Genomic DNA, 144,179 nt, shown 5'->3' on the forward strand with positions numbered 1-144,179 from the left:
CTGATTTTGTCCAAGTGCCCTCAGAGAATCTCTTGAGAGCGTAATCTTTTCCACTATGTTGTCTGAGGGTAGAAATGGGGAGAGTAGGGGGTGGCTGGAAAATAATCGTGGGAAGAACCTGTGATAGGACTGTGGTAGGAGAAATGTGTCTCAGGAAGTGTGAGAAGGTTATTCATTATTCTCACTTCCTCTCATCCTCCCCTCCACCAATCTCTCCCCAGATGGCATGAGCAAGGGCACTGGATATCCTTCAAACTTGACCAGAAATATCCCTCCAGTATAACATAATGAACTTGTATAATTTTATTATTACTTACTTTCAGTAGCTGGTAACAGAATTCATCTTGCACAAGATGCATCTTTGTTGGGAAAAGGCCCGGGTCAGTCCACTTGGGGAAGTGAACTACCTGTAGGGTCATGAATGTTGGCTGGCACCATGGCTTCTGTAAAATAAAATCACCCTGTGTGGGGCGAGATGCCTGTGACACTCCTGAGTGGAAAAGGAAGAACAGTCAGGAGGGAGGAGATAGTTGGGAGAGAGAGAAGAAGAGTCAGCAAAATGATGGAAGGCTGTGAAGTGATGGAAGGGACAACTCCTCAGTCTCACCAAAACCACTAACCCCACGAAGTCTTAGGAAGGGGTTATGAGTACGTGCAGGCCTTGTGTCTGAGTTGATAGGTTACAAAACAGAGAACATACACGTAGAAGTAGGAGCTAGAGGGACGCTGCGATTAAACACACGTACATCTGCTAAAGGCTCAAACGTCATAAGCAGACATGGAGAGGTGAAAAAAGACCTAGAGAAGATGAGGTCCGAGAGTGGCCTGCCAATCGGAGGGAGCTGCCTGTGTCATGCACGCAACCCTGCACACCATCACTCATCTATCAGTATTGGCTGGACTCTTACCACGTACCAGACACTGCGCTGGGCTGTGGAACACCACTGTGAGCAAAGCCAGAGTTCTTGCTCTCCTGTGTTTGCACACTAGTAGGAGAGACAGGCATTGATCAAATAATTGCACAAGCGTGTAACACTGCAATTGTCAGGAGTGCCATGAAGAAGGGGTACTTGGTACTGTGAGAGAACCTAACAGAGAGGCACAGGCAGGAGATCAGAGAAGTGTCCCCAAATAAGCGATGTTTGATCTGAGCACTGACTATGAGAAGATGTTAACTGGGTGAAGAAAGGAGAGAAAAGCAGCCGGGAAGAAGAGTATGTGTGAAGGCCCTGGGGTGGCATGTTTGAGGACTGAAAGAAGGTAACGTGTGGCTAGGACAAAGAGAGCCCGGGGAGAATGGGCAGCATGACGTGAGAAGAGGGCAGAGGACCAGGCTGCTCGGGGACTGCAGACCCTGTGATGGAGTCAGTCTTTATCTCAAGAAAGTAGGAAGCCATTGGAGGGAAATTGACAGGAACCCCCAAGAAACTCTAAAAATGGCAAATGAGACCCCTATTTACACTTTATTCCCACTTTCCTCAGCATCTCCATTGACTATCAATCTGGCTTAGCCTCAGTAATTGAGCAGGCCCAAAATCATAATAGAAAACATTTAATTAACCTTGTTAACTTAATCATTTCATTTAAATAATTGGTATTTTTAAAATGAATTTTCCATCAACATACAAGAAAAACTCCCAATTCTGAACCACCATTGAAACACAAATGCCCAGTGTGTAAATTCATAATTCAGTATTTAATCTTTAGTTACTTAAAAAATACTGGATTAGGAGTCTAACAGCCTGACCTCTAATTCTGACTTGGCCACTTATTAGTCACATGGCCTTGGGGAAGTCTCCAAACCTCTCTCAGTCTCAGCTTCCTCATCTATAAAATGGAGTAATAACCTTTGCCAAACGCACCCACAGGATTAAAGTGAGAGCCTTTTGCAATAGAGCAGCACACCAAGTAAAGAGATCATGATTAACTTTTCTCCAAAATACACAGGAAAATAGGCAACTTATTCCATTCAGATAATGGGTTTTTTTAACCACATACCAAACAGTTTTGCAATATTGTTATAAAATATTGCTTTGTCTTGAAAGTCATTGCCCTCTAATACATTATAAAACAACTTGTGTACATAAAACCACCACGAGGGAGATTCTTCAAGAAGAAAAAGTTTTGTTTCATTTTATTGTAGTACAGATGAAAGATTCAGCCTAAGTATTATCACCAAAATTTTACATCTACTTTTAAAAGGAAAAGGATAAATGAAAAGATGCTCAACTCATAAAAAGAAGTGCATGTGAAAACTATATGAGATGCTATTTCTCACCCATCAGATTGGCAAAAATGTAAGCTCTTGACAAAACAGTCTGCTGGACAGATTGTGGGAAAATAGGCACTCTCATTTGCTACTGTCGGGTACAAAATGTACAATTCCTACAGAGGGGAATTGAGCAATACTTAGCAAAACTACATATGCATTTACCCTTTGGGCCAGAAATCACACTTCTAGGAATTTATCCTGAAAATATGCTTCCAACAACACAAGAAAACACATGCACAGGGTTATTCATTGAAGCATTATTTGTAATTGCAAAATACTGGCAACACCCAGAGGCCCACACATAGGAGTTTGATTGAATAAACCATGGTGTATCTACTCAATGGAGTACTATATAGCTGGAAAATTAAAAAACAAAAAAGATTTCTATGGGGGCCGGCCCCGTGGCGTAGCGGTTAATTGCGCGTGCTCCGCTGCTGGCGGCCCGGGTTTGGATCCCAGGTGCGCACAGACACACCACTTGTCAGGCCATGCTGTGGCGGCATCCCACATAAAGTGGATGGAGATCAGCATGGATGTTAGCTCAAGGCCAGTCTTCCTCAGCCAAAAGAGGAGGATTGGCATGGATGTTAGCTCAGGGCTGATCTTCCTCACACACATACACAAAAAAACATTTCTATGAAATGACACAAACTGATTTCCAGAATAGATTATTAAGTGAAAAAAAACCAAGGTGCTAAATATATGTAGTATGCTACATTTTGTATGATAAAGGTAAAATATATATTTATTCATTTATTTTTACAAAAAAGAAACACAAAAAAGATAAACAAGAAGCAAATGAATTTGGTTACCTATGGGGGTTGGGAAAATGGAATGGAAGAGAGTGAAAGCAGACAGGACTTATGTGAATAAAACCTTTTAGTTTTGGGTTTTGAACCATGTTAGCATTTTACACATTCAAAAAATAAAATTAAATCAACAAGAATGAGGAGGATAGGAATACCTGAAAATGAAAGAAATAAACTTGATAATAACCAAGTTGATAACACAATTACAAAGAAAAAAGAATTAATCCAAAAAACTTTTGAACATAACAGAGCATTCTAACCGTACACTTTCAGTGAGATATATTCTAAGGACACAAAGTCTTGAACTTTACTTGGTAGGCGTGTTTGGGGTAGTGATGTTAGTGAGGCAATTCTGAAACTGTTTTGTGTATACTGTGGGATTGAACAAATGAATAAATATATTGATTTTTTGAAGAAGCACAGAGTTCGCTATGGGAGAACAAAGATATAAATACGGAATGGAGGAAGGAGAGGAAGAATCCCATACTATCGGACTGGGTATCAATCAGAGGTACCATTATGAACTCAGGATTTTTAAGAAGTGTTTCCTAGTTCAGTCCATTGGGAAGACCCAAAAGCAATTTCAACCTACAGCAACGAGCACACAAGGCACCCAAGTCTTGCTTTCTAAACACCACTCCCCAAACCCTTTGGGAAAATGCCTGATTTTAAGGTAAGCCTGGAACACCTTGTGCCAGAAATTAAAGTGTTCAAAACTGAGGAAGATATGTCAAAGAGATATAAGAACCACTTTAAGGGGCTGCTATTTTCCAAATTTAGGACAACTTGAGCATCAAAATGGACAATGACAGAAATGTATTATAACACACTGAATAAAATAGAGTCCATGAGTCCACACTGATATTAAAAAAAATTTAAGGGATTAGGAGGAGAAGGGAAAGCCCTCCTTTATAGAAGAATGCCAGCTAATAAACATAGAAAAAATGATATAAATAGAAAATCTCTATTTAACAACTACCATAGCGATATTTTATTTCAGGAGAGAATCATCAATGGATACTAAAACCCTTGGGAGAAAGATGGGAAAACAAGATATTCACATCACAAAGTATGTGATCAAAGTATCACATCACAAGTTACTTATTAATTACAAAGGAGAAAAAGGGATCTTTCAAATGGAGAAATATGGTAGATAACACCTTAACCAAATGATCAAACTTAACATCTTCATTAAAATGACATATTCACATCATATATCCTCTGTTGTGATACAGTGAGATATGTAATACAACATCACCTACGCAGTATTTCTGCCAAAAATTGTTTAACTCAAGTCTGACCATGGGGAAATAATCAGACATCTACCAAAGAATGGGCCTGGACTCTTCAAAAATATCAATATCACCAATGAAAAACCAAAAAAAAAAAAAAGATTGGCAACCTGTGCTACCTTGCAGAACACTAAAGAGACATGAAAATACGTGCAATGTATGATCCTTGCTCACATATTGAATAAAAAAATAAAATAGTTAAAAAGTTAAAAGTGTCCCATTATTGGGACAATTGCAGAAATTTAAATATGGACTGCACATTAGAAAATAGTATTGTGTCAATATTAAATGTTCTGAGCATGATAATTGCATTGTGGTTATATAGGAAAATATCCTCATATTTGACAGATACATGCTGAGGGTTTGGGGGCTTAGATGACTAGATGTCTGCAACTAACTCTCAAATGGTTCAGCTAAAGAATACACAGATGGGGCCGGCCCGGTGGCTTGGCGGTTGGGTGCGCATGCTCAGCTGCTGGCGGCCCGGGTTCGGATCCCGGGCGCGAACCGGGGTGCCGCTTCTCCGGCCGTGCTGGGGCCGCATCCCACATACAGCGGCTAGAAGGATGTGCAACTACGACATACAACTATCTACTGGGGCTTTGGGGGACAAAAAAAAAGAATACACAGACGCACAAAGGGAGGAAAAGAGGGAGAAAGGAAGAAAACATGACAAAATGCTAAAATTGGTGAATTATATAAATAGTATATGGACATTCATGGTACATTTCTTGCAAATGTTCTGTGGGTTTGACATTTTTCAAAATACAATAAGGGTGAGGGGAGGAGAAAAGAGCTTTTTATATGGTCACTGCAAGAAGACAGCGTAGTTACACAATCTGAGAACCAGTCGATATTCTTCAGCTGGGTGGATCCTTACCAAGAGTGCAAGCTCTAGCAGAAAGCCTCCGGGAGACACTAGAGACAACCAAATTTAGCAACAACAAAATTAATTAATTACTTAAATACAGGACATCCAGGTAAATTTTTTGTTTGTTTTGTTCTTTTTTTTTTTATTGTGAAATTTTTGTTGTACATTATTGTTTATCAGTCACCGTATAAGTGCATCCCTCCACCTCTTGTGCCCACCCCCACCCCGTAGCCCCTGGTAACCACCAAACAGTTCTATCTGTCTGTGTGTTGGTTCATCTTCCACATATAAGTGAAATCATGCACTGTTTGTCTTTCTCTTTCTGACTTATTTCACTTAACATAATACCCTCCAGGTCCATCCATGTTGCTGCAAATAGGACGATTTTGTCTTTTTTTATGGCTGATTAGTATTCCATGGTATATATATATACCACATCTTCTTTATCCAATCATCAGTCGAGGGACACTTGGCTTTCTTCCACGTCTTGGCTATAGTGAATAATGCTGTGTTGAACACAGGGGTGCATAAGCCTCTTTGGATTGTTGATTTCAGGTTCGTTGGGTAGATACCCAGTAGTGGGATAGCTGGATCATAAGGTATTTCTATTTTTAATTTTTTGAGGAATCTCCATACTGTTTTCCATAGAGGTTGCACCAGTTTGCATTCCCACCAGCAGTGGATTAGGGTTCCCATTTCTCCACAGCCTCTCCAGCATTTGCTGCTTTTTGTCTTGGTGATTACAGCCATTAAATTTTAACTTCAGATAAACAACAAACAATTGTTTAGTATACGTATGTCCCAAATACTGCCTAGGACACACAGGATTTTGTCTGGCAGCCCCACCCTGAAAGGCACTTTGACCTGTTCCATGCCCAGGGGATAAAGCACACCAGTACAACAACAAGACCGTTCAAGGTTAGGGCTGTCTATTTTTTTTACTATTTTTATTTAATCAAACTCTTCTCCACTTTCTTTAATGAAGACTACTCTTTAAGCTATATTTTCTCTCTACATATTGTTGGTACAACTCTAATTTATGCTCAGTATTCTCTCACTAAATTTCAAAGCTTTCCGCAGTCCCATGTTTGTCTTCTAAATACTTCACTTTTCCCATCCCCTTCACCACCTTTTTCCCTTCTCAACTTCCACCTCTTTGGCCCAGGAGAGAATAGTTCCAAAACAACAGATGATAGCAAGGATTGCCTCTGGAAATTTGAGTCACTGTGTTAACCCCCCACCGATGTCATTAGTTAAATGCCTTGACCTGAGCTGGTTGGGGACTCTCCTCTCCCAGGGGACCCCCTGGATGTCTTGACATAGCATTTTTGGTACGTTTGGCATTGGAGAGGCCAGACCTTCCCAAAGTTCAATCACACATACATTATCTTCATGATTTTTTTTTCTTTTTGGTGAGGAGATCAGCCCTGTGCTAACATCTGCCAATCTTCCTCTTTTTTTGTCGAGGAAGACTGGCCCTGGGCTAACATCTGTGCCCATCTTCCTCCACTTTATATGGGACGCCGCCACAGCATGGCTTGACAAGCGGTGCGTCGGTGCACGCCCAGGATCCGAACCGGCGAACCCCGGGCCGCCGCAGCGGAGTGCGCGCACTTAACCACTTGCGCCACGGGGCCAGCCCCATCTTCATGGTTTTTGACATCTCTTGATATTCATTAATAATTTTCTTTAAATAGATTTGATTTTTTAATTTATATATCTTAAAAGAAAATGTTATATCACAACTATAAATGGAAATTTAGTATCACGAATAGAAATCTAAAAATAAAAAACCCAAAATATATAAAATTTAATTTTTAACTTAAATTTAAAATAATCAATAAAAACAAATCATTATATAAACTTTAAAAACTTATAAAAATATGCACTTGAAAATAAGTTGCTCAATGAGAAGAACTGAACCGTTCACGATCAGTCAAGAATAGTGGATGTTTGGCTTCATGTTCCTTGTCTCTTCCATAAGGAAGAGTTAGGGAAACTGAGGCTCCTGAGGGAAGAGAACTTGCGCGAGAAGAAAGCAAAGTAGAGGCCGAGCTGGAACTGGAACCGAATGCGGTGGCTTCACCCCTTGGTGAGCGCGGAGCCCAAAAGCACAGCAGGGAAATGCAAGAGCGAAACAAGGTTTGTTACTTGCAGGAAGTATGGAGAACACCAAGAATGATCCCCAAAGCCGTGTCTCCCTGAACAAGGGTTTGAGGGGTCCTTTTATTGTTAAATCAAGGTACAATTCATGAGTATTTAGTTAAAGAAAATGCAGGAAATTGGGGTTTATTGTTTACCAGCCATGGTCCTTTGAGGCACATGCGTAGCATGTATACATGCTATTACATACATCACATGTTCATAGGAAGGGAGGATGGGAATGCCTCTGGGTGGAGATTTTAGCATTATAATGAGTGGGGTTCACACTCCGTCACCCAGAAAGGGAGTTGGCAGCTCAGGTTGGTTTAAACTAGTTCCTCAACAGTGATCTCATCTAAAAAACAACTGAAAGTTGTGTTAGCAGTTGTGACAGGAAGCAGCAGCTTCCCTCTGCAGGCACCCAAGCTCAGCACAGCATAAGTCTCAGCCCAACTACTAACAGAACTACAGTTGGAGGCCACTGAGTCCCAGTTTCAGAGAGTGGTCTGGGAAAGGGCGAATTCGGAGAGGAACAGTGGCTCTTCCAGGTGTGAGGCTCAGTCAGCGGACAGGAGCTTGGGGCATGGTTCAGTAAAAAGAATATAAACTTGGAAGTCAGAAAGACCTTGGTCAAGTCTCGAATAGGCCAGTAAAGCTGTGTGGCTATATGTCCATAATTTTACCTCTCTGAGCCTCTGTTTTCTAACATAACTCACAAACTGTAGAATTGGCAGAGGACAATCAGACACAAGTACTGAGTGCTCAGCCCAGCAGTTACTCAATCAGTAGAAGTTTCCTTCCTTCCTCTCTCGTTTGAATCACCAACATTGCCGCAGACCCATGTAGGACAAGGTATATCTCCTTTTGAAGAAGATACAGATTTTTTTTTTCTGAATAATCCAGCCCTGTTTTCTCTCCATCACTGACCTGTGCCCAGTGCTGGGAGAAGGGACTCCATCTGTGCAGGGCTGATTGGCCAGGAGAGAGGCGGAAGCTTCCTGGCGTCTTCTAGGGGTTGGGTCTGTAAAGATGAAGGTGGCCTAGAGATGTATTCTGAAAGCCTCACATAATCCCAGCTTTGGGTAGCAATGGAAGGGCTGCAGGCTCTAGGGGTAGCCCATGAGCCCAGGGATAGTCTTAGGTTCCTGATCCACTGAACGCTCAGAGGTGTCTTGGTAAGTTTGACTCCAGGAAAACCCTGGGGGGTGGGGCTTGGGGGCGGGCAGGGCTGTGGGTAGCCATAGAGAAGTCTAGAGTGCAACATTTGATAAGTGTGGAAGTGAGAGGACCATTCTCCATGATGACAGTTTGAGAGGCATGCAGTGGCATCTAAGAAACAGCTGGGGCTTGGGTATTCAGTTTCCACAGGAAAGGCGATAGCTGAGACTTGGAAGTAGGGAAAGGAAAGTACGACAGGGTGGCTGTTCTCCATAGCAACAGGAAGGGAAGCAGAACTTTCCATTACTCTGAGGGTGAGATTAGTTGAGGAGAAAGTTTAAAGTATGTGACCCACCCCTAACTTGGAACTAGGGGGAAGTAGACCACCCAAGAGAAACCTAGGATGGTTTCAGGAGTGTAAAAATAACAGGACGGCATGGTCAAGCAGAAGAGAGCCAAAACTGGCACTTTCAGGCATACTTGAGATTTCATGTGTCCTTAAAAGGATTCCAAGTGTTTCTGGATTCTTCTTGGTGCCAAGGAGGATGGATGGCAAAGTAGCCAGGAGATTGCCAGAACCAGGGGGAAGTGGTGGACCACCCATGCTGAAAACCACCCGGGAGTTTCAGCTAGATCTCAAGAGGGATGCACAATGCCGTCAAGTGCAGGGCAGGTCCAAGTCAACAACAGTGAATCACTGGAGATGAACTAAGCCAAGAGAACTAACCATGAGTCTATGAGTCTCAGATCTCAGCATTAGATATCCAACAAGGCAAAGAAGAGAGACTGGAAAGACCAGAGAAGCAAGAGGATCATTGGACGAGCCTGTGGATGTGTATCCAGGGATGCTTCTTTCCAGTCACGTGACTCCAGGTCATCATATCCCCAGACAGCATCTGAGGGAAGTGGAGAAGGAAATCTGAACGATGGGGCTTACATCCAAAGAGACTAAACCATCAAAGAGACGATTTAATTTAGAAGAGACTGAGACACATTAACTAGCAAGTTAAAAATTTTTTCCATAGTGTCTAGACTGTGTAGGGCCCCAGAGCTAGATTAGATCAATTTTAGAGGAAAAAAAGTATATTCATCTAAGCCAAGTCTTAAATTTTCAATTTCAGGACATTTGTTGCCTTTACCTCATTTTTCAACACCGGGAGAGTTGGGACTGTGTCTGTTTTCCTCACATATCAGGCACAGAGGCACTCAATATTTGTTGAATAGATTGAATGACCGTAAATAAATGGCTAATTCTAGAACAGTAAAGTCTAGGTTTTAATTATTAGAGTACACCAGCTCACTGATTTTCCTAAGATTTGAAAACATGCACTGGAAATAAAATTGTTTTGCTTCACACAACGTACCTTAGGTTGTAAATATAAGGTCCTGGAGTAATTTAAACTAAGAGACTCAGAGGCAGGCAGAGGCAGGAGATTCTGTTAGACCTTTGCTATTCCTCAAGCCACAGGAGTCAGAAAAGTCCAGTCTAATCCTCACTCGGAGGAAGGTCTTTGAAAAGACTTTCTATGGAGAGCTCCTCAAAGGCCCGCAGAATGCTGTCTGCCCCCAGTACGACACCATAGCTCTTCTCCCTTTGTCCTCTGCCTTCCATGGAGCAGAGGGAGCATCTGTCTCCTGTGATATTCTAAAAACGCTGATATCCAACTGGAGGGTCTTCTCTGACCAAATATCAAATTCTAAACACATATTTTTCAGTTTTCCCACTCATATCCTAATTTACAGAAAAGCCAAAATTTGTTCCAGAGTTTGGAGACGAATTTGTTTAGTACAGGTGGAAGGAATATTGTTGGCTGCCATCCACTCTCACCTTTCTCCTTCCTAATGGGACCCAGATTTTATTCAGTATCCCATCCCCCCTCTGGCAACTCATGTGCCCCAAAGCAAACTGACCCCAACCCCTAGCTCCAAGGGTGGGCCTGATGGTCTAAGGCCATCGTTCTCAACTGTTGGTAACTCTGCCCCCCAGGGACATTTGGGAATGTTTGGGGATATTTTTGATTGTCACAACTAGGGGCAAGGCATCTACTAGGCCAGGGACACCGCTAAACCTCCTGCCAGGCACAGGACAACCCCCACAACAAAGAATTACCCAACCCCAAATGCCAATAGTCCCGAGGTAGAAAAACCCTGGTCTAAGGGTGATGGCATCTCCCTCACCAGGGACTGATTTAAGAAGAAACCTTTGACCCAATGAAGGATACTAAGATGTAAAATGAAGTTTGCAAGAGTGTCTTGGAAAGTTTGTCCTGGCTTCTGGAGGCTGCCTTCTCTTCTGGTGGACAGATATGTGACCAGGAACTGCCAGTGCGCCACTCTGGGACAACAGCCTGAAGATGAAACCCACACACCCAGGAGGGCATAACCACTGGGTGAAGCTGGCATTATAGCCTGCACCACCCCTCTGAACTCTCAGTCTTGTGAGCCAATAAATCTCCTCATTATGTAAGCCAGTTTAAATCAGGTTTTACATCAAACTCAAAGCTGTATGCATCCTAACTGACTTGAGAAGTATTCTGACTCAATTATCTAGGCAATCTGGGGGGAAAGGAATAGCAGCAATGTAGTGATGTAGCAAAGCAACGTTGGTGACTGACCTCAGGCTGGACGCAGTGGAAGTGGTGAGAAGCCATTGGACTCTGGACATATTTGAAGGAAGAATCAACACAATTCGCTAACGACACAGATAGAAAGCGCTAGTGTCACCGAACCAGGCTCATTTTAGCCACCACACAGTTTACCAATCACCAGCAACAAGTGTGCAGCAGAGAAAAGGTTTATTCACAAGGCAGCCAAGTGAAGAGATTGGAGAACAAGTCTCAAATCCGCCTCCCCGAAAATGGGGATTAGGGATATGTATGGGATAGAGGGGCGGGGTGGTCTGAAGCATGGGAATAGATGATTGGAGGTGAGAAGTGAGGTAACTGATGCTCTGGGCAAGGATAGTCAAGCTTCATGGCTCTTCCTAGGACACATGTTCACAAAATGGGATGTTAGCATGACCTCAGGGGGGAGTTTTCAGCCCCCGATGTCAAAGGGTCACCTACTATGCATTAATACAGGCCCAGTTGATGAGTCAGCGGTCTTAACCAACCTTAACTGGACAGAGGGCCAACTAAAAGTAACTTAAGCACCCATTACCTTAGTGACCCAGGTGTCAGAGATGTTATCTATAGGGTGGGCTTTAGTAATGCATTATCTAACTACTTTTGCAAACAGACAACCGAGTATAGTTAAAGCAAGTTGGCTCCCAGGGGCCGGCCCCGTGGCTCAGCAGTTAAGTGCGCGCACTCTGCTACTGGCGGCCTGGGTTCAGATCCGACGCACCGCTCGTCCAGCCATGCTGAGGCCGCGTCCCACATACGGCAACTAGAAGGATGTGCAACTATGATATACAACTATCTACTGGGGCTTTGGGGAGAAAAAGGAGGAGGATTGGCAATAGATGTTAGCTCAGGGCCGGTCTTCCTCAGCAAAAAGAGGAGGATTGGCATGGATGTTAGCTCAGGACTGATCTTCCTCACCAAAAAAAAAAAAAAAAGTTGGCTCCCAGTTTCACTAGGGAAAAAAATTGGCTGACAAAGCCATGAATAAAACTCCTGCACTTCTGATTCCACGGCCCTACAGGAAAGAGAGCACTGTGTTTGTTAAAGGTTGACTTGTCAAGATGTACCACCAATGCCAGCCCGGCGGCATAGTGGTTAAGTGCTCCCGCTCTGCTATGGTGGCCCGGGGTTCGGATCCTGGGCACGCACCGATGCACCGCTTGTCAGGCCATGCTGTGGTGGTGTCCCATATAAAGTAGAGGAAAATGGGCATGGATGTTAGCCCAGGGCCAGTCTTCCTCAGCAAAAAGAGGAGGATTGGCAACTGATGTTAGCTCAGGGCTGATCTTCCTCACACACACACACAAAAATGTACCACAACATTAAGCTTCTGGTTCAAGAGAGAAGACTCACTGTACCACGTGGAGCAGTGTTAATGTCCTCTGAACCAGATAGCCCCCCAATTTCTGCTCCAAGTTGTTGGAAATATGTCTAGACCGTGAAGCAATCACCACAAAGATTCTGAGAAGCTCAACATGCCCTCTGGTGACATCCAAAGAATAATCAAACCAAACTTTTCACCTGGATTTTATGGATCCCCGTGACCAATTTGAATTCCCATTACAGTATAACATGGACAGAAAGAGGTACACTATCCGTCACTATCTTTTTATTAGTATTGCATCTTGTTTTAGAGAGCTTCATTTATCCTCAAGATGAACCTAAAAGCACATTTAGAATTGCAGTTAAGCTTTGGGAAACACACTGAAGAACATGCAAATAAAAAACTATTTTAAACCCGTAAAAAGATGTCTCCTCTACTGCTCCTCTAGAACTCTACACAACCGAAGCACACGAAACCAGTTCTTCTGTTCAGAATTACTCAACTGGGTGTGGGACGCTACTGTCCCATAATAAAGCTAAGCTAATCATGTATCACCACACTCCCTTTGGACTCTTTTTTAAAGGCCATTGTCTGCCTGTCAAACAGAATATTGGCTTGATTCTCATGTATTTTCAAAACCAAAGCATCTAGATAGGGCATTACACAAAAGCTGTAGAAAGTGTTTTATCTTTAGTATAGACAGCGCTTAAAAACAGACTCTGCTCTTAGAGTTGGGATTCCACCGGTGCCATATACTTCACCATAAATGCTATTTCCCCATCTTTAAAATAGGGATAATGATATTTTCCTAGTGGAGTTGTCGTGAGGATTAAACGAGTACTTATTTGTAACACTTAGAACAGTGCCTGGCAACAGCCAGTACTTACGTGTTCATTATTATTTTAAGACCAATGCCCCACAGAATCTCATGGATTTAAACTGAAATGCTCTTATAAAGCAGAGACATCAAAACTGTCACATTTTGTCAACATTCCCTAATTTTCCAGTTGCTCGAAGCTTTCAAAGCATTTAAAACTCCGCAGACAGCAAGGAAGGTAACAGTCAAAAGAAAAAAAAAAGGAACCCCGGGTTGTTTGCTACTTCCAGGTGTGCATTTTTCGTTCAAAAATTCGAGTATGACCCTCCCTGATCATCCTTTGCAACTACATACATTCTTCAAAACACACTTTTTTCTTTTTAAGTAAAATTAATCCGTACACAATCTAAGAAAAAAAGCAGTGCATTTCCCGTGACCACACTGAGAACTGGGTGAAGAGCGATGCTTAACCGCGGCATCTCTAGAAGGTCGGTAATTATGACCTCACTGAGACGTTAAAACACTCGGAATTATCAGAAAAACTAGCGAGCGCGCCACGAGGCCTCAGCCCAGGCGGACCCTGCCCGGCAGACCCAGGGCATCAGGGGCCAAGCCGCGCCTCTCGGAGAACAAGCGCTCCCCCCCCACGCCCCCACGGCGCTCCCCAGGCGGCGGCGAGGCCAGCCCGACCCGGGAGGTAGGGGACCCCACGCCCGGGCCCGGGACCCGCGAGCGGCGGCGGCGGAAGTAGGCGGCGCGGGGCGGGGCGCGGCGCGCGTTTCCGGCGTGCGCGGCGGAGCGCTCGGGCGGGGGACACCGCCGGCCCGGATCGCGCACAATGAGACAGCGCTGAGCGCCGGAAGTGGGGCCGAAGGAAAACACGGAGAGGGAGCCCGGCCGGGACAGGAAGAGGCGGGGGCCGCGGCGGAGGTGGTGAGTGCTTCGGCGCCCGTCTCCCCGCGTCCCTCCCAGGCTCGCCTCGGGGATGGGTCTCCGGTGGGTTCCCCGGTGTGCAGAGTGGGGGCGGGCGCGGCCCGGGGGATACGTTGGCCCCGTCCCCCACCGGCCTGCCCGCCCCGGTCGCAAGGACCGGGGAGCCCCAGGCCGGCGAGGACCGAGCTCTCGGGTTCGAGTCCGCGCCTTCACTTTGTGTCATGACCTGCGGGGGCAGGAAGAGAAGGGACTTGGGGCTAGGCACTCCGGCCCCTGCCCCTTGGGCGGCCGGGGGACCCCGGAACCCCGTCGGGGGGCAGGTCACTTCCTGCTTCCCGGTCCCCGCCGTGGCTTCGTGGCCAGGAGTGCGGAGACGCCTCCTCTTTCTCCGCCGCCGGCCCTGAAGGGGGAAACTGAGGCAGATCGGGGGTGGGCAGTCAGATGGGGGTCGAAGAGGGAATTGCTGTTGGTGTCAGGGCCGAACTTGTCTGGGGTTGGAGCATGAGGACTGGGGGATTAGCTAGAGTTGTCCTTTGGTCGAAAAGCCAGCCCCTTGGATGGAGAGGAGCTTCGATCGTCCGTAGCCGGGCGATCGAAGCCTGTCGTTCCGAAGGTCTGAGGAGGGGTGGGGAGAGGAGCCGGGCCCCGGGTGCGGAGGCGGCACGGGAGGGTGAAGTTGGAAGGAGATGTACCACGATCACAGAGAGTTTCGGTTACTTTGTATAACACTTAAAAGTAATCGCCAACTTTTTCTTTGAAAGACTGTAACAGTATAGGCTTGGGATGAGGGGTTTTTTTTTTCTTTTCTTTTTTTTTTTTTAAGAGCTGCGTTTTTGTTATGTAGGTAAAAGTCATCCTACTTGGTATGAGTAACGTTTTTTTATACTACAGTTCTCGAGACTGTAGGGAGCTTCCCGTATTCATAGATTTTAATCTTCACAATAAATAGTAAGTACTAATTTTCATGAAGAATATTATAGGACTAAACCTCCTAACTTCTGTTATAATACGCTGATTATTGGGATGTGATGGAAATTAGGAAAAGAAGAGTTTCATATAGGCTTCTGAGCATCTGTGCAATAAATGGGTGGTATGTTGTATACTTGGTATGTTGTCTTATTATAGTTTGACTTTTCCCCAAAATGCCTTCTTTCAGGTGCAAAGTAAGAAAATTGAAGTCAAAGACCATGGGAGATGCAGCAAAACCTTACTTTGTGAGGCGTGCTAAAGATCGAGGGAATATAGATGATGAGGATTTCAGAAGGGGTCACCCCCAACAAGATTATTTAACAATGGATGATTATGCTAAAGGTCATAGCAGTAAAATGGAAAAAGGCCTTCCAAAAAAAAAAATAACACCAGGGAACTATGGGAATACCCCCAGAAAAGGACCATATGCTGTTTCCAGCAATCCATATGCATTTAAAAACCCAATTTATAGTCAGCCTGCTTGGATAAATGACAACCACAAAGATCAAAGTAAGAGATGGCTATCCGATGAACTTGCTGGTAATTCAGACAGTTGGAGAGAATTCAAACCTGGACCTAGAATTCCTGTTATAAACCGACCAAGAAAAGACTCCTTTCCAGAAAATGAAGATGGATATAGGTGGCAAGATGGAAGAGGCTGCAGAACTGTAAGACGATTATTTCATAAAGACCTGACAAGCCTAGAAACCATGTCAGAAACGGAAACAGGAAGCCCTGGTAATGTGTTCCAACTTATCAAGTTACAAGCCCGAAGTCAGCACTGTCTTTTCTTTTTCATCCGAATTTTATTATTTTTAAGCAGTGCAGTTCCAATTTTTCATAGTTTCTGCTTATTTACTGTGATTGTTTTAAGGAGTGTAATCGTGATATTTGGGCAACTTGAACACGTTGCGTATATTGGTCCCTTGAAAAGTGTACTTTGCCACGAGGCTCATTTTGCTTTAGTAAACATATTTCCTTTTGCTGGTTTTTACAGAAGAGAGTGGTCATAATCCCCCTGGGGACTATATTATAATTTCTGAGTGGCGTGTATGTATTTTCTAAATTATGTATTATAATTTTGTATTCAAATAATGAATGTGTCCATAATATAAGTGACAGAATATAAAGATAAAACAAAATCTTTACTCGATGTAAAAATACACTATAGACTGCATGTATCGCCTGCCACAGAGGGATGTATGTCTTTGGGGTGGAGCATCAATCTCCAGAGGAAGGTAGTCCAAGATTTTTTTTCTCAAAAGCAAGCATGGCAAACAGGTTGAGAAACATTAAATTTAGAAAATTAGAAATACAGATAAAAGCTTTGCTTTTTAGTTCTAGCAAAATGAAAACCCATTTCTAAGTGCCCTACCTGCTTGGTAATAATTGCCCCAAAGTGATTATTTATACGTTTTTCTAAAAGGTGAATAATAGATTTTGTCCATGTAACAATGATTTTTATAAACAGAAAATTTTTTTTTATCTGATGGACAATAATTAAATGAAATAAATAAATGAAATGACTTAAATGAAATAAAATAATAATTTTGAAGGAAAAGATAAAACAGTAATATTTAGTCTGAAAATGCAAATTATGCTTGGGAAATTATACTTGGAACAATGGGCTTTTAAGTTTATTGGCTGTAAGCCTTTTTTAGTGGCCATACAGGATGGGTTGCAAGCTAGCCAGCACTTTTAAAGTTTTTTTAATTTAAATGCATTTAGGCATGTTGGCACTTTCTAGGTCTCCAGAGGCCTCTTTCCTTCATGTTATCTCACAGAGGCCAGTTTATATAGTATATGTATTACCTGTAAGGCATTTGAATTTGTGACCTGGACATTTAGAATACCTAATAGAGAAAAAGTCATTTGATCCTTAGAGGGTCTTATGAGAATGTTAAATGGAAGAAAAGGTGCTGTTTTACGTTTTCTAAGATAGGAAAAGCAAGAGAATGCTCTGTGTCAAGTAGCTGAAACAGAATGAGGTGTTATAAAGGAATCAAATAGGGAGAGATAAAACCTTAGCCTTATAAATCTTTAAGCTAGAAAGAACTTGAAGGAATTGTCTGATGCATTGCTCTGTCCTGATGTATCAAAAGTAGAATACAGTTTTACAAAGCAGGCAGCTGTGGCTCAGCGGTTAAATTTACCCAGGCTTGTTTATGCAGAGTGGTAGATGAGGAAGTAGAACTGAAATCCTGTGCTGTGCTGCTCTGGCCATTAATTCAGCCTTGCTGGACCTAGAATCTGACACCGGGGAAACTGAACACATATTGATAATTTCTGGGCTTTCGATTTGTGTTTTTCTTTTAAAAGTTTGTGTATATTTAAGAATTTTTATATTAATGTGTCCAGGTGGGACATGGACATTTTAATTTAGTTACCAACAGTTGGTCTTGAAGAAAAGAAAAAGATCTTGAGCAACATTGTAAAAAGAAAGATTTACAGATCAAAAGTTTGCAACCAGACAGATATTTAAAGGAACTGTTTCTAGAGGCCGGCCTGGTGGTATAGTGGTTAAGTTTGAGCACTCCCGTGTTGGCGGCCCAGGGTTCACAGGTTCAGATCCCGGGCCCGGACCTATGCTCCGCTTATCAGGCCATGCTGTGGCAGGTGTCCCACATATAAAGTAGAGGAAGATGGGCACAGAGGTTAGCCCAGGGCCAATCTTCCTCAGCAAAAAGAGGAGGATCGGCAGTAGAAGTTAGCTCAGGGCTAATCTTCCTCACCAAAAAAAGGGAACTGTTTACAGACGAAAACCTCTTATGTATATTCTTGTTTCATCTTAAAAGCAACTAAGGAATTGCTTTTAGTGATTTTGAACAGGAAATACATTTTTACTATCTTTTAATTGAAGGCAATCCCAAAGCTCCTGTGTTTTCTCTACATGAAATACTAGTGTGTCCTTTCACTTTCACTGAATGAAGGCTTGTTCAGCTCTCTCTTGAAAATCTTCGTAAAGGAAATATTAAGCTTTGGTATTTGATATAGTAAACATTGCTTACTATAGAGAGAAAGTGAGTTTAAAGTATAAACTTTGCACTACACTCAGAGCATCCTAAAAAGGATCTCATTAAAGGGACCAAAATTTTCCTTAAATCAAAATTTTGTCTTAATAAGGAAGGGTCTTATTAAATGATGTGAGAAGATGTAATGAAAAATATCTTAGAGTTATCTTAGAGTTGTTTTTTAATACTAACTTTCTATTTTTTAGTTCTGCATTACCACCCCTACTTCATCCCTGAAATATCCTAGGTTGCCAATTTAATGTATTTGGGACAATGCCATTAATGATCTTAGCTGGAAAACAGCTACTCAAATGCACATGTCCTTTGTGAATGGAATAATGGACCATATGCAAATAAAATATGAGAAACTTGGAAGACTATATATAGAGAATTCATATTGCAAAAAACCTGGGATGAGCGAAGTAGTCTTCCTCTAAGTAGTTATGGGTATTTTTTAGCAATACCCAGCTTTGCCTTCAAGATTCCCTCCAATGAGACTTTATTTGACTGTTTTTACCATGCAGGCTTATGAGACTCAGTTCAGAAGGTTATAGTACCTTGTCAGTTCTAGTCTATTCTAGATATGAATGGGTATGCTACAAGAAAGTTCTAGTCTATTTTAGATGTGAATGGGTATGCTACAAGAAGGGATTTTACTAAGTTCTTTTCAGTTCTTATGTTGTTAGATAGAATGCTGAATTTCAGAATTTCATCCGTGCTTTAATCTCTATTTCAGATCCCTTTACTTTGACTTAGTCATGTGTCCCTGAACAAATTACTTACTTTCTTGGACCAGCATTTTCCCCATCTGTACAATGGGGATAATATTAGTGTCCATGACTGGGCCACTATAGGGATTACATGGAGCAGTACACATAAAGTGTTTGCATTGCACCTGTCTCATAATAGTATACTCAGTAACGGTGGCTGCCGTTATCATCATCATCAGACAAAATTTCTGCAGCCATCCACTTCTCTGTGTAGAAACAATAAGGCAGGGGCTGGCCCTGTGGCCTAGTGGTTAAGTTCGGCACTCTCTGCTTTGGCAGCCCAGGTTCGGTTCCTGGGCATGGACCTTACACCACTCATCAGCGGCCATGCTGTGGTGGTGACCCACATACAAAATAGAGGAAGACTGTCACAGATGTTAGCTCAAGGTGACTCATCCTCAGCAAAAAAATGAAAGAAAAAAACAACAACAAGGAGTTAATTGTGCTCTTTGGAGGGAAATTTACGTCACCCTTTCTAGAAAATGACAACAAATATAGTTATATTGAGAAGCCTTTGTGATCAAGAGAGAGGAGAGGTTAAAAAAGGAATTTTGTTCTGTTTTGTGATTTTTTTACTGTTTTATGAGCTAATACGGACTTTTCTAATGGCTTTTGCACGTGTTATGTAAATCTCTAATGAGCATTTGACTAAGTAAGAAACTTCTGTTATGAACACTGAAGTCATGCAGTTATTTAGAGTATGTAATGAGAAGCAAATTAGAGAATAGACACACCTCTATGTTAAAAGAAGTTATTATCTCAAAAGTTTGTGCAAACCAAAAGTATTGTCCTTAAAAGACTGATAATTTAATTGGGAGTAAGGAGAGTGTTAAAAAGCAAATATTAAGGTAGCCTAATTTTCCTGTCAAATGACTACTTACCTTTTAGTATTTTATTTGTTTGGTCTATTCTAATTGCTTTTTTTTAAAAAAAAAAATATTCATTCTAATAGTTATTTAATATTCCTAATTGCCACTCTTGTGTAGAAGCTGTTTGTAGATTTTCATTATATATTCTTTATATATTCTTTTTATGGTAGTTTGAGCACAGTGCTTGCTGCTTTTCCTTTAGAGCTGTTGGCAATAGCTTTTTTAAAATTAGGTGTTCCCTACCTCCCTTTTCTGCCACAGAATTTTGTTTCAGTCAACTGATTCATTGTAACTACTGGACAAGTAATGAGGAACGCTGAAAACTTGACATAGGAATTGCCTCAGGCAGGGCATTTCAGTCGGTTTATATTTTCAAAGATTAATTTTTGGTAAGCCATTTAAAACTATTCAGTCCAGGCCGGCCCTGTGGCTTGGTGGTTAAGTGTGCGAGCTGCGATGCTGGCGGCCCGGGTTCGGATCCCGGGTGCGCATCGAGGCACCACTTCTCCATCCATCCTGAGGCCGAGTCCCACATACAGCAACTAGAAGGGTGTGCAGCTATGACATACAACTATCTACTGGGGCTTTGGGGGGAAAAAATAAAATAAATAAAATTTAAAAAAAAAAAAAAAAAATGGAAAATAGCTGTCTTCAGTAAATAAAATTTTGGCTTGGACTTCTTTTTTTGTTGTTTTCTTTTGTGAGGAAGATCAGCCCTGTGCTAACATCTGCCAATACGCCTCTTTTTTTTTTTTTTTCCTTCGGCTGAGGAAGACTGGCACTGGGCTAACATCCGTGCCCATCTTCCTCCACTTTATATGGGATGTCGTCACAGCATGGCTTTCCAAGTGGTCCATCGGTGCATGCCTGGGATCCGAACCGGCGAACCCCGGGCTGCTGCAGCAGAGCACGCACACTGAACCGCTTGCGCCACCAGGCCGGCCCAGGCTTGGACTTGTTGATATTAATGTGGAGGGAGGGCCCAATTATGTGAAGGCTAAATTTACAACTAAATGGTGGATTTTTCCCTCCATATGAGAATGTAGTTGATTTCTGAGTTCTCTGGAAGTAGGTTGTCAGTCTTTGCCCTATTGAGATTGTTCACTTCTAAAAAATGAAAGCAAATGTAGACAGTTTTCATTAGAATAACGAGTTTACTAGAATATATTAGATTGATGTACATTGTATATTATGGTATATTTAGGTGTATCAGAATTACACAGAGGGTAATTTTTATTGTTGCTTGAGTATGCTCAGCAGGATACCAGGAAGAGATGATAAAATCATACCATATGATGGAAGTAGAATTCTTTTTAAGTTTTCCAAAAAGATGATTTCTGTGGATTGATGTATCCAGATGAGATGCTTTGTGAGCATTCAAGCATTTGATCCATGGAAGAACTGTACCTTTCCTTCTGTTCCATGTTCACATGTCATTCAGATGCCACATGATTTCATTAAGAAATATGTAAGTTCTGCTTTTTACTCAGGAGTGGCATTATTCAATGTCGTCAATAATATTTTCCCCCAACTTAAGAAAACAAGAAGCAGAGGTCCAGACCTAGGAAGCCACGGAGGACTAGAAATGAGGAAGATGAACAGGACGGAGACCTGGAAGGCCCTGTGATCGATGAGTCTGTGCTGTCAACCAAGGAGCTCCTGGGCTTACAGCAGGCTGAGGAGCGGCTGAAGAGAGACTGCATCGACAGGCTGAAAAGGGTAACATCTTCCTACCTGTGTACTTGTCAGTGAAAGTCCTTGTTTTGGTTTAAACTTTGGTAGTAATTGGGAATATGTTCTTTGATAAATTAGGTATCCTACTTTGGTTATTAGTATTTAAGCACTACGTGTTAAAAGTGATAGTTTGATTTAATAGAATTACTTAAATAAAAATGACTATTAGGATAGTGATAAAGAGTGACAATAATATATTAACAATTTTAAAAGTGAAGGAGAAATCATCCTCTGGTTAATTTTTGTTTGCCTGTATTTTTGAAGATACATCTGTATGTCTCTTAAATCTCCTCAAATTATAGCGGCCGAGAAACTACCCTACAGCAAAGTACACCTGCAAACTCTGTGATGTTTTAATTGAATCCATTGCATTTGCCCATAAGCATATCAAAGAGAAGAGGCATAAGAAAAATATTAAGGTAAGTTTAATGTAATCCAAACAAGTATGTTTGTCAGCTGTTATTACTTGTCATTTTTGTGACTTTCATCTCCTTAAGGCTATAATATTAAGAACTTTACTACTTATATTATTGAATTTATTTTAGCCAAAATACTGTATCCTGGTCAGATATGTTTTGCTGGTCAGTCTTGTGGATTTCCTTAAGGATAGTATCAGGAGGAATGAAGTCGTTGATAGGACCTAGATATATGTCCTCATGCCAGTAATAATAAAGCAAATAATTTGTCATTGCTGTTTTTAATGCTCTTTCCTTGCACTTTCTCCTTATTTTTGCCTTCCCTCTGTTATCACTTTATGTGCATAAAGAAGTGTGAGTATGTTTGATAAGATGAAGACTAACACAGCTAAGGCAAGAGGGAGGGCTAAGAAAAATATTCCAGAATATTCTACAGGGTGTTGTCTCAGTGACTGGCAGAAGGTAAAAACTGTGTGAGTCATTTTTAATCTCAATATTGATCTTAAAAGGAGAAGCAGGAGGAAGAGTTGCTCACCACGTTACCCCCGCCTACACCCTCCCAGATAAATGCAATTGGTATTGCCATTGACAAAGTGGTACAGGAGTTTGGCTTACACAATGAGAACTTGGAACAGAGACTAGAAATTAAACGTATCATGGAAAATGTGTTCCAACACAAGTTACCAGGTATTTTCTAGATTTGTTTTTCTATTTAGCTACCTAAAAGTGCCTCATCCATTTTTCCTACCAGTAAGAATTTTCACCTAATAAAAATTGATTTGCTACGTCCTGAAGCTCTTAATTTTTTGTCTGTTTTTGTCTTTCCTGGCTTCCCCCAAGGTAACAAAAGACTTTTACGTGCATTGTCATTAAACCTGTCTTCCTTGTGAATTTCATTGTATGCATGTACGTTAAGTTAAATGCCCTATATTATTGGGGCACTATGGGACTCTTGTGTATATATTCATTTACCTTTGTACCTATTTAAATTGACACAGTATTTTGAGTTAAAAAAAAGAGAAGTATCCTGGAGTCATTTTCAGGTTATCTGTGTCCAAAAAAGCTTATTTAACCACACTTAAAGGAGTTGCAACATCTCAAATGAGTTTTGAAAACAAATTTGTGATAGATTTTATGTGCTGTTGAATTGATTTCCAAGTTATATCTGTGGAGCCATGGAAAACTATTTTTAGAAAGCTCCACAAGTGATTCTGATCCACAGCTAGAGTTGGAATCACTATTTAAATTTATCACTGCATCACCCATAGAGCCATTTGTACTGAAAGATCATTCATATAGGATATCCTTCATATTCATACATACTTTCATAAAAATAAAGGGTAAGAATCTGTTCATTTCATTACATAGCTATCTCATTCTTTATGTTGTAGACAAGTTCCTAAAAAGTCATTTGTAATTTCAGTGATTTTTGCTATAGATATCCATTGTAAAATTGAATGTACTTTGTCATGGAAGACTCTTAAAACCCAAAGAAATCACTTGACTTAACAAACCTGAAACAAAACACAAAGGCCCCTGATGAGAAGGGGTAATTTTTTGGTACAATAGTAGCAAAACATTGGGGGAAAATGCCGTTAATAAATATAGGTGGTACACATACACACATCTTCCTCTGAAGAGTGAATCATGTGCTGCCTAGCATTCTAAATTATATCAATGATATAATTATTTTTCAGAAGTTTTCCTAAAGGTATTATATTATGTTAAATGCTTTTTGTTCATAATGTAATGAGTATTCATATTGAAAAGTAACTTTACGCTGAAGATCATTTTTATGATTATTATTTTACTGAAACATAATCTTTATAGTAAATTACACCTTCTAAAAGGTGAAATGTTTGCGTTAACTCTTTAGTATACTATCAAGTTTATAAATGTAAAACGAATTAGGCATCACTTTTCAACTTTCACGTTTTAAAAATCACTGCAAATGGTATTTCCTACATAAAATGTGAAATTATCATGTAGGAATCTTTTTAACGTGTTTTACAACTGACGTGAAAAGAGCGGCTCTTAAGCTAAACCACGGTGAGTGCAGCCATCCCTGTTAAATAAAATGAAGTGAATGCAAGAGCAGAGTCACCCATTCCTGTCCTTCATTTATGCCAGACTTGAATACTGTTTTGCGTTTGTGTGTAGTTGGTTTTTTTTTAGGAAGAGGGGCCCTGTGCTAACATCTGTTGCCAATCTTCCTCTTTTTTTTTTTCTTTTCTTTTTTTCTTCCCAAAGCCCCAGTAGATAGTTGTATGTCATAGTTGTACATCCTTCTTGTTGCTCTGTGTGGGATGCCGCCTCAGCATGGCTTGATGAGCGGTGAGTAGGTCCATGCCCAGGATCCAAACTGGAGAACCCCAGGCCACGGAAGCAGAGTACGCGAACTTAACCACTATGCCACTGGGCCGGCCCTGTGTGTAGTTTTAATTGATGGTTCCATTTCTGAAATAGCAGTGTTTTGTTATAACTTCGAGAAATTTTACTTTATTTATGACTTTTATTTAATTTTTTTTTTAGATTGTTCTCTGAGGTTATATGGGTCATCCTGTAGCAGATTGGGTTTTAAAAATTCGGATATAAACATTGACATTCAATTTCCAGCCATTGTAAGTATAAAATGAAATGTTGGAATTTTCAAAGTGGTATGGAAATTCTTTTTTTCAAATGTGAGCTACATATGAATATATTTTAGATATTTGAAGACAGTTTAAGTGTAATAGTGGCAGCTTTTTTTCCCCCTAAAATTTCTATTTTTATGTTTTTCTGCCTATCTTCAATTTTAGAGCATTTCTTTTAGTACTCTACAAATTGTCATACTTATTTCACTCTACAGATCTTTCATACTTCGAACACTGGTTTTCTAACCATGTGAGTCTACTGGGGCTACTTAGGTTCTGTTAACTTGAAAAGATTAAATTATCTTGGTAAAGTCAACTTTTTAATGGCAGGAAAGGATTTCAGATTTTAAATAGTGTAGACATGTAAACATTTATGACCTGAAAACTTAGTTCACTCCTCAGTTTCCTCTTTTATTCACCTACTTTGTTAAAATAATTATACTTTTAAAGAACCACACCTAGCCTAGATTTCTGGTTTAAACATGATTCAGAAGCATGTTGATGAGTCAGAATTTTAGAACTGGAAGGCACTTTAGTAGATTATCCATTTGTCCACTGGTGGTTCCCACAGGCCAGGTTGCAGGTGGTCTGTGCCCATTTACCTGGATTGCTAATTGAAAATACAGAATCCTGGGCCCAAACCCCAGATGTTCTTTTTCACAACCTCTCTTTCCTTGCCATCCCTGACTGCTATAGCTACATGATCAGCTGACCAATAGATTTTACTATTCTTTTAACCTTAAGTTCTGATTAGTAATTTACTAGCATAGCAGTTATTTTGATTGCATGTCATTCATTCATTTAGCAAATATTCTCTGAGTCCCTGTTGTATGCGAGGCACTACACTAGATTCTAGAGGACAAAAAAGGAACTCATATTAGTCAAGGAGATAAGTGAGTACATGTATACGATTAATTATAACGAGAGCTATGCAGGGAAACAGAGTTCTGTGGCAGAAAACAGCAAGAGATGTACACATACAGGAGTCATGAAGGCCCTTTTGAAGAGATAGCATTTAAGCTGAGCTCTAAAAGATGAAAGGGGGCAAAGTAAAAGGTGTTAAAAGAGTGTTTCAGTCAAAGGGAACAGCATTTGCAAGCACCCTAAATCAATAAGGAACTTGACTTATTCGAGGAGCTAAAAGAAGGAGTGTGTGGCTCTGGTGAAGGGACCAAGAGAAAGAAGAGCATAAGATCGGGATGGAGGGCCCAATAAGGGAGGCTGGGCCCAATAAGCTGGATCTCGTGTGTTAGTAGTAAAGAATTTCACTTTGACCTAAGGGCAGTAAGAAGCCATTGAGAGTTTTAAGGAGGGGCATGACTAGATCTAATTCATGATATTAAATTTTTAGTTCCTCTGTGGAACAAGGATTGGAGAAAGGCAAGACTAAAGCCCCAGACCAGTAAGCCATCTGTTAAGTAGTCTTAGAGATTGAGAGGTAACATTGTCAACAGTTTGACAACTTCTAGCCACAACTTTGAGATTTGCGGAGAGGCTAATTTCCTCAGGAATTAGTTAATTAGGAGTTAGCTGTGTGGTAGCTCTCTTTTGCCCACACTTATTCGTATTTGGTGCTTGTCTCCTCTCTGTCTCTCTCTCTGTCTCTCTGTCTCTCTGTCTCTCTCCCTCTCTCTCTCTCTCTCTCCCCCCCTCTGGTAGCAATGTGCTTTTTAATTTGGAAATGAATTTAGGTAAATTCAAATGACTGTGTATTATCTCAGTGAAGCAAAAGTACTTACAGATTATTTGATGTATTCATTGATTTATTTCCTAGATGTCTCAGCCAGACGTTCTCTTACTTGTTCAAGAATGTTTAAAGAACAGTGGTAAGGCCAAATTCTATTCCACATTTTGCTCTTAAATTTTTCTCTTGTCTATAATTTGAATATATCTTATTCCTCAAACTTTGAAAACAGGAAGTCATGTTTTTTAAATTGTTTATATGGATAATGTCCAAACAAAAAAACAAAAGCAAATGCCCATGAATTATTAGCAAGTCAGAGTTCTGTTAGTTCTTCTGCTATGCAGAATAACTATTCTACAAGTAAAGCTTTTAGCTTGATGATAATGGCACAATTTGTAAATATTAAATGAGTCCTAGACTAAAAAGATGCAAAATATGTAAAATTTACTCTTGAGGGTAAAGCTAAAGGATAATCTACTTTATTCAATGGTTTAAATAATTCTTTACAAGTGGTAAACAGGTATGACCCAACCCTGATTAATGAATGAACCAGTAGTAGTTCTCGATTAGGTTTATCAGTTGTCCTTAGTAATATCCAGCTTAAGGCTTTATGACTTTCTGTGCTTTCCTAAGGCCTCATCAAAATGACTCATCGCTTGAATTAGTTTTTCCCATGCTTCTTGTTTTGGTTGAGTAAAACATTTAGACATATCTTCTTACTTCAATCAGTATGTATTTTGACTCTGAACATTTCAGTAGTTTTTGCAGCAGTTTTGTTTTTGAAGTCCTATCTGTATTTCTAATTATGTTACCCACATAACATTTAAATATTCTGGTTTAATAGTGTAGTCATTTTTAATTAAACATTAATTTTGCAAAACAAGTGTTTAAATTAATGTGATTACTTGATGCCTGAATATAATAGTGTTATCCTTTTCAAGTCATCTTAGAGCTTTATTTAGTAACGGTCTTTCCACAGGCCAGACAGATAAATCACAACTAGTACTTGTACTTGATCTAGTTCTCTTTTAAACAGAGGTTTAGTTAACGTACTTAATGTTATTTTCTTCTTTCCTCAGACTCTTTTATTGATGTTGATGCAGATTTCCATGCTAGGGTGCCGGTGGTGGTGTGCAGAGAAAAGAAAAGGTCTCAATTTCTTTAAGCTGTTTATATATTAAACATCAACTTGCTGAAAGCACAAGTTACTTTCCTGAATCTTAATGTCTGGTTTCTAGAATGATAAGCTCTTCATGTGGTTAATTTCACAGGCTTACTACTAGCGTTATCCCTATACTTTTGGCATTTGATGCAAGAGGAAAAAGTGTTTTATTTTAAAAAATAAAATTACTGAAAAGGAAAAAATATAGGAAGGAAGCATTTTGACCCATTTCAACTCGGTAAAAAACAACTTTATCAAATGATTACTTGCTCTAATCACCTTTATTTGCCATCATTTTTAGCAGCATTTCTAGCAGTGCTGAATAACAATTAGTGTGACTTCACTCGTGTATATCTTCCTCCATCTGGAAGCATTACCATCACCACAGTAAATGGGTGGTTTGTAGGCTGTAATGATTCTTCATTAAGCAGATTCCTCTGACTCATGGGAAAACACTCTTTTAGTCTTACAAAGATGAATTTATGCTCCCATTTGAAACATTTTATGGTATTTTCTTTATTTGCATTTCCCCTCAAAAATAGCCTTAATATATGAAAATATAAAGTTTCAGTTCTGAAAAATAAAGTTTACTCAGAAAATAGCTGCGATATCTTTTTTTTAATCCAATTTCTTTAATGACCTGTAAAGATTTAGTGAGTTTTTTACTTTATTTTCGTTTTTTAAATATTTATTATCAGTGTAAATTAGTTGTTGGTGTAAAAGATACCTAATTCCTGTATAACACTTTTTATTTTCCTCTTTTTCCTTCCCATCCTCACCCCCTACCCCCACCAGTGGTCTTCTTTGTAAAGTGAGTGCAGGAAATGAAAATGCTTGTCTCACAACAAATCATTTAACTGCCCTTGGAAAACTAGAATCAAGGCTGTTTCCTTTGGTGATTGCATTTAGGTACTGGGCCAAGGTAGGTTTGAGTTCTTTAAATGCATGAATACATTCTGTGTATGTATAAGCAGTAGGCTTTGATTTTTACATGGTTAATTTAATCTTAAACATTAGGATACATATTTATAGTCATCAAGAGAGTAGGCATCTGAGTATTGGAACAGAAATTTTAATGTGTACAGAAAGGAAAATTCATTGTTTCTATTTCACTATAATAGTATTGCTCAAAAGATCAAAATGATTTATAGTGCTTATTAAAAATCAGATTTGTGGTCAAATCCCAGAGGATATGGCCCAAGAATTTACATTTTAACTAGTTTCCTGAGGTGATTCGTAGGCACAGGAAAGTTTGAGATAAAGCTTCTCATACCTTTTCCAATAATATACCCAGAGACTCAAAAAAAATGAAAACCACTATCTTATCTTACTTACATTTCCATAATGTTTTAAATGTAATATCCCATTGCCCTAAAATGTAGGGTCCCAACATGATTATAAAATTGAGATTCTATGTAGGTGCTTTATAGCGAAAAGCCAAAACTTTACTGATTAAAATATGATAATAACAATACATAGTTCCTTTTGCTTGGGTCCAGGATGAACAGAGAGGATGCCCCACTCTTAACTTGGTGGATAGATAATTAAAATATGCCATCCTTTGAAAGCTGCCTCCTGCTTCATCACTAAATAGGCCATATTTTTTAAGTTACTTCTCTTGTTGCTAATGAATTTGCCCTGATCACCTTTGTGTTCAAAGCCTGCATTTTCAAGGCAGTAGGTTGGGATGAGGGGACTATTAAACTGAGCAAAGCCAGTTGGCTTGCACTTGGGGTCGAATCATCATTTTGACTTCTTTAACAAGTGTTGTAACCACGGAAATGGATTTACCATGGACGTCAAAAAATGAAATAGCAAATATTATTTTAGGGCCCTCCATGAGTAAGTTTAGTTAATAAGATTAAAAGTGTGAAATTGAAGCTGTTACTCAAAACCGCAATATGTGGTTGCTCCAAAAGTATATTTGTCCTGTGGTGTTTTATCCTGAGGAGGAAATCATGTAAGAACATGGAAATGAAGTTACAGGTTTCAGACCAAATTGTGTAGATGATGAGTTGGTACAAAAGAAGGCTTATCTGCTTTTCTCTCATTTGTAGCTTTGCAGTATAGATCGCCCTGAAGAAGGAGGTTTGCCACCTTATGTGTTTGCTCTGATGGCTGTCTTCTTTCTTCAACAGAGGAAAGAACCCCTTCTGCCTGTTTATCTAGGATCATGGGTATAAAACTTTTTTTGCTTATATATCAGATATTGGTTTTATTTCAGGGCCATAATCCTTTATGCATAATTTCAAAATCTAAAATCCTAACCAGAACTGACATGCATTTATTTCTGCTGCCAGTATGAATATTCATACCTTTCACTGCCAAAATGGTAGTGTATTTGATTACAAGATGCTGCCTTGTACTCTGCTAGGAATATTATTACTTTTCTAAACTGAAAAAACTCTTAATTTGTGAAACACATAGGATCCTGAGGGTTTCAAACAAGAGAATGTGAACCTGTATCAAATTTATTATTTGGTACATACTTCTTTGGGTACAGTTTTATAACTTGATATTTGAATTTACGTATCACCTCCAGACAGACTGTAGGAGACATCTGGTTCACTGTAACTTATTTTCTGTTGCTTGTCTTCAGTTCTCTTTATTCCCCATTTCCTATGAAACAAAAGAAAATATAAGTGCTGAAATTGCTACCTATACCACAAGATGCAGAACTTACTAGTCACCTCTTGAGTAATATTTTGGTATTATCTTTAAGATGAATTAGACTTCGGTAATGTGACCACTTGTTCTTTCTGGATAAATTAGAGTTGATTTATTCAAGTAATAAGATTTAATAAGAAGCCATCTCAAAGTCAAAATGATATTATTCTCATCCTCTTGGAAACCTCACTTTTAATTCCTAGGTGTTTATCTTGGTAAAATCTTTTGTGTAGACTTAGTTTGTAGAAAGACTCACTTGGTGAAAAGCTTACTGTGGCACATTTGATATTTTATCTGCCTTTCTTCTTATTGTACACAGGATTCTCATCATTTAAGAGGGTATGTTCTAGAGTAGTCATTCTTAAGTATGGGTACATATCAAAAAAATATGATTATAGGGGATTTTTTCTTTATACTTAATAGGTTGAGAGTTAAGCAGAGACCTTTATCTGCCAGGCCCGAGGAATAAAGACTAGAGCAGAATAAACCCCTTATAAACTCTGTCCTGGTGTAAGGGGTTGCAGTCTGCTGTGTGTGTCCCAGTTGCCTAAAGGGAGCTCTCTTTGTGCTTGTGGCACTGAAATGAAAGAATTCAGGCCCTGAGAAGGTAACTGCTAGTCTCCTCTCCTGGTGGAAGAAAGAGTGAGAGAACAGAGTCAGCCCTGGGTTGATAAGTACCCTTCCTGTTGGACCCCCCCATAGGCATCCGTGAGAGTCTTTGAAGTTTGCCTTTCACTGTGATCCAAGAGAGACAGGACTTTAGGGTGGAACCATACCAGTTGGACTCCTGTGCCCAGAAGGGCCTCAGAACTGGTAGAATGTGTTGTCTTGCTCACCACTGTCTTAGTGAGATCTGCCTTTTTTTCTGTCCTGATTGCCTCTAAGTAGTCATCTGTCACTGACATGAGGTTGCAGGAAAAAAGGTGTTTCTATTCTGCTGATGAGATTCTCCTCAGGATTTGCTTGAGAGTAGTATGAATACCCTTTTCTATGGCCCGTGTATTATTTTCTTGGCAGTGATACTGGAAATTCTCTAAAGTGGCACTGAATTTGATTTTGATTATACCATTTGTTTATTTAAGATTTAGTGACAAAAAGAGGTGACCAAACACTGGATTCAGTTCTATGAATCAAATAAGGGAAACTCTACTGCCTGAACCAAAATGATCTACAGTTTTCAGCGTTTTAAACGAATCAGGCATCGATGTGCTGGCTTCTGCCAGAGTCTTAGTCAAAAATATAAAGCAAGTGAGGGGGAAGGAATTAATATTTATTCAGTACCTTATTCATGCCAGGTGTTTTATATACATTATTTCTGCAGAAAACCCATTAAAGACTTTAAAATTATGTGTATGAAAGTATTTAAACTGTTAATTCTTTCAAAATCTTAAAGCACTGTGTATGTTAGTCATTGTACTAGGCCCTGAAAGGAATACACAGATGAACAAGGCTCAGTTCTCTGTCAGGAGGTTTAGAGTATCATGCCTCTGTGCTCTGATCTGTCTTTTCAAGAATCTTTTAGCCATTGTCTTCCAGCCTGCTGAGATCTCTTCCATGTTGGAGACTATCCTCTCTGACCTTTTACTCCCAATTAAAATTGCCATTTTATTGTCATTAGATCATGATAGCATTAAAGTTAATCATAGTGAGTTGTGAATGATGAAGAGGTTTAACCCTGATTTCTTAGCATCTTTTATCCGGTACAAGAATATTTTACTAGTCTCCTAGTAGATGTTATTTGGAATCTACCTTATTTTGGATTATATAAACTTACCCTTTAGCAAACAGTTATTTACACTTTAAGGATGCCAGATATAATAGTAGAAAGAGGAGTAGTTTTAAAGTTTGGCTGCCCCACGAGTCATCCAGGTTTTGCCATTTATATCCGTATGACCTAGAGCGAGTTATTTAATCTCTGAGCCTTTGTATCCTCTTTGAAAAATTCTGAAATGAGGTCATGAATGTAAAGCTCCTGGAACAAGGTCAGAGAACAAATGTAGTCCTTTTCCCCTTCAATAAAAAGTCAAGTTCCACTTATGGTATGGAGCTTTGAACTCCTAACCAAGTGATCCTTCTGGAAATAACAGCTATAAATTCTCAGCAAAATACAAACAACAAATGTGAAGGTTCTGGAGACTGAACAAATGCAAACAGACTTTGGAGAGAAGTCAAAACTTGGAGCAAGTGGCCAAGACAGAGTGAGTTTCTGTTTTTCTGTGGCTTTACCCCTAAAAGCAGCTCTGATAGCAGCTGGTTCTCTTTCTGGCCAGAGGAACAAGGGCCACCAGATAATAAGGGGGAAAAAACCAGAAATGAAAAATACAAAGAAGTGGAACCCTTAACTCTGTATAAAGTCAGCACATCTCTGACTAACTCCTGAACCAGTCTGATTCATCATATAAGAAGCTTGGAAGTTATCATTCCATCCTCACAAAAAGAAAAAAGCTGAACAAATTGAAATCAGCAACCCTTCTTAGCTATATGAGAGAATTGAGGTCATGGGGAAAACTCCTGCCCCCACAATTGGAGAGACAGGTGAAGACAGCAAGTTATAACTTGTCAAAGCAGGAGCCCAGGAGCAGAGTCCTGCCACTGGAGCCAGTATCAGGGTAGGAAGACTCACACTGTGGTTCTGGATGCTCAGTTTGGAGGAGCTTGAGAGTGAAAAACAACAAGGGGGCCCAGTCTTAGGGGACCCTGAATGGTTACATGAGTTTTACCTCCAGGAGCCCCCACCAGGTTCTCAGGGCGAAGATCCAAGAAAAATCCCCTCATGCTTTTGGCAGGGTGAGGGGAAAAGTAGCCATTTTGAAATATGCCCAGAGCATTCTGTCCCCCTAAACAAAAGCCTGTCCTCTAGGAAAACTGTTTTACTTGGGCCTTACCAACCTGAGGAGAGTGAAAATACCCAACTCCGGCCCACCCTCTAGCCTTCCTGTCTCACCTCAGATGGGGAGAACTGAGAAGCAGTTTCAGTCACAGCCCAAGACCACAGACTTACCGGAAGACTGAGACCTGATCATAGGACTATAGAATGACTTCTCCTCCCCGACACCTCACCACCACATCATTAGGGCTCCTGTATAACAGTGGTACAACGAAAAGACCTCAATTTCAGGAAGAAACCTCTTGGGAAACCCAAAGACAACAAGGGAGACAAAAACAAGACACTAGAGGAAGTTTTAGCCTCTTGACATGTACATCTATAGCACACAGTAGACATAGCCTAACTCCTAGCCAGATAAATAAAACCTCACACTAAAGGCCTATCTACCTCAGTTCCTTTTACCCAGAACATCATATCCAGCTTTCACCAAAAAAATTACAAGGCATACTAAAAGGCAAAAAAACATAGTTTTGAAGAGACAGAGCAAGCATTAGAATTATCAGACCAGGAATTTAAAACAACTAAGATTAATATGCTAAGGGCATAATGGAAAAAATGGACAGCATGCAAGGACAGATGGGTAATGTGAGCTGAGAGATGGAAGCTCTAAGAAAGGGAATACTAGAAATAAAAACAGAAATGAAGAACGCCTTTGATGGATTCATCGGTAGACTGGACACACCTGGGGAAAGAATTAGTGAGCTTTGTTCAGTAGAAACTTCCCAAACTGAGAAAGCAAAAAGGAAAAAAAAGAATGGAAAAGAAATGGAACAGAATATCTAAGAACTGCAGGACAGTTACTAAGGGTTATAATATATGTATAATGGGAATACTAGAAGGAGAAGAAAGAGAAAGGAACAAAAGAAATATTTGAAGTAATAATAACTGAGAATTTTCCAAAATTAATGATAGACTTCTAAACCACACATGTGAAACAGTCTAGAAACAGTTAAGAGCTAAGGCTTAAAAAACTGAACTGAGATTAGAGCCACTGTCCACTTGAGATGTGACAATCTGCAGTTTGTCTAATCAAGTTAATTACCTGTAAAATAAAAGTATCCACATTTTGGAGTAACAATCCAGAATTTTCACAATACAGTATAGTGTCACAATATCCGTAATGCAATCCAAAATTACTCAACATGCAAAGAGCCAGGAAGATGCGACCCATGCTCAAGGGAAAAGAAATCTACAGATGCCGAACCCAAGATGACCCAGATGCAGGGACTCTCAAAGATGTTAAAGCAGTTATTGTAACTATGCTCCGTGAGGTAAAGGAAATGCACTACGGTAGATAAGGAGAAGGAAAATATCAGCCAGAAAAATAAAAAATGTGAAAAACCAAGTGGAAATTTTAGAAGTGAAAAATGCATTATTTTAAATAAAAAATTTACTGGATGGGCCTCATAGCAGAATGGAGATGACATAGGAAAGAGTCAGTGAATGTGAAAATCGTTGAATAGAAACTAATCTGAAGAAGAGAAAGGAAAAAGTTCGAAAAAAAATAACTGAGCCTCAGGGACTTGTGGGACAATTTTCAAAAAACTAACATGAGTAATTTGAGTCCCAGAAGGAAAGGAACAAAAGAATGGGGCAGGGAAAAAAACAGCCAGAAACTTCCCAAATTTAATAATAAAAGACATAAATTTACAAACCCAATAAGCTGCGCAAACCTCAAGCAAGATCAGTTCAAAGAGAAGCATGCCTAGCACATCATAGTCAGACTGCTGAAGACCAAAATAAAAAGCAAAACTGAAAAGCAGCCAGAGAATCACCTTACATAAAAGTGATTTGAGTGATGGCCAACTACTGATCAGAAACCACTGAAGAATCCTTTCACAGTGTGTATATATGTCAAATCACATTGTACACCTTAAACATATGCAATATACAAGTTTTTGTCAGTTATACCCAATAAAGCTGGGGAAAAAAGAATCAAGTCAAACTAAGGCTCTACTAACATCAGATGAGATAGATTTCAAAAGAAAAAATATTACCAAAGACAAAAAGGGACATTTCATTATGATAGGGTCAACTCATCAGCAAGACAAAAAACAATCATAAACGTTTGCATCTATTAAGAGAGCACCAGAATACATGAAGTAAAAATTGATGGGATCCATTTCACCATCAGAGTAAGAGATTTTCACACATCCTCGGTAATTGACTCCTGTTAGCTAAACAGAAAATGAGTGAGGACATAGGGGATTCGATAGACAATATTAATCACCTGGATCTGATTAACATTTATGGAACACTTCACCCAACAACTGCAGAATACGCATTGTTTTTCAAGTGCATCTTGTACGTTCACCAAGATAGACCATATGCTCGTTTATAAAAGAAGTTTCAATACATTTAAAAGGATTGAAATCATATAGAGTGTATTCTTTGACCACAAAATGAAATTAAGTTAGAAATCAATAACAGTAAGATAATTAGGAAAATCAAATATATTTGGAAATTAAACAGCAGACTTCTAAGTAATCCAGGGTTAAAGAAGAAATTACATGGGAAATTAGAAAATATTTTGAACTAAATGATAATAAAAATACAACACATCAAAATTTTTGAGATGCAACTAAAATAGTGTTTGCTTGGAAATTTCTAGGTTTGAATGCTCAAATTTAAAAAGAATAAAGGTCTAAAATCAGTGACCTAAATTTTCACCACAAGAAGCTGGAAATCAAAGGGCAACATAAACTCAAAATAAGTTGAAGAAAGGAAATAACAGAGATAAGAGCAAAATCAATAAATAGAAAATAGACAAACAATAGAGAAAATTAAGAAAACAAAACTGTTTCTTTGATCAACAGTATTGATAAGCCCCTGATTAAGAAGAGAGAACACAAATTGATATCAGAAATGAAGAGGGATTATCTTTCCAGATCTTATAGATATAAATGGATAAAAAGAGAATATTTAAACAACTTTATACCAATAAAGTGGAAAACTTAGATAAAATGGGCAGATCCTTATAAGACTAAATTCAAAAAGAGCATTCAAGAAAAAAATACCTGAATAGCCCTTTATCCACTAAAGAAATTTAGTTTGTAATTAAAAACCTTCCTGGGCCCAGCCCTGTGGCTGAGTAAAGTTCCGCACACTCCGCTTCGGCAGCCCGGGTTCACAGGTTCGAATCCCAGGCACAGACCAACTCCCCTTACCAGCCATGCTGTGGCAGTGTTACACATATAAAGTAGAGAAAGATTGGCACAGGTATTAGCTCAGGGCTAATCTTCTTCGAGCGAAAGAGGAGGATTGGCAACACATGTTAGCTACTCTAGACCCAAGTGGCTCTACTGGTGAATTCTGTCAAACTTGTAAGGAAGAGATAATGCCAACTACACAAACTCATTCAGAAAATAAAAGAGGAGAAATAAGAAGCCAGCATTACCCTGATACCAAAATCAGACAAAGAAAAGAAAGCTATATGCCAGTATCCCTCATGAGCATGGACACTGAAACACTTAGCAAAATATTAGGAAATCAACTCAGAAATATACAAAAAGGATATATCACAACCAAGCAGGGCTTCTGCCAGGAATACAAGGTTGATTTAGCTTTTGAAAATCAATATAATTCACCATTTTAATAGAATAAAGGAGAAAAGCCATATGATCCTCAGTAGATGCAGGGGGAAAAAAAAAACATGACAAGGTACAACACTCATTTATGATTAAAAAAACAAAAAGAAAACCTCTCTGCAAACTAGGAACAGAAGGGAACTTCCTCAGCCTCAAAATGGGCATCTGAAAAACATCTGCAGTTTACAGGATACTTAATGTTGGCATCCTGGACATTTTCCCTGTGCCACTGGGGACAAAAAAGGGTAGCCCCCTCACTGTTGTTTTTCAACGTTTACAGGAAGTCCTGGCCATTACAACAAGGAAGGAAAAGAAAAAAGGCATAAAAATCTAAAGGAAGAAGTAAAAGTTTCTCTATTTGCAGGTGACATGATTGTTTACATAGAAAATCCTCAGAAAACTACAAAACTAAACTAACAAGCAAATTGAGTAAGGACATAGAATACAAAGTTAATATACAAAAATCAATTATACTTTTATATATTAGCAGCAAACAATTGAAAAATTGTTTTAAAAAATTCCATTAACAGTAGAACTTGACAACATACAATATTTAAGAATAAATTTAACAAAAGACATGCAAGACTTCTAAACTGAAAACTGGAACATTACTGAGAAAAATTAAATAAGAATGTAAATAAATGTAGAGACACACCAAGTCCATGGATTGGAAGCATCGATATTGTTGTCATATGTGGTGGTCCTTTGGTTTGCAACAAAGGTGCTTTTTCAACAGTTCATGCTGGAAAGACTAGATATCCGTAAGGAAAAAAATGGACATCAAATCTTTACCTCACAGCATACCCCAAAATTAACTCAAAGTAGATCAAAGATTTAAATGTAAAAGTTTAATTTATCAATATTCTTTTCTATTGATATAGTTTATGCTTTTAGTGTTCTACCTAAGAAATCCTTGCCTACCCCTAGGCTGCAAAGATTTTCTCCTTGGTTTTTTTCTGGGAATTTTATAAATTTAACTTTGTCAAACTTTGGAACTTCTACTCCTCAAAAACCATTATTAAGAAAACAAAAACAACTGAAGAAAATACTGAATACTTACATCTAACAGTCACCACACCTGGTGTTTTCCAAAGTGTTTTCTGTAGGAGAGTGGTTTAGGCAGTCAATCAGCAAATCCGTCCTGAGCAGTTACCTTGTGCCAGGTTGCTGGAGCGAGAGCAGTGAGCCAAACAGAAGCCTTACCTCGAGTTCATGGATCCAGTGGGGTGAAGCAGATTAATAAGTACCATCAAGTGGCGGTAATTTCTTGGAGGAAAGTTAAACCAGGGTAAGAAGGACAGAGAGTGAAAGAGGAGGAGCTATTTAGAGAAAAAGATATTTGAGCAGAGCCTGACGGCAATGAGGGAGAGTAGGGTAGCTGATGGTTAGAGGGAAGAGCCTTCCAAGCCGAAGGAGTAGCCAACGTCAGCTCCGAGCTGGGAGAATATATCGAGAAGGTGGATCGAGGAACAGCAAAGGGCCAGATTACCTAGGCCCTGGAAACGACTGAATTTCATCCTGAATAAGAAGGAAACCGTTAAGAGCAGGGGAGCGACATGATGTCTTATATTTTAGAAGGATTACTGGGCTAAACCAAAGAAGTGGAAGTACATTTGGGAAACTGGATACCACATCCACATCGCACCCCACAACTCATTATGTACATTAAGCTGCTTAAAAGCTGTGATAAAGCCAATTGTACGATAAAGAAACCTGTTCAAGTTTGTTGCACATTTCTTAGACCTTCTGAGCCCAGACTCTTTTCTTTAGCACTTTGCATCTCAATTATATCAATAGAAACCCTTTCTTACATTTACTGAGCATTTTCTACGTGTCCTCCCTTGTGTCTGAATGCGTTATGTCCATTATTTCATATCACAACCATCCCATGAAGGAGGTTCTAGTGTGGCCCTTCTCCCAGGAACCCTAGGCCTGGAGAGAGGGAATGCCTTACTTCACGTCTCCCGGCTGGTGCACAGGGGAGCTGAGATTTGGGCCCCGGCAGTTTTCCTCCAGCCATGGCCTTAGGCCTAGGCCGTGTTGCCTTCTCTTAGACTATTTACTAAAGAATTATTTCACAAAGTCACCATTTCTTTTGCAAATCAAAACCTTATTTTTTACTTTAGAAAATATTTTTAAATTTACAGATGTCTCAGAGATGGTCCATAACTGATACCTTTTATATTTTCAATGAACTATGTTATCTTGTCATTTCTTCCAGGATTAATTTACTCTGATTGATATAAAATTGTTTCTACCTTATAATAGTATGTGTCTAATTTTTCCTAGATTGAAGGATTCTCGTTAAACAAACTAGGGAACTTCAACCTTAAAAACATTCAGAAAGATGTTGTGCTCTGGGAATACACTGATAATGCCACAGGGGACGCAGACACAGCAAAGGAAGAGGCACCAAAAGAAATGCCCATTAAAAGGGGACAGGTCTGTTCTCTTTAATTTCTCATTTTACCATCTATTTTGAATTCATGTTGATTGTTAATTGTGGAGTTTATGAGTTAGTTCTCTCTTTTTTTCTCAACTCCATTAACTATTTAATGGTTGTTTCATTTCCTAGTCTCTTCAGTCCTTTGAATAGACAAGTAATGAGAAAAGGTAAAATGCAGATCATTAAATTCAGTTATTTATGTAGTTTCTTCTGTATGCAAGGTCCTGTGAAAGATACTGAGAATTCAAAGATAAATCCCTATCTATCCTCAAAGAGCTTAGGTCTTAGACGGTGTTATGAGGTTTAATTATATGAAAAATTATCTAACCTGAAATTACTAAAATAACAGTGAATAAGTATATGGTTTACTGTACTTGTCCTCATCCATACCATTAGGGGTCGGCAGGGGAATTTATGCACAAGGAAAGAATTACCATTTGCATTTCAAACAAAAATCTGAGCATTGTAATTATACTAGTAGTAAAAATAGGATTCTGCCTCAAATTGGCAAATGGTCCCTGACCCCACAACCTTCCACATAACCCTGGGGTGAAATGACAATCATATCCACAACATGCTCCTGAGACCAGGATTCTAACCCTAGCTCTACACAGACAAGTTGTGTCACTCTTCTTGGCCGTGCCTAAGTTGAGGAGATAGTGGTGATTCATAGATTTTGCAGTTGTGTTTTCCAGAATCCTTGAGCACTGGGGGGAGAGGGAGGCAGTGCCACTCTACCCTTGCTGCCACCAGAACCACATCACTTTTATCTGTGTTATGTTTGGGGTTCCAGTAGTGGATAAGAGCACAGGCTGTGGAGCCAGAAGATGTGAATTTGTATCCCAGCTCTCCCACTTCCTAGCTGTGTGTCCTTGGGCAAGTGACTTAATCTTTCTGTGTCCCAGTTTCCTCACCTATAAATGGGAATGATAATGGTACCTCTCATAGGGTCGCTGATTTATAGAATGCTTAACTCAGTGCCGAGCATGTGGTAAGCACTCAGTAAATATCAGCTGCTATTCTTATTTTCTTTGAAAAAGAAAGTGTTCTCTACATTAAAAAAATAAAAACAATCACAAAAAAACAGCTTAAGTACCGTTAGTCTAGACATGTTGAAGATCTCTTAAGTTCCATGTTAGGGTATTATCAAGTCATTTCAGTGAGATGCTTAAAAATCCTTGGTAATGCTGAGTAGGGCTTATGGATAAAGTCGTGAAGTTTAAGAGGCTTTCAATTTCTGGAGGTTTTCTTTGTGTCCATAACTACACTGTTTGGGACCTAGACAACTTCCATTTTCAATCAGTTCTGCTGTGTAAATCCACTGAATGACTTTATGTTATTTGACAGAACCTTTGTGGTTGAGATTTAATGGTTAATTAAATACCATACCACTTGTTTTGAAGCTTGATACAATAAAGTGCATTTGGAAACAAATTTGCACACCTTAGAAGGAAAAGCTGTTGCTGTAAGTGCAGTTAAATACTTTATCTCTACATTTTCATGCTATGTGGAGAGATTAATCATGCTGCTGCTTCTTGAATGTAGTGAGAGCTAGACAGTGTGGAAATTGCATGGTGTGGTGAGAGAGCACTGTACTGGGATCAGGAGACATTGTTCTCATTCTGCCACTGACAAGTGGTGGGACCTATGACAAGGCACGTCAACCCTTTGGGCTTCAGATCCTTCTCTTGTAACATTCAGGAGTTGAACTAGATTACCTCTTAAGAGCATCTTACTGTTGTGACATTATGTTTCAATGATAAATGGATTTCTTGTTCTTAAAAGACTATACCTAAGTGAAAAAATACAGAACGCAACCAAGTCTGCCAGATGCTTTCCCTTGTTTCTGATTTAATGCTCATAACTATCCTGTGTTATAGGTGGTATCATCCCTACTCTGCAGATAATGATAGCGACCATTTTTTGAACATGTGTGCCAGGCACTGTGCTAAGCACTTTACAGACACTCTCTCACTCAGTCCTCCCAACAACCCTATGAGGTGGGTACTATGATCCCCATTGTTCAGATGAGGAAACTGAGGCTTAGACAGCTTCTATACCTTAACCAGATCATACACAGCTAGGACATGGCAGAATTGGATTTCGTACTTAAAGTGTCCTCTTCCAGAGCCAGTTCTCTTAGCCCCTGTGCTGTCCTGCCAATCTGAGAGTGAAGAAGCTAAGTCACAGAGCAATTAAGAGCTATGAAGTGGCAGAATCAGTATTTGGACCAATTTTTTTTTTCTATTCTAAATTCTATGCACTTTCCAATGTGTTACATCATAGTATGTTCCAATTTGTCAAGAGTCTGTGAATGTAAAACTAGTATCAATTTCTGATGTCAAGAGTTATTTGACTTTAAAATCAGTTGCCAGGGACAGATGCAGTGAACTTATTAGCTTCTCAGAGCAAACGAGAGGAGTGTTTTCCTCTTGCTCTGCCCCTTTAGCTACTGCTGCCCATTGCCGCGTGCGTAACTGAAGGCACTCTCCCACAGCAGTAACAGGGAGAGCTCGGTGCTGAGGAGTAGCAATCCACGCACAGCTCTCCACCTGTCGTTAAGACTTCAGAACAAGGAGTGTTCTGTCTGCCTGTCTGTTCGTGTGATGATGATTAGATTTTAACATGACTAATCCCAGGAGTGCAGAGAAGCAAAGCTATTTTCCCACAAGCAAAATAGAATCTAGAATGTGATTTATCTAGAGGGATTGTCAGGTTCCTATCTTTGCTAAGGTTTTTCAGATTTTTTTAATTTGATGCTTGAATGATTTCGAGTTTTTCAGATTTTGCTGACATCTGAAATAACCTGTATATTTTCTCTTTGCTATTAATAGGTATCATTAATATTTGATTTAAAACACCAGCCTTCAGTACCAGTTGGGCAGCTCTGGGTGGAATTGCTACGATTCTATGCCTTAGAATTTAATTTGGCTGATTTAGTGATTAGTATCCGTGTCAAAGAGTCAATATCTCGTGAATCAAAGGATTGGCCCAAAAAGCGCATTGCCATTGAAGGTATCTAAAAATGTTTAATTCCTTTTTTTCTTTTTTAAGTACCAGTCTAACAGCATGCTTTTTATTTCAGTCTCTTTTCAGCTCCTACATGTAAGGTAGGCCTGACCCCAAAAGTAAAATAAATAGTTAGACTCTTGCATGTGTTACAGTGGGTCATTCTGAGGGACAAAACTGTTCATCCCGGATTTTTTAAGTGCTGCAGTAAAACATCTTAATTACTTAACTAAAATAATGGTTGACTGAGTCCTTGCTTTCTTTGTAAATTGCTTAATAACTTAAATGCTTAAAAAGTTTTTTCCCAGTGATGTGTGAATCCCATATCTTCTTTACTGTTCTTATTTCTGGATTTTTAGATTCAGTTCTTTTATGGATTATTGTTGATGCTGTTTAGTTTTACAAAGGTGAGAAAATACTTTTTCTCATGAAAAGTAGCATTCTTTGTTGGATTCCTCTCCATAGAGAGAAGGGTAGTTATTTTTGGAATATCTGCAGTAACATTTAGAACTATTCATAAAAAACACTTCTTCTGGTGAAGGCTCATTGAACTGACTGTTGTATAAAAGACACACTGATGTGCCCTGTAGACTTCATTAAATGAACTAGCTCTTCTCAGCTTTGCGAAGTCAGGAGGTTGAAACCCCTCTAGAAATCTTAATTCTCCTCCTTCAAATAATTTAAAGAACCTCCTAAAAGGAATTCTCTTATTTTTGCTTGATTTTTTTTCAAGCTTTATATTGCATAAGAGAGTTTTTTGCATTTTGCATAAATTCTGTGTGCAGTCATGGGGATCTCACATTTTTAAACCCTCCCCTGCAGTTTCTCTGGCTCAGCTCTTCTGGCCAATTGCCTAACCTGCTGGAGTTCTAGGGGAGGAGAAAAGATTGAGAGAAGTGGTGTCTCCTCCTGGTGTCTCCCTCTCGCCCCTGAATTCAGTCCAGCCAGTTCAGTGATGGGGCTTCCCAGGGCAGAAGAGTGGAGGTAAGCTCTACAAACCACAGGGCCTGGCTGAGTGGGGAGGCAGAGCACTCAGCAGAGCCTGGAGGGAAGACCTCCCTTCCCGAGGGCACAAGAGCCACACTGATGACATCTTTTTTACCTCCACAGTCATAGAACAAAATAGAGAAGGGGTACTGGTTCTGAACAGAATGGGTTCTCTTCATAGAGCAGATGTTTCTAAGGAAACATTTCTTTTTGTTCTTAAACTGTATCTTTTTATTCCCCATCCCAGTTTTTTAAAAACCATGTAAAATACATGCTAAATTTTACTGTTGTTTGTTAGTTGCCTATTTTTATTTATAGCAGGCTAATATTTAAAACATGAAATAGAAATGTATGAAATGGTGGATTTTTTTTCGTTACAGATCCCTACTCTGTTAAAAGAAATGTGGCAAGGACCCTAAATAATCAGCCCGTATTTGAATATATACTTCATTGTTTAAGGACAACATATAAATATTTTGCTCTTCCACACAAAATTACAAAATCCAGCCTTCCAAAGCCTCTGAGTACTGTTCTGTGTATTTCCAAACATTCTAAAGAAGCAGCAAAGCATGATTCAGATGTACAAGCAAAAGATGAGAAACTCAAAAACGCAGTTTTGGCTCAAGGTTCTGGTGCTGCCGGTTCAACTGCAAGCGCCTGCAAGGTACAGCCACTTACTCTCGAAGAGACTGCTGCGAGCTTTGAAAGCCCACCAGCGGAGGAAACAGAAAACGCACACGGCAGTGTCCACCTGGAAAACTCAGACTGCATCAAGGCAGAGATCAGCTGTGATGATTATGAGGATGTTAAAGTACACCATCAAGAAACAGGAAGTAAAACTGGGAAAGAAAAAATTAAAAGGGAGAGCAAGCATCTTTTGACTGCCAACGATCAAGGTTTGAGCAGTAGCAAACGTGAAGAGCTTGTCATGTGTGGCAGCACACAAAATAGTGACACGGACAGCACTTTGGATTTAGAAGGCTTCCAAAATCCTACAGCTAAAGAGTGCGATGGATATGCTACTTTAGATGACAAGGCTGATGTTGATGAAGAAAGCCTGGAAGGTACTGATGAACTTGAAGATGCTCTAAGCCACTTTGCCCCTTCAAGACAGGGCCAGACATCAGGAATCATTCACTCCGATGAAGAGGAGGAGGAGGAAGAGGAGGAGGAGGATGAAGAACCCAGGCTCTCTGTTACCCGAAGGGAAGATGAGGATGACGTTGCTAATGAAGATGAGTTAGACAACATCTACACAGGATCAGGGGATGAGGATGCCTTGTCTGAAGAGGATGAGGAATTAGGCAGGTCTGCTAAGTATGAAGACTTGGAAGAATGTGGAAAACATGTGGATGGAGCTCTACTGATGGAACTTAATAAAATCAGTCTTAAAGAAGAAAATGTATGTGAGGAAAATTCAACAGTGGATCAGTCTGATTTCTTCTATGAATTTAGTAAACTCACCTTCACCAAAGGCAAGGTAATCAATGCCACTCCTAGACATAGAACTAAGAGATTTGAAACAGTTTTAGTGCATGTGATTTCAATTTTGTCTACTAGAACGGGGCTCTCCCCTGTTTTGGTAGTGGTTAACGAGTTGGTCTTTAACTCCGGTACAACCACTTGGTCCACTTCTCTCCTTAGGCTCCTGGGGATTTGCATAGGAGAAAGGCAATGCTGTCGATAGTGAAAATAACTGCCTTTTTCTCCTGAATGTCCCATAAGGTGTCCCGTCAGGTAGTTCGGAGTGGCTGCACATTATATTTTCATTCCTTTGGGAAGTGAAGAGTAGGCTGTGTACTTTTTAAAAATTATTTTATTGAGGACATATTGGCCAATGACATATAATATATACATTATTATATATCAGTTTCTGTATAGACCACATCGTGTTCACCACCAATAGTCTAGATTTTATCCATCACCATATACATGTGTATGTGTACCCCTTTTGCCCTCCCCCACCTCTTTCTCTGTTAACCACTCATCTGCTCTCCTTATCCATGTGTTTGTTTATCTTCCACATATGAATGAAATCATATGGTGTTTGTCTTTCTCCATCTGACTTATTTCACTCAGCATAATACCCTCAAGGTCCATCCATGTTGTTGCAAATGGCACAATTTTGTCTTTCTGTATGGCTGAGTAATATTCTATTGTATATATACCACATCTTCTTTATCCATTCATCCATTGATGGGCATTTGGGTTACTTCCACATCTTGGCTATTGTGAATAATGCTGCGATGAACAGAGGGGTGCATATATCTTTTTGAATTGTTGATTTCATGTTCTTTGGGTAAATACCCTGTAGTGTTATAGCTGGATCATATGGTATTTCTGTTTTTAGTTTTTTGAGAAATCTCCATACTTCGACTGTGCACTTTTAAAAAAAGATTCAAGACCCCTTTACTTGGTAAATAAAGTTTTATCTTAAGTCTTGTCTTGCTTTGCCGTCTTCCTGCAGTCTCCTACAGTAGTATGCAGTTTATGCAAACGAGAGGGTCATCTAAAGAAGGACTGTCCCGAAGACTTCAAAAGAATCCAGCTGGAACCTTTGCCACCATTAACACCCAAATTTTCAAATATCTTAGATCAAGTTTGCATGCAGTGTTACAGTAAGTTATTAACATTTCTTTTGATTTGTCAAAGTATTAAATTGATGTTTTCTCAAGAGTCATCTGAATCACTAACCTCCGTTATAGGGACTAAATCTGTTCCATTCTCCATTGTATCCACAGTGCCCTATGCATCCTGTTCCTTTTGGGACACACAATAAATAATTGTTAAAGACAAGGAGGGAGGATCTTTTAAGTCTTAAGATTAGAATACTAGCATTTTCTAACTGGTATTCCTTGAAATGTTTTTCTAGGTGTGATCAATAGTATTTCATCACAGGAAGTTTTCCATAGGTCAAGTAGGGAATAACTACATACTTCCCCTCCCTTAGAGAGTCACAAGGCACATTAACATACTAAAGGCTTCTGAGAAATATTATGGTAGAAAACCTATTGAACTCTTAAATCCAACATTTCCAAAATTTGAGCATAGAATACTTTTTAAATAACTCTAATTAATAACCTACATGACAGCCCTTTAAGGAACACCAGTTTGGGGAAGCATTGGTATACAGAGGTTTAAAGTTCTACGAAGAAAAACATTAAAGGAGAGGCATGCAACAGTGGAAGAACTTGATGTATCACATTGCTACATCTTGAGTTGTCTGTGGTAGAAGACACTTGTTCTTTTTTTTTTTTGATTTGTGAGGAAGGTCAGCCCTGAGCTAACATCCGATGCCAATCCTCCTCTTTTTTTGCTGTGGAAGGTTGGCCGTGGGACGGTACCGCAGCATGGCTTGACAAGTGGTACGGCAGTACGCGCCCGGGATCCGAACCTGCGAACCCCGGGCCACCAAAGCGAAGTGCAAGCACTTAACAGCTTGTGCCACCAGGCCGGCCCCAAAGACTCTTGTTCTTAACCAGTGATTTTTTTTTTTTAAACCTTTTTGGAGGTTATAGCTATGAAAGGAAACTATAGGTTCTCTTTAGAAAAATATGTACATGCACATGCACGGACTTTTGTGTTCACACCCGAGGGGAGTTCCCTGAGGCCGCCATCTAGAGCCTTGGGTCTCTGTGGAACCCAGCTGCAGAACGCCCACTCAGAGTCATTTCCATTTTAGAAGCAGTTCTTGGTGATAGACTCTTGTTTAGAAAGGCATTCTCTTTGTTTTACATTAGTAATTGTCTACTGAGAAGACACACAACGTTTAGGGTTTGTTTTTTTTTAAGCTTCTTAGGTTTTATTTTATTAAAAATACAGTTTTTTTAGACAATGTGACCAATCTTTGTTTCTGAATGTGTCTATTTATTTTAACAGAGGATTTTTCTCCAACTATTTTGGAAGATCAGGCTCGTGAACATATTCGGCAAAACCTAGAAAGTTTCATAAGACAGGAGTTTCCAGGTAAACCATTTTTCACTTTTAAGAAAAGAAAGGCAGTGTGACCTTCCTTCAGAATGAGTCCCTGTGTTCCAAGCACACTAATTTTGAGAATAAAGTATTCTTGCAGTGATGGTGGGAACAGGGCTTAGCTGTTCTGTGATGTACCTGGGATGGTCTTTGGTGTGCCCAGTCCTAGTTTGCCAACAGAAGACAGTTGCAGTGTAGGATTTCTCTCAGCAGACGCCACAAGTGAATTTCATTTAGTATTATGTTTAGAGTCAAAGTTCACACCTCTAAAAAGTGAATTCATATAGAAAGTAGCAAGTTTACATTATTAAATATGTTGAGGAGATCCACGTTTTCCTTGAAATGTCCTTACATTTAAGAATAAAGTGGCACTTGGTAATCTTTCATGCCATATACAGCTTGTATTTAAAGTAAATCTTGAGAGAAAATAATTTATGATTAATGACTAGGTAATAAGAGAACATAATTATAATAAGAGTAATATGTAGGATAGTTAACAACTGGGTATTTTTGATTCATGAGAGGGCCTTTTTGATCAGAAAATTAAATGTACTCAGGTAATTAGTTATTACTTTTCATATATCCCTAACAGGAACTAAATTGAGCTTGTTTGGCTCCTCCAAAAATGGATTTGGGTTCAAACAGAGTGACCTTGACGTCTGTATGACAATTAATGGACTTGAAACTGCTGAGGTACAGTGACCACATAAAACTTGCATTTGCTGTGGCAGTGTGATTTGACAATCTTGACTGACAGTACAGCTTGGTATTTTTCCAAATTTATCAGGGCATATCATATGGAGTATGCCATTTGGCACAATCTATCTGGCCAAATACATTACAAAGTTGAGCGGTGAATATGAGGAGTTAGAAAGGCTTGTACTTTCAACCTGTAGTACAAAGTGGATTGGAAATTGACATCTGGGAATTCTAGAAACCAAACCAGCCACTCCAGTGTCTTATTGGCATGGCCACAAGGCTGACTTAGATGCATACACCCACGTAAGATCTTTGAAAAGGTTTTTAGCAGGCAGGCAGTGTGGTACAATGATAAGAGTGCTAAACTTACAGTCCAGAGACTAGGATTTGAGACAAACTTGGTCTTCTTCAGTCCCTAGACATGTGGTCTTTGGTTGATAATTTATAAAATGGACATGATCATTTCTGGTCCTCTTGCCTCAGGAGATTGTTATGCACATCAGCTTGGATCATGCATATGGGGAGTCAGCTACGGCCCACGGGCTAAATTCAGCCCACTGCCTGTTATGTAAATAGTTTGAATGGAACACAGCCACACCCCTTCATTTATGTATTGTCTATAGCTGCTGTCATGCTGTAACTGCAGAGTTGAGTATTTGCAGAGGTGTTATGGCCCACAGAGGAGAAAATGTTTGCCAGCCCTAATGGATATGAAGGCATTTATGAAATATAAAATACTGTGAAAAGGTATAAAGTCTGAGAAGTACTGAATCCCTCCTCCTTTTCTTGTTTTTAACAAGGCTCCAAATGCTGTATATCCAAATGAGTGAGTCTACTGTTGCTCAGGATCTTCTCATACCTTTTCTTAGTTTCAAGTCTTTGTCTTTTGAGGATGTATCTGAGGTGGATAAGCAAGATTGTGTCTGATGTGTGGAATGACCTTATTGTATGTACATCAAGAAAATTGAGTTTTTACATGATTTATGAACTAGTATTGAGGGCATTTCTGAAATAAAATTTCAGATATATTCTGAGATGTATATAACCATCAGAAAGGCTTATGTTGAAAAGGGTCAGCCCAGATGTTTTTAGTATGATCTATTTGAAATATTGTTCGTATTTGCTGTCTGACTTTCATTTTGTGCTTTGTATTTTTGGCTAGTTCTATGGAGAAATAATCTGGGCTTCACAGCAGTTCATCAGCTCTTAAACTAGAGTGAAAGTCTACCCAGAATGAAGAAGACAGGGCACAGAAACTCCCTCTTACTTATTCTGGCACATAGGGTACTTCTGAGTGACAGAATTACGTAGAGGAGGAAAAACAGAGGTTCTCAATGGTTCAGAGACTTTTCTGGGGGCTCTGATTTCAGCCTTTGTTGCACCACCAAAAGCAATTAGTAAGTAGGGTGTATGGGGGTTTTTGTGTCCTTAGGATATTAACTATGAATACTGATTAATGCTCACCTAAAAGGGAAAAATGTATATAGAACGAGTTGAAATTAATTTCATTTTTTCTGAAGGTAATGGAAACTGTTTATAACCAGATTAGGAACCTGTCTTCCTTTGATTCAATAGTTTGTGCCATTTTTGTTGCAGGGGTTGGACTGTGTACGAACTATTGAAGAATTGGCAAGAGTCCTCAAAAAACATTCAGGTACCTCTATAAACTTTTTCTAAAAACATTTTTGTCTTTTTTATTAGTGTTTTACATACTTAGGATTTACTAATGCCAATGAAACAGTATAATGGCTCGTTTATAGCATACCTATGGTATTGGTGTCTTTAAAAAAATCTTGTGTGATTAAGTGTGACAGACTGAGAAATTGGTTATAATTTGTGAGCCTATTGTTGCCTATCTCAGTTTTATTTCAAGACAAAGCATATACCAAACAGGCAAGACATTTTGGAAATCATTTTGCCTTATTGACATTGTATAAATCACAGTGTAGGGGTTGCTAACAGTGGTGTGAAGTACAATGGAGGCACTGGACTGGGGTTGTGGATTGTATTTGCAGGTGTGCTGCTCAGCAACAGTGTGTGACCCTGAACAAGTCATTTAACCTCACTTGATCTCTCTTCTCTCATCAGTAAATTGAGGAAACTGAACTGGGTAATTTCTAAATTTACAGCTGTAAAATATATGGATTCTGTAAATTGTGCACAGAGCTGAAATGCCATTAACAAATTCTTTGCTGTCAGGGACAGCTATGGATGCTCTTAACAGTGAGAATCTTTTAAAAAGTGGTTCATCAAATTTCTGTGCTAAGAGCTGGGAATGAAGGTGAACAAGATACAGTCCATGTCCTCGTGGAACTTAAAATTCGTGGTCTATCCATGAAAAACTTTCTTATGTCTCAGTCATGAGTAGACTAAAATTCACAGCATGGGCATACACACACATAGACACACACAAATATACACCTTGAGTGCCCCCATTTTTTGTATTTTTTATTTCCAAGTGTTTGAGTAAAGAGGATACCATGTTATTTAAAAAACAAGGAAAAAAACTTAATTGGGGTTTATTCCCACTGAAACTTACCTAGAGCATCAGTTTTTTTGTTGTTTTTAATATACATTGATATAATTATTTTTGGTCATGGAATAGGCATTCCCCTCACTTGGGAATTTTACCTCTAAAGATCATGTGCTTTTTAATTTTTTGTTGAAGATTGTGCAAAGAGACTAAATTGCTAAGTTCCCACAACTATTAATTATTTAGTACTGAGTTAGATTTTGACTTTTTATTTTGAAATAATTTCAAATTTAAAGGAAAGCAACAAAAATTGTATAAAGATCTCTGTATATATCCTTCATTCAGATCCACTAGTTGTTAACATTTTACCACATTTGATTTATCATTCTCTTGCTTGCTCACAATTTTTTTCTGTGCCATTAAACTGCAGACATCATGTCCCTTTCCCTGAAATACTGCAGTGTATATTTCCTAAGAATGAGCCATGTTAAAATAGGTCATTTTTAGACTAGATATGACGTATACACGCAGATAATAACAATAGAATGCAGATTACATGGAACAAGAATTTGATAATAGCAAGAGGGCTATAATTAAAACTTAACATCTTTAAAAGCAGTCTTCCGGGGGCCGGCCCCGTAGCGTAGCAGTTAAGTGCGCCCGCTCCGCTGCTGGCAGCCTGGGTTCGGATCCCGGGCGCGCACCAATGCACCGCTTGTCAGGCCATGCTGTGGCAGTGTCCCACATAAAGCAGAGGAAGTTGAGCACAGATGTTAGCTCAGGACCAGTCTTCCTCAGCAAAAAGAGGAGGATTGGCATGGATGTTAGCTCAGGGCTGATCTTCCTCACAAAAAATAAATAAATAAAAGCAGTCTTCCCCAGGCATTTAATTGGGTGCCTCCTCTGTGCTCAGCACGGTATTAGGCACTTGGGGATGGTGGGAAAATAAGCAGGTCTCTGCGAGTCTTTCCTTGGACAGCTTTCAGATCTTGAAAAAGGTAAGATAGTCCCAGACTGCACTGTAAGGTAGTATTCATTTATCAAAACAAGTCTGAGACTCTAATAAGTATTCAGTAACTTCTGAGGAGAGAGAGATTCTGGGAAAGAGTTGGATAGAGGAGGTTGATGGAAGAGATGGGCTTGTCTAATCTCAGGTGATGATAAATACGATTTGAAAAGAATAGGAAGAGGGCCGGCCCCGTGGCTTAGTGGTTAAGTGCGTGCGCTCCGCTGCTGGCGGCCCGGGTTCGGATCCCGGGCACGCACGACGCACCGCTTCCCCGGCCATGCTGAGGCCGCGTCCCACATACAGCAACTAGAAGGCTGTGCAACTATGACCTACAACTATCTACTGGGGCTTTGGGGGGGAAAAAAAAAAAAAGAATAGGAAGAGAAGTCATTCCTAAGAGTGCATGGACGTGAACGTGAGAATTACTGTAGTATATTTTGGAGGATAGTGAGAAGATTGGTACATTTAGAGAGGAGTTTCAAGTGGAAACTATTAGGAGATAAGGTGAAGTCTAGATGTTCAAAGCCACTGAAGTTTCTTCAGGAGAGGAGGAACTCAATAAAAGCAAAACTTAAGCTTTTTGGGTGGCTAGTATAGTCTCTTAGGGACGGTATAATCTAAATGCCAGGGTAGAAGGACCTTAACCAGGTGCCAGTGGTCCTAAAAGGAAGAGGGAAATTTCCTAGATTTGGTACCTATAAGTAGGAAATAAGGGTTCAGGCTGATGGCTGGGTACTTGAGAAATGGGGATGTTTGCAGAGAACACCAGTGTGGGGGTGTTTAGTTTGCTAGGAAGGTGTAATCTCCAACAGTTAATAGTCCAGCAAGCAATTAGAAATATGGAGTTGTCTGTCAGGATTGAATAACAAGATAAAACAGTTTTGCCTTGAAAGCCTTGAAGAGAGGGAGAGAGACGCCAAGAATAAAACAGAATTCTAAGGGATCATTTGAGAGAAGTTGAGGACTAAGCCTTAATTTCTGTGGGTAGAAATTAAGAAAGGACACTGAAAAAGGAGCCATTGGAATGATAAAACAAGAACCAGGATGATGTGCTGTTAATAAATCCTAGAGGACAGACTTATAAATGTCAAAATGGTTAACAGTGTCAAATTCCAGAATGGGAAGGAGATGGAGAAAAAAGCTATCTAATTTAGAGGCAATATAGCAAAGTAGTCAATAGGGGTTCTGGAATCAGACTCTGGTTTTAAATCTTGGCTCCCTGCTTGTTGGCTGTGTGATCCCACTAAGTCACTCAACCTCATTATAAGCACTCAGTTCTTCATCTATAAAGTGGGAATAACAATAATAGCACTTAAGATTGAGAAAGGTAATACATTAAAGTACAGGGTGTAGCAAATGCTAAGTATTCAGTAAAAATGAGCTTCTTTGCCCCTCCTCCCCAGAAGTGTAAGTTAGACTTTCTCTCTCCCACACAGACGTTTTCTGCTGAAATTTCTACTATCATCTACATACTTTTTTCATGAGTTCTGGATCACTATGTATCTTACCTCTAGATATCACCACTTAACTCTCAGAAGAACTTATCTTTCTCTTTACTGCCTCCCTTCTGCTACAACCACCACTACCTACTCTTCCTCTGAATCCTCTTTCTTGGTTGTTGACATTGCCATCCTTGGAATCACCAAAATGGAAGAAGTGATAATTAGCCTGTCCTAGACCAGCTTCAGTAGAAGTTTAGAGCCAGTCATACCTAGATTGGAATCACAGCTCCACGATTTACCAGCTGCATATTCCAAAGCAAATTCATTTCTCTGGGTTTCTGTTTCCTCATCTGTTAGGTGAGGGTGACTAGTCTTAGGAGGTAATGTTTGTAAAGGATTCTAGGTACTCGGGGAACAGTAGCTCTTACTGTTAGAGCACTCCTTCTCCCTTATCACCCCTGCCTCTACTTCCCCAACCCATCCAGTTACAGATGCTCTCAAACATGTCTTGTTGCTTCTCTGCATCCCCATGCCACCATGAGAGTTCAGGCCCAGATTGTTTTTCATAGTGGTCACCCTGCCTCTATTCCAGGTACCTCAGTCTATCCATTTTCAGGGGCATTGTCTAAATGGAAGTGGTGAGTGATTCCTCCCGACTTATACCAGTCCTCTGGCTTCTCTTTGCCTCTAAGGATAATTCTTAGCAGGATATATATGTTCTGTAATTGGGCTCTTCCCAGTTTCTACCCCATCTTCTATTTCTCGTTATTCCTTTCCCTCAAGTCCACTCTGCAGCCTGCACAATTTCATGGAAGTTCTTTGAACATGCCATTCTGTTTCAGGCATCTACCCTTTCCATGTGCATTTTTCCTTGCCTGGTAAATCCCCTCAGCCTCCTCTCTTTTTGCCTGTTCTTTTTCAAAGCCCAGCTCAGGCAATTTTCTCCTCTCATACTGAAGCTGATCTCTTTTTTTTTTTTACTGTCATAACTTCTAGCTCCATGATGAGTAACTTTTGCCATGAGGATTCAGATGATTGCACCATAGGCTTTGCTCCATATTAGATACAATCATATGGAGAGAATAGGTAGGGCCTACGTAGTCCAGACTCTGTAGTAGTTTCCTTTGTTTTGCTGTTTATCAAACCCTAACAGCCCTGCACACATGCCCATGATCCAGTGAGTTCGTGGAGGACAGTGGCTGGCTTGTTGATTCTTGTACTTCAGATATCAGTGTGTTTAACAAACGTAAACTTTGCCACAAGAGTCTTGCCAGATATTTGTTAATTAACAGAGAATCTTTGACTAGTCCTAGTGACTACAGTGAAACAAGCCAAAGTTAGGTTTACATCATTTTATATTGGAATGTTAATGTAAGAGCAATTTATAGCCCCAACTGCTGTATTTAATGATACTATATTACTTCCCAACCTAGGTCTGAGAAACATCTTGCCGATTACAACAGCAAAGGTGCCAATTGTAAAGTTCTTCCATTTGAGAAGTGGTCTGGAAGTGGATATCAGTTTGTATAACACATTGGTAAGATTTTCTCTAGGCTTTTTCTTTAGGGAGATTAAGGGGAATGAATGTCTCTTAATTTACAAAATCTCAAGTAAAATTAAGCCATTCATTTCATCTTATTCATTCTTTCAATTGTCATTTATGAGTGTTTGCTACATGCCAGGCAGTGTTCTGAGGCTGGGGGTGTAACAGAGAACTAAGTTAATATTAGTATTCGTTTAACATGAGTTCAGAGTGACAGGTGCTTTTTGTTTGGAGGGAACTTTGTTTTAATTTTGGAGTGACTCACTCTTGGTTTGCCTCAGGGCTTTATGGGACTTCTCTGGCCCCTAAGGGCATTTAATTTAAATAATGTCAGGGCAGGGTGGTGGAATCTTGCAGCTGCTTAAAGGGAACTGATTATTTTAATAGCTCTTATTTTCTAGGAATGTTCAGACCAAGGACATATTAACATAATGGAAGTCATGAGATCAGTCACTTATAATTCTTTATTATCTAGTAAGTTAATGAAGCTTGACTTGGGGAAGGAACTATTAGTTTCAGTTTAGATGTCTTCATCCTAAAATGAATTACAGTGTAAACCTTTTCAGAACATTCCAGCTTAAAACTTTTCTTCTGATAGCCTTATAGCTTAATTTTCCTTTTAACAGGCCCTTCATAACACAAGGCTCTTATCTGCTTATTCAGCCATTGATCCCAGAGTGAAATATTTGTGCTATACCATGAAAGTTTTTACAAAGGTGAGTACAAAGCTTCCTGTTGTGATTTATCAGGAAATTTCATTGCATCTTCAAACTTTGTTGAGAACATTACTCTGTATTCTTTAAAGAACCACAGCCATGTCAAATGCTTTCTTTAACTGTTTGGGAAGCCCTACTCAGCAAGCTGAAATTTTGTGGTCTTAAAATTTACATGATAATCTGATTTTGCTTGTGGCTAATAGTTCCCCTGCTTTGTTGGGGTGTTTTGTTTTGTTTTGTTTTTGATGTTCTTTTGGTTCGTTTTGTTGGTATATTTCAGCATTTGAAAATGTAATTTTTATATTGGGGCCCAAAGAAGCACCTTACTTTTAGTGATAATAGAATAGCTGCAAACTTAGCAGAAAATGTTGTTGATCTTTCCCTTGTTCTTCGTTCCCTCTCTCCAGATGTGCGATATTGGTGATGCATCGAGAGGCAGCTTATCGTCCTATGCATACACGCTTATGGTGCTATATTTTCTCCAGCAGAGGAATCCGCCAGTCATTCCTGTTCTTCAAGAGGTATTAGTAAAAGAAATTGTATTTCTCATCTGTATAGCTAGGTGATCTTTGAGCCCTCTTCCTTCTCTAAAATTCTGTGATTCTGTAGTTAAAGTTTTAACTATTTTCCTATAAGTTTTTGTATCAATGCATTAAGTTGTAATCCATACTAATAGTTTAAAAATTAATTTCAGATATACAAAGGTGAAAAGAAACCTGAAATATTTGTTGATGGCTGGAATATTTATTTTTTTGATCAAATAGATGAACTGGTACGTATTTTAAGAATAAAAATTATTTTACATCCTTGACTAAAAGTTAGCTATACTGTGCTGTAGTGCAGATGGTCAACGACTGTGTTATCACTTATTATATTTATTTATATTATGATAGTAAAAAACTAGCATATACAGATTTTTTTTGAAGTTGAAAACATTTTTATTAAGCCAGGTGAGTTTCTAGGGACTATGTCCAAAATTTCTTTAATGCCTAAAATTCCAAATGGTTAGGTAACTTTATTCCAAATGAACAAATATTTGCTCTGTGGTTTTCTACAGAGAGTTTGGAAAGACTTTAAGTTACAGAGACCTAATAACCCAGTTGTCACCAAGGCTCTTAAAATTTATTTCCAGATTCTTCCACAAACATGCATTCTGAAGTTTGACAGTTAAAACCCTCAGCTCTCTCTATCTGTAGGTCATAAAGTAGAGATTAATAAACTCATGTAAATGATATTTTAAAATGTGAAAGAAAAGTTATATAATTATATTTTTATGTATTTAAACTCTGGTTAATTAAAATTAAGTCCAAATTTACTCCCTAAGATACAAATGACTGTTGATATTAACACTTTAATAGATAGCATGATATCACTTGTTCCCTTCTATTTCTAGCCCACCTATTGGCCAGACTATGGAAAAAATACAGAATCTGTTGGGCAGCTATGGTTGGGACTTCTTCGTTTCTACACAGAGGAATTTGATTTTAAAGAACATGTTATTAGCATCAGGAGAAAAAGTCTGCTTACAACTTTTAAGAAACAGTGGACTTCAAAATACATTGTTATTGAAGGTACAAATAAAAGTCAATCTTAAAATTGAATAGATCGTAGAGTTTGAACTATGAGGGCATTCTTCTTCATCCTGACAGAGCGCTCTTCCAGAGCAGCCATGAACCACCGATTGGGATGTGCGAGCGCAGCCATCCCATTACTGTTCACAGCAGGCAGACTTGTCTGTTTCCAGCCTGAAGATTTATTCTTTTTTTTTTTTTTTTATAATTTTATTTATTTTTCCCCCAAAGCCCCAGTAGATAGTTGTATGTCATAGTTGCACATCCTTCTAGTTGCTGTATGTGGGACGCGGCCCCAGCATGGCCGGAGAAGCGGTACGTCAGTGCGCGCCCGAGATCCAAACCCGGGCCACCAGCAGCGGAGCGCGCGCACTTAACCGCTAAGCCACGGGGCTGGCCCTGAAGATTTATTCTTAAATGACCCATGCCCTCCTGTGGGGCTTCTCACAAATCCACAAGTCTTTGTGCACCACGACAGATCTTTACCTTTGTTGAACATGCACTGGAGGGTAAGGTTGCAATAGAGATATGCCAGCTTCAAAATAGTGGGACTTTTACAAACTTCCTAATGCAGGGTTTGAAGAGTGCCACTAAGAGTGAATTTTCAAGATCCTTGTTTGCTTTTTATTGGTGGAGGAGTTTACCTATAAGTAATTATATATAAATTTTGACGTTTATTTTGCTCATGCTGAAGCCTTTTTTTCCATTGAATGCAAGGATCCACGGGCCATTTATGTTTGTAGTTGATTGTTTATTTCCAGTTTGTGAGATTTTACTTTTAAAGACAAAACGGAGTTTAAATGCTTAAAAATGCACTGAGAAATGGCTTAAGAAATATTTTGTTGATTCTAATGTGTGTTTTTTTGTGACAAAGATTAGCGCTGAGCTAACATCTGTTGCCAGTCATCTTTTTGCTGAATAAGACTGGCCCTGGGCTAACATCCGTGCCCATCTTCCTGTACTTTATATAGGATGCCGCCACAGCATGGCTTGTCAAACGGTGCGTCGGTGCGCGCCCGGGATCTGAACCTGCAAACCCTCGGGCCGTCAAAGCAGAGAATGCGCACTTAACCGCTGCGCCACTGGGCCGGCCCCATCTAATCTTTTTTTTATTGTTTTACTTTTTTAATATACTCATATCACCTTAACGTGTGTTACTTTAGGTTATACTTTCATCATTACTTCTGCCTATTGGCAGTATTAAAATACTGTGAACATGTGTAAAATTAAATTCAGATCACAATGGGTTATAGAAAGGCTTCTAACTTTTTAGGATCTCATATGTCAAAAACAGAACTTTGTCTTAAACCTTTCCATTGTGACAGTAGGTTCTTATGATCTGCCAGTTACTAATATTTTGTTTTTGATTTTTGAAGCCTCATTGTCTTTTGCTTTTAATTTTTACATTACTTTCAGATGAGCCATTAGTAATAGGCTAAATCAGAAAGAAGACTTCTAAGCAGCTATTCTAGAATTGAGAAATTGCAGTGATGGTTGTAGTAGTAGTGTTTGTAACTGTACAGTAGCTAACATTGTAGTATCTCTGCTATACCCAGCAAACAACCAAAAATACTTCCAAACACACACACATAAAGATCACCAGGAGAAAACATGACCAGTCTTACTAGGAAGGTAACCTTCGAAGTCATAGCAGTTCTTAGTGTAAGGTTAAACTGAGTGAAGGGTCCTACACTCCAGTAAACTGTTAGTGAGTCTGTCTCCCAAATGGTGTACCTCAGTTATTGTACGTTAGAAGCTTAACAGACAACAGGAAGTTCTTTACTCCTTTTGTATATACTGTATACATATGAGCCTCCATTTTCTTAATGAGATACTCCCCAAAAAAGGTTTTGGGGTTTTTTTGCCTTTGCTTTCTTGAATATGTTTTTAGGCATTTATCAGAAATAATTAAATGTCTACACATAATGTTTAAATTATGTGTGCATATTTAAGTAATGTATGTAAAATAGTATTTGTGTTTTGATTTAGAAATAGTACTTTACTTCCATTTATTTCATGAACCAATTTATTCAGATATCACATACATCTTTGGCATCAGCACTTTTTTCATCATTCCTACCACTTTCTGGGTCATCTAACAAATAATATCCCAGAACACCTACCTCAGATGTTTGAGTTGCAGCCATTTAAGATCATCATATGGGAGTCCTTTATATGAAACTTTTATTGGAAATTAAGATCCAAGTAGCTATTGGCATGCCACTGGGACAGGTGTGTGTGTCTGTGTGTGTTTTAATTTATCTTATAAGTGTGTTTTATGATCTCCATGATGAATTATTTTCTAAAGTGATCTTTAAAAGATTGTTAGTTAGCTGGAACTTTTAGTGCTGAAACGTTTTAAATATATTTGTGACCTCTATGTGCCTCCAAAACTAGCATCATTAGGTAATATCAGACCAATAAGTCTTCTCCAAACAGTATTTTATTGTTCACAATGGAGCAACTCCTCATAATATGAAGGACTCTATATGGATTCAAATGTAAGGCAACACCCTCTTTTCTGATGGTCACTTTTGGGAAAAAACTTGCCTTATGTTTAGGAATGTATACTACTTAGCTGTATTACAGAGTTGAAACTTGTAGTCTTTTAATACTTTTTGATGAAGTATGTAACACTTGCTTCTCATTGTATAGACCTCACTTAATGTATGCATAGTGGCATTTCCTATTTGATTATCTTTTTTGTTCTCATTAATTTTCTTTACTTAGATCCCTTTGATTTGAATCATAATCTTGGAGCTGGATTATCAAGGAAAAGTAAGTTACTTTGTTTGTAAATATTAATGCAATCTCTTCCTTTTAATCCATCTAATTGAGCACTTACTCTTTTCTTCTTAGTGACAAATTTTATAATGAAAGCATTTATTAATGGTAGAAGAGTATTTGGTATTCCAGTCAAAGGATTTCCGAAGGATTACCCCTCAAAAATGGTAAGTGTCGGGCCAGCCCAGTGGTGTAGTGGTTAAGTTTGCACACTCCACTTCAGCAGCCCAGGGTTCGCAGGTTCAGATCCCAGGTGCGGACCTACGCACCGCTTATCAAGCCATGCCTTGGCGGTGTCCCACATACAAAGTAGAGGAAGATGGGCACGGATATTAGTCCAGGGCCAGTCTTCCTCAGCAAAAAGAGGAGGATTGGCAACAGATGTTAGCTCAGGGCTAATCTTCCTCACCAAAAATAAAGGTAAGTGTCTGTTGGAAATACCAAAAAACCAATTCTAAAAGCCTTTATTAAGCGCCTAATTTGTACACATTACTTCAGTAATAACTTAAATACTCTGAAAGTCTGGAGAGGCTAGCCAAGATAAATGATTGCAATACAAAGTAATTCCTAAAAACCTTTTTTGAAACATCCCTGTTTTGAGGCCACTTATCAGGAGAACAGGGAGAAATAGCCAGAAATGGAGTTTGGATGGGAAAATTAATAATTTTGTTGTTGCTTTTCCTTGGTAACACCATAGGTGGCATTGCTGTTCTGCCAGCATCAGCTCCATGCCAGCCTCTGCCAAGCTCAATTTGCACACATCTAAGGACATCCTCCAAGCTCCTCATGTGAAGTCTAGATTTTTAAGTCTGCTTGCAAAGAGTAATAAATCCCTTAATGCGACTGGGAGAGACACAGTACTGCCTGTGATAGAGAACTGCCTGTTCTCATATAACCCCATACTCAGGTTTTATGGAACAACACTCTTTAAAAACAAAACAAAATTGCGTTATAAAATTTCATTTCAGTGAGAGAAAAGGGGCTTAGGAACTAGAGGGTATTATGTTAAGAATAAAGTTATTTTTTCTTGCGTTAGTTTTCTTAGTAAAGAGTTTTTAAATGAACCTCACGTGTGTGGGTGTAAAGGCACAGTCAGCATTTGACTATCTCTGTACTTCTAGTTTTTGCCAGATATTGCTGTGGCCGTCTTCTGCACTAATGCTTCTGAAGCTTGTTCAAACAGATCACCTGGGGTCTTATTAACATGCAGATTCTGATTCAGGAGGTCTGGGGTGGGGCCCAAGACTCTACATTTCCCATAAGCTCCCAGGTGATGCCAGTGTTGCTGCTCCCCACCTTAATTTCAGTAGCAAAGAAGCTCGAGTCCAGACCATTGTCTTTCTTTCTTTTGATATTTTTCACTCAGAAACTGCAACAAAACAAAGCAACAACACATAGCTTCTTTCTCTTTCTTTATAATCTGTGTAATGCAAATCATGTTCGTCAACTCATTGGGTTTTAGCCTTTTCGTTTTATGAGAAAACAAAGTCTTCGTACCTGGCCTCAGCTCCCCTCAAGTCCTGGGGAAGCTGACTCACAGGGATGTGTGGTGCTCTTATTTAGAAGTCTGCTTTAAGAAAAAGCTACCTTTATGGTTAGGGTTAAACAGTGTTCTGTATGATGAAAAGAAATAAAAAACAAATTTAGGTAAAACTATCCTCAATTAGACTTCTTAATGGTTTTAGATTTTGGAATTAAACAGTATAAATAATAATTATTAAAATAATGAAATGCCAGTGTTGACATGTAAGATCCCTGATTGATAGCTGGTTAGCTTTTGTGTTTCGCTCTCCTGTTAATAGTTCAGATTTGTATATATTTATGTTCTGCTAGGAGTACTTTTTTGATCCAGATGTGCTAACTGAAGGAGAGCTGGCCCCAAATGACAGATGTTGCCGAATTTGTGGGAAAATTGGACACTTCATGAAGGACTGTCCTATGAGGAGAAAGTAAGTAAATGTTCGAAAGGGATGGTTTTGTTTTTATTTTCTTATTGTAACCAGTTTTTAAATGAGGTTCTATTGTAACAGAAAATAAACTTGTATGAAATCCAGCAGTTAGATAAATTTAAGATTTTTTACAATGAGAATGAAGTTATTTAAAATGTGGCTTTAAGTGCAGGTGACTAGGATTGACATAGGTGACAGTATTCTGGGCCTGGCCCCCTTTCCTGATTTTGGTCATGGCCCTAATCATTACTCAATCACTTGGTCATCAACCTCTCCAACCAGGATGGAGGAAGAAAAGAGGCAACTAAAATTCTCCCCTTTTACAGCAGTGAGAAGTTGAAAGTCATTTCAGTTAATGACAAGTACAATGGGTTCCTTCAGGATCTCAGTTACACTTCTAGTGTACAATAACTGGGGTCTGCCATGTCGGGATTTAGACTCACCGACCATGTACTGGACTACAGAACCCTTCACTTGGTTGCAGTTTAACCCTTAATAATTGCTGTGGTGACCCACTCGGCTTCGTCACCATGCTTTCTTCTGGTGATGATTGCGGGTGGGGCGGGGGGTGTTTTTGGTTGCTTGCTTGGGACATATTGTTGTTTTGGGTAGTATTGGTGTTTTTAACTGGACAATAATATTCTCATTTAAAAACACGCTACTTAAAATAAGTCACCATCTGGAATTTCAGGCGCTTAGTAGTTTTTTTGTTTTTTATTCAAATAATAGTCACTGATCATGTTGGGCAAGGAAGAAGTGATTTTAACATTTTAAGAACATAAATCTCCTTATAACCATTATTCACTTGTAAACTTAAAGTTTCACATCTCGAATTTGCAGTGCCTAGTAAAGAAGGCTAATGGGCCAGAAAGGTTCAAGAAATCCCCCCAAGGAAATTTGAGTTTCATTGCCTCAGTATCAAAGTAGCTATTGAACTAAGCAGTTCCACTAATTCCTAAAACTGGTTTTACAGCACCGGAGTAATTTTGAAAATAGAAAAGAAAAACTACACCCTTAAGCCCTGAGGTTGCCTCTTAATAGAGAAGATGGATTTAAATTTGTGAAATGTTTGTTTCCCTGTGATACCTTATATTTCTAGTTATCCTAAACTTGGAGTGGTCTTCATACTTTGTTAGGTTTCTGTTTAGGTTTTTCCTACTAGTATATCTTCTTCTACAGAGTGAGGCGACGGCGAGATCAAGATGATACCCTGAACCAAAGATACCCTGAGAACAAAGAGAAAAGAAGCAAAGAGGACAAAGAAATTCAAAACAAGTACACAGAGAGGGAGGTATCAACAAAAGAAGATAAGCCCGTGCCATGCACACCTCAGAAAGCCAAGCCAGTGAGGGTAGCCGTCGACCTGGGGAGAGAGAAAATTCTCAGGCCACCAGTGGAAAAATGGAAGAGACAAGATGACAAAGAGTTAAGAGAAAAACGATGTTTTATTTGTGGAAGAGAAGGGCACATTAAAAAGGAATGCCCACAGTTTAAAGGCTCTCCAGGTATGTTCACCAGTCACACCTTGATGTCTACACTCACATCTCAAGGGAAATCTCTCTTTTAGAGTTCTTCACTATTTTAGTTATATTTATTTCTTTAATGAATCTATTTATTCAAAAAGATTTTGTTTTTAAAAAAGTGAAGTCTCCCTTCCCCCCATCTTTAATTCTGATCCTCTATATGTCTTAAACACTTATTCCTGGTTTTATGTAGAGGCTTATGGAAGTCATTTGGTTGACTTTTCTCCTAAGATTATCAAGGAGATGAAAACCTGGTCATCCCCAGTACCTAAAATGTGTAGCCTCGGCGACCAGAAAACAAGCTACACCTTGAGCTTCGCTGCTCAGCATGTGCGCTTCTGAATAGAAGCACTGCCCGCCGGGGTGCGTAGCTCACGGCATCTCAGGACACCACACTGTGTGTGCAGTGAGCCACGTATATGTTTGTTTAAACACATATACATGCACATGCCTGAAAAGGATGAGAAGGAAATGTGTTAGTTGATGGTGGTTCTAACTGCAGAGGAGTGTTATGATGGATTTAGCTTTAGCTTTGGATTTTATCATTTAAATACTTTTCTGCAGTGAGCGTGATTATTCTTATGATGAGGAAAAATATATTATCAGTCTTTAGTTGAAAATCATCCATAAATCCTGCCCCTTTGAGTTGTTGGATCTAAATTGGCCCTTTTTATGAAATGGGTGAAGGGTCCTTTGTGGGCACCTTTTCAACTGACTGTTAAGAGGAAGGGTACCTTGTGCGTGTATAGTAGGATAAGATTTACAAATCTGTTTATACGCTCTCACTTTGTTTCTCAGAACAAACCTGTGAAAGTGGGTGAAATCTGATTAGCATAGAAAAGAGACCCTGAGAAGTCATTTTTTTTAATTAAAGTAGTAACTCTATTCCTATCCTCAATTGTATATGTTTGTGGACAGCATAAAAAAAGTGAGCCCTGCTGACAGTTTCCTTAAAATGCTCACTCTGTGTTTATTGTTCCTGGAACACTGATACCTCTCTTCCATTTTATTATATCAGCAAAATAGTGTCTCTTTTTTTAAGACAGAAAATTTATAGATCACCTATCCTTTTTTTTTTTTAAAGGCGCTTTTTATGGAAAGAAGTATATTTTTAAATTATTTATTTATTTTAAAGTAGGACTTAAATGTTTGTGGAAGATATAGCTTGCTCTACTCCTAAGGAACTCATACAAATTCACATTCAAACTTTCTTGTCCTGGCATGGGACATATACCAGAATAAAATGATTTTCCTTTATGGTTATAAGAGATAAACATATTTAAAAGAAAATAATAGCAATAGCTTCCATTCATTAAGCACTTATTATGGATCAGGCACTAGTTCAAGTACTTTACATGGGTAATCTCATCTAATTTTCACCACAGCCCCAATTATGTGGTATTATTGATGTCCCCAGTTTACAGATGAGGAAACTGAACATATAGATAAGATGTAATCAAGCTTTACAAAAACTATTTTTGTAGGCTACCCTTCAGAAGAACTCAAGGTCCGTGTTTACTTAGCATGAAGCACATGATCATTGTCTTCCTCTCTGGTACAGCCAAGTGGTGAAGGAATGCCCTTGCCTTTGCCTAGCTTTCATGGATTTCTTCCTTCTAGCTAGTAGTTAATTTGCCTGCTAGTGATGCTCCAAATAGAGCAGTGATTCTGGCAGGCTGGGGGGGCAGCAAATCAGAGAGAGAGGGGTTACCCTGGGGCGGGTCTGGAGTATTATCACACCTAAGGGAAAGCCCTAGAGTCTTGGTTTCTTCAGAATGCAATAGTTACACATTAAATCAAGTAGTCATCGTATTATGGAAGTAAAATAAGAAGGGAGGAGTGGGGCTAGAGTAGGTGAATTTCCTCCAGTAGCAATTCAAAGTAATCAGCTGCTTCTTCCTGTCTAAAAATTATGCTGCTCCCTCTCCTTTCTTCAAATATGTTATTATTTTGTCACACAATATACTGAGTGGAGCTTCTGTTATATCAACAGAAAATCTTTCTGTGAAAGTTTGAAAACAGGGCCACTGCTTTCAGTTTCAAGTAGGAAGAAAAAATGCTAATTTCTTTCTCAGGTGTGTCTAAATCAGACTGTGTGTTTGGATCCCCTTCTTCACCTAGTCCTTTGAGACCAGCTGGCACATTTGTGCAGGTAAACCTAGCTCAGACCTGAGCAGGAAGTGCTGCCTCACCTGTCTCTTCAGCAAACACTTACTGAGTGCTAGCAGCTCTGTGCCGGGCCCCTGGCCCTGCCCTCCTTCCTGCTGGCTCCCCCTCCTGGCTCCCTCGCTCCGCCCAGTGCTGTGTGCGCGTGACGCTGGCTCTCCGTGGATGGCAGGGCCTGCTCTAAGGATTCCTGCCTATGTGTCTTGCTTTTCAGTTAACTTGCTGAGTTCTGCCACCACATGCCTAATTTCAGCTCTCCTTGGATATGGTTGCAGTTTTAAGGCTGTTTTGATGCTCTTCCTTTCGATTTTGTAAATCAGTCTATTTCATTTTTTAGGCAGTGCTTTTACATGAAGACAAAAAGAAACAAAAAACAACTGTATTTTTGAGTCCCCAGTCAGGTATGTGGGTTTAAAAAAAAACAAATGTGTGTTGTTTTATTTACTGCATAGTTTGTTTACCACATGCCCTTTGAGATGCTTCCTTTGAATATGTAATTTTAACAGGGATTGGACATCAGAATCACTTGGGGAACCCTTGAAAATACAGTTGCCCTGCCCCCACCTTCCTTTCCTAAATCAGATTCTTCAGTGGTTAGCCTTGGGCCTGTGTGTTTTTTAAGTGTTCTAGGTGATTCTTATACCATCCCTAGGAACCATAGTCTTTAATTATTTGTTCCTCTTCCCTGCTTTTTGTTTCTGATTTGAAATTGCCACCATCTTGTCAGCAATGTACTCTCCTCAGGGAGATTATTTGCTGTGCTCCAAAGTAAGAAAGTACTGTTGGCCTGAACTCCACTGTCTCTCTCAGCTATGTCATTTATTCATTCCTTCAACAAATGCTTATTAAAACCTCCCCCTCGCTAAGTGCAGGCTGTGGGCCTAAACACTAAAGATACAGCAGTGAACCAGCAAAGCTCCTTCTCTCATTTACTCTCTATTTTTGTCAGAAGAGATATCTAAATATGTCATGTGGCAGCAGGTGCTGAGAAATGCAAAAGCAGGAAAAGGGAAAGAGAATGTTGGATAGAGAGGCAGCCTCTGATAAAGTAACATTTAAGCAAAGAATCAAATGAAAGGAAGGGACAAGTCAGGGGGCAATTGGAGTTAGACTGACTGTTAGTGCAGAACTAAAAACAGATGCTGTCCTCCGGCGCCCCTGCTTGGTGGAGTGAACAGGGGGAGCGTGGTAGGAGGTGAGTCAGGGTAGATGGGGCTGGATCACGTAGCACCTTTAGCGATGGTAGAGAGGGATTTTTTTCTCTGAGATGAGCAGCTATTAGAGGGTTTTGAGCAAAGCAGTGGTATTATCTGAATGATGGCTGCTGTGAGGAGGTGAGAGTGGAAACTCAAACCAACGAGCAGGCTCTGAGTGGTTCAGGGGTTCGGCGTAGACATGGGTGCAAGCGGTGGGGGCAGGGAGGCCTGGTCATGCTCTGGATATTTTGAAGGCAGTGCCAACATGACTCGTTGATGGATCGGATGATAAAGTCTGACGGAAAATGAATCAGAGATGACACTACGATTTTTGGCCTGGGCAACTAGAAGAATGGAGGTTGAATTTCCTGTGCTGGGGAAGACTCAGGAAGAGCAGACTGCAGGGAGAAAGAGTTGAGTTTTAGACATGTGAGTTTAAGAGACCTGCTAGATACCCAGGTAGAGATGCCAAGTAGCCAAATGGATATACCAGCCTGGCCTTGAGAGCAGAGGTGCAGGCTAGAGAAAAATTTGAGTATTATCAGTGTATAGATAGTATGCAAAGGCCTGGTCTGAGTGAGATCGCCTAGGAAGTAAATGCAGCTAGAAAAGGGAAAAGCATTTAGAGACTCAGGGAAAATAAACAAAGGAGACTGAGGAAAAAATGATCAGTGAGGGAGCAGAAGCAGCAAGAGAGCTGGGTCCTAGAATCCAAATAGAGAACGTGCCTCAAAGAGAAGATTGACCATTTATCAGTTGCTGCTCATAGGTCTGTTGTGGTCCTAGACTGAGAATTAAGCATTGCATTTAGCAACGCAGAAGTCACTGGTGACTTTGCAAAGAGCCATTTCTTTGGAGTGGAGAGGAGGAAAACCTGTGTTCTGATGAGAAATGCTGGAAGAGGAATTGTAGGCAACCTAGCTTCAGGTGTGGGTACAACGTGCCAGGGCCCCCATTCCTACCAGTTCCCCAGGCCTACAGACAGATGCTAAAAGGAAAGGAAAACCGGGAGGCTCTGAAGGCCTTTTTCTGGTATTTCAAGAGTGCTTTTGAGTCCTAAAAGGAAAGGGAGAAAATTGAGGGGGAAAAGAAAAAACAAAGTAATTTCAACATACTGAGTAACTTTTTCAGCTTTTTTTTACTCTCCCTCTCCCCGCTTCCCCCTACCCTTTCCCCTCCCTCCTCTCTCTCCTGTATTTCTTTCTCATCTTCTTCAGTAGCAAGGTTAAGGGAGAGGAGGGCAAATAGAGCGTGTGTAGTCTTTTAATGTATACTTTATGGGAAAAGTTAAATTTTTTAAATTTTAAAACGTCATTGATGTAACCTAACATTTTTGTATATAATGTAAAACAATCCACAGTTTTATGCTCAGCTTTTATGTATTGTATCTTATTGCTAATGCAAACACTGTTTGCTTTTAGACTGGAGAGATCCCTGTGTTAGTTACAGAGTGTGACTGGTCTAGGCTGTCTCTACCATCAGGTGTCAGTTATTGAGGAATAGCGCTCCCAGATCTTTGCTGCCTCCTAACCCCACACTAGAGAGTTCTTCCCTGCTTTCACCAGCCCAGTCTAGAATAAGCCAGGGCACAGAGATCTCACCCTGGGAGAGCTAAGAAGGCTCCAGGCAAGGACTGTTTGGTTGTCTCTACTTTGAATGTTGTTAACAAGAGAAAAATAAATGGAATTATTAAGTTACCTAAGTACTTCCATTTCTATCCATACCAAGATGAATTATCTCAAGTATATAAAATAATCTAAATAGAAATAGGCATTGATTTTTTTGATACGTGAATTTTATAGTTGGTTTTTTTTTTTATAATGATTGGGGAAAACATTTGAAGTGACATCAAATCTCTTTACAATTAAAATTTAAAAGGCATGGGGGTTGAGGTTGGTCAGCAGAATGAGGTTGGATGATTCAAAGAGAAACAGCGATCTTCACAGAATTGCCACCTTACCCAAAAGGGGAATGGTGTCCATGAGAGGTAAAGACGCAGGAGGCTCAATCACTGAGAAAATGCAAGAGCAGCTGTGTCCTGGGACGGCTTTGTAATTGCTCTCAGCAGAAGGCATGGACTTAAAAATAAGGAAAGTTCTACTGGGAAAACCCCCCAAATCAAATAGAAGCAAAATGAGAATGGAGCCTATTGTGAGATGATTTGATTGACAGTGAGGGCAACCATTGAAGATGAATGAGGAGATTGACAGGCTGCCTCTGGAAGCATCTTCAGCAGATGAAAGTGTTTGGGAAGCAGACTCCGTTGCAGTTTATGGGATAGTTTCCCATAGATCCTCTGAGAGTTCGAGGGTCACATAGGTACCATATGTAAACAAGCCAAGAGTGTTGTTTTTACAAGCTTCAGCCTTGAACAGATATTTCCAGAACATTTTACATAGGAAAGATACTGATCCTTGTTTAGTTAAGATGTTCATTTTGCCAAGGGTAAGGTGTTTAAGAACATCGGCTCTGCAGTCAGATCGCATGGCATAATTTCTAGCTTTGTGATCTTGAAAAAGCTACTTAGCCTCCGCTTGCCTCAAGTTTCCTCATCTGTTACAAGGGGATAGTAATCATCATCATCATCCTTGACTTGTAGGGGTGTTGAGAAATCCGTGTAAAAGCACTGAGAACAGCACCGGCCTATAGTGAGAGCAGAGCAGAGATTTTAGGGGTTGGGACTGTGTTGATATTCCTGGAGGGCATCCATCAGTATTGCACCTGCTGAAAGGTTTACACATCTTGAAAGTAGAATTTTATTATAATTTCATACTTTTTTGTTTTTTGTGAGGAAGATCAGCCCTGAGCTAATATCCATGCCAATCCTCCTCTTTTTGCTGAGGAATACTGGCCCTGGGCTAACATCTGTGCCTATCTTTCTCCACTTTATATGGGACACCGCCACAGCATGGCCTGACAGGGGGTGCATTGGTGCATGCCTGGGATCCGAACCCGGGCCGCCAGCAGCGGAGCGCACGCACTTAACCGCTAGGCCACGGGGCAGGTCCCCATACTTTTTTTTAAGTGGGAGAGAAATACAGATGCTAGACATATACCTAGAAATGGCATTACCAATTGATAGTAAGTTAGGATTTCTGTAATTATCTTCTGAGTAAAAGACTTACATATTTTTAAATCTTTTGAGCAACTGTAAAACTTAAAAAGTTTACTACAGAAAAAAATTATTACAATAAATATGTCTACTTTATATCAGAAAAAAAGGCAATATGTATAGGTGGTTAATAGCTAGCCTTTCTAATAAATTCTTCAAGTAAGTATATGACAGCGGTTAAGGCTGTCAAATTTCTCCATGATAAATTTATCCAAATTATCTATGTTGTTATAAATGTGAAATATGTCTCAACTGTACATATTGTTAAGTTTCCCCAGAGGTCTTCCTTTCCATAGTGACGCACAAATCATTTCACAAGTAGTTTCCTAGCAAGAGCCTGTTGTTATGGACAGCCCCTGCTCTCGCACATCGGCTCTATTGAACTTAGGCAAGAGGTTAGCTTCTCTGAGCTCCAGATGTCTCATCTGTAAAATTGGTGACAGCACCATGTCTCCCACGGTCTGTGAAGATTAAAGCACCTAGTCTGTAGTAAGCACTCAGCCAAGTTCTCTTTCCTCTCCTAATTCCTGCCTCCATTCCTTTCCACTAGGCTGCAAATAGTTCTTAACTCCCAAACGAGTTAGTAGTAGATAGAAAATTCCATGAATTTCCTTGTTCTTCATTGTTACCTCTCTCCCCCGTATACGCACAGCTAACGCAATGCCTTAGATATTCAATAACTTTTATTGATTAGAGGTGTACTCATTTTGAAGGAATACAGAAGACTTAGTGGGAGAATGGTCAAGAACATGAGCTTTAAAGTCAGACATACTTGAGTTTGAAAACCAGCCCAAGCATTTACTAACTGTGTCACCCCTGTCAAATTATCGAACCTCTCTGTGCCTGTTTCCCTATCGATATTGGGGCTGACACCTCACAGAGCAATTGTAAGAATTAACTTCATATATGTAAAGCCCTTAACACAGCATCTGGCACATATCACTCAATACATTGTCGCCACCTTTGTTACTGTAATTAGCAGGAAGTCTCCAACCTTGCTGTGATTTCTCTCTTCTAACTTATAAGACAAATATGTAATGGAAATTTTTAACAAAACAAGAGTATGTGGAGATTGCAGAACCATCATAAACAGATTTTTATGTGTAAGTTAATTACTCTCATTTACATATAACACTTTATTCAGTATGAGAATCTCAAGAAGCTAACATTTTTCTATTCCTTAATCTTCCCCTTTTTTTGCAAAGAAAATGAACTTTTTAGAAGAAACAACCTCTCTCTCTTCATTTATTCTATTTCTCTTCATTTATTTATTTATTCTCTTCATTTATTATTATTTGAAATCTTAAAAATTGGAGATGCTGTAAGAGATAGGTGGATATCTTTTCTCCCTCATGATGCTCCCTCATGATACTTACACCACTTTTTTCCTTGACCAGAATTTTAAGGCCTACTTATTATAAAAAACAAAGCCAAAACCAAATCTGTAGTCTTTATGATAGTAAATTTAAAATAATTAAAATAATATTAGTATTTTTTTAAACAGTATAGGAGGATCTTATCATCAGTGAATATAGATCATTCTTTTGGATAACCTTCTTGATATTTCAGTATACGAATATACCATTACTTAATCATTCCTTATTAATGGACAAGCTGTTTTCAAATATTTGGTATAGCACTGTCTTTCAAACTTTTTTGCTTGCATACTCTCCCCCAAAGTGTTGAAAGCCCATATAGCTCCTTGTATATTTTTAAGTTGACATCTAAATTTTTCATTATAGCTGCAAAGCATGTAATTTCTGGGGTTTTTGTTGTAAATATTGCATTTTAAAATAAAACTTTTAAATCAGCTTTAAATGTATCAAATGAAACGTAAATATCATTGCAGAAATTTTATATTATTTCCTTTTTTCTTTGAATTCCTTTGTTTCACTTCCACAGAATTTTATCTGAAGATGATATATTTTTATCATATATATTTCAAGCATTTTATTGATCAGCCTATCATACTTATCTGCAGCAAAAATATTTACATAAATTGGATTTTTACACTTTTTATTAAATCTTAAAGTGTAAAAATTTCTTGTAAATGGTTTTTAGAATTATTAGTATAATGGATCAAAATAAATGTCACAAATTTTGATTAAAAATTACTTTCTATGTTTGCTTACTGACAACGACTGTCATTTAATGAGGTTGATGGGATTGTTCCTCATGCATTTGTGTATCTTTGGGTCAGTACTACTTATTGCAGGAATGAAACAGTGTTCTTTATCATTTCTATTCCTTATCCTTTTGTTTTTATAGTTGGTAAACATTGAGAAACCTCAGTAGTCTATGACAGCAAATTAAAAATAATAGAAATACTTTTTAAGATTTTGGGAATGGAAGACATATGACAACAATGCCACTCAGTTATTTTCATTCTTTTTTAATTGAATGACCAAAATCACAAAGTAATGTATCATCAGAAATTATTTGTGATAATCATCAGCTATCAGTGTAATTTTATGAAAGCTAAAAATTTGGATTTTGATTGGAGGCATTCACGTTTATCACAGATAGCAGCGTTTTGTTTGCCTCTCTGCCTCCCCAGCCTGTTTCACTCCAGATTTGGATGGTTAGGAGATATGCTTCTCTTTTATAAAGTGGGAGGAAAAAATTATGTAAGGGAAGTTGGGAGGAAAACTGGTGTGATTCCTGAGAACCAGCCCAAAGCCTTGGCCACAAAGGCGTTCTCAGAAGGAATTCAGATAGAAATTGAGGTGCTGCAGTGGACTATCTTAAAACTCCTTGCCCACTTGTCCTGTTAAATTGGCTCAGGAGTACATGTACCCAGGTTTGAAAACCAACTATTTGTGTAAAACACTATATGAATATTTACATATCTGCCTAGTTATTTCCTTAGGATAAATTCCCAGTTATGAGACTGATAGGTTAAAAAATGTGCACATTTCGACAATGATACCAATAATGCCAACTTGTGATTGTTGACAATCCCAGAGAGTCATTCACAGCCTGTTTCCCGTACCCTCACTTCACTGGGGTAATCTTTTTTGTCCATCTGCTGGAATTTCTATTATTACCATTGAACTCTAATAACATTTTTCACGTTGTCATTTGTATATCTTCATGTTAAATTTTTGTATTTTTTAATGAGTGCTTTTCTTTTTGTTTTATTATTCTTTCAGCCTCATTTATGATTTGTTTTGCCTTACAGACGTTTGTTCATTTGTTTTAGTTGTTTGATCTGCTTCTGGGTAGTTTAGTAGTTTGATCAGCCAACTTCTGCGTAGTTTCAAGTCATGCTTACACAATTTTATGAATTTCATGTTCTTCCCCCAGATTACATAAAAGTTCATTCGTATTTTATTTCTAGTAGTTTTTTTACAAGCAAATTTTTTTTTTTTTCTGGTGAGGAAGATTGGCCCTGAGCTAACATCCGTTGCCAATCCTCCTCTTTTTGCTCGGGGAAAATTGTCGCTGAGCTAACATCTGTGCCAGTCTTCCTCTATTTTGTATGTGGGACGCCACCACAGCTTGGCTTGATGAGCAGTGCGTAGGTCTGCGCCCAGGATCCGAACCTGCACCACTAAAGCAGAGCACGCGAACTTAACCACTATGCCACTGGGCCTGCCCCTACTTGCGAATTTTTATATGAAGTTTCTTTAAGTATGATGAGATTTATTTTTATATATAACAGATAAGATGTTTAAGTGATGCAGTAATAAGACTATTAGTACTATACTGTTCCTAGAGAAGAATGATTTTTTAACATTTGCAGAAAAATATCAAAAGATACAAATAATATAACAACTACCCATCTGCTAGAGAATTGGCATTATTTGTTTCACATTTTCTTTTCAACTTATATTTAATAAAAGATTAAGATAATGGAAGTCGCCTTTGACTGCCATCCCCAGGCTCATTCTGTCTGTCCTGTACTCCTCCATCCCAGAGGCGTCTGTTATTATGAGTGCAGGTACCCTTCCAGTTCTTTTTTTAAGCTCTTACATATGTATCATCTAACATATGTATCCTTGGTGGATTTTTAAATTTAAATACCATATCATAATGTATAATAGGAATGTTCTACAACCTGCTTTTTCATATCTATTTAATGAAATTATTTTGAAATTTATATATGTTGCTGTATATAGATTTAGTTTTTTTCTTTATAGTATTCCATCATGTGAATACACAATATTTTATGAATCCGTTACCTAGTACATGAGCGCTTAGATTGGGTCTGATTCTTTGCTGTTATAAACAGTGTTGTAGTTAACATTCTCGTGCGAGTCTCGTAGAGCATGTATGAGAGAGTCTATGGGGTTTGTGTACCTAGAAGTCAAATTGTTAGGTCATAGCATATGTGCATTTTCAGTTTAGTTAAATATTGTCAAATTATCCTCCTATTGGTTGAAACAATTGCCACTTCCATCAGCAGTGTTTATTTTTGCAAATCTGATAAGTGAAAAATACTTTAATGGTATTCAAATGTATATTTTCTTGATTCTGGTGATGCTAAGCACCTTTTTATGTTGACTGGCCAGTTAGAGTTCCTCTTCTGTGAATAGCCTGTTCAGATCATTTGCCCATTTTCCTGTTGCATTATCATTTCCTTGTTAATTTGTGAGGGTTCTGCATTTGTTCCAAATACTGCTCCTTTATTATTATATACATTCTAAATATCTTCCTCCAGTATATCTTGTCTTTGTTTGTTTTGTTTGTTTGTTTGTTTGCTGAGGAAGATTCACCCTGAGCTAACATCCATGCCAATCATCCTGGCATAGCATGGCTGATGAGTGGTGTAGTTCTGAACCTGGACCACCGAAGCAGAGCGCTCCAAACTCAACCACTAGGCCACGGGGCCAGCCCCCTATCTTGTCTTTCTTTGTCATTGACTTTTGCCAGTTTTACTATTGTATGCATGGAGGACAGTCTTTTTTTGCATTGATGTAATTAAGAGTTCTATTGGCTTCATATACATGTATGTCCAGTTCCTTCCCCAGGTTTGGGAAGTTCTCAGCTATCATTTCTTTGAACAAGCTCTCTGTTCCTTTCTCCCTCTCTTCTCCCTCTGAAATACCTATAATCCTTATGTTGCATTTCCTAATTGAGTCGGATATTTGTCAAAGAACTTCTTCATTTTTTAAAGTCAGTTCTCTCTCCTCCTCCACCTGAAGCATTTCTGTATTTCTGTCCTCTAAATTACTAATTCTGTCATCCATAACATCAGCTCTGTTTTTTAAGGTTTCTAGATTGTTTTTTATCTCATTCATTGTGTTCTTCATCTCCAGAATTTGTTTGGTTTTTTTTTTTAAGAGTTTCAATCTTTTTGGTGAAGAATTCCTTCTGCTCATTAACTTTATTCCTGAGTTCATTGAACTGTCTGAGTTTTCTTGTAACTCACTGAGTTTCTTTATGACAACTATTTTGAGTTCTCTGTCATTTAGATTGTAAATTTCTGTGACTTCAGGATTGATTTCTGGAGACTTGTCATTTTCCCTCTGCTCTGAAGTGTTACTGTAGTTCTTCATGATGTTTGATGAAGTGATTCTTTGCCGGCACATAGTGGTAGTATCAGGTCACAGATTCCACCTGCCACTACTGGGGGAACAGGTGCTGTGTTTTCTGAACCCCCCACGTCTGCTGAAAGTTGTGCCCGATAGGGCTCATCTGTATTTGTCCACTGACCACAGCTGCTTGGCAGGCCATATATGCACGCACAAGCACTCTGGTCTGGGTCCACTGCCTTGGCTGGGGACCAGCTGAGCTGTTGTGCTAGGTGGGGAGGGGGTGGTTTTGCCTGGGCTGCTGTGCTTGGTTGGGGCACCCACACAGTGGCTGAGCCACACCACTTGATGTGGAGCGTTCCTGCAGGCCAGGCTGCAACTCCGAAAGCAAAAGCGTTCGTGCAGTGGGCTGTGGCCTGCCTGCTCCCCTGTCTCCTCTTACAGTCATGTGCCGGCTGCTGTGTAAGGACCCATGACCTAGATCACTGCCACTGGGGTTGGGGAGGGCATCCCTCACCACTTTCCACTGCTTCCCAGGGATCCAGTATCCCACCTTCAGATATATGGCTCTGTGGATCTCTCAGACTTCCTATTGTGCTTCGTAGGGAATCCTCTATTGGTTAATGAGTGTCCATTTGGGTGTATCTTCGTGGGGAGACACTAAGGGAACAGCTCATTCCACCATGATGCTGATGTCACTCCATCTTGTCTTTCATCTTGTGTCTATTGCCACTCCAGAGTTTATAATTTTGAGATAATCAAATGATTGGTTTTCCATGATTAGTTTTCATGGTCATGTGGTTCATGATTTTAGGGTCATCTTTAAGAAATTCTTCCCTAACCTGAGGTCATGAAGATATCCGTCTATATTTTCTTCTAATAATCCTCAACACTTTGCACAGTTCAGAATATTGAAGATGTATGCCTGTAGACCAGTAGATGTTCTGTGGTGTAAATACTCCAGCACTACCGTGCTTTCTCTCTTCCTGGCTGGTATCACTCATTTTTCACTGTGTGTTGACTATCTAGATGCCCTGCTTTGAAAAGTTTGCTTTGGGGGCATAAGTTTTTATTTGCATACTTAATACGTTTGCTTTAGGAAATTTGGAAAGTATAGTTAAGCAAAATGAAAATAAAAGCCATTTATACTTGCTCCATTCTCGAACATTAACTACTATTTAGGTTTTGGAGTTAAAGTCTTCCCATCTTTTTACATCAATGTAATAATAATAGTTAACATTTATTGAATACTTTCTGTGTGCCAGATACTGTTCCAGTTGCTTTACATGCATTAATTGATTTAATCTTCACAATTACTCCAAAGGGGTAGATATTATTGCCTTCATTTTACAGATAAGGAAAATGAGGCACCAAATATATGATTGGTGGGGTTTTTCATGTGTGTGTTTATTTTTGTTAGTTTTTATGAAAATACTATTCATGTGGTTTTATAATCTGCTTTTTTCATGTTATTAATTATCCTTCTTTGCATACCTAGTATTCTATTGTGTTTATAATATACTTAGTCATATCACAAGTTTTGGACATTTAAGTTGTTTGCATACTTAAGTTATTATAAGCTTTCTATGAATATTCATTTAGCAAAATTTATACCCACCTTCCTGTCCTGCTCTTGTTTCAAACAATTTGGTGATCAAAAATTGGTATCTTGTTTTAATTTACATTTCTTTGATTACCGATACTGATATTTTTTCATATACTCATATGCTTTTTTTTTTTTATTTTTTTGGTGAGGAAGATTCTGCCTGAGCTAACATCTGTTGCCAGTCTTCCTCTTTTTTTGCTTGAGGAGGATTAGCCCTGAGCTAACATCTGTGCCACTCTTCCTGTATTTTGTACGTGGGTTGCCGTCACAGCGTAGCTGATGAGTAGTGTAGGGCCGCACCTGGGATCCAGACCCGTGAACCCCGGGCCGCCGAAGTGGAGCGCGCTGAACTTAACCACTGCACCACGGGGCCAGCCCCATATGCTGTTTTTTCCTCTTTCGTATATTGCGTTTTCTTTCCCCAACCATCTGTTGGTGTTCATCTTGTCTCTATTGATCTTAAAGTTCTTTGGTACTAAGCATAGCAAGCCTTTTTCATAAGTAAAGCGTATGGTGGTATGCTTAGGAAACTTTTCGCTACCCCAAGATTATATCAGTATTCACTACTTCTTGTACTTTGACTCTCTTATGTTTAATTCTGTAATTCATTTGGAATTGGGTGGGGAGGAAGGGGATGATGTAAGGAAGGAAACCAACTCCCCCTACCCTCCCCAAAATTAATTTATTTGACACAATACCAGTTAATGAACAATTCATACTTTCCCCATTGGTTTGAAATGCAACTTTCATTATATACTACTTTCTTATACATAGTAACTTAAGAATTTCTCAATTTTCTTGTTTCATTGATCTATTTATTTAGACTCCAGAATAAAATTTAACTGTTCTGTGATATGGTGTTAATTAGTAATCCTCATTTCTATCCTTCACCTATAAATATAATAAATTTCCTTTTATATCAGTTATTGCTAGAATGTCACCATTCATGGCTTCATGTCTGCAGAGTAATGATGCAAGATATTTATTTCTGACCAAAGAATTCTTTGCAATCTGTTCTGTGTGCTTGCAAATGAAGACACTGATTTATGCAAAGCAGAGCCTTTGAAAACTTCACCTGATCCTCTGCACCAACTTGGAGATAGTGAACATGCAACTGTATTAAAATGATGTCAGTCTAGCGACTGTCTGCATTAGGAAGAATTTTGACTAGGCTTATGTTTAATATAGAACTTTTTTATATTTAGCCTAATTAACTGATTCAAAACAAATGGCTAAACGGGCCGGCCCCATGGCTTAGCGGTTAAGTGCACGCGCTCCGCTGCTGGCGGCCCGGGTTCAGATCCTGGGCCCGGGTTCAGATCCTGGGCGTGCACCGACGCACCACTTCTCCAGCCATGCTGAGGCCGCGTCCCACATACAGCAACTAGAAGGCTGTGCAACTACGACATACAACTATCTACTGGTGCTTTGGGGGAAAATAAATAAATAAAAATTTATAAATAAAAAAAAAAACAAATGGCTAATGCCAGTGTGAAAGTTTCTGTAAATAGTTAACAATAAGAAGTAATTTTATGGCTTTTGTGGTAAAGTGAGGCTTGTTTTATTTATGTTGGGTTTTGTTTTTTCCCCTCCTCTAGGTAGCCTTTCCAGTAAATATATGACTCAGGGAAAAGCCTCAGCGAAGAGGACCCAGCAGGAATCATGAGGGAAGGAAATGCAGCACTCTCAATGGCCACTCAGGCGTGCCTATTCGCTTTGAAAATTAGGTTCATTTCATAGGACACAGCAGCATAGATCAGGCTTCAACTTAACATTTAAGGGAAATGTCAGATTTTTTTTAACTTAATGAAATTGTTAATGAGGAAAAAAAATTTTAATATAGTCTTACCTGCCACAAATCCCCACAGATTTAAGGATTTTAATAGAAAGCCATGATGTATGTATTTAAGCCAGGTTAAAAAATATAAGTAACTGTGAGCCAGTATTTACTGAATACAATTTCATGGTTTTTAATTCTTTCAAAGCACACTAAAAGTGGTGTGCTGATAAACCCCAAGTAAATTAACCTTTTTTTCCCTATAAATCCCTTTTTTGTTTTGACGAGGGGAAATTATATTTATTGTTGTTTACTGAATCCTTGTGTGAAAGAGTATCAAATATATGTGAACTGCTACTACTGTATTTACGGATTTACAAACTTTATTTTATTGATATTTGTAGAAGAGATAACATGAACATGAGTACCTATTTATGTGAGCCTTCCATGGATGAGCAGTGCCACTGAGGGGCTTCTGTTTTTTTCCCTCTCTAATTTTAAGTAAGTTGACATGTAACTACTATGCTCATAAAAATGAAGTAAGGAAAACAAGTAGTCCTGTTTGCTGCTAAAAAAATTTTCCAAGGAAAAATGACAAAATAAAAGTGCTTTTTACTTTTTATGATATTCAGAAATTAGGGTGGAGAACTTTTAAACATCCTTGAAGATTAAAGAGGCTAACTCTGCCAATCGAAGTTTGCTTGGCATCATTTTGAGTCTGACTGGAGCCCTCATGGAACTGTTTCTCTAACATCACAAGCCCTTCAGAAGTAGTACGTGGTCAGAACTACGCCTCGGTTTATTTATCATTTTGAAATAAAATCAAAATTTCAACCTGTAATTTTATCCACATTCCTTCCAGTGAGGATCTAGATTTCCTGAGGAAATTAGACTGAGGAGTAAGGGCAGCACAGACCTGTCCCTCTTTATCTCACGCTCCCTTTGCTTGTGCTCATGCGCCAACTGGGGGGGCACTGACACCAGCTGACACAGGCACTGGGAACGTGCAGGTAGTGGGGGATGACTGCCTAGAGAAGGATGCAGAGAGAGCTTGTGGGGCAAGCATTTTCACACAGGAGCGGGATCAGAAAATACACACCTGTGTGCCCTTCTTTTAAACAAATTACTTGACATATTCCAGCCAAAGAAGAATCATATCAAAATTAACTTCAGAATTGGGAAGCTGTAGTAGAAGGAATTAGTCATCATTCCCTACTCAGTTTGAATGAACACAAACTCATGAATTAACAGGTGAATTATGTAACCTTGGCTGAAACCACTGTACATGACTTTCCTCAGCTGCTCCTCTTCTGATTTCTTCTCTTGCCCTCGTGCATGAAAGTCAGCTTGACTGGGCTTACAATTCTTGTCACACTTTCTTTGGAGAGCCTATTGATGCAGGATAGCAGAAGTCTGAGGCCAGCCTAATTTTTGTTCCCTTGTAGGTTTTATTTTTCTGCTTGGATGCTACTGTGTTTATTTATCCCTGTAATTTTTGTGTCAGTGACTTTTGTCAATACATTTCCCTACCCAATTTTTTTTTCAATTTGAGAAAGTATCTCTGTTGTTAATTTTTTTTTCAAAAACATATTCGTCTCTTCTCAATATTCCTCCCTCTATCATCTCTCTCCTTCTTGGAAAACTCAGGTTTAATCTCCACACACACATCACTGGCTTGATTTTTAGTGTCATTCTGCTGTTTGCTGTTTGTAACATGAATTTTGTCATTTCACTTCTAATTTTCTTAAATTTACTCACTGTCCTTTCCTCTCATTTCTTTTAGTTTATTCTTATTATCTTCCTTTTCATAGAAACCATGTTTTCTTATATCTTTTTAAGTACGTTAAAGTTTCCTACATTTTATTCTGATTCCTATAGTAGATTCTGCCAGTGTATTGGGCTTTTTGTTTGATTTTTGACCCCTCACACTGGATCAGTGGGACAATGACCAGTATTTACCAGCAGACCTGGAGAACGGCCTGCCCTTGCTTCTTTGCTTCCTGTACTCGGATGCTGGTCGCAGCCCCTTCTCAGTGCCCCAGCAAGGGGGCAGGTGCATCTGCTTGCTCCATGCTGAGTCCAGTTCCCAGGGCGGAGTTATCTTTCAAATACAGCTGGCCTATCTCTCTTCACAAGCTCCACAGATGCCCCACTACCAGGGTTCTCATTTCTTCTTTCAGGAACAAACAAAACTATGAAATCCATTTTTTATAGCCCCAGTCTACACTTTTTAATGTCTTGCTCAGCGTGTACAGTATCAGCAGCGTGCACGTTAGAGATCTTACCAAAATGGTCTGAGATAACTTCAGTTTATTTTTCATCTTGAAGTGTGTTTCACAAATGGTTCTGTTAAAAAAAATCTTTACCTAGAGGAAAAACTCCTGAGTAGATAGATTAGTAGGGTTCATAGTGTTACAGGCAAAAAATTGATGACAAGAAAACACAGAATTTAACAAACCCCCATGAAAGTAAAGATGTGCTCGGTACTTTTTTCTTTGAAAGCAGGCTTGTTTGGACAGCAGCAGTCAAGAATTTAGCACACTTTTCACTAAGTGAAATTCTAGACTTAATTAGGGTCCGGCTCTGCCAGTTTTCCAGCTGAGAGTGTGGGCAGTCCCCCTAACCTCTTGGCAGTTCAGTTTCCTTGCCTATAAAATGGAAATCATACCTGCCCTTCCACAGAATAGCGAGGATCAAGTGAGGTCTTACTAGGAAAACACTTTTTTAAATGTGTAAAACCCTGAAGCTAAATCCTGAAATGCAGTGTTGAACATTTCCCTATAGTAAGTTTTTAACCTATTAGTGGAAATCTAAAAATGGTTATAGCTTGTAATCTCCTTCAACAGTTTCCACACCCACCTCATTTAGACACCACAGGACAGCTGCTTGTCTGAGATAGTCAGGAAAACTCTTTCTTCTAACACACCAATTTATTTCAGGGACCTGTGCCAGTTTCAAATAACATTATGTATGCCTGATCCACTGACAAGTGGATTATGTGATTTAGCACTTACATGCAAAACAGCTCACCAGGTTAAAAACTGTAGTGTCTATTAAATACAGGAAAGAAGGCTGGTAAATATATACCAGATCCTGAATCAGAAAATTTAGGACTAGATTTTAAAAATAGTATCTAATGCACTATATTAAAAGGCTTGAATTTAAGGATCATTTGTAAAATAGCCGTGCCAGTGCTCCTGCCCTACACAGCTCAAAGTTGTGAGGCTACTATGAGATGATGTGCTCGAGGGTTCCTCTGAAACCTGTCAAGTGCTACACAACTGTATAACATTATTTCCATAATGGATAAAAATGATGCCTGGCATCTTTTTTTAGATTTGTATTAATGAACTTTATCTTTTAGAGCAGTTTTAGGTTCACAGCAAAATTAAGTATAATGTAGAGGGTTCCTATAGGCCCACTTGTCCCCACACGCGCCAACCTCTCCCACTATCCACATCCAGCACCAGAGTGGTACATTTGTTACAACTGATGAACCTACAGGGACACGTCATTATCACCCAAAGGCCATTGTTTACATTAGGATTCATTCTTGGAGTGGTACATTCAGTGGGTTTGGACAATGTAGAATGACAGGTATCCACCACTGTACAGCATCCTACAGAAAGAACAGTTTCACAATGTATGGTATCTTTAAATATCTTCTGACAATTAGCAGCATTTATTGAGTGCTGCCAGGTACCATGTAGTCTTCTGGGGGCTTTTCATTTAATCTTCACAGTATCTGTAGGAGAAAGGCATGAGAAGTAAAATGCCTTATCCCAAATCACCCAGCTAGTCAGATGAAGCCAAGAGAAACCCTCCACTCTTATCATCTCCTAATCCCACAGTTTCTTGTGTGCAGTGGGGCTTAAGGAAAAAACCATTCTCTTATTTTCAATGTGATTGCATTAACTACTTAACGGAATTTTGAACTATCCAACCCTGTTGGCTCTAGGGGATGAAAGATAAACCGGGCTGTAAAACACACTGCACTGATTAGTTCTTTCTGCACCAAAACACAGCGAGAATCTGTCCTCCCAGCACCACTCCACAAAACCAACCCCTCTTTCCTTTTTCTCTTCACCTCTAGCACTTCTTGAGAAACGCAGCCTATCCTGCTCTCCTCCCATCTGCTAACCCTGCTGCACTTCTGTCCTGCCAGCATCTCTCGTTCTTTCTTGGACCTCCATTTACCAGGCTTCCTGTATATGCCCGGCGACAGGGCCTGGTGCTCAGGAATATTTGCTGAATAGGCAGAATTAAAAGGCAGAAGCCCCTGAGCAGCCACCACAGAGTCTGACAAACGACAGGTGTTCAATCAAGCGTATTGACTGGTACTAGTTGTAAGTGTGAGTATTCACGGAGCTGCCCAGTCACATCCTAGGGTAGGGTTACAAAGTGAGCATCTAAAGAGAAAATTGCATTAGCACCATCCTTCAACGTCTCAACTAGTACAGCACGCGGGGCGGGGGAAGGGGGTTCTTTATTTATTATACAATTCTCTGCGGTAGTTCTACGCTCTTGAGAACGATCTAGCTAGACCAAAACGGAAGGCTGAAACGTCTGTAGCTGTCTGGGCGTGGAACCGTGCTGCTTTGAGAGCACCAGCACCCGCCCTGGCTGCACTCCTCACGTTCTTAAGCCGCAGCGCCGCACCTTGCCCAGGGGGCAGTCGCGGAGCGACGCGCCTCTGGCGTCCCCAGGCCGGCGGTCACTCCGCGTGTTGCAGCCCCCTCCTGACGCCACGCTGCGACTGTCCTCGCCTGGACGACCTTCCTCCTGGCCGCGGCGCCGCGAGTCACGTGCCCACGGCCGGAGCCCCGGCCCCGCCCCCCGCCCGTCACTCACGCGGCCCGCCCAATGGCGGCGCGGGGGCCGCGCGGGGCGGGGCCTGGGGCCGTGCGCCGCAGCTTGTGGCGTCAATGCGCCCGCCGTGTCCATGGAGAGAGGCTGAGGTGGCCGAGCTTTGGCCCGAGGCACGGGGGCGCCGGGACGGCCAGGATGTCGGCTTCGTTAGTCCGAGCCACCGTCCGGGCCGTGAGCAAGAGGAAGCTGCAGCCCACCCGGGCCGCCCTCACCTTGGTGAGTGGCCGGGCGCGCGGCCGCGTCCGTGACATTGGTTCACCTCCGCCCCGCGCGAGGAGGTCGCGGCGGCGCGTCCGCGGGGACCCGGGCCCGCCCCGCAGCGTCGCCGCGCTCCCCGCTCGGCCCCCGCCAGAGATAAACAAGTGCGGGCGGGGCTGCCCCGCGGCCGGCGCCCTGGGACTACGTTTCCCAGCAGGCCGCGCGCCACCGCGCGGGGGAGGGGGATGAACAGGGAGGGGAGGGGGCGGTGTGCGTGCGCGACCCCCGGCCCACCCGTCCCGCTCAGAGCGCGGGACCCGCGCTAGGGTCATGCCCGGCTGCGGAGCTGCAGGGCGCGGGTTGTTAGAGGTTGGGTGTGCGGGGAGCCGGCGTAGCTGGACGAGTCAACCAGAACCCCCGCCGGAGGTGCCTGTGGGGCTGGAGCCCGCGGAGGACCCCCGTGCGGTGCGGGGAGCGGCGGGGATCGCGGCTGCTGCGCGCGGCGGGGGCCGGGGCGTCTAGAGCACCCTCCGTGCCTCGGGCCATCCCAGGCTGAGGGCGGCTCTGACAAAGGACAAAGCGGGGTGAGGGTTTCTGCCCTGCGTGGGTTTACGGCGTGTTCCGGGTCAAAGGTCAGACGCTCGAAGGGCACCAGAACATGCAGCGAGAATTCACCGTGCATGCTGCGTCCCCGGCGTCCTGTGCGGTGTTTTTTTAACTGAGGAAAAATTCATGTGTAAAATTGACCATTCCAGAGTGTTCGGTTCAGTGGCATTTAGTACGTTCACAATGTTGTGCAGCCATCACCTCTGTGTAGTTCCAAAAGAAAATCTCCTATCCATTGAGCAGTCCCCTGTATTTGCAGTTTAGAAAGAGGTTAATTTCATAGGAAAGCTTATGATTACTCAGCATTCTTCTCACACCCCATTCTTGGTCAGGATGCCTTTGTGTAAGCTTTCCCACCTAGAGACTGGGAAAATAGGTTATTTTCATTGAATAATGGATTCCATTCAATCTAATGCCATAAGAAGGCCTGTTGCCAGAAAATCAGTTGTAGCAAAATAGAAGAAAGTCGAGATAAGGTGGGAGAAGTCATTTTATAATGGATCAATGTTTTATGCCCATAAGGAAGTTATCCTGATTATATGTGGTATGTATTCTATATTCCTTTTTTCTGTACCACCAAGCCCATTTTCTGAAAGATACGCCGTTGAGTCTTAGAATTCTCCAAGGTCTTGAAACCACAAGAACTGGAGAGCACAACTCATGCTTTGTGTCTCCTTTAAATCTCAGTAAAAGTTATTTGGAATTCGAAAGAATTCTACCACTGGTAATGGTAGAGCCAGGAGGAGTCAGAAAGAGCCGAGACACTTTTTGGCCTTTTCTTTCGCCACCATTTGGCATGTTACCTGTTTCTTCTAAATTTCTGAGTCCTCCCCTTCCTCTCCGTTGGTTCTGCTTCAGCACACATTTAAGACCTGCTGTGTTTCAAGACACAAAGTAAATGTTATATAGTTCCCACTCTCTAGGGATAGTCGTAGGTCTGGCCTTTGCCGCCTCTAGGAATTACTAGGAATAATAACACAGTCCAGAGTCTGAGACCTGGGCTCTCTCCACACTTGCTCTTTCTGCTGCATCATATGTTACCTCTTAGCAGGCTAATTCTGCTACCAGCACTGCTTTATTATATCAGTTCTCAGTTCACAAGGGCTCCCTGTTGCCTTTGATCAGCTGTTGTGATAAACTTGTAGGAGTCCATTGTCTGCACTCATCCTACTTACCTGGTGACTAGGTGTTCCTTTCCCTGTGATCTTAGAAGCCGGTACAGAGAAAAAGCGCGTTAGTTCTGCTTTCCACCACGGGCATATGTTAGCAGGCTTGCAGTCATTTTAATCCTAGCATATGTTCCCTGGTCTTAAGACACTGTGGCATGCACATATTGCTGTTTGTGCTCAGTTTTCAAGTGCTTTTGCAACATTTGTAATCCCAAGATGTGTTCAGTGCAAAAGCAGTGAGGTCATCAAAGGGCAAATGAGTGGAGACAGATGAGAACAAATGAAACTAGAGACGACTCAATAAAACGGATAAGAAGAGGTAAATGTGACCTAGATAATAAATTTTGACATCAAGAATTTGACATGTTGCAACCTTTGAAAAGGGCTGTACCTGTGCAGTCTACCAGAGGTCAGCGAGAGGCTAGGAAAAGGAATTGATAAAATGAAAACATGGTTCCATGTTGAAAAGGAATTGATAAAATGAAAACATGGTTCCATGTTGTCAGCACCAAATTCGCTGCATTAGCTGATGTTAATCCAGGCGAGGACTGATGGTTTGCTGGAGAGACTGGTGACAGGCTGCCCATCACACTTTTATGCAAACCAGAGATGGTTCCTTGATTGAATGTTTTAAGACTCCAACCCACCACATCAAAGTGAGTACCCTTGGACACCTGCAGAGAACATCCAAAGAAGATGATGTCACCCCTCCCCTCCCCGTACTTCCCTGCATACCTGGGAATTGACAAATGGAGTTGAATTTGTAGGAGCCAGAGTAAAATACAGTTGAAGAACCCCATGATTTAACATTACCCTGCCGGCAGAGGCCTTTATTTCCATCATTGTACAAATCAAAATCACTGCAACCCTAATTTAGGATTAGGGATGTGCCCACAGCTGTGCGTAAAGCTCACCCGAAACTGTGAGAACGTGGTAGTACATAGCCAGCGTCATTCTTGATGCACAGGAGAGAAGTTAATTCATTATGTACAGTGGGTGCCTTAGGGCTTAACTTTCTAGTTAAGTTGGTTGAGAACAGCTGGGAAACAATATGATGATAAATACATTGGGGCTCAATAAGGAGCTGTTAATTCATTGGAGGACTAGCACCACAAGGCCTTTGGAACAGTGACCAAGCAATAAGATTGCTATATGTAGGCAATTTAAGGAGTATTGCACAGGAAACGACTGTAAGTAGCCTGAATGTCTACAATGAGCGATTGGTTAAGTAAAATCTGTTGGTGAAATACTATGTGGTCATTGTAAATAATGATTTTTTTTTTTAAGTTTGTGAGTCACAACTCTTCATTCTTTGACTTACTAGCCCTGAGCAAATTATTTTGATCTTTAATACCCGAATCACAGAATTGTAAGAATAAAGAGATGGTGCATATAAACCATTAAACGCCTAAAAGGTACTCAATAAGTGGTGAGTATATGTTTATTTCTATGTATCACATGAGAAACATGTTAAGCTTTTAAAATGTAGGCTACAAAATTGTGTATATGATTTTATATATATACATATACATAGATATACATACACACATACATGAACAGGAAAAGACAGAAAGGAAACAACACCATAATGGCAGCTATACCCGTTAAAGAATGAGTTAAACAAAATATACCATAACTTGTTCATTGGCTGCTAGTTATCTAGCATCTTTTAAATGTTAAAACGCTAGTTTTAGAAGTAGAAGAAAATAAAAATGTCAGCTTTATAATGAAATTGAAATAGGTTGTAGTCATGGGCAGAAGTTTAGTATACATTAATGATGGAGTTTGTTTTACTTTTGAGTTCTTAGCAAAAAAATCAAAATCACCTGGGGAATGCTTAAGGAAATACAGTATTGAGGATGAAAAATTTTTGCTACACCCTGTGGCATTGGATAAAGTAAAAGTGTGTTGCTATGAAGCAGTTATAAAATACGTTCATCTACAGTGCCTTTTGCCATAATTTTAACAAAAATAGACTGGAAGTCTTTTTTTTTTTTTTTTTTTTTGGTGAGGAAGATCAGCCCTGAGCTAACATCTATTGCCTCCTCCTTTTTTCCCCCAAAGACCCAGTAGATAGTTGTATGTCGTAGTTGCACGTCCTTCTAGTTGCTGTATGTGGGGTGTGGCCTCAGCATGGCCGGAGAAGCGGTGCGTTGGTGTGCGCCCGGGATCCGAACCCGGGCCACCAGTAGCGGAGCACGCGCACTTAACAGCTAAGCCACGGGGCTGGCCCTGGAAGTCTTTTTTTAAAAGGCCAAAATGTCTCACTCAAAGATATTTTTGTGTTCTTATCATATATGTATGAGCAGATTAAAAATCATCATTATATTTCATTGAGTTTCAAGAATCTCTTAAATTTTATTTCACTGGCCAGATCTCAGGTGAATTAGAGTTGTTAATTGTACATAAATCTCTAGGAAAGGTGTGGGTTTCTTAGTTGTGTGGGGAGTGCATTGAGATTGGAGGGCTGCTGGGCCTGAGCATGTTGTTGACTTGAAGTTCTTACTGTTTCCCAGGTTGGTTTTACTTCAGCGCAAAGCTGCCAGAGTATGCAAATAGACCTAGAGCAAAGTGGGATCCTTAGCTTCTGCCTGGGACTGAGATACAAAAAGTACTTTTTATCGCTAGAACTTTTTTTTTTAAGTCCCAAATGTTCCCGGTTTAGCCATTCTGACTTGTTCTAAAGATCAAATCCATCACTTGGAAAGTTGTAAGAACCGTATCTTACCCCTTAAGTGAGTACTCAGCAGGGTTGTCCATCATTAGTAACACTCCTCTCAATGGAGTGTATTTGGTTTTGCCTGACACAGGAAAATTGACACGTTTGGGTACCACAGTTCCCAGGCACACAGGTCACTTTTCCCTGAAGCGCCTTTCAGCCTACTATTTGAACATCACCACTGTGTGATAATGAGTGGAGCACTCTCTGAAGTGCTTTCCTTCGTTTACTGTTTGTTTTCGACTGAGAGTTGGGAAAAGAAGAAAATATTTTATAAAACCAAATTAGATCATTTAGAAAGTCGCATGGGGCTGTTGACAGCGTAGTGCGTGCCTTCAGATCATCCGGTGGTGCCTCTCTGCAATTTGACCTGCCAGCTACACATCCAGTTGTAGTTCCAACAAATGTTTTCCATGGCTGGGCCTTTTTCTTTTTTTAAACTTATCAAATATCTTTTACCATTTGACAGTAATTAGATTAGTTTCTTTAAAACTCACATGGGAAATATGACCATGAAAATTATGAAAGTTAGTTTCTGCTGGCAATCATTTAGAAGGGTAAATGAGCACTTTTTAAAAAAATTTTTTTCATAAATATTCCTGTAACTATTTGATATTGATAAGCTGTGATCTCCAAAAAAAAAGCTGTCCCCTGTGTTTTCATGCTGCTTGGCTCCTGTTCTGATGGAGTCGTGGGACGAGGCCTTTACAGACCACCTATTGGTAGTGATTTTTTTTAACCTTTTTTTTTTAAAGTGTCACTGTAAAGATAAGAAATGTATATGTACATACTCACTTTATAGTAATAAGAAATAAAAGTTTTACTAAACATTCATCTTTATTAAGTGTAAAGCATTGTTTTCTTTTCTATTTTGTGTTTTTAAAAAATGCTAGTCTCAACCCTCTAAATTGGTTTCATGACCTCTCTAAACTGGGACCAGACTCTGCTTCAACATCCTCATCTGGCCGAGCCCCCACCAGACGGGGCAGAAGAGCACACTGTGGGGCCATCCGTTGGGTCTGCTTTCTCAGCACAGGCTGGAGCTCTGGGCATAGTTACTACTTAGTTGCAGGTCGTAATGTCCACTCTTTGGGATTTCACAAACTGGTAAAATGCCAATACAAAAACTAGAGGACCAACACAGCATTGCCAGCTAGAGGAGCTAATAAAACAGAAAGTAGGAGGGACGTGGTCTCCCGGTGATGAGAGACTCTCATCATTGTAATAATAGCTGGCTTATATTGATCTCTGCCCCAGCACTGTTCTGAATGCTCTTCATGAACTCATTTCTTTAATCCTCACAAGAACCCTGAAGAGGAGGACTGTTATCTCCATTTAAGCCAAGAAATGGGCCGTGACACAGCTAGGAAGTGGACCAGGAATGCCCTGGCATAGACTTTGTCCCCAACAGCCTCCTTCCCAGGAAAGTGGGGTTGGTGATGCTGACCTATACATACAATACGTTGTGGTATTTTTCTCCTTTTGAGGACAATGAGGCTAGATTAAACAGTATTTCTCCTGAAAAGACTCTTCCCTGTTCTTGTTTCTATAGTTGTCTAGCTTGGTTGTATTCATCTAGGTATTGTAAGATGTTGAGTTAAGCCACATTTAGAAATCTGTGTGAACATCTGTGTGATTGGTACAAGAAACACACTTTGGGTTGATGCTGGTACACTCTTTCCTCTACTATGCATTTTGATGGATTTGAAATTGGGGTAAGCAAAAAAGCAGTAGAGTTAATAATAACCAACAGGAAAAATGCCTGGAGGTTGGCTTTCCCAGTGAGGTGCTTGATTCAGTCATTGGCTGTTGAGTACCTCGGTTTTGTCAGACAGTGTGCTTGTTGCTGGGCATACAGTAGGAGCACAAAACAGATGCTGCCCGGGAGAGTTACATTTGTGGTGGAAGTAGATAGTACCGTAGAGCTTATTACACGGAGCTGACCTTGACTGGAGGGAGCAAGGTTAAAAGGATGTTCCTAGAAGGTATTTTAAAAATAAAGAGAATGCTTTGAATTAAGTAGAGTTCATATGTTTGTGTATAAAATCAACAAGGCTCTAGAAAGAATGGAACGTAAATTTGTCACGTGAGTTTGCTAAAGGTAGACTTGAATAGTCTTAAAAACTAGGAAATATAAGGCTTTGAAGAATGCAGGTTTTGTGGCTGCAAACTGAATAACATTTTCTTTTTTCAGACACCTTCAGCAGTAAACAAGATAAAACAACTTCTTAAAGATAAGCCTGAACACGTGAGTAAACCCAATCAGAAAAATATTTAGTGAAAAATTGAAGTTGTATTTTCACAATGAATTTATCTTGTGATAAACAGTGTGCTTTCCTTGATGGGGAGTTTTTATTTAAAAAGGAAACTATGCTCATGATTTTTGAGAATTCAAGTAGTACAACAGCATATTCAATGAAAAGGAAGCCATTCTCTGACCCCAACTCTTCATGGCCATTCTTCCGTCTAAGCAGCAGCCTCTGAGTGTCTTTCCAGAGACAATCCATGCATTTATCTGCCTGCACCAGGATTTCTCAGGCTCAGCACTGTTTATGTTTTGGGCCAGATAGTTCTTTGTTGGGGGTGGATTGCAGAGTGCTTACTGGCATCTCTGGCCTCTGCCCACTAGATAGCCAGTGGCACCGCCACACTCCTGAGCTGTGACAACCAAAACTAATTCCCTGAGGGGACCCGCTGGCGTAGACTATGCTTGTTACGTTTGTGTGTCTCTCTCCCTACTTAGATGAGAGCATTCCATACATGCTGTACTTACACTTTGCCTTTTGCACCTAATAATATAGCTTGAAGATTTTCCCATATCATTACAGAAAGATCCACCTCATTCTTTTTTGTGACTGCATATGATAACATATTCCATTGTACAGGTTTGATTTATTTAACCAATCCCCCATATTAAAGGTCTTTGGGTTGTTTTCATTCAGTGCTGCCACAAACATCATTCAGCTAATGTTCAGTGTCTGTAGTGTGCCAGGCCCGTTGTTGTAGAGGCCCAAGCCTGTGAAGTGCGCCTGCGTAGGCTGTATTCCCGAACATAGAGTTGTGGAGTAAGGAGTGTGGCATCATCTTAATCTTAGTGCGTTAACTGCCTATGGAATAGTGTAAGTTACTTCCAAGTCATAGACAATTAATATTTCATAATGAGACTATGGAGTGGTTTCTGTGTTCCGTTGTACAACCTGTATTACAATGTAATGAAGTTCTAGCATATTCCTTCTAAGAATTATTAAATGCTCCAGTGTATCAGTGTTCCAGCTCCATTTGGATAGACTGACTAGAATATGCAGTGACCAAATGAAACAAGAGTTTAGCTTTTTAGGTTTGAGGGATGTTTGTTCATATTGACATGAAAAGGATTGAGCAAACACTTCATTGAGTATAATTTATGGCAAAAGCAATCCCTTTTCCAAACTCCAGTTACCTAAAGCTGTATTTTCACATACTCTTTAAGTGTCTGTAGCCATTCCTAATAGTTGGACTCCCTGCTGGCTTGAATCTTCCTGTTTACAAAGATAAAAGCTGAGTGAAACAAATACTGGTGATATGTGCTCCAGAATTTCAGCTAGGCAGTTCATTATTTATCATACTGAATATGTGAAATTCCCTCCCACGTTCTTTAAGCTGTCACTCTGAAGGTGAATAAAACCATAGTTGTGTCTCCTTGTTGTTGTTTAAGGACAGAGGAAACTACTCTCTGAATGCTTCAACGCATGACACCTCCCAGGCAGCTTAACATTCTAACTCTCGCTCTTCCCCAAATGTCTCCCTACTAGATGACTGCTTTCCTGAAGCAAGTACACATTGCTGTTTTTAAGAGAACCAGGATCTGCTTGGTGAAATAATACTTTTTATGATAATACTTTTATTGTATACTTAAATGCAAAAGCAGATAGGCTCCAAGAATAGAAATTCAGTAGATATTGTTAGAAAATTATATTAAGGTAGACTGATATTTTAAAAGTGCTATTTGGGCACTTTTTAAAGTTCTTACCTCTATCTTGGCTGCAGTCTTTTGATTTCTGGTATTTGAGAATGTTTACACAGATCTGCCCTAGAATTAAGGCCCGTGGAGAGGCGGTGTGATTGCCAGGTGATGGCCTGTGAACCTTGTGAACCAAACCATAGAGAAACTTCCGAGAACATCTCGCACAATGAGGTGGAGCACAAACGTTTTTGAGAAAGTCTGATTTTTTTAGATAGTCATCTCTGCCATCAGATACTTTTCTTTTTCCTTTAAAAAAAAAAAGTGATAATTCATTTTTGGAATTAAAACTCTTTCCTTAAAAATGTTATTCTCAGCCTAGATGGCTAATACTAAGGGTTAAGTAATAAACATACATTGGTATAGTGGGATATTTAGGCATTACTTGCAAATGATCATTGTGAAGGCTAATTACATGGAAAAATGATATCTTAAGTGGAAAAAACAGAGAATAGAATTTTTCTCTCTGCTATAATAAAAACTATGTTTAGATTATATATATGACAGGGACTGGAAGAAAATAGGAAAAAAAATATTATCTGTTTTTTTAGGATAGTCATGACTGGTTTTGTGGGGTTTTTTTGGTCTGTATTATTTTCTTTCTATATAATTAGTTTTATTCTTTTTGGATCCCTGCTAGTGTTGTAATGATGTTTGTACAAAGTTAAATTTTTTTAATGCTTCTTCCCCATTCCACTTACACTTCTTAAAGGGACATTTTATAGCCAGAAATCTAATATTTATCTTTTCACTTATGAAGAAATGAATAATATCAAATAGCCAGGATTTTTATTAAAGTAATTATTTAATCTGTGCTACTTTAAAACTCAGTTTATATTTACAATACTTTTTCAGGTAGGTTTGAAAGTTGGTGTCCGAACTAGAGGTTGTAATGGCCTTTCATATACTCTAGAATATACGAAGACAAAAGGAGATTCTGATGAAGAAGTTGTTCAAGATGGTGAGTTTTGAGCAGACTTTTTCTGGACACTGTGTTTTGCCTAAAACGTTTAGCCTCGCGCAGCATGAAGCATAATGAGAGTAATAGTAGGAATGGCATGTATAGTAGTCACTGTGAGTAGGTGTGGTTTGACAGACTTGCATATGTTAACTGATTTATACGGAGCAGCCAGGTGAGAACGGACCATCTGGTCCCCGTTTTGCAGATGAAGAAACTGAGGCACGGAGAGCTTCGATCATTTGCCTCAGGTCACACAGCTAGTAAAGTGACCTAGTGAAAAGTTGAACCTAATCAAGCTCGCTCCAGAGGCTGTGCTCTTAGGAGCTGATAGGTTATTGGATAAACTTTCAGTTATGAAAGGCCATCATTGTGTGCAGAGAGGCTTTAAGGTGATGAAACTTCAGAGTGAACCAACCGTTTTTGTGTGAAGCACCAGTTTGACATCTATGTCAAATAATAATGTCATTTCATGCTTTGGAGGAAGCTGTATTTCCCATTTTTATTAAAAGTTTCAGTGCTTTAATTACATTTTGCCCCCTGTCCCTGCCCCTACCTGGTAATCTGATTAAACCTATTTAAAACAAAGTAACTCATGCTGCAACTTGAGGGGAACGGCAGTGTGCACGGGTTCCGTGGGGGTGCTGTGTGCGTCAGAGGCGTGCCGTTAGCCAGCGTGCGTGTGCTCCCTGTGTGGGTTCACTTTATTAAACTGAAGGGACTGACCAGTAAAGACGTTTGTGAATACATTGTTAAAGTCAATACATAAAATATCTTACACCTTAAATTTTTCATCCTAAAGAAGAAGAGATCTAATAACTTATGTGTAGTTTGTATTTAAGTAATTACTCCGATTTCTTATAAGGAAGAAAGTTTTCTTAAACCGATTATATTTACGAAGATGCCGACCTCTCCCTACGTAATGACTAGGGGTTATGTTGTCACCAGTTTTCCAGCCCATAAGCAGAAGGACAAAACTGCTGTGTTGTAGTGATTGGTCTTGTTAAACCAGCCCAGTGTATCACAGTCCTTGTGTGTCTCCAGGTCACATTGTGTACAGGTGTCATTGCAAGGTTTTCATACATTTTATTGACTCCGTCTTTACAAAACTCGCACTGAGAATATACACATTTTCTTCCTGTTGCAAATTGGAAAGATCAGTGAAGTAGAGTGAAAAGCAAATTCTAGTTTTGCATAGAATTATTGTGGAATTTGCTCGTGTCCACCTATCTAGCCTAATATAATTGTTCTTGACATAGATTATTGTGTGGGAAAGAGGGGACAGACGGGAAACCGGGCACTAAATCCCTTAAAGGAGATGCTGAGACAGATTCTGGAGCCTCCTGTGTGGCTTTCGTGAGTGGTTACCATTTAAAGTTCACTGTGCTTTGAATCAGCAGGTTTCATAGGTGTGCAGGCTTCATGTGACACGTGTTTTCTTCTCCCCAAGGAGTCAGAGTGTTCATCGAAAAGAAGGCACAGCTAACACTTTTAGGAACAGAAATGGACTATGTTGAAGACAAATTATCCAGTGAGTTTGTTTTCAATAACCCAAACATCAAAGGAACATGTGGCTGTGGAGAAAGCTTTAATATTTGACTCCTTGGGACTGCTCTGACTGTAAGCCCAAGAGAGCTCGTGGAAGTTCTGGGGCTCACTGAAGAAATCGTGTGACTGTCACGTGCTTAAGGTCTGTAATGTATGGCTGCCTTTTGAGGACAATAAAGTGATGCATTTTGAAAATGAAGCCAGTGTGTTAGATTCCAGAAGAAACGATATTTGTATTCTTTTTAATGGCCAGAATGAGAAGCCATCACTCTCTTTGGGTCATTTTTCTTATCTGTAAAAAAAAAAAAAATCCTACCCTACACGTAATTCTGTTGCATCCTTTCTGTTAGAACCAGTTTCATGCAAGTCGCCTTCCTGGGAGGATTTCAGGAAACGTATTCTTATGCTCCATAGATCTCTGTTGAATGGCTTGAATGTGCATCTCCCAGCCAGATTGATGGCTCTTAAAATTCAGAGGCAGAAAGTCCTGACTGCTGCTGTGATGTGGTACATTGGTTTTCTATCCAAACTTGGCGCAGCCTTTCTACATTTTTATCCAAAATTTTGCTGTCAGGTGCCTCATTTGCTTACCCTTTAGCAGCACCAGCCATTAGATGAACGTATCAGAAGATGTCCTTGAACTGCAGTACAGAATAGTTCTGGGTGATGGCATTGAAAGATAAGAAGTACTTCACCCGCCGTTTCTAACCTGTTTCTCTTGCCATGCTGTTTGCTCAAAGGTGGGCTCTCGAGCTGACTAAGAGCCTTTTATTCGAAAGGCCTCTTAAGCGCTGTTTGGCCCAACCCCTCAATTCTGTACCTGGGAAGGCAAAACCTCAGGAAAGCTGAAGGGCTTTGTCGGCCCTCACACTGCAGGCTGGATGGGGGCAGGGTGGGGCCCACTCACATCTCCCCTTCTGTGTAGGCAACACCGCTGCTCTGCACCATAGGCGGTCAGGGAAGGTAAGTGGATGGTCTGGCTTCTTTATCTGCTCAACATTTTGATCAGATTTCTTTGTAATTTGATGAAGATCATATTTAGTTTTATTTTATTTTGAGTGAGAAGAATGTTATTGTAAAATCCATTTATGTGAATTACCATCTTGTTTCTTTAGAACGATGAAAGAGTGGTTTATAGTAGCAGGGGAGACGTTGGAGCAACCCAGAAATACCCTTTCAGAATGTAGTAGTAATCATGAAGCTGAACTTGGGGGGCTTTTCTTAAAATTCCCAGTATGTGTGCACTTTCTGGATCCTAAATCCAATTACTGAAATTTTTAAACCTAACATTTTTATCACCAACCTTTCTTTAACAGAGTTCCTTTTGTCTTTCAGTTACTGGTTTTCCTGGTTTAGACATATTAAGTGTTCTGTGAGATGACATATATGCTTTTTTTGAAAGCTGAGTCTCATGAAGTAAAGTAGCTGGTTCCTTTATGTTGGTCCTATCTCTTAAAGTACCTGGCATAAGATACACCGAAACCTAGAGCAGTAGCTCTGTGTAATGCTCAAGAGTTTGTATCATTAATAGAATTGTCAGTCCACTTACAATCTGTACAATACTGGATTGTATGTAGAGATCGGGTTGTCAATAAAAGAAAGTGGCCTCTTTCTGATTATAAAATTGCGTTTTTTTTTTAAGGAAGAACGGTTTGGTAATAGCTGTCATAGCTACTATTAATAGTAATAAATAATTGCTAATAAATAATTGCCATATTGTTCTAACTAGTCTCCCTGCTGCCAAGAATTTTCTCCACCTGATTCAGTTGCATCCAGTCTTAGTTGCTGCAGTCCTCGTGGGCCCTTTGACAGAACCATTTCAGACGGCTCTTGGTTCCAGCCGTCCTCATTCCCTTTCTTCTTCAGCCTGTCTCTCTCCCTGTTTCACTATAAGGGTCGTTCATGTCATCCAGGCTGCTTCCTGCGGCCTCCCACCCAGATTTCTTCCTTACGTTTTCACGTCTCTTTGTCCCTGCCTGGAGTGCTTGTTCCAAGTCTGTCATCCAAGCTTTATGTTCACCTCCACAAAGGTTCTTCACAGTTCACGCCAGGCATTTGCGTGAGCACCTGCTCTCCACCAGCCCTGAGGTCTCACAGATACCAGACACAGTCCCGGACCTGCAAGGTCTTAGAGTTTGTGACAAGTGAGACAGACACCAATGAAGAGAACATGGTTCAGTGTTGCTAATAGCATTTATTGCATACTTGCTACATGCCAGGAACTGGTCTAACTAACATGATCTTCACAACAATCCAGTGAAGTAGGTCTGACTGCTGTCTTTCGTAGATGAGAAGTTGGGGCACAGCACGGATGAAATAGTTGACCTACGGTGACACAGTAAGTGGCCAGGCCGGAACGACAGCCCACACCGTCTGGCCCCAGCCCGTGCTCCTGGCAGTTAGGCCACTGTATGTCGTAAGAACCAAGACGGGGGTGCACTTGTGAAAAAGTCTCCTAGAGGTTATAACACCTGAGCGGAGTCTTCAAAGACAGGAGGTTTGGGGGAAGAGGGAAGAGAATGAACAGAACTGAAGAGGTCTGAAACCATACAGAGGAGCTCAGCACTCAGGAGAACGTGAGGCACAGACGGGGCAGTAGACAGGACGGAGGGCGAGGGGGCTAGGTCACCGGGGCTCTCTCTAGGTTCTGTAGGTGCTGGAGCCACTATAGGTTTTTACAGGGGAGTCATCAAAACAACTGCTTCTAGATGTGTCAGCCTCGCTGCTCTGTGGGGTGTGGAGAGAAGGCTGAGTGAGGAGGAGGACAGGAGGAAGCTACTGCAAAATCTGAGAGGGGACCGGTGTGAGGCAGGCTCGGCAGATGAGCTCCGAGGGGCTCCATGCACAGCCCGGCCTCAGCAGGGCCCGCATTTCCTGGCTACTGGCTGGCCGACTAGCAAGACTTGTGTTTTGGTGTAGGTTTTTGTCTCTTGTGCAATGTTGCAAGGTTCTTGAAGACAGGAGCTGTAGCATTTCTTTGATGTTCATTTAGCACCAGGCACGTCATAATTATTTTTGGCAAATGACTGCTACAGCCATTTCAGCCACGTCGTGTTCTGTCCGTCCTGCCTCATGTTCATTCAAGCTCCACTCCAAACCCCAGGCATCCTGCAAGAGGTCACTTCGTGGTGCCCTCTGCGACATGCAGGCCATCCGCTGCTGTGGGAGGAGCTGCTCAAAAGAGGCAGAGCCATTGGTTTATCAACCGTTGGAAGCCCACTCTTCCATATCAGGGTGCTAATTGGATGGTTCAGGCCACCACGGCTAAAATACCCCTTGAAGAATTTCAGGAGAGGGGGCTGCCGTGCTGCCCAGCTCCAGGGCGTCTCCCTGCCCTGTGTCTGGAGCCACATTTTTTTCTTGAAGACGAGAATGGGGGTTGGAATAATCCCTTCAAGATCAAATGTCCCTAAGATTTCCACTACTTCCTAGGTTTTGTTCAGCAGGAAATACCTTTAAAAAACAGCGTTTCTTGTCTTGTTTGATGCCTGAGAGATCAGGAAATGCAAAAGCCTGTGTTATTGAGCTGCCTGGCTTTTCCCATGCCACCTAATAGCTGTAAGGACCCTTGCGGCCTGTGGGGCCCTGTAACCCTCAGTGTCCTTTTGGTGCCTCGGCAGACGTGACCTGGGCCAGAGAGACGGCTTCAGCCCAGAGGGAATACAGACGCGGCCCGCCCGAGGCAGCTGTCTGGGTCTGCAGTGCGTGGGTAGCTGGTGTGCAGACGTGGAGGTCCAGGGATGAAATGCACCTGGATCTGAATCATGGCTTCTGTCGTCTCGTGGCCTTGTGACCTGAGACAGGTTAGGTAACTTCCTAAGTCTGTTTCCCCTTCTGTAAAATAGTCTCAGAATTTGGGGAAATTTGATGAACTAACCACATAAACAGCATCCAGCTTAGAGTAGACAACACATAGTTCTGGTCCCTTTACTTATGAATTATCAATCAGAGCAAGAGTTGAGGGAAATGCGAGTTTCCACACAATTAGAGAGTTACTGTCCATATTAAAATCTAGGGGAAATTTGCTGTATTTCTTTGAAATGACCACAGTAACTTGTTTGAAAAAAACTATAATCATACAGAGAAATTGTATTCTCTTAGTGGCTGATTAACTATTAGAGAATTCCCGTGTAGGGAGAAACCTGCCTCACTCGAGGAGTGGTGGTTGAAGCCCTGGGCTGGGAGGGGCCGGCACCAGACCTCAGGGCGAGAGCAGGGCTGCTGTGGCCCTCCCCTCCCCTCAGCCTCCTTTGAGAGGTGGGGTCCACTGGGGAGTTATCACTGTGGGAGATGTGATGTCAACTTATTCGCTTGCTCCCCTACAAAATCTTAGGTAACGGCTACGATTCTCATCAATGGCATGAAATTTTGCCTGTCCGAGGCGAGGGCTCTGGACAGCAGTAGTCCCCCAGCTTCTAACTCGCCTATTTCTTTGATACCCTTAGCGGGTTACTTCATGGTTTTACTTCCGTAAACAAGTCATTCCAAACTGTTCCCTATAAAGTACCCACTTATTGTTCTCCGTGGAGTCCATGTCTTGAAGCAGTTCTTCTCAAGCTTGAAGGTGTAAATAAGTCACCTGGGGATCTTGTTAAAATGCAGACCTGATTCCAAAGGTCTGGGGCAGGCCTGGGGTCCCACACACCTAGCCAAGGCCCAAGTGAAGCCCCCACTGTTGCTCTGCAGACCACCTTTGAGTAGCAAGCTTTTAAATTATTTTTCTCTGGAAGAACCTGGTTGATTTAGGTGATAATTCATGCAAGCATTTGTTTTTCTCAACACCCACCATGGCGTTCAGGGTTTGCCGTGGTGTTGCCCCCTGAGAAGACGAACTTGAAGGCCAGGACAGTTTGCCTGGCAGTTTTACCTGTAAGTGCTGTCTATGACTGCCTTGAGGTATTCTGAAACACTAAAAGCGTCTCCGGGACCCCCAGCCCCATTTCCACCTAGTAGCTTCCTTGGTAGCTGGGGTCCCCAGCTCGGCCACCACTGCTTTAGCCAGCAGAACCAGGCGACGTGGAGGGTCCACAGTCATTTTTATCCTAACACTTTTTTGAACCAGAGTCCTCTCAAGTAGAAAGACTAAGTTTGCCATCTCAGGGCGACATAACAGGAAGGGAAAAGGCTTGCATAGCTCTTCCTTCTTAGAACGCCCACATAAGGTGGCTCAGGGCCCCACCTTTCTCAGAAGATATGTTAGTCTAGTTTTGTGGTAAAATATACATAACATAAAATTTGCCATTTTAACCATTTTTAAGTGTACAGTTCAGTGGCACTAAGTACATTCACGTTGTTGTGCAACCATCAACACCATCCTTCTCCAGAACTTTTTCATTTTCCCCAGTTGAAACTCTGTACCCAAACACTAACTTCCCGTTCTCCCCTCCTCCCCGCAGCCCTGGTAACCACCGTCTACCTCCTGTCTCCATGAATTTGTCTACTCTAGGCCCCTCGTATCCGTGGAATTACACACTTGTCCTTTTGTGTCTGGTGAGGAGATATATTTTAATCTGCTTTGTCAGCGTGAGAAGTGCCTAAATACTGACCGGCTATTCCTGTTGCTATTTAAGCCACGCTGATGGAATCCTTCATTATTCAGCTGTGAAATCTCCTTTGATGATACGTCTGCTGCTGGTTGGGGGCATTTTAAGAAAGCATCAAAAGATTAACACTCCACTCACCTAGATGAAATTCCTCATGAGGACTCTGGGGCAGAAATGTTAGCAGGTGTAATGAAATAAGTTAAATATGTAAGACGTCCCTCACACTTGTCAGGAAATCAAGTCAAGCAGACTAATTGATGCTGCGACAGATCGCTTCTTATTCCTTATTTTCCAATATTTATTCACTCATTCATTCCATCAGTCAACAAAAATGTATTCCACGCCTAGGAATGGCGTGGGCTAGGACCTTTTGAGGCCCTGGAGATTCCAGAGTTAACAAAACCTATATCTTAGGTCTCTGGATCTTACACATACAATTTACTAAAAATGAGTAAAACATACGGTGAAAGGTTGGTGTTTGTTCTCTGGAAAGCAGAGAGAGAAGGCTGTAACAACTGCCAGGGGCTGCCACGGAGGGGGACCCCCTACCTCTGGGGCACTCAAGTGGAGAAGGGTGGGGCATCTGATATTTCAGAAGAAGTGTATGCATGACAAAAGTGTGGGATGAAATAAATTTCTCCATGCCTACCAACCTGAGAACCTATGATTCTTTCAAATTTTATTTTAAAAGGTAAATTTGTCAGGCTAGAGAAAGATAGCATTTATTAAAAACAAAGCAATATAGCATTGTCAATTTACAGGGAAGAAAACCCAGATTGTTTTAGTAAATTATGTTTCTTTACTCTCAACATAGCAAACTTCTCTATATCTTAAACTCAAAAATACTACAAAAATTCAAATATTTTTTCTCCTCTTAGAGGAAAACAACAAACGATATCAAGTCTGTGTTACAAAAAATAAAGGAGCTTGGGCACGTAAGGGATCTACCCAAGTCACTGTAAAGGCTACACCTGGCTCACTCCACACCTGTGTGCAGTCACTCACGTTCATTATTAACAGCCCCAAAACGCTGCCTCTGTGTGAGAGCATGAGAAATATACATGTTGGTCTCTGTCCCTGGTTCCTGGCACAGAGCTCCAGAAACCTTTGTCAATTCCTAAGTGATAAGAGCACTAGGAGTGTCTCTTGTTCTAATGAGGCGACTCCTGGATGGAGGCTGGTCACCAGAGAGACCAAACCGTAATTAGAAGCTTGGAATTTTCAGCCCCACTCATTCTCCAGAGAGGGAGGAGAGGCTAGAAATGGAGTTAGTGATTGATCATGCCTACATGAGGAAGCCTCCATAAAACCCCAATAGTATGGGGTTCAGTGAGCTTCCAGGTGGGTGAACATACCTATGTACAGGGAGGGTGACGCACCCCAACTCTATGGGGACAGAAGCTCCTGCACTCAGGACTCTCCCAGACCTTGCCCTATGTACCTTTTCACCTGGCTGTTCACCAGTATCCTTGAATAAACCAGGCAACGTGTTTCCCTGAGTTCTCTGAGCCACTCTAGCAAATAATCAAGTCCAAGGAGGAAGAGGTCATGGGAACCTCCAATTTGTAGTTGTCAGACAGAAGAAGTTGTGGGTAACCTGGGGTCCTACTACTTGCAACTGGCATCTGAAGTGAGGAGCAGTCTTGTGAGCCCTTAGCCTGTGGGGTCTGACGCTATCTCTAGGTAGACACTGTCAGAATTGAGTTAATTTGTAGGACACCCAGCTTGTGTCACAGAATTGCTTGCCGTGGGGAAAAACCAACACGTGAGAAGTGTTGTGAGTGTGGTAGAGGAGAGTAAAGGAGAAACGCAGGAGGAAGACGGTGGTTTTTCCTACACACACTGCATCCTCACAGATGAGGGTGAGCCTGTAGCCTGGTTTGCCCTGACAGTCCTAGTATATGCCTGATGTCCCAGCAGAATTATTCACAGTGGCCCCGTCCACTCTCAGAAGTGACCACATTTGGCTGATAAATTATATGGTCAGCCTACTAAAGATTACATCAACATCAAAACATGTCTAAGGTTTTCTATATTTATTGAACTCTGTTTAAAATCGTTAACTTTCTGGGGCCGGCCCAGTGGCATAGCGGTTATGGTCGCACGCTCCGCTTCGGCTGCCTGGGGTTCGCGGGTTTGGATTCCGGGTGTGGACCTACACACCGCTCATCAAGCCATGCTGTGGCAGCATCCCACATTCAAAAATAGAGGAAGATTGGCACAGATGTTAGCTCAGGGACAATCTTCCTCAGCAAAAAAAAAAAATTGTTAACTTTCTTGTACACCTATGTTCATAGCAGCATTATTCCCAATACCCAAAAGCAACCCAAGTGTCCATTGATGGATGATTGGATAAACAAAATGTAGTGTATCCATACAAAGGAATATTATTCAGCCTTAAAAAGGAAGGAAATTCTGACACATGCTACAACATGGATGAATCTTGAAGACATTATACTAAGTGAAATAAACCAGTCACAAAAGGACAAACATTGTATGAGTCTACTTATATGTAGTACATAGAGTGGTCAAACTCATAGAGACGGTAAGTAGAGTGGTGGTTGCCAGGGGTGGGAGAGGACGAATGGGTAGTTATTGTTTAGTGCAAACAGATGAAAAAGTTCTGGAGATGGATGGTGGTGATGGTTGCACAACAATGTGAATGTACTTAATGCCACTAAACTGTACACTTAAAAATGGTTAAAATGTTAAATTTTATGTTATATATATTTTGCCACAGTTTTTTAAAGTTGGTAACTCTCAGTTAACCAGACTGCTTAATTACCCAATTGTGATGGTTAATTTTACGTGTCAACTTGACTGGCCAAGGGATGCCCAGATTAAACATTATTTCCAGGTGTGACTGGGAGGAGGTTTCCAGATGAGATTAGCATTTGAATCCGTGGACTCAATAAATTCCCTCCCCAATGTGGGTGGGCATCATCCAACCCATCAAAAGCCTGAATAGACCAAAAGACAGAGGAAGGACGAGTCGGCCGCTTCTTCTGCCTCCCTGCTGAGCTGAGGCATCTCATTTCATCTTCTGTTCTAGGACTGGGATTTACACCATCAGCTCCTCTAGTTCTCAGGCCTTCTGACTCACACCATATCACATGACCGGCTCTCCTCTGTCTTCAGCTGGTGGGTTTCCCAGCCTCCATAATTGTGTGAGCCAATTCTACATTTATATATTGTACATATATCAGGTCTGGGATCCCCAGAGTCCATTCTGGGGAAACGGTCATCTGGAAAGTCTTCAGTGGTAGCTGCACGAATCTCCCGAGGGGGAGCCATCCAAGGGCGGGGCAGAGTCCAGAGCATGGCAGCACGGCCCACATAGAAAGTCAGCAGGGCGATGCAGCCCCCGTCCACTTCCAGCTGGATCACCTGGGCAGATGCAGGGAGCACAGGTCTGTCTCCTGTCTATTGAACTGCCTTGATTTCTCCTCTGCACCTTGCTGCTATCTATAGGAGGAAAAACTTATCTGATTAGAAATTATACCCACAATTTAACTATTTAACGTTCACTTTTTTAAAAAATGTCTTTCCTTCCTCCACCCATTACCCTCATGCAGGAAGATAATCCCCTGACCCTTAGTGTCACATAGCTCTTTATGTGACCTCAAGAATGCCCACACGTCACAATGGACAGTTGCTCATTTAGTGAACACTTATTCAGCATTAGCATCTGCCAGATGCCGGGCAAGGCCCCAGGGCTACCAGGTGAGTAAGACCCAGCCCCTGCCCCCAGGTACAGAAATTCAAGGAAGAGATGGCCACGGAAATGGATAATTGTAAAGCAAGTGGTAAGTGCAATGACTGATATACCCCGGGGGGCATAATGAGAGAACAGAAAAGTGAAAATTAATCTAGTCTGGGCTTGGCGAGGAGAGGTGGAGTGAAGTGGGTGGTGGAGAGAGACAGGAAAGGCCAGAGCAGAGAGATGAGATGGTGGCTGGGTTCATTCCTACAGATCGGGGTTGAGGGACCGTCATCTCCTCCGGGGGGTGGGGACTGAGCCTGCACAATCTCCCCTTCCTTGGGGCCTTCTCCGCTAACACCCTGCCCTCTCCTGAGATTTCTGTGCCTCTTCCTTCCCCACCATGTTCCCACCAACGCTTGGCCTGAACCTTGCTCTGCTCTCACCACACCAGGCGTCCTTTGTCCTCCCTCTCCCTACGTCCAGCCTTGAGAGTATAAACCGTCAGTAGAGATGAGAATCTGAATGAGGAGGAGATCAAAGACCAGCAGAGAGCCCCCTCTCCCCTCTTCCAGAACCAGCACACGGGGACAAGCTGCTTCTCTTGGGCCAAAACTGAATGGTAGAAATAAAAGAACCAGTCAAACTGGCTTCCACCCAAAGCTGCCAGGTGTTACCTCCTTCCCCTGCCCCCACAGCCCTGTCAGCCCTCAAGGCTGTCATTGAGGCCGCCATCCATCCACCCAGTGAAGGCCCTGAGCAGGCGCGGGTGCCTGGAGACTGTGCGCACAGCTCAGAACAGTCAGCACAGACGGCTTTCCATGCAGCTCTGATCCGCCCCACCCTCTCCGCCCCCTGCTGCTGCCCACCCAGCGGCTTCACTTCCTTCTTCCCTTCCCCTGTGCTACCTTACGTTTCAGGTGCCAAGAGCGCCTATAGGCACACCGTGGTGTTGTAGATGGCACAGGAGGCTAAGGCTGGTGCCCCCTGCCGGTGTTTCCAGACTGGCCCAGAATCCGGCTCAGTCCATTAGCTGGTCCCCTGGAGGAGAGGTGGGAGGTTAGCCCCACAGCAGCTGCACGGCTTTTCTTTGGCATCAAAGGAAGCAGAGTAGAAACACTGTAGGTGCAGAGATGGGTAGGCACAGTTGGAATTACTCTCAGGAAACACCAAGGAGATCTGTGCCTCCTCCTTCAGGTTGCTGAGTGGGACAGTATCCCCCTCCTCTGGTTTCCACCTTGGGGATCCCGCTTCCTTTTGGGATTCCCATCTATAGGTCAAGGGCTCCTGCCGCCAACCAGCAACCCAGAAGCGAGCAGAGGTCTCCCCTGGAGCCTACACCACGTACCGATTCCCTCCCACTTCTGAAAATGCTGGCTTCCTCCATTGCCCTTTTCTGAGGCCCCTGAACTGCTCCCATCCCTGAGGCCTTGTGACACGACAGGCTCTGACCTGCTAGCATCACAACAAGGTGCTCACTACCACGTTCTCTCTGGTGGGCTCGGGAGGACGGGGGCTGGTCAGTTGGTGACTGCTCTGAGAAATGCCGCTGTTCCCACTTGCACATCGGTCTCGGTGGTTTGTTTTAAGCTTGCTTTCTGTGTGGGGCCACAGGCTCCAGCAGTTTAGCCTTAAGTGTTTACTGAGCCCCTGCTGTAAGAATCCTGCCTGGTATGGAGGACACAAAGATGGGGGTGACGGACCCAGTGCCCCAAGAGCCTGCCCTCCAGGAGGAGGGGTGGGGGACAGGGGGAGGAGCATGGTAGCAGTTGGCGGGGGTGGCCATAATTAAACAGCTAACGCTGATGAGAGCGCTTCCTGGGGGCCAGGCCGTCTTGTAAACACTCCTTGTGAACTAGCTCATTTAATCCTCACACGACTCTAGGTAGTCCATGCCCCAGGTTACGTATGTGTATCCTGAACACTGAGGCCAGAGGCCAGCACTACGGGCTTTGATCTCAGAGCATGTCCTCTTATCCATTTAGCTCAACTGGGGAAGAAATGACGAGTACAACTAAACAAGGTAGAAGATGAAAAATGCCATTGAGGAGACACGGGGACACGGTCAGGGAGGTCAGAGGAGTAGGGGATGACTAGGAGGGACAGAGACTGTCAGAGGAGCAGCTGCTGAGATGGGCTTTGACAGGAACTGCAGCTATGAGGAGAGGGCCCTCGTGTGGACAGACCCACACACAGGCAGGGAAGCAGGAAAGAGGGGCATGTGTGGGGCGTGTCAGAAACACAGCGCCTGAAAGGGAAGTCGTGGTGGGCCCAGGTGGAGTTGCAGCTTGTGAAAAGCCCTGAGCGCTCTGCTGATGAGCCCACGCTTTGTGGGCCGGGGGAAAGCCACTGAAGCTTTCAAGCAAGAGCAAATCTTGATCAGAATTCTCTTTTAGGAAGCGTCACCCAGCGAGGCTTGTAGAAAGTGAGAGAGAAGTTGGAGCATGGGAATTTTAGGGCACTGAAACTGTTCTGTATGATAGGCAATGGTGGATACCTGACAGTATCCATTTGTCAACACCCATAGAATGTACCACACACAGAGTGAACTCTCAGGTAAACTGTGGGCTTAGTTAATAATAATGTATCAGTATTGGTTCCTCAATTATAACAAATGTATCACACTAATGCAAGATTTAATAATAGGGAAGACTGTGTGTATGATGGTGGGAGGGGCATGTGTGAACACTCTGTACTTTCCTAACAATTTTTCTGTGAACCTAAAACTGCTCTTAAAAAGCCAAACCCCAAAATAATTATATATAAAAAGAAGTATTTTATTAAATTAGCAAAATAATAGGATAGTTGCATTCCTAAGAAAACTCAGGTTTTCAAAAATTGCATTTATTTTATTTATTTATTTTTTTTTTTTGCTGAGGAAGATTCACCCTGAGCTAACATCTATTGCCAATCTTCCTCTGTTTTGTATGTGGGTCGCTGCCACAGCATGGCCGCTGATGAGTGGTCTAGGTCCGCACCCGGAACCGAACCCAGGCTGCCAAAGCAGAGCATGCCCAACTTAACCACTAGGCCACAGGCTGGCTCCAAAAATTGCATTTTAAGAGCAATTATTTCAAAGGGAGAATTGAGAGTTTTATACTCTAAAGTTCATTTTCTTATAAAAATTTCAGTAATAAAGGTCATTTTTAATAGTTGGGTGTGTACAGCCATAAAAATCCACAGATCAAAAAGCAACCTGGCCTTTGCATCTACTATCTGCTGGAGACTGATGAACTCTCCTGGCCATCAGCACCAGGAGGGGGTGTGAGCTGCCTTCTACCACCCACTCCCTGAGGCAATGTTGTCAGCGTCCTCATCCATTGTGTTGATAAACAAAGCCACTCCACTGATCTGCTCCATGTTTCCAATTCTGATTGTGTGTTATATCAATAGTAGCAAATTGTATTCCCTAATCAATTGCGTTATCTTCACTTCGTCTTCTGGCAACCCGAGAGAAGGCCTATAATTGTTGAGTACCTACTCTGTGCCAGCTGCCATGCCAGGCACATGGACCCTATGGGAAGACAGACAGACTCCAAGGCTAAGGAATCCAGGGGAATCCGTCAGGAAAGCCCATTAGGCATTTTGGTGAGAGGTCAGGCAAGAAAATGAAGCCCAGACGAATCCTCGAGTCCCTGCGAGCTCTCACCTGCTTCCCCAGGAGCCCTCTTCTCACTTAGAGCAGCATTCTCAAAGCAGGGAACCCAGTAATCTCTCCAGTGGGCCACAGGCACTTGGGGGCTTCAGAGGAAAAAGCAATGAAACTGTTGTAGTCGCACTTTGTGAATTAGAAATGTAAGACTGTAATGATTTCACAGAAATCCCCTTGTGTTCTCAGAAACCATTGCATGTTTAAATGTTGAGCATTTTTCACAAGGACTCCATTAATCAGATTGTCTTAACATTCAGTTAACGGGTCATCCTGGTTCAGGTATTCTTCACACCGTTGCCTTGTTTATGTGTATCAAATTTGCATTCTTTATTATTGCTATTGGGTTATATTTGACTCAATCTCATTTCTAAAAAAGGGATCAGTGGCTCAAAAGTGTTCACTGAAGCATAAAATCGTGAGGGAAACAGCACTGTAGATCCTGCAGATCAGAATAGTCTTATGAACACACAAGGGAACGCGGACTCCAGAACGATGCAGAGTGTCAGCCAGGACTCACTGGGTGGAGCGGATCTGCAGGGGCGATGATTTTACACAGAGCAGGTGAAAACTGAAACTGCACAGGAGATGCCGCAGTGAATGTCGGAAAACCGAATTTGATTAGATCAAAGCTCCCCTTGCCCAAGTCCCCCAGCAAAGTTACAAACCTGGTCAGAGGTCTGGACTCATTCAATAAGCAAAGGCAGTGACATTCTCATCAACCAAGGGAGTTTTTCCAGAACAAGAAAATTGCTTTCTAGGACAAAACTGACTAATTTCATTGCTAAACACAGAGTGAAGACAAAAATGTCCAACCTGTTACGCAAAAGCTTTACTTACTCAAGCAAAAATAAGTACATGTTACATTAATGTTAAGAACCTTGTGAACCTGGCTACAGAGTTAATCACATATGTTATGCTCAGAGAGAAACAAAATGAGCAATTGGCAACACAGTTTCATCAAAGACCTTATTCTACGAATATTAACAGTATAAAATGTGACACAGCATTTCAAATTGCGAATGTGAGCTAGTTTACAGCTGCTGATGTATATGTTGTATACCGACGTGAAAAAGAAAGCCACAGTGATGCTTTGTTCTCTTTGCCACTGAAACCCCACTGAAAAGCCATCGTAGGGGTGGGCTGTAGACTGAGATAGACGCCCAAGGGTCCGCAGTGAAGGAAGGGGACCTGGAGGGGGGCAGTGAGGAACGCTATCTGGAAAGAAAGGAACTGTTTCTGAATGTCCGTCCACACACAATCTCACGCCCAGGGTGTTACCTCTTGGTTTTGATTTCGTTTTGGAAGATACTGTGAAAATGCACACACAATCAAGTTGTGACCACTGCATTTTCATCCTGCCACGTAAAGAAATGAGGAAAGAGTGAGACTCCTGAACGTAAGTTTAGATGATGGATTGAAACCTGAGTAATTTCATGACTCTTGACGCCTGAACAAAACTGCAATACAAGGATTTATTTTTTTAAAGACATAACACAAAGATGAGATCTGGAGAGATGCTAACAGAAATAACATTTGGAAGCTGGAAGGCAGATGGATGAGGGGTTACTGGCTTGGTGGACTTGAGAAAATTGGGAACCGGGTGACCTTATTACGCCTCACAATTCTCAGACGGCTCCATTACAGGTGACACCGAGTATTCCTGAAACTAGGGATGAAGGGGAAGGTGGGCCAGGAGGTTGACTGAGTGAGCACTGGGTGAGAAGAGTGATCCCTACATGCCCTCCCCCGCTTGATGCCTCTGGCTGAAATCTAACGGTTTTCTCTATGGAGACGCTAAGACAGGGGGAGGCCAGGCTCAGCAGAGGGTGTAAGTATCATACTAAAAAAACACAAACAGACACACAAACTAAACAAGGGATTATGTGAATACATGCACAATAAATGCTGGATACAAGCACCCCCGGCCACTTCCCCACCTCTGCATTCAATGTTCTCTAGCAGTGAGACACTTACCTCCTCGTTGGAGAATGGAAATCTTCTCTGGGGAACCTTACCAACCCAGGAAAGATCTAAAGATACTCACATCAAGGGACTCTCCCCCACATGGTCCGTCCAAAGTCTGCGAGCCCCATTAATGTGTGTAGGGCTTCCCGCCAGCTTTTTAGCATCCCATTCTTATTTGTGAGCTGACAACCAAAGCTCACCAGACATTGGAGGACTGCCTCTATCTGGAAGTTATGGGCCAAAACTAACAAAAAAGGGAAAGAGACTATGTTGGGAAAAGAAAACTTCAAAAGAACAGCCATAGCATCTTCAGAGGGAAAAGAGAAGCTATTGCATCATGAAACAGGAAGCAATGACGTGAACAGGAACACTCAGAATAAGAAGAGCTCTTACAAACTAAAGGCATGGCCACAAAAATATGGAAGGGTTAGGAGATGAGGTAGAGGAAAATGCTCAAAAAAGCAGAAAAAGACAGCCAGATAAAAAACAAGAGAGAAAAGATGGACAGAGGTATTTACTGCACCCCAACGAGAAGTTCTGTTTGACCCACTCCTGAGAATCGAAGTTTGGCCACCGTGAGTGGAAATTGCAGAAAATACAAAAACTATGGAGCAGCGCCCTGCCCTGCCTGTGTTTCCGCTGGATTGCCTTCTCTGGCCCACCTCAGAGTCCCGCCAGACGCCCCCACTGGGGTGAACTCTTTGTTACCCAGAACTCAGTCCCCACGTTGCCTCTGACTTCCACACAGAGGCCCCTGAAACGCAGGGAAGCTGAGGCCGGACGAGGACCTGCACTCTGTGCAGGTCACTTTCCACTGGAGCCACATCTGACTGGCAACAGTACTCTCTCGTTTCACAGTGGCTTGCCATTCTGTCTTCAAAAGGAAATACTCTTGTGTTACAGATACATAAGTCTATGGTAAAACTTCAGAGAAAAACAAGAGAATGATGTCCACAGAAGTGAGACTGATGGTCGGAGGGAGGGGGCTCATTTGGAGAGGGCCATCCACGGGTTCCAAGGTTCTGGAAATGTTCTGTTTTTAACTTGGTGGTAAGTACATGCTGCTTCCTTTTATTTTTACTCTTTAAATAATACATATACATTTTATACTCTGTTTTCATGCTCAAGAATAGCGGATGTTGAAAGAAAAGTTTTGAAATGGAAATGAGATTTTTTTTATAAAGTCTGCCATGTGTTGATAATGCCAATATGAGGCGGATCTTTGCCATAAAATCAGTACCCTGCATAGCCTGAACCTGCACGTCTCAACTGAAAAATCCGGACTATGAATGTGGAGCACACAGTATGAAGCTTCTACAGTCCAAATTATAGAATGATTGACCGAATTGCTGAGTGTTTTACTTTTGCCCAACCTGTGATTTATTCCTCCAGCCCTCAGTGAAAGAAATCAACACGTGTAATTTAGAGTCCTTTACAATTTCATCGAAATGCTGCAAGAGACCCTGAAGAAATCCTTCTCAGAGTCCAGTGCAGGCGAAGCTTGGATCCACACACTGTTTTTGCCGCACTCTCCTCAGCTGAGATGGTCAGCCGTCCAGCTCCTGCCCATAAGGTGGTGGTGGGAGGGACCTGCAGAGAGAAATCGCCCCATCTTGTTTGCTCTAAGGTCGTAAGCCCCCTGACAGGGCCACCACACACTAGCTGTCATTTCAGGAGACCTATACCTGGGAGCTGAGGTTTTCTAATTTAATAGAAATATGGTCAAAAGAAATCTGGTGGATGTGGAAACAGACCTAGGACCCAAGTATCATCAAGATTCCTGGGGGAAAGATAAGAACAAGAGCATCTCCTCTCATTCATAGGAAAGAATCATTTTTAGGTCATATTTCTGCTTTAAGAATTGTGATAAGTATTCCTTTTTCCCTAGAATTGTGTGGTGATCCCCCAAATGGATCAATTAGAATGATTTGGAGGTGAGTAAAAGAAAACTCAATTCCAGCTGACACTAAAACGAGGAAGTGTACACCCCTGTTCATAACAGCGCAATTCACAGTAGCCAAGAGGGGAAAGCCACCCAAGTGTCGTCAACAGATGAGTGGATAAACACAACACGGTATATATACATGTGATGGAATATTATTCAGCCTTAAAAAAGGAAGGAAATGCTGTCATATGCTACAACATGCATCAACCTTGAGTACATTATGCTACGTGAAATAAGCCAGTCACAAAAGGACAAATATTGTATGATTCCACTTATATGAAGCACCTAGAGTAGACAAATTCATAGAGACAGAAAGTAGACTGGCGGTTGCCAGGGGTTACAGGGAGGGGGGAAATGGGAAGTTATTGTTCAATGCGTACAGAGTTTCAGTTTCGCAAGATGAAAATGTTCTGGAGATTGGTTGCATAACAATGTGAATTTGCTTAACACTACTGAAGTGTACACTTAGAAATGGTTATGACAGTAAATTTTATGTTATGTGTATTTTACCACAAATAAAATTTTTAAAAGAGGCAAGCAAGTTGCAGGAAAAATCTATAGGATGCTTTTATTTACATAAAGTTCAAATACATGCTAAAAAGACAGTATGTCATTTAGGGATACATACAGAAGAAAGCTGGGGAAAAAAAGGAAGAGAATGCTCAACACAAAATTCAGGAGGGTTATTTCTGGGAGTGAAGAGGCAGGAGACGGAGTTGAGGGATCGGACTTCAGTGGCGTTCCTGACACTTTTTCTTAGGCTGGGTTTTGGGCACATGGAATTTCAGAATTATTAATCCCCATTTAAACTCTGACATGCTTTGTTATCACATATTTTTATTTTATGCCTACTTGCTTTTAGAGAAGAAGAGCTCTTTTAGACTGTTTAGACATTGACTGTTATTTTATATCTGCTGCTCTATTCATCGCCTGCCTATGATCATTCCTAAATTGGTCTTTGTTTTAGATCAGTGTTGTCCAATAGAATAGAATGCAAGTCATTTTAAATTTTCTAGTAGCCACATTAGAAAAAGTAAAAGAAACAGGCAAAATTAATTTTAACATATTTTACTTAACCCAATATATCTCAAATAGTATACTTTCAGCAGGTAACCAATATATAAATCCTTAATGAGATAGTTTGGTTCTTTTTTCATACAATAGCATATCTCAATTTGGACGAGTCACATTTCAAGTGCTCAACAGCCACATATAGCTACCATATTGGACGGTGCAGGTTTTGAAAACAGCAATTAAGCTCAACCTGTACTATCCATAATGCGTAGATCCATGGTGAATGGATGTGATATCAACAGCCATATCCAATTTCACACAGACACAGTCCATGAGAATAGTCTTGACAGCCGCTGGGTCAACATCAACTGTGAGACCCCATTGATTGTAAAATGCATCCTGCTTTTCAGAGATGTTAAAATGTGAAGTTGAGACGATACAGTAGTTGTAATGCAATGGCCTGTGGTGTGAGGACCAGTTATGATTACTAAACCTGAGGATGACGCAGGGAGATGGTGGTGGACGCATGTGAGAAAGTAAACCTGGAACTTGAATGTTAGGTTCGGAGATGTGCTTGCTAAAGGGGTTTTTATAACCATGTCAGGCTACCAGGGCCTGTGGGAGCCTGGTCAAGGGTCTGAGGGGCTTGGTGAACTCAGACAGCAAGAAAGCACAGCCCGTGAGGAGGCTGGGGAGACCTGAGCTGCCACTCTCAATAAACCCAGAATAGCCAACTGCTTCCCGTGCCCTGATTTCATGTCTGCACATTTACCCCCTTGAGATGTACGTGTTAGAGAGCAGTGTGTGCAAAACCAAACCTCCTCTCTGGGAGACCACTTCCTGGTCCACCTCCTAGGTTTTTCTTTGTTGTTTTGTTGTAGTAGTAGATTTATACTTAACTAATTCCTTTATTGTCATTATTTTAGGTTCAGGAGGGAGAGAGAAAACTCTCTATGCCCCGTTTTCTATATCAAAATCTATTCTTGAGAGCAGGAATTGTTTCAGATATTGCTTCAGTATCCTCACAAGGGCCCATCACGTGACGGAGCACAGATGTCAATTCTACCACTACAGGAAGACATGGGCTGTCTTTCTTTCCCATATATTCTCCTCAAAACAGGATATCAGCCATGTCTCTAATGGTACTGTTTTGACATTACGAAAGGAACACATGCTTACTGTAAAAAAAAAAACCTGAACAAAATGCAAAATGTTGATAAATAGTAAGGGGGAAACACTCCCCTTTCCTTCCTTTCCTACTCACTCCCTCTACTGAAATTTGATACGTGTCCTTCCAGAAGATTTGCTATGAATTGACAACTCTCTCTGTATATTCACTTCATATACAAATATATTTCCTCTCCTACACAAACTACATGTATGGCTGTATTTTTTATATGTGTGGAATCACGTTGTACAATTACCATTAGTAAGTACCTAGAGAACATGTTTTAACAATGTGTTTCTCCACATGGCAGCCAGAATGCTCCTTTAAAAATGTAAGTCGGAACCCTCACAGAGCCTGCGGTGGCTCCTGAGTGCCCTCTGAGGAAAGCCCAGGTCCTGTGTCTGCCCACAAGGCCCTAAGGAGACGGCCTCCTCCCCTCCTCACTGCCCTCTTCCCCTCGCTTCCTCCACTTCCATTTCTGTTGAAACCTGCTCTTCCTCCAGTCAGCCAGGCATGTGGCCTTTGGCCTGTCTAGTCCCTCTGCCTGGAAGCTTCTCCCCAGTCACCCGCAAGGCTCACTCCTCCTACAAGCCTTGCTCAAGTGGCCCTTCCCAGTGAGTCTCCCTGACGACCCTATTTAAATGTGCACTCCCCCCTCGGCACTCTCGATCCCCTTGACTCGGTACGTTTTATTTCCTTCATAGCACTTATGCCTTTCAAACATTAATTCGTTTATTATATGTGTGATTTTCTGTATGTCTCCCCTTGCTGGCATGTAAACTTCACAAGAGTAGAAATCTTTGTTTTGTTTACCAATGTATCTCGAGCACTTAAACAGTGCCTGGGTCTAACAGGTGTTCAATAGATATTTGTAGATGTTTTAGAAATCGTTCCTTATTTGTACACACAATCACTTCATTTGTCTTTGTCTTCCTGACACCTAGTGCAGTACCTGACACATTCAAAACACTATTTGCTGAATTAATGCTGTCTTCCATAAAGCACAGCTGAAAATTCAGAGAAGAAAGAGAGGAAGGAAGGAGAGCGAAAGGGAGAGGGAGAGAGCGAGCGCAAGAGCGCATCGTTAGAGAAAAAGTTGTAGGAACTAGCAGAGGCCATGGGCGCCACCTGGTGGCACAACAGTACAGTCAGGCTCCCGGGGCAAAAAGGAACAGGTTAATTGTGTGAATAAGATAAAGCAATACTGTTAAAGCCACAGTTGAACGTGGCGGTTACAAAGGGAGTGCATGTGAACATTATTTTTTTGTCGTGTGTAAGCTCCTTGAGGGCAGGGATGGAAAAGTACATCCTCGTACTTTTGCTCCAAGTATTCCATAGTGACAAGTATTTAAATGCCTGTTCAGACAAAAACAGCTGTTTTCCGAGGAAACCCAAGTTTCCCAACCCTCACCTCTGAGGCAGATAATAAAAACAAAAAATAGAACCAATAATAGTAATTCTCACAATAAAGTTATGAGGTGGGGATTATTGTTTTTCCTGATTTTGTCTCCCTCACATCATACCGAGTAGAGAAACAAATGGTTATCTCCATGGAAAGATAGCTGCTGCCCCTGGGCTGTGCAGAACCAAAGATGCTCCTGTGGGGAAGCCCTGTATCTTGTCATGTCTTGTGTCTTGTGTATTCTGTGTCTGGTGCTCTGACATCTGGGGCCTTGCAGCCCTGGAGGGACTGCCCCTCCCTGGTTTAGCTAACTCCTGGAGAGAGTAAACGACTTGCCAGTGAGTGTGCCTTTCACATGCAAACCAACCATCCAGATCCCACACCCCAACCTCCTCCTCTATGGGGCTCACACTCGGGGCCACTGTACGCCTGTCCTGTCACCCCACAGCCAGGTACCAGCCAACTAGGGATGCCCCTATGCCCCAGAGCACGCTGAAATCATTCAAACCAGCCAATCCTAAACCTACATACCCTGTGGTTCCTTCCTGTGGAAACCACAATACAAGTTCCTGTCCACATTCCCCCACCTCCACAGAGAGGAGTCCTGCCCCCTTGGAATCTGTCCCCACAGCAGCACAGCCGCTGTTGTCATGGGCACCTCAGCAGCTCCTTGTCTCCCTCCCAGAACTAAAGCCATTCCTGCCACCTGAAATAGATGGGGATCCCCCCCACCCCGAGAAGAGGGGATAGATACCCCCCAGGCAGGCCAGCTCTGAGCAAAACCTGGGGCAAAGAGTCTCGACTTTCTCCAGGCAGGAGAAAATCCCCAGGCAGGGAGCCTGGGGTGTAGCTGCCAGGGCTGGGGCGAGCACATGCTGAATCAAAGAGTTGAAGCGGAAATCAGACCATGTTCTTATGGAAATAATGTGAGGGAGCCCCCAGGATGGCCAGAGGCATACTAGATGAGTTGGTGGACTTTCCACAAGGAATCATTAGTGAAAAAAGCAAGATAGAAAAAACAAGTGTGATGTGATCTCAGTTCTGTGAACAATTACTATGAATCTTTTATATGAAGGTATGTATATATATGTGAATATATGATTATAGAAGCACAGAGCAAACTACATTTAATTCCATGGGTTACCTGATGGAGGGGTTAATAAGAGAAGGCGGGGGAGGGAGGAGGGGCAAAAAGGAAAAGCAAATAAAATGACACTGAAAAACGCACGTATGACAAGATCATATTTATGCAGGATGGCATAATATATAAAAATGTGAGTTCTGAGGTAGGACTGCATGGTTTAACCCCAGATTCACTGTTTGTTAGCTCTGTAATGTTGGACAAGGTGCTCACCCTCTCTGTGCCTTGATTTCCTCATCTGTAAAATGGAGATTATAATTGTGTCCATGTCAGAGCATTGTTGAGAGGATTGAATGGGAGAATACATTTAAGTTCTCAGAACCATGTACGGCACACATAGTAGGTGTTCACCAAATGTGGCTAGTACTCGTAGCCATTACTGATGGTCGGTATCCCGAGTTTGCACGCCCTGGCACCTCTGTTATCTCTAAGGCACATCCGCTTGGAGACTGGACTCCACTATCTGTTGTGAGTGATAACTGCCCAGAGGCCCTTGTGGAGGTACCATGCGGGCTGCCGCCTTTCTCTCAACACAGTTTCTCTCCAAGCAGATCACAATATAATTGACCAGGTCTTTTGTCTTTTGATTTGCTTCCTTTTTTAAAAAAGCTTTATTGAGATATAATTTACATACACTAAAATTCATTCCTTTTAGTGCACAATTCAATGATTTTTAGTAAATTTACATAGTTGTTCAACCAGCACCGTAATCTAATTTTAGAACTTTTCCATCGTCCCCAAAAGAAACCTGGTGCCATTTGCATGCGCTCGCAGCGCCCGCCTCCAGCCCAGGAACCGCTGAGCCTGTTTGTGGTCCAGCGAGAGCCCCGGTCCGGTCAGCCCGGCTTTCCCGGATGCCCCGAACCCAGCTCCTCACTCAAACTTTACAAGCAGCCTCCCGTGATGAGCAACTTCTACAGATCGCTGCCTTCATCCACTTCTTTTTCTTTCTCTCTTTCTTTCTGCTGACTTTAAAATGTGTGTATTTTTAATTGCAAAAGTAATAAATGCTCATTGTAAAATATATAAAAGCATAAAGAATCGTAAGGACGAGAATACAAATCACCCATCATCGATCCTACCCCTAGATAGAACTACTGTTAACATTTTCAAGTGAATCATATACGATTTTTTTAATAAAATAGGATCTTATTATAAATACCTTTTTAGAATCTGGTTTAGTTTAGCATAAATACCATTTAAAAATTTTTATGTTATTAAACATTTCTGTACAACTTAATGACTTCCTCAAATTTGTTCAATTATGAGCTCATCATAGGACACAGGTTGTATCCCATTTTTTTCTATTATATATAACACTCTATTGAACATCTTTGGAGATACATTTCTGCACATGTTTCTGTCGTCTGTTACATCACTCCCTGTCATCCAAGTGGGAATGCTTTCATTTTTTATTGTAATAATTCATGAAAAAAAATTTAAAATACAAGGAAAGTAAAAGTTACACTCTAACCCAAACCCCTAGGGACTAACACTCTTTGAGTGTATCCTTCAAGGTTTTGCAAGGAATATATAAGCTTTTATTGTAGATATGTTTTAAACAAAAATGAGACCATACTCTGCATATGGTTCTAGTATTACACATTTTCATTTAATGAGGGAAATAATCATAAAATTACCTTTTTCCTTTTAATGGTTACATGGCATGGTAATTTAAATAATTTTTTAAAAGTTAATCCTCTATTCTTTTTTATATAATCAACAACCTAAAATGAGCATCGTTTGCACAATTTCCTGCTTATTCTTTAACACATGTCCCTGGAAATAGTACTATTAGTTCTAACAAGCATGTATTCTGGTACACATTGCCAGATTTTTCTCTGAAGTTTGGACTAATTTTCACTTCCTTTAACATTGAATGACAGTGCTGATTTCTCCACACCCTCCCAACAAATGGACATTACCATTATTTTAACATTCACCAATCTGATGATATCAAAATCTCAGTTTACATGTATTTTAACTTCCAGTGGATTAAGCATATCTTTATATATTTTTTACTTCATTCATCCTTAATTCTGAGAATTTCATCTTCAAATCTTTTGACCATTTTTCTATTATTTCTCTTTCTACTGAGCTGTTCATCTTTTTTTTTAACAATTTAGAAAATTTTTTTTTTTTTTTGTGAGGAAGATCGGCCCTGAGCTAACATCTGCCGATCCTTCTCTTTTTGCTGAGGGAGACTGGCCCTGGTCCGTGCCCAACTTCCCCTACTTTACATGTGGGACGCCGCCACAGCATGGCCTGACAAGCGGTGCGTGGGTGTGCGCCCGGGGTCCGAGCCTGCGCACCCGGGCCGTGGAAGCGGAGCGCACGCCACCAGGCCCCCCCCTAGAAAAAGGTTTATATATCAAGTATATTTATCAGGACTGGGTTGGTTTTGTGTGTGTGTGTGTGTGTCTGGCAGAAACTCAAATATAAACGATCATAAGCAAAGAAAGGGAATTTTGGCAAACGTGACTACGATGCAGGAGGCGCACTGAGGGACCAGTCTCCAGACTGATGGGCACCAGCAAATTGAATGGCACCAGGACTTTCTCTGCATCCACTGGTCTCACTTCTGCATTTCTTCTGCACATTACCTTAATTCTCTTCATTTCTCGTTATTAGAAACAATGCTGCATGAGAACTTGGTTTATAATTTATACACTTGGCCAACAATTTCTACTGGAAAAATTTCAAGAAATGCAATTGTAGACTCATAAAAAAGAACAGTTTGAGTTTTAATAGATATTGCCAAATTGCCAAGAAGGCTGTACCAGTGGGTATTCCCCTGATGTTCTATGAGCTCGCCTCTTTTCGCATCAGCTCATCAACGTGAAATAACTTTAGTGTTTTCACCTTTGCCATTCTGGAGTCTTAACTCTATTCTTGACCACCCTATGCCTCAGTTTCCCTGTCTGTAGAATGGGGCTAATACTAGCATCTGCTCATAAGATTTATATGAAGATCAAATTGGTTAATATATGAAAGGGCCCAGAGCAGTGCCCAGCACACAGTAAACACTATAGATGTTTGTGATTGTTGTTATTTCCTTGACAATGTATGTGGGTCCATCTCCATCATTTTCTATTACTTTTTCAGAGTCACAATCAATATTCTGAGCCTTTAATTTAGCAAAGTTAAAAAAATTATATCTTTTAATATTTTATTCTGTTTCTTCTTTAGTAAGACCAAGTATATGTGTGTTGGTTCTTGACTATCTTCTGTATTTTATCATCTTCTTATAGTCTTAACTTCTTTGTTCTTTTAAAAAATATATTCTGTTGTCTTATCTCTTATTATTTCTTTTTTACAGAGCCTATGTTTTATTTTCTTCCAGAACATGGAGAATTTTTGTTGTAAAATTGTCTTGTTTCCTTGAGTAATTCTTCCATAGAATATGCTTTTAAAAAGTCACTGATTATGAAAAATTGCAAAGATATAAAAGAGTGGAGAAAAGAATATAATGAATTCCAATGGGCCATGGTTCCTCAAGTTTTACCATAAAATACCCTTAACCTAGAGTTTGCTTGTTTTATGCTTCTCATCTCCTCCAATGTATTTTTTCCTACTTCATGATATCTATTTATCATGCTGGATCCTATCCATTATTATTAATTATTCAATATTGATGGTTATATCCAGACTCATTGGTTGCCCCAAAACTGTGTGAATGGATTTTTCTTGGCTTTCTTCCCTTTTCCTAGAAACTGATTTTCCACCTCCTAAGGTAAAGTGTTGTTGATGTCTAATATGCATACGGAAATGTGCACAAATTGTAAGTATATAGCTCCACGAATTTCTATAAGTTAAACATGACGGGCATTCACATCAAGTAAACAGAACATTATGAAAACTATGGAATCCTTCTCACGTTCCACGCCAGCAACAAGCCCTCCCAAGGTAAAAACTACCCTGACTCCTAACCTCATAGATTACGTTTGCTCAGATTTGAATGTTATATTCACTGAAACAGAAAGTGCAGAATCTTTTGCTGAACATTGTTTTATTGTATGAATAAACCACAACGTATCCTTTCTACTGTTGAGGGGCATTGAGATTGTTTTGGGCCCCCATTCTTGTAGGACCCTCAGGTTGTTTTCAATCTGTTGCTGTTGTAAACAATGCTGCAGTGAATAACCTCATTTGTATTCCACTTTCATACATGCAAATATATTTTTCAAATGTAAAAATATGTGATATTTAGAAGTGGAAATTCTAGGTTCAGAGAGTGTATACATTTGTAATTTTCCCTTATAAGTGACTTCATCTTTCCGCCCTAGTGCCAAAGGATTTTTTTCTTTGCCTCTGAAGTCTATCCATCTCTTGGCTGCCTGTCGTTCATCTACTGAAGGTAGTTGTTCCCCTAAGAAGGACTCGTGGGAACACTATTCTCTGAGTTCTTGCAAGATCAAATTTCTTCTTTAGCTTCTATTCTTTAGAGCACAGCTTGGATAAATAGAAAAATCCTTGGCTCAAACTTTTTTTCTTTATGTCTTTTTGTCTGACTGTTGCTGTAGATAAAACAGAGTTTTCTCTTTTTTCCTGAAACCCAATTACTTTACTAGAATATGTCTTTGTACTATCCATTCTGGGTCAATTTTTCCCTGGCAAACAGTGTGATCTTTCATTATGTAGATTCAAATCTTTAATTCCAGGAAAATCTTCTCGAATTTTAATTTTTCTATTCCATGATTTTGGATTTTTCCCCCCTTTGGGGTATCCAATTAAATATGTTATATCTCCTTATCCTATCTTCTAACCTTCATTTTCTCTCTAAATTATTTTTAACAGTTTTACTCAGAAATAATTTACATACCATAAAATTCACCTATTCAAATTATACAGTTCAATAGTTTTAAGTATATTCACAGAGTTGTGCAACCATCACCACAATCAATTTTAGAACATTTTTATCACCATCAAAAGAAACCCCATACCAGGGCCAGCCTGGTGGTGTACCAGTTAAGTGCGCGCACTCTGCTGCGGTGGCCTGGGGTTCGGATCCCGGGCATGCACCAATGCACCACTTGTCAAGCCATGCTGTGGCAGTGTCCCATATAGAGTGGAGGAAGATGGGCATGGATGTTAGCCCAGGGCTGGTCTTCCTCAGCAAAAAGAGGAGGATTGGCAGATGTTAGCTCAGGGCTGATCTTCCTCACAAAAATAATAAATAAATAATTAACACAAGAAACCCCATACAAATCAGCAGTCACTCCTCATTCCTGCATGCCCCCCAGCCCCAGGCAACCTCTAGTCTACTTTCTGTCTCTGTAGATTTGTCTATTTTATACATTTCGTATGAATGGAACCATATAATATGTGGCCTTTTGTGAATAGCTTTGTTCACTCAGCATAATTTTTGAAGGTTTGTCATGTTGTAGCCTGTATCAGTACTTCATTCCTTCTTATTGCTGAATAGTATTCTATTGTATGGATCACCACATTTTATTTATCCATTCATCAACTGATGGACATTTGGGTTTGTTGGGGAAGAGGGAGAATCCCCCTCTGCCCTTTCCCTTAAGGTTCTTATGGCTGGCCAAATAATTAACAAGACAGGTTAGCAGGAGAAAATAGTACCAAGTTTAATAATATGTATACATGGGGGAAACCAGGGAAACTGAGTTTCTCAACACAATCGTGGCAATTCTCATCTTAAATACCATCTTTAGCTAAAGACAAAGGAGGATGTTGGGGGTGGGGGGAGTCAGTTATGGGAGATTACCAGAAAAGGACAGTAAACAAGAGTGAGGTTATTATGGAGATTTAAGGGCTCACCTTTTACATTGATAAGTTTCTAGAGATGAGGTCATCCCCCCTCTTCCCAGTACAGAGAGGGAGATACCTTTACCAATGGAGATTTCCCTTATAAATGTAAATGTTTGTCTGGGAACTCTTTTCGGGGCCACCTAGAGAATGTGGCCTGGAAGAGACAGAATTTTTGATAAGAGGGGCTTGGTGCATTTCCTATTGTAACATCTATTTTACGTTATATCATAGCAATCATACGATAGTGGCTCCTTTCTGAAACAGGTCTTCTATGTTAAATTTTTTAGGCAGTTTGGGGGAGGTCAAATATCTGTCAGCGAAAATGATTAAGGTAAAGAGATGCATTTCAGGGTGGCCAATTTGATCTACTTTTTGGCTATTATGAATAATGCTGCTGTGAATATTCACATACAAATTTTTGTATGGACATATATTGTGATTTCTCTTAAATATATACCTAGGAGTGAACTGCTGGATCATATGGCAGCTCTATGCTTGACGTTTTGAGGAATTGCCAAACTGTTTCTCAAAGTGGCTACCAGATTTCATTCTCACCAGCAATACATGGTGGTTCTGATTTCTCTAAATCCTTGCCAACACTCATTATTATCTGTCTTTCTTGTAGCCATCCTAGTGGGAATGAAATGATATCTCATTGTGGCTTAAATTTGTGTTTATTTGATGCCTAACGATGTTGAGCATCTTTTCATGTGTTTATTGGCCATTTCTACATCTTCTTTGGAGAAATCGCTATCAAATTCTTTGCCTATTTTTAAATTGAATTGTCTTTTTGTTGTTGAGTTGTGAGTGTTCTTTGAACATTTTGGATATGAGTCTCTTGTCAGATATATGATTTGCAAACATTTTCTTCCATTCTGTGAGTTGTCTTTTCACTTTCTGCATAGTGTCCTTTGAAGCACAGTTGTTTTAATTTTGATGAAGTCCAATTTATCTATTTTTTTTTCTTTTGCTTGTGTTTTTGGTGTTGTATCCAAGAAACCATTGCCTAACCCAAGGTCATGAAAATTTACTCCTATGTTTTCTTCTAGTAGTTTTATAGATTTAGGTCTATGATCCATTTTAAGATAATTTCTGTATATGGATTGAGGTAGGGGTCCAACTTCATTATTCTGCATATAGATATCCAGTTGTCTCAGCACCATTTGTTGAAAAAAGAAACTGGACCCTCTCTAAATAATTTTTGACTTGTTCTTTATTTCCATTTCCTGTTCCACCTTTTGCTTCTGTTTGCCACAATAGCTATTCAACATTGTACTTCTTTCAATTTCATCTTCAGTTCTATTATATATTTTTTATTACATTTTTATTTAGATTGGCATAAAAGAGAAGGAATGTTAAATCAACATTCTGGTTGATTAAATGGGGAATCACAATGAGCAGAGCCTCACACAGGAATGCAAGGAATCACAGAACATTGTTTCAGAAAAAAATCACTTGGCCCAGTGGACTGAAATGGAGAGAATGTTTATGGCATTGTGATGACATGGAAATATAATTTTTAAATGATGAGAAAGTTTTAGAAGCAGATTGTGGATAGTTTTTGTTAGTCTGGTCAAGAAGTTTATATCTTATCCTAAAAGTAATAAGGAGCCAAGTTTGAAGAATAGGCTAATGAATGGCTGGGTAATGAGGAGATTTAGGATAGATTACAAAAAAAATACCATAAAGGCAAGGAAACCAGGAGGAGATAACTGCAATGGTGCAAATCTGAAGTCAATCAGGCTTCTTATCAGAATGATTGCAATGAGTTTGGAAAGAATGGGGAAGATATTTTTTAAAAATCAATTTCAAAATGAAGGAGTGGTTAAGAGTTGAGATGAATAAAAATGAGGACTGTAGAAACTACATTAGAACTGATGATTAAGAAGTCACTATTGCCTTCAAGATTCAATTTTGGTTCATCAGTCAGGGTGGAAGCTAAATGTCATTATACTGAAGATTAGATCATGAGAATATAAAAATAGCAAGTACAGAGGTAAAGGAGAGAGAAAACTCGAGAGTTAGTGATTGGGTCAGAGTCAAGAAAAGCTGTGTTTTTTCCCCAAATGGAAGAGATTTTATACGTCTGTAAAGAAAGGAAGGAACCATTGGGGAACATGAGATTGAAGATAAGAGAAGGATAGAGAAACAAGGAGACAGAGAAGTTATTTCCCCAACGAAGGAAAGGAAGGAGGGGGAATATTCCACCAGAGTTATGTGGAGGATAAAATATGCCACCCTGGGTAGGAGAGAAAGAGAGCTACCATTAGATGAGCACAGAGCAGTTGGGTATGAATGCAAACGGAGAAGAGGATACACCCAAGGGAGTTTCTGTGAGGTGGCCTAGCCCTTCGTAAAGTTAGAATTTACTGCAAGAATTTCCAGGAATAACCAAAGCTGAATAGATGTGCTGAAGAGCCCTTGCAAGGGCTCCTCAAGGTGCACGAATCTGTAAGAGGCCCATTGGCTATATTTTCATGACTTCTCTAGGAACACTCTCCATGAGAGGTTGGATTAAAGGGTTAATTCAAGTTTAGGCATTGGCTTGGCTCAAGCAAAGGGCCTAGGGTGACAGTATGTTAGTGAAGCCAGCGTTAAAGCAGACAAAAGCATCTTTGTCTAATGTTCTATTTTAGTGTTCGGAATCCTGACCCTTCAACGAGAGAGATGTCCTCGGTAGTAGTTCAGCAAAGAGAATCAGCAAGAATCTATACTTCTTGAGCCCCACTCCCTACTGTCAATCTCATTGTAAGGAAATGAGTACAAATTTCTTAGATATTGCTTTGAATATATGTATATAGAGTTGCAAGATGGGCTGCTGAAGTTGGGACTCACTTATCTGGGTCGGCACCACTGACTAAAGTTCAGCGTGTGTGTGTGGTGGGAGGTTACATCTAGCCTTCTTCTAAGGGGAGGAGAGGAGAGAGAAATTTCTTGTCTATTGGTAACGGGAGAAGGCAGCCCTCCAGTGGTAGACGACACCACTGGAAGACACAGTCATGGCTGACCAGTAGACACTGAGGTTTTAGATGAAACAGTTTAGGAATATTTTACTTTGCAGGAACTATTGAAGGAAAGCACAATCAAGTCTTATTTTAACTGGTTGAGGATAGACATGTCTGCAAAGTCACTGCCCAAATGTAGGAAAGGGGGTGGGCATGCTGCATTCAGTTGTTTTTTTTCTCCTATATATTGATATGGTGGACTCAGTAGTGACAATAATATATTTGGATATATTATGTATCTTAAAATAAATAGTAAGATAGATAGCCCAGAATGACTATATATTCAAATATATGTATATACAAATATATATATTCATTCTAGGTTTTTCTACTTTGCTTGAGAAGGAGAAAGAACCTAATTGTTTTTGCTTCATCTCAAAATTCAAATGAATGTTTTTGGTTCACCTCTGACACTCAGCCCAGTTACGGCAGTGCCAGTCAGGATATGGTGGTGCCCAAGAAGATATTTTCCCTCGTACATTCCCCTACCTACCAACAAAGGTTTCACTGGAATAGATTACACCAAGAATGTGAAGTATTGTAGGGTTTACCTGTTATTTATTGTCATATAACAGTCCACTCAAAACTTACTTTCTGGAAGCAACCATAATTCATTATTTGCCATAATTTTGGAGTTGGCTGGCTCATCTGGGCGGTTCTTCTCCATTTGGGGTCATCTGGAGTCCTTATGCAGCTGTAGTCATCTGGAGGGTAGAAGGGGGCGAGGTGATCCAAGATGGCCTCGTTTACGTATCTTGAGGTTGGTGCTGGCTCTCGAGCCCACATGGTCTCTCCAGAAGGGCAGCTCGACCTCTTTACATGGCGGCTCAGGTTTCTAAGAGTGTGAAGTTAAGCTGCAAAGCTGCTTAATGCCTAGGCTCTGGCATTCACACAACGTCCCTTACGCTTCATGCTGTCAATCAAAGGCAAGAATAAGGCCAGCCCAGAGTCAAATGTGGAAGCAGACTTAACTGCCACTTACTGATGGGACCAATTATAAAGATTTGGTGGCCAATTATAAAGATTTTAATCTCTCACAAATGGATTAAACAAAATTCCATCTGTAAAATGCCTATGCATGTATCTGGCCCAAAGCAAATTATTTCAAAACATTAATTGTTGCTGTTGTTATTATTAGCCTTTTTCTTCTGAATAAAAATTACTTTTCCTGGGTAAGGAAGCAGGTGGGTTTGTCTTTAGATCAACCAAAAGTTGATCAAAATAGGTAAGACAAAAAAATTAAACAATCCATATAGGATTCTTTGAACTAGTATTAAATGCCTGAACATACATGTCATGTAAGAATTTGAGGTGTTTCAGAGAAAATATTTGGTTGAAACATGATTAATTGGGCAGACCTAGAGTAAAGAGAAAACAAAAATAAAAGTGGTATAGAATTTAAAAAGTGCCCCACTTACAAAGTTCTGAAGATTTGAAAGTTTTACTCCTCCCTTTGTATTTTATCTGATTTGTGATCTTTCATTTCATCTCTCTTATATTGCTTTTTTAGGAATTAGAGAATAAAATCACAGCACAACGCTCCTCAAGAGAGACACTGAGCCAACTAAAGATAGTATGGCGGCAGAGTCTCCCAGATGTTCGGTATGTACTTACAATTCTGTAATACTGTACACAGGAAACTTTACATTCGAGAATTGTAAAAATTCAAACTATTGAATACCTGGTGATATACCCGGGGGCCCAGAAGGAACACAAACATTTTGCTTCAGTGCCTTACTCTTTTGTCACAGCAAAATGCAGCTCTCCCATGGGCAGGTGAGCACGAGTGCTAAACTGTTTTCCTGATAACCGTAATATGTGTGAACAAGCCATTCGCCAACATTAGCCCACTTCCTATTTGTTGATCTTGCAGTAGAACCGCCTAGGATTGAAGGGAATCTGCACTGGGCTAAGAGACCCAAGTTTGGGCTCTCACTTTGGCCCCTTTTTCCATCCAATTTAATGGCCGAAGAAGCCTCTTAGCAATAATGGGATTAGTAGGCAGGATGCTCTAGAAAATAAAATTTTATTCCTTCAGTACAGGACTTTAGATAGAGAAGGGTACTCAGAAACGTTTGTTATCTTTTCTGCCAACACCTATTCCCAATCGCTTCACAAATGTAACTATTTGCATTGGTAAAATATTCCAGTGAATAAGGACTATAATTGCAGCTTCTTTTGCACTGCATTCCTGAACATTCCGAACCCTTTGGACACTAGGATGAAGCTTTGATATCTAGATTGTCTGGCTCCCTTTCTTCCTTAAAAGAAATGTAGCCTTACTCAAAACAAAGGTCCCAACCCCCCACAGCTCTCTCTCTCCATGGTCACTCACAGAATTTTAGAGTTGGAAAGATCTTAAAGACTTCAGAGTGAGTCTAAAGGGCTCACTTTATAACGGAAGGTTTAAATGATGTGTCTAAATAATATCTCTTTTTGGGAAGGAATCTGAGATTTGACCCTCTGCTCTCTGTTTCACATTGCCACTATTGACTGGGTTTAGTTAGGCAAAGATATCTGCCAAAATTAGATGCTTCTGTTTTCAAGGTTATTCATTATGCTATTTGTTCTAGGGTTTGTGCATCTGCCAGATGATTACATTTTCATCAATCTCATGACTTCCCACTTTTTTTCCCACAGCTGCCAGAATTGTATGCACTTCTAAAGAATTTTAATAAGGAGAGCAAGAAATCAAATCTCCTAAAAATTCACGGTATTTCACCTAGGGAAGCACAGAAAATACTTAGTCAAAACCTGAATGCCATGTCGTTCCCCAGCGGAACTGATGTGAGAGGAGAAGCCCCCCAACCTGCTTGCCTCTGCGAGGTGGTGAGAAGAGAAGCGGAGCAGCCTGGGTCTGTGACTGAGCTCCTGCACCGCGGCCTGCAGACCAGCTCCCTCTCCCCGCTGGAGCGGCCCACCAGACCCCAGCTCAGGCTCTCCCGCGGTGGGATCCCTCCTCCCGCGCACGCTTTTCCTCATGAGATTCTCATCCGTCACTCCAGCTCCTCGCTGCTCACCATACGGAAGAAGAGTCAGAGCAGCAAGATATTATGCAGGTTGGGCATTTCCCAAGTCACGCCACAAAGGTTTATCTTTGAAGATAGAGTTTCTAAATACTTATTAGCTGATTCAGGTAATCTACACAGATGAGGCCATGTGGGAAAAAATATGTGGAAATCTTACTGGAAAATTTACCTAGATTTCTAGAGCCAAAATAGTCAAATATTGACCAAGGGGAATCTTGCAGTTCTGGGATTCGTGGCTGAAGCACTTTCTGACTACAGTGCCTTGAGAACTAGAGAACAGAGAACCAAACATTCCAGGGTCTCATCTCAGATCCATTCCTGAAAAGGTATATTATTTAGACATGGCACTTAAACTTACCTTTATAAAATGAGCCAGTTAAACTTGGACTCTCAAGCACTAGTAACTATTTTTTTCTCATTTCATGAAGTTAGTCAAGTATTTACTGAATAATGGCTTATCTTTCTTACATGTCTTGGCTTTACTTCAATTGAGGGTTTTTTTAGAATTTTTTTCATGACCCGTACCCTTTCCTTATTGTTACATCTCTACAAATGACAGGAGGAAATTCCCTTCATTTCTGATTCTTTAATAGGGAGATACACATAAAAGGCCAAAGACCATACAGAGAAAGTCAAAAATATATAAATGATGCTAATGAGAAGGGAGTGTCTTATTCTTAAAATCTCAATTTTCCTTTTGTATTTTGAAGGAAGTAATATTTGGTCATTCTCTGTAGCTATAAAAAAATAGATTAGGGGGCCAACTAGGTGGCATAGTGGTTGGGTTCATGCGGTCCACTTCAGTGGCCCTGGGTTTGTGGGTTCCGATCCTGGGTGCGGACCTACACACCATTCATCAAGCTATGCTGTGGCAGGCGTCCCACATACAAAATAGAGGAAGATGGGCACAGATGTTAGCTCAGGGACAATCTTCTTTACCAAAAAAAAAAAAAAAGTTTAGAGGCCAGCCCCCAGGGAGTAGTGATTAAGTTTGCACTCTCTCTGCTTTGGCGGCCCGGGTCATGGGTTCGGATCCTGGGCACAGACCTACACCAGTCGACAGCCATGCTGTGGCAGTGACCCACATGCAAAAAATAAAGGAAAGATTGGCACAGATGTTAGCTCATCCATTAGGGTGAATCTTCCTCAAGCAAAAAAAAAAAAAGTAGATTAAAACAATGCTATAAAATATTTGAGCCCCTCTGAAGTAGGTTTTTGACTCAAGACCATTTGCACAGCAAATATTTTGACACCAACATTTTTATATTAAAAGTAGTGGTAGAGGAAGTTGGCCCCATCGTGCAGTGGTTAAGTTCGCGTGCTCCACTTCAGCAGCCCAGGGTTCACAGGTTCGGATCCCGGGCATGGACATACACACTGCTCATCAAGCCATGCTGTGGCTGCATCCCACATACAAAATAGAGGAAGACTGGCACAGATGTTAGCTCAGGACCAATCTTCCTCACACACACACACACACACACACACACACACACACACACAAAAGTTGTGGGAGAGACAGAAGGAACAAATTTAAAGGAATAGATTGATTACTGTGATCATATTTGGTTCAAGATGCTGGAAGAATCTTTGCTGTAACTCCCTACATTGATGTCTTGACAAAGCCTAATGCAGGTTTCAAATTCCTTTGATAGAGTCCTACTTGACGTGTTTTGAAGCCCAGGCAGGAGTAGAAATTAGGGCAATTGTAGGAATGGCCTAGATAATCCACAAATGTACACAGGTAAAGTCTGAGACCAGGGAGGAAAAAGCATAGAAAGTGTCGAGAATCAACACGAAGAACTGGCAAAAAGCCAGTGGTATGTGGATTTTGTGTGTGGCTTTTGAAGAAGTGCTGAAGGCTTTGGATGTTTGATGGGTCTTGAACATTTATGGCTTTGCCCAACCACAAGGCCCAAATTTTCCTTTCGTCTTAATGCATGGATTGCCTACTGTCTGGCCAACCCCCTCTCACATGCCCTCCCAGACTCTGTGTTGAAGTCTCTTCTCTGCCTCCATGACCTCATTTCATAAGATCCTGGAGGTAGAATTTCTGGGACATGTCCCGTCTATTCAAGGAATAAGCATAAAACCAGGTAGGCACCCATATGAGGAATATCCAGTAATTCCTTAGGTTTAATTGGTATTGCAACATTTCATCTTTTACTGTCATATATTGCCCAGTATGACTATCATTTATAGTAATGCTAGTGGGTCCCTAAAGTATTCTCAGTCCAGAGGAACTTTAGGACTCCTGGTATACCAAAGAGTATTAGAGAACATATCCTTACTAGCACCAAGCACTGCGGAAGGAAAAGGGAGTGGGTTCTGCCATTTTGTTCTTCTCCTGTCATATAAGCTTCTCTTGCTTAGGTAAAATCCTGTAGGACCATGTGGTTAGGAATGTGTTTGACCAAAAATAACAGAGAAACCAAATAAGGGTTATTTTTCTCATATAATTAGAAGTCTGGAGGTAGGCAGACAAGGGCTAGAGCAGTGCTTTTTGATGTCATCGAGGACCCAGGCTCCACCACCTTTTTGTATGTGGCCTTTGTCTTCATGCACAAAAGTTGTTTCCTTCACCTCCAGGTACTATGGCCACATTCCAGGCAGGAAAAGGGGGCAGGACAAAGGGTCACATTGGCCAGTTCTGTCCTCTTTAATAGGGAAGCAAAGATTCCTCAGAACACACCTCCTCAGGTGACTTCTCCCTACATCTTGTTGACCAGAATTGTGTCCAATAACCACCCCTTACTGTAAGGAAGGCTGGTGACTAGAGATCTTAGCTTTCCACCCTCTATGGTAGAGGAAGGCAGAAGAGGATTGTAATGGGTACAGAGTAGGCCAACCGATAGTGCTGCCACAGATCACAAGATACAGCTCTTTAGTAACCAGACATCAACTCCTTGGCCTTCTCTTGCCAAATATCCCTTTCCTTCCTTCTATCACCAGTTCTTGCTATGCCAGGTCTGCCAAGATCTTGTCAGACTCCCTGAATCTTGGCAGCAACCCTAGGGATAGGCTGTTTAACACAATGGCCTGATATGAACTCAGGGAACAGTCCCTGGCCCGTCCCCTACTTCAGGCACGTACAGAATATATATAAAGACTTTCTACTGGGCAGACCCAGGGAAATCCAGACCCTTCCCAGGGATGGAGGCCTGACTGGGGCAGGGGCAGTATCTGGGCCATAGGTGAGCTGCTCAAATATCACCACACAGGGAGGATGGTGAAGTTGCTCATGAGAAATAGGCCAGCCTCCTGCTCTCCTGCTTCTCTGCTCTATCTGTTATTCTACTTGCACTCCTTACATTCATCTTGGCTCTTTGGCCTCTGGTTTAATGCTCAAGCCCCTGTCTTGGGCCTTGCTTTTTTTTTTTTTTTTTTTGGTGAGGAAGACTGGCCCTGAGCTAACATCTGTTGCCAATCTTCCTCTTTTTGCTTGAGGAAGATTCATCCTCAGCTAACATCTATGCCAATCTTCCTCCATTTTGGACGTGGGACGCCACCACAGCATGGCTGCCGACAAGTGGTGTAGGTCCATGCGTGGGAACTGAACCTGGGCCGCCAAAGTGGAACATGCCAAACCCTACCACTAGGCCACAGGGCCGGCCATCTTTTTTTTTTTTTTTTTTTGAAGTTTACAATTTATTTAGTCTTGAAAGAAATTGAAGGGAAGGGAAAGGGAAATGGCTGCTGAGTAGGGAAATATACAGCATATCCTGGCTTGATTTTCCATGGTTCATTGGCTCCTTGGAGGGATTGCAACTACTAATGACAGTCTAAGCTGGTGGGTCCTGAAACAGTAGGGAAAGAAGCCAAATTCTAGCTAAGCCACTGCCCTTTTATACTCAGGGCTTATGCCAACATCTTGGAAGAAATGACACTAGCAGTCTGTGCACTTCTGATGAATCTTCCCCCTTGTTTTAACTACTCATTAGGATCCTTTTCTCTTCCCTGTTGACCTCAGTGCTCCATGGTTCTCTCCATTTGCCCATTATCAGTATCCAAGGACCAAATGAGACACTCCCTCTACCTGCTATGGCCCTGCAGTGTCCACTCCAACCCAGTTAGCCAGCCCCACCCGATTTCCTATTTGGAGGAGGGCTTTAGATGAGATGAACACCATAGGTTCTTCCTTAGTTTATAAAGCTTCAAAAACAGCCTTCTACCAGAGGGAGAAGGAGACGCAAGTTCACAAGGGTTTATTCTATCCATGAAGCATTTCTGAATAACTGAAGATTAAATAACACCACGACGTGATTCTTGAAAATATGATTCTTTTCAGAAAAACAATTCTTGGATCTACGGGATCTGGAATGGAGATATTATAAGGGGATTGTGAAGTGGAAGCACACGATTTCAGATTCATCTATAGACATAAAATACAACAGTGAGAAGAGATTTGTAGAGAGCCAGGAGATGCCTGATGTTATTTTCCCCCCTCTAGTTCATAGGTCTTTGGTTATTTATCCTCAAGTTGATTATCCAAAAAATCTAACTTCTTCTTAAATGGAATAGGTAGTTTATTAAAATATCTGGGCTGTAGATTTTGCTTTTGAGAGCATTAAATTTACGCATGAAAAATAAAGCAGCAGAAGCACCATGGAACATAGGAACTGAATCTGCACAATATGCATGTAAGGTCCAAAATTAAATCATTAACATGCAGTAAAAGATCCAAATTGATCTGCTAATATAAGACCTGGTTTGGACTTGTGAAATCCATCTGGACCAAGACTGAGGCAAATATAGGTCATGTGAAAAGAAAGGGTGCATATGAAGGAGAACTCTCAAGCAAGAATAGCTCTAAAAAAAAATTTAAGCACATAAAGAAGTCCATTATCATAAAAATAGTTGGTAAATTCAACAAATGGAAGCATTAACATCTGAGGATGTAGAGATCAATATGTTAGCTGCTCAAAGACATGAGGAAGGAAGTGGCATCTTTGGAACAAGAACAGGAAGATTTGGAAAAGGACAAACTGGAAATCTTGCACGTGAAAAATATAGCCATTGAAAATAAAATAATAATAATCCTCAATAAATTACCTCAATGGTATATTGGATATATCTGAAGAGAAAGGATTGAGTTGGAAGACAGAACTGAGAGAGAAGCTTCTAGATCATAGCACAGTAAGATAAAGGAGGAAATTATGAAAAAAGTTAAGGGTAATGGAGAGTAGAATGAAAAGTTCAGAAATATATCCAATGGAAGTTGCAGAAAACAATAAGGAGAATGGAAAAGAGATGATTTTTGAAAATAAAATAAAATGATTGATAATTTTCCAGAATTAAGGAAACACATAAAACCCTGAATTGAAAAATCTCACTGAGTGATTAGCAAGAAAGTAAAAATAAATCTATATCTAGAAGCAAAACTGCAGAGGATTGAGCAAGAAAGTAAAATTAATCTACAAAAGAGAGAATATGGATTACATGCAAAGAAATGACAAATCGACAGTGGAACTTTCATTAACAATAGATGTCAGAAGGTGATGGTGTCATGTACTCAAAATGCTGAGGGAAAACAACTGTCAATCTGGAATTCTCTAACCAGCCAAATTCTCTTTAAAGAATTGAGTAAAATAAATACATTTTAAAACATATAAGAGCCAAAATTGTTTACTACCCACAATCCCTTACTGAAAAAATTGCAGTAAAGTATGTACTTTTAGCAAGAACCCAGAGGGAGTTCAAGAAATAATGAGCAATTAAATTATTAATAATATATGTGCATGATTGTGTAGATATTAAAATATATTTCTGGATTCTATTTCCTAATATTTTATTCAGAAAATTTGCCTCTAAGTCAAATTATTCTATAGTTTCCATTTTTGCACTATTTTTTCGAATCAGATTTTGACTTCAGCATAGTGGATATCTTCAGCAGGAGATACTGTCTAGAAATGGGCATGAGGGAGATTTCTGGAGTGCCCATAATATTCTGATTTTTAATGTGTGCTCAAGTGTGTTCAGTCTTCAGAATTCCTCCAGCTATACACTTACTACTGTAAACTTTTCTTCATGCATGTTATACTTCAAAAAAAGTTTTAAAAGTTATGCTGCCTTCATAAAATAAATTGAAGAGTTTTCATCTTTTTTTTGAGGCCAAAGCTATTTAAATAGTATTAGAAGTATTTACTCTTTAAAATTTAGCTAGAACTCAGCTACAAAACCATATAGTCCTGACATCTTTTCTTCCTGTTTTTATTATGAAAATGTTTAAACATTCACAAAAACAAATAAAATTGTATAATGAACCTGCACATACCCATCATCTAGAGTCAACATTTGTTAAGATTTTACCACACTTGTTTCATCTGTTCCTTTTGTTGTCATGTTTGCTGTGTCTGCTGAAGTATTTTGAAGCAAATCTTAGGCCTTATGTTTAATATTATCCTGACATATTTTGGTGTGTATCAGAAAAATATGGACTTTTTTTTCATAACCATGATGTCATTATTACACCAAGAAAAATTAACAATGATTCCTTAGTACCATCTCTTTATTCATATTCAAAGTCCCCTTATTGTCTCAAAACTGTCTTTTCTAGTTGGTTTGTTTGAATCAGGATCCAAGCAAATTCTAAAGATTGGTTAGGTCTCTTAAGGTTCTTTTAATCTAGAGCAAATCCTCATTTTTTTCATGCAATTGACTTACTGTCCATTGTCCCATAGAAGTCCCAAATCTAGATTTGTATCCTCATGGTGTCATTTAACTTATTCTTCTATCATCCATATTTCTTGTCAATTGGATGTTTGCTAAAGGCTTGATTAGATGCAGGCTCAACTCTTTTTGGAAAGAATATTAGGTGATGCTGTGTACTTCAGATTGCTTCACAGCAGAAGGCAAATAATATCTGGTTGTTCCTCTTTTAGTGATTGTAAGATTGAGGATTAGTGTCAGGTGGTGACAGCCTGATGCCTCTGATTATAAAGTTTCCCATCAGCTTTTCATCTAATGGCTTCCATCCGCTGGTGATTATAGTAGGCATCCTCCATGAGGCTCCCAGTGATCCCCACCTCCTGGTATTTACACCCTTGTATAATCCTCTTCCCTTGAGTCTAGACTGGACTTATGACTTGCTTCTATGAGTAGAATGCAGCAGAAGTGATAGGATATCACTTCAAGATTGAGTTACAAAAAAACTGTGCATTCTATCTTGGATTCCCTCTTACTCTCGCTTGCTAGTTTTTAGGGAGGCCATCTGCCATCTTCTGAGGTGCCTCATGGAGAGGTCCATGTGGCAAGTAACTGGCATCTCTGGCCAACATCCAGCAGGGATCTGAGATCTGCCAACAGCCACATGAGTGAGCTTGGAAGCAGATCCTCCCCTAGTCTAGCCTTGAGATGCCTGTAGCCCTAGTTGACACCTTAACTCAACCTTCTGGGAGATCCTGAGCCAGGGGCACCCAGTTAAGTCATGCCCAGATTCCTGACCCACGGAAACTGTGAGATAATAAATGTTTGTTGTTTTAAGTTGTTACATTTTAGGGTAATCTGTTACACAGCAATAGATAACTGATACAGTGATCTTTGCCTGGATTAACTTTTTTCATTAGGGTTTACTCACTGATGATTTCTAATTCTGTGTTAATTCCACATTTATTAATTGGGAATAATTTGTAAAGAAAAACTTTCCCTCAGCAACTAGGGCTATTTAATTACACTGAAATACAATCTGCACAAAAAAGGTGGCTATTTGCTTAATTTTTCCCCTTTAGTTGCCAATTTTCAGATTAAGGAGTTGATGTTCTAGTTACTTCCAAAGGTGGTCAAAGAAGTATTTCTCTCTTTGCTTTTAAATAGCATTGTGGACTCATTGGTGTTTGTTTTGTTCTTTAATAAACTTTTTAAAAATTATAATATCATACAGAAAATCACAAACTTGATGAATTATAATAAACTTAACACACCCATGGAACCACCACCCAGGTCATGAAACAGAACACTGCCAACAACCCCTTCTCTTGCCCTCTCCTAATCATTACTCCATCCTTACCCTCCAAAGGTAATCAATATTTACCAGAGATTAGTTTTGTCTATTTCTGCACTCTTTTACACAAATGTTTGGATTCTTTTGTATCTGGCTTCTTTCAGCATTATGTATGTAAGATTCACCCATGTTTTTTATGTAGCAGTAGTTATTTATTTTCATCGCTATTTAGTATCAATTGGATGAATATAGCCTGATTTATTTATCCATTCTACTGTTGACGAACATTTGGGTTATTTGATGTTTTTTGCTATTACAAATAATGTTATTGCAATACCAGTGGCAGTTAAACACGGTTTGATTTCTAGAGAAGACTCACAGGACCCAAAATGACTATGCTTACAAGTCTACAGTTTATCGCACAAAAAGGATTCATTCAATGCAGCAAAAGCATTAAAGTAAGGATATGCATCCCAAACAACAGCAAGGGGTCCAGAGGGACCAGACCCAGGGTCTGATTGTCCTCTTTCTGTAAGGACCGCACTGGGCACACAACTTCTCTCGTATCAGGGCGCATTGTATGTATGGAATACTTTAGAACCATGAGCACGAAATGGAGTCTCAGACATTACATTTTATATGTTGCTGGTCACATAGACATATCCCTGCTCTGTAATCAGCCTCTGATAGTCTCATCAAAACAGGTGTCAGTCATCAATATCACTCACCAATAAACAATGCTGATAAGCTGGTGCAAACCACCCCAAAACTTCTTAGGCCTAAAGTTACAAAGTAACACTACAAGTAGTAGGTTTCGTGCCTTAACCAGGGGTCACTGTAATGCAGGAACTTGAGCAAAACAGCTCAGGCTAATTCTAGGCCTGCTGAAATTAACCCTCACACTACTATTGTGGTGAATAGTTGTGTTCCTATCTTTTGATACACAAGTGCACATTTCTCTTGGGTGAAATTGCTAGATTATAGGGTATGAATATATTCAACTTTGGTAGATAATGCCAAATGTTTTTCCAAAGTGGTTGTACCATTTACAGTTCTACCAGCAGAATATGAGAATTCTTATCACTCTATAGGATTATATTGCTGTTCCTTTAAGTTTCAGTCATTCTGGTAGATGTAGTGATATTTCATTGTATTTTTGCTAGAATTTCCCTGCTTTCTTGTGAGGTAACAACTTTTCATGTTTATTGGCCATTTAGATATATTCTTGCATAATGTGCTATTCAGATTTCATGACTATTTTGCTATTGTGTTATATTTTTTTCCTAATTGATTTATGGAAATCTTTATATATTCTGAGTTCTTTGTTATATGTATTTCAAAGATCTTCTCCAATTCCATAGATTACCTTTAAATTTTCTTAGTGGTCTCTTCTGATAAACAAATTCCTAATTCTCGTGTAGTCTGGTTTATCAATCTTTTCCTTTATGGCTAACGCTTGAGTGTCCTGTTTAAAAATTCTTTACTTATCCCAAGATCATGAAGCTATTTTCTTTCTTCTTCTTTTTTTTTTTTTTTGTTTGTTTATTAAGACTATTTTTTTAGAGCAGTTTAGGTTTGCAGTAAAATTGAGAGGAAGGCACAAAGATATCCTATATACCCCCTGTCCCCGTACATGCACAGCCTCCCCAATTATCAACATCCCCTACCAAAGAGGTACATTTGTTACAATAGATGAACCTACATTGACACATCATTATCACCCAAAGTCCATGGTTTACATTATGGTTTACTCTTGCTGTGTGGACAAATGTATAATGACATGTATCCGTCATTATGGTATGAAACCGAGTATTTTCACTGCCTTAAAAATCCTCTGTCCTCTGCCTATTTATCCCTCCCCCCTCCTCCCAGCAACCACTGATGTTTTTTATTATCTCCATAGTTTTGCCTTTTCCTGAATGTCATATAGTTGGAATTATACAATATGTATAGCCTTTCAGGTTGGCTTCTTTCATTTAGTATATGCATTTAAGATTCTTTCATGTCTTTTCATGGCTTCATTGCTTACTTCTTCATAGCTCACTTTGTCTAGGTACACCACAGTTTATCCATTCACATACTGAAGGACATTTTGGTTGCTTCCAAGTTTTGACAATTATGAATAAAGTTGCAAATTCGTGTGCAGGTTTTTGTGTGGACATAACTTTTCAACTCCTTTGGGTAAGTACCAAGGAGCACAATTGCTTGATCGTATGCTAAGAGTATGCTTAGTTCTGTAAGATACCACCAAAACTGTCTTGCAAAGTGGCTATACTATTTTGCCATCCCACCAGCAATGAATGAGGGTTCTTGTTGCTACACATCCTTGTCAGCATTTAACGTTATCAGTGTTCTGGATTTTGTCCATTCTATGGGTGTGTAGTGGTATCTCATTGTTGTTTTAATTTACATTTTCCTGATGACATATGATGTGGAGCATCTTTTCATGTTCTTATTTTCCATCTACATATCTTCTTTTTTTTTAATTTTTTGTTTATAACATTGTATAAATTTCAGGTGTACATCATTATACTTCTATTTCTGCATGGATTACATCATGTTCTCATGTTCACCACCCAAATACTAATTACAACCCATCACCACACACATGTGCCAAATTATCCCTTCTGCCCACCTCCTTCCCCCCTTCCCCTCTGGTAGCCACCAATCCAATCTCTGTCTCTATGTGTTTGTTTGTTGTTGTTATTATCTACTACTTAATGAGTGAGATCATGCGGTATTTGACCTTCTTGCTCTGACTTATTTCACTTTGCATAATAGCCTCAATGCCCATCCATGTTGTCACAAATGGCTGGATTTCATCATTTCTTATGGCTGAGTAGTATTCCATTGTGTATATATACCACATCTTCCTTATCCATTCATCCCTTGATGGGCACTTAGTTTGCTTCCAAGTCTTTGGCCTGTAGTTTTCTTTTTTTCTGTTGTCCTTGTCTGGTTTTGGTATCAGGGTAATGTCAGCTTCGTAGAATGAGTTAGGGAGCTTCCCTCCTCCTCAATTTTTTGGAAGAGTTTGAGAAAGAGAGGTATTAAGTCTTCTTTGAATGTTTGGTAGAATTCACCAGGGAAGCCATCTGGTCCTGGACTTTTATTTTGGGGGAGGTTTGTGATTACTGTTTCGATCTCCTTACTGGCGATTTGTCTATTCAAATTCTCTATTTCTTCTTGATCCAGTTTTGGAAGGTTGTGTGGTTCTAAGAATTTATCCATTTCTTCCAGATTGTCGAATTTGTTGGCATATAGCTTTTCATGGTATTGTCTTCTAATCTTTTGTATTTCTGAGGTGTCCATTGTAATTTCTCCTCTTTCATTTCTGTTTTTACTTATTTGAGTCTTCTCTCTTTTTTTCTTGGTAGGTCTAGCTAAAGGTTTGTCAATTTTGTTTGTCTTTTCAAAGAACCAGCTCTTGGTTTTATTAATTTTTTCTATTTATTTTTTAGTCTCTATTTCATTTATTTATGCTCTGATTTTTATTATTTCCCTTCATCTACTGATTTTGGGCTTTGTTTGTTCTTCTTTTTCCAATTCCTTTAGGTGCATTGTTAGATTGTTTATTTGAGACTTTTCTTGTTTGTTGAGATAGGCTTGTATTGCTATAAACTTCCCTCTTAGAACCGCTTTTGCTATATCCCATAAATTCTGGCATGTCGTATTTTCATTTTCATTTGTCTCCAGGTATTTTTTTTTTTTTTTGTGAGGAGATCAGCCCTGTGCTAACATCCGCCAATCCTCCTCTTTTTTTTGCTGAGGAAGACGGCCCTGGGCTAACATCTGTGCCCATCTTCCTCCACTTTATATGGGACGCCGCCACAGCATGGCTTGCCAAGCAGTGCGTCGGTGCGCGCCCGGGATCCGAACCAGCGAACACCGGGCCGCCGCAGAGGAGCGCGCGCACTTAACCGCTTGCGCCACTGGGCCGGCCCCTGTCTCCAGGTATTTTTTGATTTCTTCATTGACCCAATCGTTGTTTAGTAGCATTTTGTTTAATCTCCACATATTTGTGGCTTTTCTGAATTTCTTCCTATAGCTCATTTCTGGTTTCATACCGTTGTGGTCAGAAAAGATGCTTGGTATCATTTCAATCTTCTTAAATTTATGGAGACTGGTTTTGTGGCCTAATATGTGATCAATCCTGGGGAATGTTCCATGTGAATTTGAAAAGAACATGTATTCTGTGGCCGGCCCGATGGCGCAAGCAGTTAAGTGCTCACGCTCCGCTGCGGCAGCCCGGGGATCGCTGGTTCAGATCCCAGGCGCGCACCGACGCACCGCTTGTTAGGCCATGCTGCGGTGGCATCCCATATAAAGTAGAGGAAGATGGGCACAGATGTTAGCCCATGGCCAGTCTTCCTCAGCAAAAAAAAAAGAGGAGGATTGGCATTGGATGTTAGCTCAGGGCTGGTCATCCTCACACACACAAAAAAAGAATGTGTATTCCTCGGTTTTTTTTTTTTTTTAAATGATTTTATTTATTTATTTATTTTTCCCCCCAAAGCCCCAGTAGATAGTTGTATGTCATAGCTGCACATCCTTCTAGTTGCTGTATGTGGGACACGGCCTCAGCATGGCCAGAGAAGCGGTGTGTCGGTGCGCGCCTGGGATCCGAACCCGGGCCGCCAGCAGCAGAGCGCACGCACTTAACCACTGAGCCATGGGGCCGGCCCTATTCTTCAGTTTTTGATGGAATGTTCTGTATATATCTACTAGGTCCATCTGTTCTAATGTGTCATTTAAGGCCAATGTTTCCTTATTGATCTTCTGTTTGGATGATCTTTCCGTTGGTGTAAGTGGAGTGTTCAAGTCCCCTACTATTATTGTGTTACTATTTCTCTTTCTATGTCTGTTAATATTTGCTTTATATATTTAGGTGCTCCTATGTTGGGTACATAGATATTTACAAGTGTTATATCCTCTTGTTGGATTGTTCCCTTGATCATTATGTAATGCCCTTGTTTCTTTTTACAGTTTTTGTTTTAAAGTCTATTTTGTCTGATATGAGTATTGCTACCCCAGCTTTTCATTGCCATTTGCATGGAGTATCTTTTTCCATCCCTTCACTTTCAGTTTGTGTGTCTTCAGGTCTGAAGTGTGTCTCTTGTATGCAGCATATATACGGGTCTTGTTTTTTTATCCAATCAGCCACCCTATGCCTTTCAATTGGAGCATTTAGTCCATTAAGGTTTAAAGTAGCTATTGATAAGTATGTACTTACTGCCATTTTTTAACTTTTTTTCCTCAGTGTTTTAGTAGTCCTTCTCTGTTCCTTTCTTCTTCTGTTGCTCTTTTCCCTTGGGGTTTGATGGCTTTATTTAGTATTATGTTTGGGTTCCTTTCTCTTAGTTTTTTGTGTATTTATTGTAGGTTTCTGGTTTGTGATTACCATGGGGTCCATATACAGAGTTGATGGTCTCTTTAGTTTGACCTCTGTCTGAAAGCTCTACTCTTTACCTCCCCTCTTCCCACATTTTATGTTTTTGATATCATATCTAACCTCTTTTTTGTGCATTTGTATCCATTACCCTCTTATCATGGAAATTGATAATTTTTCCTATTTGTGGTCTTCTCTTTTCCCTTTAAATAAGTCCTTTTAGCATTCCTTGTAGCACTGGTTTCTTGGTGACAAACTCCTTTAATTTTTGCTTATCTGGGAAACATTTTATCTCTTCTTCTATTTTGAATGATAACCTTGCTGGGCAGAGTATTCTTGGCTGTAAGTTTTTTCCTTTTAGCACTTTAAATATATTGCGCCACTCTCTTCTAGCCTGTAAGGTTTCTGCTGAGAAGATAGCCTTATGGGGTTTCCTTTGTATGGAACTTGTCTTTCTCTTGCAGCTTTTAGGATTCTCTCTTTATCTTTAATTCTGGACACTTTAATTATGATGTGTCTTGGTGTGTTTGGGTTTATCTTGTTTGGTGCTTTCTGTGCTTCCTGTACCTGGATGTCTGTTTCCTTCCTTAGGTTAGGGAAGTTTTCATCTATTATTTCTTCAAATAGATTCTCTGACCCTTTGTCTTACTCTGCTCCTTCTGGGACACCTATAACATGGATGTTAGTGCACGTGATGTTGTCCCACAGGTCTCTTAGACTGTCCTCACTCTTTTTAATTCTTTTTTCTTTTACCAGTTCAGTTTGGGTGATTCCTTCTAGTCTTTTGTCAAGCTCGCAGATCTGTTCTTCTGTATCCTCTACTCTGATTTTGAGTCCTTCTAGTGAATTTTTCATTTCCGGTATTGTATTCTTCATTTCTGATTGGTTCTTTTTTATATCTTCCATTTCTTTGTTAACATTCTCACTGAGTTCATTCATTCTTCTCCTAAGATCAGTGAGCATTCTTAACACTCTTTGTTTGAACTCTCTGTCAGGTAGGTTGCTCATTTCTGTCTCACTTAGTTCCTTTTCTGGGGTTTTGTCCTGTTCCCTTACTTGGAATGTATTCCTTTGCCTCCTTATGTTGCCTCTTTCCCTGTGCTTGTGTCTATGTATTAGGTAGGTCAGCTACATCTCCTGCTCTTGGAGAGGTGACCTTATATAAGTGATGCCTTATGAGGTCTGCAGTGTGCTTCCCTCAGTTCTCAATGTTCCAGGAGTGACCCCTATGTGGGCTACGTGTGTCCTTCTGTTGTAGCGTGTTTGCTCTCCCTGTAGGTGCCCAGGGAGGCTGAGCCATGCTCCTGGCCAGCTGTTGTAATGCTCAGCTGCTTGTAGTTGTTGTGGGCCCTTCAGTCTCTTTATCGGGTGTGGGGAGCCCTAGCACAGTTGGCTGCAAGTTCTAATAGCACATTTGTGTTGCAGTATTTCTTTTAAGTGAGTAGGCCCCCAGCATGGCAGGTTGTTAGGCTCAGGGGCTTACAATTGCTATAAGCCTCCAGCCTTTAGGCCTCTTGCCAGCTCTCTGAGGATTCCAGCTGGGTGGGGCTGGCCTCAGGCATGGGAGCACCCAATTGTTTCAGGCTTTGGAAGGTGGGGCAAATCCCCCATGTGGGTCTTTGAGAAGCATAAGTCTTCTGCAGCTGACAAGCCCCGCCGCCCACAGGTGCACACACACAGTTAACACAGTCCTGCCCCATGTGTGTGCCCTGACCTCCTGAAGTGGACCCAGTCTCTCCATGGTGGGAGCCCCACACACTCCACCACCACACCACACTCTCCACCGCTCCTTGTGCATGCCCTGCCCCACTGAAGTGGGTCCAGTCACCAGGCTGCAGAGAATCCAGTCACCAGTCTATGCAGAAGCTATTTTCTTATGTTATCCCATCAAAGCTTTATTATTTTATCTTTCATAGTTAGGTCTACAATCCACCTGGAATGATCTTTGTAAATGGTAAAGGAAAGAGGTCAAGAGTTATTATTTCCCCGTTTGGATAGCCAAAAAATTTGTGGGATGCAGCTCAAAGGTGTGCTTAGAGGAAAAATTATAGATCTACATGCATATGTTGGAAAATAAGGAAAGCTGAAAATCAATTATTTAACATTCATCTTAAGAAGTTAGAAAAAGAAAATAGTTTCTGGGGGAGTGACATCAGCATCATGGCAGAGTGAGCTCTTCCCTTAGTCTCTCCCCATAAGATACAATGAAAAGGACATTCATAAACCAACAAAGAACAGTCACACAACACAATAGATATCTGAGGGATCCATGCAGCCATACGTCTGAAGGTGGAGGTGGTGGAGCCCCCAGAAGGCAGTGGAAGGAGGTATGGGGATTTCCTCTCCCTCTCCAACTGCAGTGATCTAGGGTGCACGACCTTGCTCAATGGCCGGTGTGCGACTCTGAGAGGAGACTGGGGAAAGAGCAGCCCTTCGTGGGAATGCCTTCACTCTCTGAGTTGTCTTCCAAGTTGTGGGAATGCTCCACACCAAGGAGGCTAAGCAATGGTGAGGGCATCCCCACCAAGCTGAGCAGCCCAGGGGGGCAGACAGCGACTGTAGAGTGGGAGCACCTGGAATCATGTGTGCCAAAGAAAGTGCCCCTCACCCCTCTCCTGACTGGTGCATCAGCTTGGCCGGTCAGCCAGAGCAGGGGACCCTGCCAGAGCACCTACGTGCTTATGTGTGTACAGCAGCGGCGGCTAGTGGGTAAATGCAAATGGGCCCTGCCAGCACAGCTTCCAACAGATAGGCACAGCTGCCAGGGATTGCAACAGGCTCAGAAAACACAGCTCTTGCCCCTGCCCCATGGTGGCAGGTGGAATCTGCAGCAACATACTATCACTATGCAGTGGCACAGTTCCACCCCATCAAATAACATGAAGAGGTATATTAACACTCCCAACCAGAAGGAAAATGATAAGTACCCAGAAATCAATCATGAAATCATAGAAATTTACAATCTAAATGACAGAGAATTCAAAACAGTTATCATAAAGAAACTCAATGAGTGACAAGAAAACTCAGAAAGATAGTTCAATGAAATCAGGAATAAAATTAATGAACAGAGGGAATTCTTCACAAAAGAGATTGAAAATGTAACAAAAAACCAATGAGAAATGTTGGAGATGAAAAACACAATGAATAGGGTAAAGAAAAGTCTGGAATCCTTAAATAATGGAGCTGATATTACGGAGGACAGAATCAGTAGAGGAGAGAAATATAGAAATGCTTCAGATGGAGGAAGAGAGATAAATAAGACTAAAAAGAAATGAAGAAATTCTCTGAGAAATATCTGACTCAATTAGGAAATGCACCACAAGGATGACAGGTATTTCAAAGGGAGAAGAGAGAGAG

The 144,179-nt window shown here is 40.6% G+C and overlaps 3 protein-coding genes across 10 annotated transcripts; all 3 read left to right on the plus strand.

Annotated features, from left to right (window-relative positions):
* Positions 1 to 14,146: 14,146 nt before the first annotated feature.
* Positions 14,147 to 78,929, plus strand: TUT7 (terminal uridylyl transferase 7). Of its 7 annotated transcripts, none has more exons than XM_058565492.1 (29): positions 14,147 to 14,242; positions 15,399 to 15,949; positions 21,399 to 21,580; positions 21,898 to 22,014; positions 22,521 to 22,698; positions 24,544 to 24,632; positions 26,419 to 26,470; positions 27,408 to 27,477; positions 28,286 to 28,412; positions 29,548 to 29,667; positions 38,921 to 39,073; positions 41,912 to 42,092; positions 43,454 to 44,553; positions 45,541 to 45,691; positions 46,953 to 47,039; positions 47,638 to 47,738; positions 49,341 to 49,398; positions 54,102 to 54,205; positions 54,838 to 54,927; positions 55,335 to 55,448; positions 55,622 to 55,699; positions 56,321 to 56,498; positions 59,229 to 59,276; positions 59,358 to 59,449; positions 61,116 to 61,231; positions 62,411 to 62,736; positions 64,830 to 64,906; positions 65,258 to 65,321; positions 77,910 to 78,929. In XM_058565492.1, exons 2-29 carry the CDS (start codon positions 15,430 to 15,432, stop codon positions 77,975 to 77,977), a joined length of 4,641 nt encoding a protein of 1,546 aa, XP_058421475.1. In that variant the 5' UTR covers positions 14,147 to 14,242; positions 15,399 to 15,429; the 3' UTR covers positions 77,978 to 78,929. The 7 variants fall into 7 exon arrangements, with proteins under 7 accessions (XP_058421475.1, XP_058421479.1, XP_058421473.1 ...); XM_058565490.1 differs by having other exon boundaries at positions 14,150 to 14,305; XM_058565491.1 differs by lacking the exon at positions 14,147 to 14,242 and adding an exon at positions 14,922 to 15,190.
* Positions 78,930 to 83,008: 4,079 nt separating this feature from the next.
* Positions 83,009 to 95,876, plus strand: ISCA1 (iron-sulfur cluster assembly 1). Of its 2 annotated transcripts, none has more exons than XM_058565499.1 (4): positions 83,009 to 83,173; positions 89,844 to 89,897; positions 92,505 to 92,610; positions 93,867 to 94,026. In XM_058565499.1, exons 1-4 carry the CDS (start codon positions 83,093 to 83,095, stop codon positions 93,965 to 93,967), a joined length of 342 nt encoding a protein of 113 aa, XP_058421482.1. In that variant the 5' UTR covers positions 83,009 to 83,092; the 3' UTR covers positions 93,968 to 94,026. The 2 variants fall into 2 exon arrangements, with proteins under 2 accessions (XP_058421482.1, XP_058421481.1); XM_058565498.1 differs by lacking the exon at positions 93,867 to 94,026 and adding an exon at positions 94,058 to 95,876 and having other exon boundaries at positions 83,023 to 83,173.
* A 30,164-nt stretch (positions 95,877 to 126,040) lies between these two features.
* On the plus strand, positions 126,041 to 133,204 carry C22H9orf153 (chromosome 22 C9orf153 homolog). Its single transcript, XM_058565363.1, has 3 exons — positions 126,041 to 126,067; positions 127,106 to 127,277; positions 131,776 to 133,204. The coding sequence occupies exons 1-3, from the start codon at positions 126,041 to 126,043 to the stop codon at positions 131,826 to 131,828; spliced, it is 252 nt and encodes an 83-aa protein (XP_058421346.1). The 3' UTR covers positions 131,829 to 133,204.
* Positions 133,205 to 144,179: the final 10,975 nt, after the last annotated feature.

This window comes from Diceros bicornis, chromosome 22 (assembly GCF_020826845.1).
Source record: "Diceros bicornis minor isolate mBicDic1 chromosome 22, mDicBic1.mat.cur, whole genome shotgun sequence".
In the NCBI taxonomy this organism is placed as follows: Eukaryota; Metazoa; Chordata; class Mammalia; order Perissodactyla; family Rhinocerotidae; genus Diceros; species Diceros bicornis.

What these genes read in the sequence shown, in the direction of transcription:
- TUT7 (XM_058565490.1), top strand. An exon ending in GCATCGACAGGCTGAAAAGG is followed by an intron (nt 21,581 to 21,897) that starts GTAACATCTTCC and finishes CTCAAATTATAG; the next exon opens with CGGCCGAGAAACTACCCTAC. An exon ending in ACATTCAATTTCCAGCCATT is followed by an intron (nt 24,633 to 26,418) that starts GTAAGTATAAAA and finishes TTTATTTCCTAG; the next exon opens with ATGTCTCAGCCAGACGTTCT.
- ISCA1 (XM_058565498.1), top strand. Translation starts at nt 83,093, where the DNA reads ATGTCGGCTTCGTTAGTCCGAGCCACCGTCCGGGCCGTGAGCAAGAGG. An exon ending in CCCGGGCCGCCCTCACCTTG is followed by an intron (nt 83,174 to 89,843) that starts GTGAGTGGCCGG and finishes TTCTTTTTTCAG; the next exon opens with ACACCTTCAGCAGTAAACAA. An exon ending in TTAAAGATAAGCCTGAACAC is followed by an intron (nt 89,898 to 92,504) that starts GTGAGTAAACCC and finishes ATACTTTTTCAG; the next exon opens with GTAGGTTTGAAAGTTGGTGT.
- C22H9orf153 (XM_058565363.1), top strand. Translation starts at nt 126,041, where the DNA reads ATGGCGGCAGAGTCTCCCAGATGTTCG. An exon ending in CAGAGTCTCCCAGATGTTCG is followed by an intron (nt 126,068 to 127,105) that starts GTATGTACTTAC and finishes TTTTTCCCACAG; the next exon opens with CTGCCAGAATTGTATGCACT. An exon ending in AGGAGAAGCCCCCCAACCTG is followed by an intron (nt 127,278 to 131,775) that starts CTTGCCTCTGCG and finishes AAAATATGATTC; the next exon opens with TTTTCAGAAAAACAATTCTT.